We start from the raw sequence: 144179 nt of genomic DNA, 5'->3' as shown, positions 1-144179 counted from the left end.
TGACATTCTGCCTTGCAAAAACGAGAATCAGGTAGAAGTGATTTATTAGGTTCTTGTACACTATGAATTCAACATTTTAAAGAGTCCCCCACCTCCATAACTCTTAGTTTATGTGGATCTGGGAAAGAAGTATCACCAAGGGCAGTTAGTATTTATAGTACCATTTAATGTTCACCTTAGGCAAGCCCAGGGCATTTTGCTGCCTAAAGCAAAACAACAAACCAGAGCACTTTGTCCCAGTGCGGATGAGAGTCTCCAAGGTTGCCCACCTGCTTGGCATTATAAAATCCTCCACCTCTTATGAGTAAAACTGAAAAAATAAGAGCAAAAATAAATTGAATGAACAATTTGCTGTTAGCATAGATTACCCTATCTTATAACAGGCTTAGTCCATACTCATCCTTTGTCCTTTCTTTGCTTTCCTTTGCCTTCCACTTCTTTGAACTATTTCTTATTTTGGACATCGTGTAAACCCAGAATTGCTTAGGTTTGTCAGAATGGGCCTTTGCAGCACTCCAGGACTGGCTTGAACTAAGAGATCAAAATTATTAATGTTCTAGGAAATGCGATATTTCCATCTGGCCTACTATTCAATCAAGTGTAGGACAAACATATAGAGACCATAATTTCTATTTTGTATTGCCATTCATGCACAAAAACTTAAACACTCAACACTGTTCACATGCAGATAGGAGCTTGTTGCTGGGGCAAAGAGTATTTGAGAGAGGGGAAATTGTTAAATAATTCAAATAGCAATTTGTGGGGAAATGCAGTATTCCATTAATATTGCAAGTGGAAAACTCCAAACATTTTGAGAAGTACATTTGTGTGTGGAAACGTGTCAAATTCATTCTTAATAGCCAGCATTTCAGTCTATTTTTGTCACCAGAAAACATTTCACCAAATAGCAAATGCTGCTTACTGTTTCTAAGTGTCACTAAATCCTTGCTTCCCCCATCATCACCCATTCTCAGTCATTACTCCTCTGCTTGGCTCGTACTTATTGAGCTTTCCTGATCAAATATGAAATGCTCAAATGTGAACACTTGGCTTCTCCCAGGTTCAGGAGCCATATGGATTGAATGGTGTCAGCATGCACATTTTAACAGTGTCTATTCTGTTACAGTCTTTGTGGATAGAACTTTTCACCCTCTTATGCTTTTGCTGTTACCTAAAGATGCTGGTGGGTAGATTCTTTATTAAATCAGTGCAGATGACTTTTGACAGTTTGTATCTAACCGGCCTTTCAGGTTAGGTAATAGGGTAAATTGAGCATGTGAGTTCTAAGAACAGGATCTTTGTGTGTGTGTGTGTGTGTGTGTGTGTGTGTGTCCATAATTAGGCTTGTGCTTTCATAGTGAATCGCTATCAGTTTTTGTTGGTTTCTTCTGTAAGTCCTCCATTTCCTTTTTGCAGTGCCTCCCAAAAATGGGGGCAGTGCCGAATAAGGTTTTAATTTAGCATCCGAAAGCACCCATTATGGGGGCGGGGGGGGCTTCCCACCAGAGGCGGTTCAACCACCAGGCCAACTAGGCAGTTGCCTGTGGCACCATCTTGTTGGGGGCACCATTGAAGACCTGGCTATGTACGCAGGCATTTGAAGAATAAGCATGTGTTGGCATCAATTGCCACTTGTAAGCCGCCCTGAGTCCCCTCGGGTGAGAAGGGCGGGGTATAAATAATTGAAATAAATAAATAATAAATAAATTGAGGCAACTCCTGTCTCCTGCGGCCTGCCTCTGCAAGGTATTGAACTGCTTTTTCTGATGATTTGTTGTAAAACATGATGTTTTAGTGCTTAATTTATAAAATCTTAATATAATTTGATGTTTAATAGGCTTTTCCTTAATCCCTCCTTATTATCAAACATTTTCGCTTAGCCAACGCTTTTATTTTTCAGTGATTGGTTTGGGAGGGGCGCCAAAATTCTGTTCGCCTACACTTGAAAAATACCTAAGGCCGGCTCTGCTTCCCACAGACTTCCTTCCTTATCCTTCATTAAGACCTAGATTTAAAAGAGCATCAGAGTTACAACTCTTTCAGGATCCTTTCCCTTTGTAGAGGAGCAGGCCGAGTTTAATGCTGCTTAGAGCTGTTCTACTCTAGAAAAGAGGCAAGACATGGCTTGGCTTCGAGGTTCCTGTGATGCTGGGTCTGCCTCTCCAAGAGAGAGGCTGAGGGAGGAAGGGAGGGAGAAGCTCCTTGGCCCTTGGCTGCGTGTGTTTAGTCTTGGTCCTCCCTCCTTCTACCAACATGAGCCAAATGCCTGGCTGTTGGTGCTGCTAAGGTTTTCCATGTTGGTGGTGAAGGAGGAGGAGGAGGACTTGGGGGGGGGGTTAAATGTACCCCTCTTTCTAGGATTGTTTGTTTGATCTTATCCAGGCTCCTGTGGCTTAGAAAGAGAGGCTGAGGGAGGGAGGGAGGGAGGGAGGGAGGGAGGGAGGGGGAGGAGCTCCTTGGCCCTTGGCTGCACATTTCAAGGAGGTCTAGGAAAGGAAGAGCCTATGACCTGGAGCTCAGTCGAGCTAGGAGTGCCAGGTCGTCATGAAAATAGAGGGGGGGGGGGGAGCCAGTTATCAGCTCCTGCTTGCTTTCATGTTGACTTGATTTTCCATACCAGTAGAGGGCTTCCCATTCTGTGCTCCTGAAAGGAACAAAAGGAATGAAAGAACAAATGAAACAGGAGCAACAAATTCCACACACAACTCTAATCCCTATAGTATGAGACCTCAGGGAAGCTAGACTGATCCCCTTGTCTCACACTGCAAAATGGAAACGAGACAGTATTCTATGCATGTAAACTCATAGACCATCCACACTGCTGAATCATGGCAATTCAACACCACTTCAATTGCTATGACTCCATCCTATAGAATCCTGGGATTTGTAGTTTGTTGTGTCACCAGTGAGCTTTGACAGAGAAGGGTAATTATCTCACGTAACAATAAATTCCAGAATTCCATAAAGTTGAAAAATTGCAGTTAATGTAGTGTCAAACTGCAATAATTCAGCAATGTAAACACAGTCTGGAACACTGAAAAAAATCAGAATTGCCACTTGTAGGAAGAGGCTGTACACACAGAGGATGTGGGATGACCTCTTCTCACAAATTCTTTTTAACTCGATCCCAAATCCTAAAGTGGGATGTCGCTATAGGATCCTCCACCTTCCAAGATGCAGAATAAGAAAGACATGATTTGGTGTTATGGAGCCAGCAGACACTGAAATGTTAGGATTTTGCAGGTGGCAAGAGCAAGGTAGAAAAAGAGATTTCATTGAAATGTATATTCTGTGATGATGAGAACTGGAATTAATTCTTCTTTGAAGAGGAGCACCCTGGTAGTACTGACAGTTAATGCTGTCATGTACTGATTCTACATGTCATAAAATGAAACCTGAGAAAACTATGTAGGCTCAAGTATTCAAAATGACCTCAACAGATTAGAGAGCTGGGCCAAAACTAACATAATGAATTTCAACAAGGAGATGTGGGTCCCCCTGGGGGAGAAGAGCGGTATATAAAATAAATAAATAAACAAATAAATATAAGTTTAGAATACTTTAAAGACCTCATCACACTAGAACACTTTAAATAGAGTTCCTGCCTCCTACAGAGAACAGACTTGTTTGCTGCTGCCCTGGAGACTATGACTTGGAGCAATGGTTTCAAATTGCAGGAAAGGAGATTCCACCTTGACATTAGGAAGAACTTTCTGACTGTGCGAGCTGTTCAGCAGTGGAACTCTCTGCCTCAGAGTGTGGTGGAAACTCCTTCCTTGGAGGCTTTTAACAGAGGCTGGATGGCCATCTGTTGGGGTGTTTTAATTGTCCTTTTCCTGCATGGCAGGAGGTTGGTCTAGATGACCCATTTGGTCTCTTCCAATTCCATTACTCTATGATTCTAAGATAGGAAAAACTGTCACCATCTAACCAAGAAATTGTCCTGACTTATATTTAACCAGAGGGTTGAGCAGACAGGTTCACAGAGTATTTAGGCAAAGAATAATTATTCCTCACCAAACCATAGACCAAAGTGTGATAATGATGCTATGTGGATACATCTTTACATGGCACTCTGATACTATGCAACATTGATTTTTAAGTTTTTTCCTCCCAAACAGTTACTCACATTCAACACAAAACTTACCCCAGTTCTCAATACAAGAAGACATTTCCCCTCAGGATTATTTTAATCTCAGTATTAGTTTTACAAATCCAATACCAAAGAAATACTTTGTAATCAAAGATAACTATTCCCTTTATCCCTTTATCCATTTCTCTGTCTTTGATGGGTACATAGTAATCCATAAGGTGTTACAGAAGATTTAGATAAATGCAGGGGGGAGAAAGACACAAACAATTTTAGTTATATTCTGTAGCTTTAGACTCCTGATGTCAATTCTGTGCTCCTGCTGACAGCATTAATTTTAAGAACGCCAATATAATTTTGCAACTGTTGCCCAGCAGACATCATAGCATGTCTCTATGAGCAAAGTTAACCTCAGCTTAATATCTCATTAAATATACATTTATATAAATAGATGCTTTCTGTTGAAACAGCTGGGAGTCTTTCCAGTTCCACATTTTTTCCCCACAAGCAAGGATTTCTATAAGGGATGGACAACTGGCAGATGCAAGGTCAAATCCAGCACTATGACTTCCCTTTGCCCACCTGAACAGTTGATAACACAAAGGCAGAGAGCAACAGCAATAAACCACTTGTTGCTTTATCCATCCAATGCTAAAAGCATATGCCAGTCCAGAGGGCTGAGACAGTGGGGAAAACTAAGATCCAGAGCAACATGTTTTCATGGTATGAGACAGATCTCTGATAATACTTCTAAATAAATGTTTATGGAGCTGGCTGAGGAAGACTGTTGGCATTTTGGTGTGAACACTTAGGAAGGAAAGAGATTGATCAAACTTTTTAACATATCCTTCAACATTTCACAAATGAAGAACCGGACATATGTGAAAACAAGACAGCGTGGCCAGAACATTATTAATTAAAAAGAACACACAAACTATGAGAGGCTGCAGCAGTTTCTTTTTGTATAACAACAACAACACATTTTAATTGTTACTCACCTCTCCTTAAGATTCAAAGCAAGGTAAAACAGAGTTAAAATATATAGATAAAACAGTACTATTAAAACACATGTATTAAGACAGACATAACATTAAAACACATTAAAATCATTTGTATCAATAAAATGTAAATTTAATTTCATGGGTGAAAATTGACTGGATAAAATTGACTGGCAGAATAAAAAGATCTTTGGGGTTTTCTTATCTAGTTTTGACAGCTCATTTAACTTCCGAATTTCTGTGCATCTCTGGGAAGGACGAGATTAGGCCCCCTTCTGTTCTCACATCAATGAAGTACAAACTACTTTTGCGCTTTCAATGCCATTTGTAGCAACTGAAGTTAGATCGGCAACCATGGTCCTCCAGTTGTTATTGATCCCCAACTCTTAGGATTTCTTACTGAGCTATGCTAGTTAAACACAGTGTAGGTTGTCTGACACCATCTAATGTGCAATACGTTTGTGACCCTTCTATACAATGAGATACCACTAACAATAGTACTGCTCTTTCTCCCCTTGGCCTTCTACCAATCATCCCTGATAGAAATCTGCCATTAAAATTGGCTGCTGGGCATGAATTTAAAGCACAACAGGAAAGAGACATTGTATGAGTTTTAGGAACAAACAAATTTGATGTTCATTAAGATTTTTAAGGGCATTTGGGTAGTAATAAAAACAGAAGCAGAGACTTGAAAGGCCCCACAAGGAGTCTTTAGTAAAATTCACTGTCATGGAGGAATACACAATTAAAGCATTCCTAAAAATACAATTTAAAAATCTCAGACGAATGAGAGTCCAACTCCTGCTGATTCAAATTAAACTTCATACACGTTATGTATCTGAAATACTTGAAATCAAAAATGTTTTTGATTTTGGATTTTTTTCAGATTTTGAAATATATGTTATATTTCCATATATGTTAGAGGTGTGCAATTTGGCCAAAAGGCTTGCCATTTTGGGGTCCGTTGTCAGCTGACCCCTCATTCTGTTTACTAGGAAGTTACTCGAAGGGGTTTTGCCGTTTTCATTCAGCAAAGATTTGGCCCATTGGCTACAATGGGAAACTTTAAAGGCTCAATCCTCAGCCATTTTAAGGCCTATCTGCATGAAACCTACCTCAATTTTAGACCCATTTACAACTGCAGGCCTGCCAAGTTTCAAAACAATTCACCAATCTACTAATTTTAAAGAATTATTTTAAGTTTTAACTATAGCATTTTTAAAAATAAGACAAACCACAAGAGAGGGTTCTGGGAAATGTATTCACCGGTTGTGTCCATTCTCAAACAATCAGAGCATGGACACCACCAGGCTTTTTATTGGCTGAGAAACAGAGAGAGAGAAACTTGAACTCCCATTATGCTCCGAGAGAATCTCAGAGACTATTCAATGCCTTCCCTAGGCAAGTGCTGCTGGGAAAGTGAGTTCCCAGAAGGGCCCTCTCTGGAGAAGGAGCCTAGGAAACTCCAAAAAGAAATGGATGCTGCTGCTGGGGAGGGGAGAGAGAAAAGATGTGGCAGATCCCTGCCTCAGGTATATTGCAGGCTTAACTCTGTCCTGTCCAGTAATTAATCAAATCTGGCTCTCTTAATCAATTTTGCTAGGCTTTTCAACTCCCTCCTTCCCATTATATAAAACGGCCCACCAAAAACTGCAAATCATTTTCGTTCAAACCTATTTGGGCCCAAGCCTAATATATGTACATGATGAAATACTGAATATTGAATACTGGACATAAATCCCAAAACAAATTTCCTTTTTTTTCCCTGTTCTTATACGCATAGCCTGTAATTATATACAATATTTTAAATAATTTTGGGCATGAAACGACATTTGTAAACATTGCACCATCAGAAAGTAAAAGTGTCATTACTCAATATTTTAGCTATCTATATGGATAATTTCATATTTTGGAGTATTTCAGACATATGGATAAAGAATGCTCAACTTGTAATAAACTTTATTTATATCATGTGCGTGTCCCCCCTCCCCCCGCAGAACCGAGATTCAAAGTTGTTTACAAATAAATTAGTGCAATATAATTAGAACATACTTAAGATCAATGTTGAGAATGAACTGGATAATATTAAAAACATAAAGCATCTAATACGGATGAAAAACAGTTTAAAACAGTACAATTGAAGCAAACACTATGCTCTTTAAAAACCCTTTCCCTAAAAACCTTCAGTTCTAGACAATAGAAGACAATAGAAGTCTTCACCCACAGGAAGGCAGGAAGGAGATGGTCATTCTTCTCTTCCTAGAAAGGACATTTCAGAGTTGAAAGACAGTTACTGAGAAAATCATGGCTCATGTCTGTCCTGTATCTGTGAAGGAGGTAAAATAGACAGAAGCTGTTTAGGGGTTTATGGTCAGCACTTTGCAGTGTGTACTTACTAAATGCCTGCTTTTTGAAACAATTGATTTGGCACATTGTGGCTTCTAAAGTGAGAAATTATAATTTTGTTTAATTGCACAAGAAAAATGAGCATAATTCCTGGACTTCTAATGAGTTTACATACATGAACATATGATGTTGGAAGATTCTTTCATATGTTTTGTGTCATTTCTCTTTCATGGATCACTCATTGAAAAGATAAAAGAACCAGAGACACTGAAATCATCCTCCTGGAGTCTGTAAAAACAAAAGTGACGAAGAATAAGCTTCCAAGATAGAGAAGTTTACATAGAGAAGTTTATCCTTTGACAATCCCATTTTTTGTGTAATTTGCCCTGGTGTACTGGAGTAATCAAACCTCATGCTTGTTGATCCCCATGCAGAAATAATTTAGCACAAGCTATGCAGGCATGCTTTGTGTTTGCTGTGCATGGAGCAAAGAAGGTAATCAAATGACCAAGCAATTAGGGAGGGAAAACAATCAGAATCCTTCATAGCTAAAACCAAAGCAGATCTAAAATAACAGTCAAAATCCCAATGGATTTATAACTGTTTTACAGTAACTATGTGATGTTTTACTGATACTTGAATGGCTGATTATATAATCTAAAAAATAGGGGGGAAGGAGAGGTTATGATCCAGCTTGCTGACCAAAAATATATATATAGAAGGAGCAGTAGTTAACATTTCGCTATAAACCAACACAAGGTGGTGTTATCAAAACCCCAGGATCCCAAAAGGACTCCAATTCCTGCAGCCCAAGGAAATGCCAAGAAAAGTCCCAGCAGTTGAGTTAAAGGGTGACCTTTTTCCCAGAAACCCAGTTCAGTTAACATATGCAGAGGACCTCTAACCAGAATCTAAAAGTTGCAGAAGCATATACAAACACACCAGGGGGAACACATCATCCTTTCAAGCAGTTGATGTAATTTCAATAAATGACTAATCTTTAGGGTAAATCAAAAAGATCACTGAAGTTGCCCAAATCCCTGCTCTTAGAAACCATTCAAGTATGCCATCCATTATTTTGCCAGCCTGGACTCATTATCCTACCCTGCGCTGGCAAGAATGTATTCATTAGCACCCATCAACCTGGACCCTACCCACATTCCTTTCCCCCAGGTACCCACCAGAGACAGATCCAAGAAACAGCTACAAAGCTCAAACTGAGCAGTGACATTTTCTTAAAGTTTCTGCCAGACCCAGAGACCAATGAGCAGGGGCAGTTTAACCGCAAGGCAAATTAAGCAGTTGCCGAAGGCACCATCCTCTATGGGGCGCAGTTGAGGCTGAAGGATGGTGCCTTCAGCAACCATTGAGGCACCTCTGCTCAGGCGTGGCCTTCCTGCCTCCATGGCCTGGCTTGGCCTGGCCTCCAACCAGGCCACCCTGTTGCCCCTTTAAGGACAGGGAAGCGATCCTGGCCTGGGCCTGAGGACTGTCTCCTCCCCACCAAAGACACCTTCCCAGATTTGAAAGCACCGGATTCTCCTGACATCCACTTTGGATGAGTGAATAAAGCCTCTGTTCTTTACCTTCACACAATTCATGTCTCAATCTTTGGAGTCTAGGCACACCAGGACCTCAACTCTGCAAAATGGTGGAAGCTGGAAATCACTTAACAGTGGTTTCCACCTATAATACAAAATACAGCTCAAATGTACAATATCACATCCTGTTGCCATTTTGACAAAAAAGGAAATATTGTGGAGTGTTACAAGAAGATGTGACCCACAAAGACTTGGAGGGAATTGATTCATTAATGCACCTGCAATTTCCCACTTTTTATTTTTCATGGAGAACATGTTTCTATGTATTTGAATTGCTATCAGAGCATAGCCTCTGTTTCAAGTGCTCTGTATTTGAAGGGCTGCTCAGCCTAGGTCCAATTCCTAGATAACTACAATAAGCAGAGAAGATCCTGGTGAAGAGTTGTGGCTTCTATGTTAGTGATTCTATTCTGCATTTTAGCCTGAGCATTAAGGAACTACCCATGTGCTGAATCATATTCCTAAAGTAAACTTAGCACCTTAGAGAGTTCCTTTAAGTTTCTGTTTAAAGCCTAGAGCAGACCCATTTGCATGGAAGCCATCCGTCACCACTGGAGATCAAAATGTGGTGCCCATCAAAGATTGACAGCCAGATAGCAAACTGAGTAGACATACATAGGCCACCTGGTCATTATCCAAATTTGCATCTTGGAATGTAAATTAAGAAATGTAGTTTTAATGGAACTCTGTGCCTTTTTTTATCTTCATTCTGGGTGATGTATCTTTGGCAATGTATAAGTGGTCATGCTAGATATAAAGCGCTTCAATGGATGAGACAATAAACCTCTGCGAGGCAATAAAAACAACAGAAGATCCATTTACTAACATGCCTAAAGATCATAAACAACGAGGCTACTTCTTGACACCTGAAAGAAAACTTAATTTGCCACCAAGTGTACCTTTCTGGGAAGAGTGCTTCAGTTACAGTATGCCATTACTAAGACCACTTTATTTCTTCCAAGGCAAGAGAGCTTGGAGGAAAGTGTTCAAAGATAAAAGTAATAGTCAATCAGACTCATCTGGGAGAATGTGTAGTCAGCTTTTGCTTCAGACTCTTTAGAGCTTGACTCTAGAAAGAGAGAGTATATTTGCTTGCAAGCAATTTTTACACAGTTCTTGCTGCTCTTTATAACAAAAAGGCATGTCTTCATTTGAGTAGAACTCAGTGCCACCTGATTTCACCTGATTGACAATATGCTGATGTATTTGAATGTATTACTGATGGGTGTGATTTATGTTTGGGAATGCAACATGAAGGTGGCAGTAGTTTATCTTATTCCCAGTATGATTGAAAGGAACACATAAGCAGAACTAGAGACTTTTATAGGGAGGAAAATCCCCAATGGCATTCATGTTTTTGTTTTTGTAAGCATTTTTGCCACAATGACGTGGATGGAGTTCTTCAAAATTTGCTGGAGAGGAAAAAAAATCCCTCCATCACCCATATGTTGCACTTACACAAGACTTCCCTAAAACTATCATTAATTACAGCCAGCCCTTCCCATTTACAGGCTTAACTTTTGTGGATTTGATTACTTAAGGATTTGTTTAATATTGTTCTCTCTAAAAACATCTAGATCCTCCAGAGCAACTTTATGGTCAACTTCCTGGAATCACACTGGAAGACTTGGGGATTCCTAAAGAGGTGTTCTCTCAGATAAAAAGAATCCATTTTCATGGGGGTCCTACATGCATAACTCTGGTAAAGTGGGGGGGGATTGTAAATGAAAATAGAGTGTACATGCACATTGAGTGTTATGTGAAGTTCAATTCTTATTTCTTATTTATTTATTTACAGTATTTATATTCCTCCTTTCTCATCCTGAATGGGACTCAGGGCAGATCACAGAACACACATATGCGACAAACATTCAGTGCCATTTTATACACTGACAATACAGATAATTGTACATAGATAGAGGTATATAGGCTTTCCCCATCTTCAGCATTTTGGAGGATTGTGCTCGATTTGTCGCTCCATCTCCCTTCAGATTTCAATGATTCCTTGCCCAATCTCAGATGGGTTTAGGGGAGCTGTGAGTAGGAAAAGCCAAGAGATTCAAAGTAGGCTAGTAAACCTTTCCACGAGCAGAGAATTGTCAGGCGGCAATTTCTTAAGCACCCAGAGTTTGAAATTAGGCGATATTGTTGTTTAAAAATGGTGTTCTCCATAACATGATTCCTGCAGGCATTAAAATTCTCCAGAAACACTCCTTCAGTGGCATTTGTATTTTGCCAAGCCTTTCCGAGAGCTCTTGGTTACTTTTATAACTCGGTTCCATTATACTCACCTTTACAGTAGCCCTATGCCTGCATTTATGAGTGCATGCATGCCTTTCCACTCTGTCGTCATTCTCTATGTGTAGAGAGTAATGATCTGAAAATGAGAACCTCCTCTGCCGACTCTTTTTCTAGAGATTGAAGACAAAAAAAAAACCTGATTGTACTCAATTTGTAATGGAGTCTCTCTTCTTCAGCCTGTCACATATCCTGAGACATGGAAAATATGATAGATAGACAGAGCTCTTTCCGTCTCATGCATTCATGGTGAACATTAGAATGTGAAGAAATGCATGGGAATTAACTATCAGATCTGAATGGTTATTTCAAATCAACCAAAAAAAATCTCAGGAACTTTAATAAAAATATATTGCCATCGTTAGATCATATATCCTATTATATAGGGCGATCTCATATATAACTCAGGAGTAGGGCTTTGGACCGAAATTATTGATTTTGGTATGACTCATGGATAAGTTGTGAGTCATTCCATGGAGAGGGTGAACCACCAATGCTGCTTCATTTTTCCACCCAGGTATTCAAAAAGTTGGAGAGATTAGAGGGGTTTTGTGCTTCTTTTAGGTCAGTAGTTCTCAACCTGGGGTCCCCAGATGTTTTTGGCCTTCAACTCCCAGAAATCCTAACAGCTGGTAAACTGGCTGGGATTTCTGAGAGTTGTAGGTCAAAAACATCTAGGGATCCCAAGTTGAGAACCACTGTTTTAGGTCCTCCCAGAACAGATTAAGCTCTTACCTTTCACCACTATACTCAGAGAAGGGGATGGTTTCTTTTTTATATATAAGAGTTAAGGTGTAGTACGCATATTGACCCATGAATGACTCAGGTTTTTGGCTTGATTTTTTAATTAAAATTTCTAGACTTATCCATGAGTTTATAGGGCATTTAAATGATCACAATCACTGTTTGAATATGTAACACTAATAAGCATGACCTATCTTTTCCTCAGCCATGCCCTATTCCTAGTCTGGAAAAAGCTTGTGCTGGCATGGAAAGTCCCCTACATTACAAAGAAAACACTCCCCTGATCACCAACCAAAGTTAAGTAATTCATATATATTTACAGTTATTGCATAATAATTGAACTAAGAAGCCCTTGTATCAGCCAACAAAAAGGGGCAGGCATCATTCTCACAAAGTAACTTGCATCCTGTGACAATGTTTGCTTATTCTGTCTTAAATTCATCAATTTGCATCCGACTCATCATTCCTGAAAGAGACAAAAATAAGAACTTTATCCCTGTAAATCAAGAACTAATTTGATCTCATTGAAATTCTCCATGGTTATTTAACAACGCAGTGGGAAAATAATAGAAATACCAACAAGACTTTTCCTTCCTCCAGTTTGTCTGATCTAAATTAAGCAATGAAGTTAGGGGAATCTTGTTTATGTATAGGGTTTTCTGTTTGTATTCCAAGAATTACATGCTTTTCTTCTTTGGTTTTCGGAGGCGTCAGAGAGGACGAACACTGAACGTTAATAGTCAAGTGTAATCTTTTATGAGTTTCTTTTCATATTTACAGAAATTCTGGATATAATTTTGAAAAACTTGGGTTTTTAAAGACATACTAAATAACTGTTGAATCTACACTTAACAAACAGTGTGGTGGTTTTTTCCATATATACATTTCAATATTGCGGTTTTCTTAGTTTATTTTGTATTATGCAGGTTGATCTGTCTCTTAGTTAAGTCATCCTAATGTACTTTGACTTTTTCTTGTGTCAGAAGCAACTTGAAAAACTGCAAGTTGCTTCTGAAGTGATAGAACTGACTCTCTGCAAGGACGTTGCCCAGGGGACACCCAGATGTTTGATGATTTACCATCCTTGTGGGAGGCTTCTTTCATGTCCTGGAGCTGACAGAGGGAGCTCATCCGCACTCTTCCTGGATTTGAACTGGCAACCTTTGGGTCAACAACCCAACCTACAAGTCAGCAGTCCTGCCCTAGCTCCTGCCAACCTAGCAGTTCGAAAACATGCAAATGTGAGTAGATCAATAGGTACCGCTCTGGCGCCATGCAGTCATGCCGGCCACATGACCTTGGAGGTGTCTAAGGACAACGCCGGCTCTTCGGCTAAGAAATGGAGATGAGCACCAACCCCCAGAGTCGGTCACGACTGGACTTAACGTCAGGGGAAACCTTTACCTTTACCTTTACTGTTTCTTGTACCATAAGACTCATCTGTATTTGCTGCAACAGACTAACATGACTCTTTTTCATTATCTGATGTTTTATTTTTTGCAAACTACAATGAAAGGAGTTTTCCTAAATGATAATCTCTAGAAATGGCAAACAGAATTATATAATACCCAGGGGCATGACCTCACAGCCTGTGTGAGATTGGGAAGCAGTCTAGTTGGTTAATAAAAAGGCAGACACTAGAGTCAAGGTCCACAATATGAATGCAGAAACAGCGAGAAAACTTTTGAAATAAGCTAAGAACAAGGAACTGAGCAGCATTAATATTTTGCCAACAGCTCCCAGGCTTCAAATGTAAATGTTCTTTTACTAGTTCTAAAGTCTCTCTCTGCACAATAAACACATCAGAGGAAGCCCTTAGTGTCATCCTATACATTAAAAATGTAGGAACTGGAATCCTGTGTGTGTATTTCACTGTCATTACAGACTTTTATACTCGCAGTTGTACTTTTTCTTTTTTTATTAAAAGATTTTTTTAATTACATTTCTATTCATTTCATTACAAAAAAAACCCATCTCTACAATTCATATAGTTATTTTTTCTCCTTTCCCCCATTGTGCTCCCCATCTCCGGGGTCCTTTTTTTATGATCCCACCAGAACCTCATTTCTTCAGGTGGGGATTGATTCCCATCTTCTTTCCTTAATGTTTCTTCAATAATTTTTTCCATATACAGTAGAGTCTCACTTATCCAAGCTAAACGGGCCGGCAGAAGCTTGGATAAGCGAATATCTTGGATAATAAGGAGGGATTAAGGAAAATCCTATTAAACATCCAATTAGGTTATGATTTTACAAATTAAGCACCAAAACTTCATGTTATACAACAAATTTGACATAAAAAGTAGTTCAATACGCAGTAATGTTATGTTGTAATTACTGTATTTACAAATTTAGCACCAAAATATCATGATATATTGAAAACATTGACTACAAAAATGGCTTGGATTATCCAGAGGCTTGGATAAGCGAGGCTTGGATAGGTGAGACTCTACTGTACTTTCAAAATCATTATTCTTCCTTAGGCCTTTTTTATCCTTTAGATTACATGTTAATTTATCATTTATTGCTAATTTCTTAATTTCCTTATACCATTCTTCTATCCTAATTTCCACCTCTTCTTTCCAATTTTTTTGCTATTAATAATATTGCAGTTGTAGTTTTTCTAGGAATTTTCAATGGTAGTAGGAGAAGGAAGACAATGATGTCATTTCATCATTATTAGGAATGGAAGGCTACGAGCTACAAGCAGCCTATTTTTCCAATGGGAGGTGAGGCCATCTTGCAGGATGGGAAAGCCTTGGAATCTAGGTGTTCTGAGACAATTGGCATGGAGAATCTCATGTGCCATTGAGGAATAGGTCACTTGGACCCAGCAGGCTTCCCTTCTTGACAACAGGGACAACTTTGTCTTCCTTTGCTGTCATTGCAAACATGTCCTTTTTCCTTCTGCTGCACTGTTACCATAGGCTACGGCTACATTGGTATAACTCTACCCAACAAGATCTTGGTCGTAATCTTCTCTTCTAGCTAAAAAGGAAATGATTTTATTTGAAGACCAGCTATACCACAATTGCCGATTACTAGTGTAAAGCTTTAATTTTATTAAAGACTCAATGTCTAACTCAGTGGTTCTCAACCTGTGGGTCCCCAGATGTTTTGGCCTACAACTCCCAGAAATCCCAGCTAGTTTACCAGCTGTTAAGATTTCTGGGAGCTGAAGGCCAAAACATCTGGGGACCCACGGTTGAGAACCACTAGTCTAACTGATTCAAAATGGTTCCCAGTTCTGGGATATGGGCCATGGCAGTCTTCTACTTGTTTATTAGTTATTGTAATGTGCAAGAATTTTATTTAGATTTTTAATTGAAATTAGAAGTACAACACTTTGTATCTGTTAAGTCTTGGAGACAGTGAAGGGGAAGAAATGTAAATACATGCATTTCAATTCTTCACTGCTTTACACATCTCCTCAGATAATACATTTGTTGGATTTGGCTTTAGTGGGCTATTTGAGTCTGTTTAAGCAATTGTCCACATTTGTACTTGTAAAGGCCTTTTTGCCCATCAATCCACCTACCCACCAATTCAAGAAGGGCCCACAGTTTAGGTCTGCTATTGTAATTTATTGGTACACAGATATGCCTATGGGGGATGACCAGCTCTTTGAATAAAAATCACAGTATGTTTCTTTCACATGTTTTATATCAGCTATCATAATCAGGCAACACACACAGAAAGCTGTTTGCAGTTGGATTGAAAAGAAGTTTCTGGAAAATGTATATAAATTGGCCAATGTTGGAATTGTAAACAAAAGTTTCCTTACGATTTTTCGAATTTGTTTTAAATATCACATAGCCTGTGTGTTCAGTAGCTTTTTAAAATGCTATCTTCAAATGTGGAGATGGCTATTTCATTGCAAATATAGAAATATGAGTTATCTACAAATCCACTTGGATTGATGTGTATGGAAGAGAAGACGGTAGGCAGGCACCATATTGTCAGTTTCTGTAGGCAGTAAAATATCTGAGTAGGGGTGATCAAATGCATGTGATTTGGTCAAATTTGTAACTACAACTACAAGGACAGCTAAACTTTAAACTAGTTTAGCTGTCCAGAGCTGTCACAAAGAACTTGAAGGGTTTTAGTTGGTTTAGCCATTGCATATAAATTTATATCAATCTTCAGTTCACTGGGTTTCTAGAGAAGACTGAATGGCCCAGTTAGGTATTTAATGTAGCTATGACCTATTTATTTTTTACATGTAGTTTTTAAAAAGACATAAAACCACTTAAAATAGAGTGGTCAAAGCATGCAGCAATTTAGTGCTGTGTTCTTGCTAAAATTTCAAGATCGGAAGTAACTCTATGATTGCCTTCTAAAAATATAACTAAATGCTCTACTTTTTTCTCCTCTTGTTCAATGGAGGTCTGTAATATATTCACCTCCTCACAGATATTGATCAATTAATCCTTGCAAATCACTCGCTAAAGATAAAAGCATTACACCAAAGTGAAACATTTATTAACTAAGACAGGGCTAATACTACACATAGAAAATATCAGTTCTCATTCTCAGTATCCAAGTTAATCCTGAGATTTACAATGACACAGTTGTGTGCAGTCTAGTAAAAAATTAACATGATTGGTTTTTTTAAAAAAAGAGGGAATAAAAGATGTTCCTTTCCACTGGTCCACTGCAAAATGAGAAGAAAAGAGAGCGTGAAGTTGTTGTGATTTATCTCACTTAATGAAATCACCTGCAGTCACACTAACTGTGGAGTGCATAGCTTCTAAATGTAACAAAGGGAATGAGTAATGGAAGCTCTCAGCTCCAGTGAAGGAAGAAATCAGCAACATAGCAGAACGAGGAAAAGTTAAGACACTGAATGAAATTCATCTAAAGGACTACCTAAGATACACCACAGTTAGGTTTCAGAAGAACAACTTAGTGTTGTGAGTGGATGTATCAGAAAAGTTAGGAGGTTTTTACACCTATTCCTATACTCAAGTTTCACCCCTTCGTAAGATTCCAAAATCCTCTAGTTGGCTCACCACATTTGTGGATTTAATTATTTGTGAACTTGATTAAAATGATCTCATTAGGAATCTCTAGATCCTCCACTGCCAGTCTATAGTTACCGCACAGCTGAAGTTGACCATAGATTCATGCTGGAGGATCTAGAAAGACTGAATAGCAGGAAAAAGAGAAGGTGAGGGGAATGTCATGAAAGGAAGACCCAGCTTTCAAACTAGTAGTAAGTCAAAACAGCAAGCAGTCCAAGTTCAAACTGAATAATCCAACTAAAGAGACTCAAATGGAAGGAATTTTAAATGCTTTAATGTTAAATGATTTAATGTTTTATGGTATGTTTGATGATCATATAGTTTTTAATTAGCTAATTTATGGTTATATGTATTGCTTTTAGACTTGTAATGTTTTCTTTTACATGGTTGTGAGGCATTTAATCTTTGCCATTTACTATGTTGTTGAACTGCTTTGAGTCCCCCAGTGGTGAGAAAAATAAATAACACAAAGCGATCCGATAGTCCATTTTGAGATCCAAAAGCCAGTTTCCACTGAAAACAGAGTCCAAGATCAATTCAAAATGTAAATGCCAAAGTATAAGAGATAGTCTGAAGTTCACGAATTTCAAGATCACCAACAGTCCGAGGCCACAGTTCCAAACACCAACGTTGCTGCCAGAAATATGATGAAATTCCTGAGAATTCTAAGTTCTCAAGCATTGCCTTTTGATAGCTCATTTTTCAGCTAATCAGGTGCACCTGTGAACTTCAGATTTTTCCCTTCACAAGTCTAAAAGAGCCAGAACACTTTGCCCTTCCTCTGCCTACCCAGATGTATTTGCTTGTTCTTGCTCTGCAGATTGAGAAGTGGTAGCTTCTGCCAAAGACTCTTCTTCCAAGCTCAGCTGAGGAAGCTGCTGAGCACTGCTGGACTACAACTCAGATGCTAACCCTTCCAACAACTCCTCTTACTCATCCTCACTATCAGAGCTGGCTACAACACAGAAGAGGAAGGGAAAATAGAAAAGGAAAGCAAAGGAAATGAAATGAAAGGAAAGGAAGACAGAAAGACAGGCAAAAAAATAATCCCCTTTAAGATTAGGCTAGAGGTAGCTCACACCTCCCAATTCTCAAATGATCAGGCAAAATTGGACCACCAAAATGTCTATATAATTGACCCCACTGAAGAATTATCAATCCGAAGAGTACTAAATTATCATTCCTTGTCCTATGAATGTGAGACCTCAAAGAAACCCATTTATTAACAGTCATGCTTAGATCTTGCAAACTCAGGTGTATAGCTACCTTGACTGAGTCAATCCAATGGTAACATGGACTGTTTTCTGTCGCCTTCGACCTAACTAAAAATTACCAACTTTTCTAATGTGTCAGGTCCTCATGTGATATATACAAAGTTTCATGACCTCAGTTTAGTCATTTTGGCTTCCAGTAGAGTCCCGGTTTGATCACTGTTTTGAATTACAAACAAAAAACAATATAATTTTATCTCCAGTGGTATCCCTTCAGACACTGAATTTTGTCTATTCAAAATATATTATATATTTATTTATTTATGTATGCAATGTACTGTACCTTAAATCCATAAAAATATCATTATTTTCAAATAATGCAAAACTGATCATATATGAGGAAAGCTGACAATATTGCAAGCATTAGTCAACAAGTACTCTATATCATGAAATTTTCCTATTCATCTATGCACTGAAAAGTTGTAGAGGCATTTCTTTTATTTTTAAGAGCTGTCCCAGATGGAGGGGGAAGAAATGTCAGTTTATTTAGAAAACAGCCTCTGCTGGAATGAAAACATTATATTTGAGTCCCCCAAGAAGTAATTTCATGTTGTTCCAAACAAAGTCAATACATATGAAAGTGCATTCAATTTCCTGTTTTCTTCTAATCTTGCAAATTTGTGACATCGCCATGGATTTATTTTTCAGACAGTTTGAATTCCTTCTCCAACTTTCAGGGAATATGAAAAGAACTAGATATCTTCCCGAAGGCTATGATGCACATTTTTCAGTGGCTGCTTGACAACGGGAGTAATTGATTTTGTTGCCAGAGCATATGGTTGAAGGTAGGCACTGTTTTTTTTTAATACAATAGAGTCTCACTTATCCAACGTTCTGGATTATCCAACACATTTTTGTAGTCAATGTTTTCAATATATCGTGATATTTTGGTGCTAAATTCGTAAATACAGTAATTACTACATAGCATTACTGCGTATTGAACTACTTTTTCTGTCAAATTTGTTGTATAACATGATGGTTTGGTGCTTAATTTGTAAAATCATAACCTAATTTGATGTTTAATAGGCTTTTCCTTAATCTCTCCTTATTATCCAACATATTCGCTTATTCAACATTCTGCCGGCCCGTTTATGTTGGATAAGTGAGACTCTACTGTAGTTATTTCCAAATCTTTGGGTGTGAAGTAGGAACAATCCTTCATATCCTTTAGGCACAGAAGTAGATAACAAACTCTCAAAACATCCCAACTCCCACTGCTCTGACACAAATGGATAGAAGAAGAAACAGGTATAATTGTGTCGGAGTGGTCCTTGAGATTCCCCAGACTTGTTGTCCTGGGGGACTTCAATGTCCACGCTGATACGGACTCTTGCTCAGCAGCGGCTATGGACCTAGTGTCTACCATGGAGACACTAGGACTCTTGCTCTGCAGTACTGGGCCCATGCATCAAGCAGGACATACGCTAGACTTGATCTTCAGCGCAGGAATTCAAGTGACCCAAGCCTCTATTTTAGAGGTTCCATGGTCGGATCACTGTGCCCTGAGAGTCAGGCTGGAGCATGCCTACCCACCTGGCAAGGGCGCCGAGCCGATTTGGGCTCGCCCAAGAAGACTTATGGAACCTAGTAGGTTCCAGAATGCTCTGAAGGATCTGGAGCCTGTCAGCGACTCAATCGATGTGCAGGTGGACATGTGGAACATCAGGCTGTCCAATGCACTCGACGAGATCGCCCCTAGACGCCCTCTCCAACCCCGCCGAAATCGGTCTCCTTGGTTCACAGAGGAACTTCGATCGATGAAGCGGGAAAAGAGACGGCTAGAGGGCGTGTGGCGAGAACTTCATGACAGAGCTTCGAGATCAGCTTACAGGGCATTTATGGAGTCCTATGAGCATGCTACCATCGAAGCAAAGAGAGTATACTATGCCTCTTTGATAGAGTCCGCCAGCTCACGCCCGGCAAAATTGTTCAAAATAATTAGATCTCTAACGTCGGTTCCTACCAACCCAAAAAGTGATGATCAGACCCCTTCAGCCGAGGCTTTTCAAAGCTATTTTGCTGACAAGATCTCACTACTACGCCGGGACCTCCCCGCCACAACTGATACAATGAGAGAACTTGAGACTCCGTGGCCACTTGCTGGGCCCACCCTCGACCAGTTCATCCCACTGGACGCAGAGGGTCTCGATAGGCTCATAGCTGCAGCTAGACCGACCACTTGCTCCCTTGACCCGTGTCCCTCTTGGTTAGTAAAATCCTGCTTGGAGGGATTACGTGACCCGCTGCTGAAGATAATAAACAGCTCCCTTGAGCAAGGAGTCTTTCCAGAGGGATTAAAAGAGGCAGTGGTCTCTCCTCTGCTGAAAAAACCAGATTTAGATCGTTTGGTTCCCTCCAGCTACCACCCAGTTTCGAATCTTTCATTTCTGGGCAAGGTGATTGAGAGGGCAGTAGCGGTGCAGCTGCAGCAGTTCCTAGACGACACAGCCGGACTGGATCCTTTCCAGTCTGGCTTCCGTGCGGGGCATGGGACAGAGACTGTATTGGTTTCCATCACAGATCATCTCCGATGCCAGCTTGACCGGGGCGGGTCGGTGTTGCTTGTGTTATTGGATCTCACAGCAGCATTTGACACAGTCGATCACAATCTTCTGACCCACCGCCTTGCCGTTGCTGGAGTTAGGGGGACAGCTTTAAATTGGCTGGCCTCCTTTCTTCACAACCGTGGACAGCGAGTGGAGAGGGGGGGCCTGGTCTCTGAGAGGTCCCCTCTACATTGTGGGGTTCCTCAGGGGGCCATTCTCTCCCCTCTGTTGTTTAACATCTATATGCAACCACTTGCTCAGCTGGTCCGAGATTTCGGGCTCGAGTGTTATCAATATGCTGACGACACTCAGCTTGTGTTAAAGATGGAAGGCCAACCGGAGTCTGTACCCGACAGTTTTCACCAGTGCCTCGAGGCCATTATTGGATGGTTGCGTTCCAGTAGTTTGAGGGTGAATCCAGCAAAGACGGAGTTCCTATGGCTGGGCCGACCGGGCAGTGGGGATATCCAGTTGCCAACCCTGGATGGTGAAGTGCTACGCCCGTCTTCACTAGTAAAGAGTCTGGGAGTCCTCTTGGACCCTTCACTGACGATGCAGGCCCAGGTCTCCGCCGTTACCAAAACTGCCTTTTTTCATCTTCGGCAGGCTAGACGGCTAGCCCCCTATCTATCTAGGGACAACCTGGCTACAGTGATCCAGGCTACAGTCATCTCGAGACTGGATTACTGTAATGCCCTTTACATTGGCCTTCCTGTGTCGGTGATCCGGAAGCTCAAATTGGTGCAAAATGCAGCTGCCCGGCTCCTTGCGGGAGTCCCCATAAGATGCCACATAACACCAATCTTACGGCAGCTGCACTGGTTACCAATTGAGCACCGGATCACTTTCAAAGTGATGGTGCTTACCTTCAAGGCCTTACATGGTCCAGGGCCGATGTACCTGAGGGACCGCCTCACCCCTTACAAACCCCAGAGATCCCTCCGTTCTGAGGACCAAGACCTGCTGGAAGTCCCCAGTTTTAAGACCTTGCGTCTAACTGCAACTAGACGCAGAGCCTTTTCAGTAGTGGCGCCATCTCTGTGGAACACCTTGCCACCTGAAGTTCGTGCCTTGCGGGACTTGTTGGCCTTCCGCAGGGCATGTAAGACACACCTGTTTCGGCAGGCTTTTGAGTTCTGTTGCTGATGTTTTAAAAGGTGCTTTTAGGATGTTTTAAAGATTTTTTTTTTTAAATGATGTTTTTAAAATGTTTTTTAAATTGTTGATTTTAGCCGGTTCTTGTAAGCCGCTCCGAGCCCTAGGGGAGTGGCGGCATATAAGTTTGAAAAATAAATAAATAAATAAATAAATAATTCCACCATGCCTGGAACCAGAAGTAGATGAAAGGCCTTCTATCCATCTTAACTGCCATTGCCCTGGCAAGTTACAGAGGCAGGCACAGCTCAGTTGTGCCTGGGCCCAGAAGTAGATGCTCCCTCCATTCCAACTGCTAATGCCCTGGTTTCAGGGGGAGAAAAGAAGAAGCAGTATCTGCTGGACTTAATCCTTCCTACACTGCCATCGAGTTTGTGTGTGTGTGTGTGTGTGTGTGTCAGAATGTAAGCCCAGAGGCAGGGAACTGATTTGTAGTTCTTCTTTTACTTGAAAAGTACAATGCACAATTATGATGCTATATAAATAAACCAATTAATCATCATCCCTATTACTTGTCATGATCACAACCTGAACCTGAGCTCAATCAACTCCAAGGAAAAGAGAATGTGAATTCAGGATGGGCGGGTAAAATCATTCAGCCCAGGAACCTATCAGAGGGATTCTTGGAGTTGTAGTCCAAATAAATAACTTTTCAGACCTCTGAATAAAACATGAACCATGACAGATCAGACCAAAGATCTGTCCTGTTAATCATTCTATGGTAGGAGGCTTTTCCTATAATAGCTGGTCAGATACCAGTGGAAATGCCAAAGACTGTGTGCAAACTGATTTTAAGTGTCATGTTCATGCTTCCCTTTAATTTGTACTTTATATCATGTCAAAAGCATTGTACAACAAATACATTCCAAATAATGGAAATAATAATAATAAAAAAAGAAATCACAAGCAACTAAATAGTTTTGGACCAAAAGCGGGCAGCAGCAACCACATTGTCTGTAGCTTTAAACAACTCCTCCTCCGTACATGAGGCAGGGCATTGTGGGCAAGCATACATATGCTGAGTTGTTTGTTCAGCTCCACAGTCACACAAGGTGGAGGATTCCTCCAGGTAGTGCCACCTTGCCAAGTTGTCTTTTGATCTGCCCACTCCACTAAAGTGTACTGACAATTATAGCATCTCTGATACTAAAGCTGATTTTTTTTCATGTCAGAAACGACTCAAGAAACTGCAAGTCGCTTTTGGTGAGAGAATTGGCTGTCTGCAAGGACGTTGCCCAGGGGACACCCAGATGTTTTACCATCCTTCTCTCATGTCCCCGCATGGGAAGCTGGAGCTGACAGATGGGACCTCACCCCACTCCCCATATTCGAACCGCTGACTTTTCAGTCAGCAGTCGTGCTGGCACAAGGGTTTAACCCATTGTGCCGCCAGGGGCTCCTTACTAAAGCTAATATATGACCATTACAATAGTACTTTTGGTAGCCTTATCCACAATAGGTAACGGTAAAGGTTTCCCCTGATGTTAAGTCCAGTCGTGACTGACTCTGGGGGTTGGTGCTCATCTCCATTTCTAAGCCGAAGAGCTGGCGTTGTCCGTAGACACCTCCAAGGTCATATGGCCGGCATGACTGCATGGAGCGCCGTTACCTTCCTGTCGGAGCGGTACCTATTGATCTACTCACATGTTTTCAAACTGCTAGGTTGGCAGGAGCTGGGGCTAACAGTGGGTGCTCATTCCACTCCTGGGATTTGAACCTGGGACCTTTTGGTCCGCAAGTTCAGCAGCTCAGTGCTTTAACACACTGTGCCACCAGGGGCCCCCTATTATCCACAATAATTTTGCCTAATTCTGTTTCAGAGTTATCTACACTGGTGGCCATTAGTATGTCATGTGATCAGCAGTTCTAATCGCTAATCTATTCAATGTTCCCGGCTTTGGAATGCCCTCCCCAGGGATATTAGGCTTACCCCTATTTTCACAAGGAACTGAAAGCATGGCTCTTCAGGCAGGCCTTTGGAAATGATTAAGTCATCTGCTAATCTAAGAACAAAACTATTTAATATTGACACTAGCATTTTAATGGTTGAATTGGGCCGTGACTGAGATGTTGTACTATTCATTTTAATTGGTAATTAATTAGTACAGTGTTCCCTCACTTATCGCAGAGGTTAGGTTCCAGGACTACCCGCAATAAGTGAAAATCCGCAAAGTAGGGATGCTATATTTATTTTAATATTTATACATGATTTTAGTAGTTATACACTATTTTAAGTCTTTATCAACCAATCGTGGGTTGATAAATCGCCTCCTTCTCCTTCCGTTGCTGCTTGGGCTCTTTTTCTTTCCCTTTGGCTTCTCCTTCCTCCCTTCCTTAAGCTGTAAATTATAATTTTTAATGATTTATAATAGTCTTTTAGAGTTTATTGAAAAACCGCGAAACAGCGAATCCTCGAAAAGTGAACCGCGAAGTAGTGAGGGAACACTGTACCGTGTTTTATTTATTTTTACTTGGGTAATGTGTTGTTTTATCTAGACTGATGTTGTCATTGTTTAATATGTTGATGTTGATGTAATTTTACTATTATGTGTTATGTAACTTGTTTGAGCTTCTGTAAGGTACTCCGAGTCCTTCTGGGAGATAGTGGAGGGGTATAAATAAAGCTATTGTTGTTATTATTTGTATTATTACGATTATTGACACAGCAACATAGTATGACACAGCAAACAAGATAGATATGCTGTATTTCGCATCACAAAATCACAAGTCGAACACTTCTCAAGCGTTTAGGACTCTGTGATGTATTTTTGGATATTACTACTACTACTATCATCATCATCATCATCATCATCATCATCTATAAGCTTACCTCCAAGAGATCCCAATACTGACACCAATATATATATATAACAACAATCCTGTACCAATACTGAACAAAACTCTGGTAACCCAGACCCTGTTTAAAATGGACTCTCTGGTTCTTGAAGAATTTCCCTTTCCTATTGATGCTGATGACAATGGACCAGCTGAGATATTATCAGAAATCAACCAAATACCAGTTTGGGGCATTCCCTTGTTAAGATGGAGCATGTACTGGATATCCTAAAAGCACCAAATACTACATATGTAGTATTTGAAGGGCATATCCTGACATTGATATTTGCAGCATTTTAATGTTTTAATGATTTATATAGGGTTTTAATGGCATGTTTTATATTGTATTTGATGATCTGGCTTTTGTGTATTTGTTTGTTTGTCTTGCATGCAAAAGACCTATGGTCTAAGCATAAAATAAATTTGGAATTTTTTACAGCTGTGTGGAAGGGGCCTCAGCCAAACTACAAGTCCCAGGATTCCATAGCCTTGAGCTATGGAAAAATAGGTATATTTGGCTGGAGTTTATACTTTAAAAATTGACCTGTTCCAACTTACTAAAAGCACCAGATCCTGGAAAATAAGCAGGTTAGTATTTTGATAAATACGAGGTGCTGAAATCTATATTTTAGAAGCAGAAACTGGCAAAATCTCCTCTGAACATTCCTTGCCTATGAAGACCTTATGACATCCATAAGGCTGCCATAGGTCTACATGCAACGTAAAGGCGCTTACACATAGGCGGGTCCTGGGATAGACTATACTTGTGAAATGGAGCCTGGTCTAGCAATGGAATGTATCAGAATAAGAAGCTGCTGGCAAGGATCTACCATTTGTTTCAGAGATGCTGACTCTTTTTCTATTTCCCTTTCTTTCTTATATCCACTACTAGCCCATCATTTTCCATGGCTCTTATCCAGAGCAATCCTTCACAGCTGCTTTAATTGGCCCACCTATCTACTTTATCCTTAAGTCTAATGGTGACCAACAACAAACAAAAATGGCACCGTGCAAATAAAAATAAAATAGCAAATGACAAGGCCAATAAATATAAAGATTAATTACCCATGGATTTTGCTTGTCTTAAGGAAGGATCCTGATAAATGTGTGTATATTTGTGTGCTGTATGTGTGGCCTAAAACCAATCACAAGTCCCAGCCTGAGCTGCTAAACCCAATGAGAAGTAGATCAACACTCAAGTAAATTCCAGTGGTTTTATGGAACTAATTCGGACATAGTTAAATTGACACCTATATACATACTGCCTCTATGCCCCCTTCTACAGTGCTATATAGAATCTAGATTATCTGCTTTGAACTGGATTATCTGGCATTGTAGACTCATCTAATCAAGGTCAAAGCAGATAATGTGGATCATCTGCTTTGGTAATCTGGATTATATGGCAGTTTAGAAAGGGCCTCTATCAGACAAGGATATTTGGTTGTTAGGGAATCAAAAGGCACTACCCTGCAATTTCCCCTTTAGTTTGTAATTTTCTCCTCCAGTCAGGCTTGTTCAGTTCTTCAATGCACCCTGCACCAAGTACTATAATGGCAATTATTACACATCTTAAGATGTGTAGTAATTACAAATGCTCAGAACTTTTCCTCTACAATACATACGGAGGCGGAATGGTAGCGTGTCACTGTTGCCATCCAGTCTCCATATTCGATCCTAAACTAGCTAACAGAAATGGCATATCTGCAGCAACCACGTAGGTTGGAGTGCTGCATGGAGCTGGTCTGGGGTAACATGGGGTAAAAAGGTAAAGGTTTCCCCTGATGTTAAGTCCAGTCGTGTCTGAATCTGGGGGTTGGTGCTCATCTCCATTTCTAAGCTGAAGAGCCAGCGTTGTCCATAGACACCTCCAAGGTCATCTGGCCGGCATGACTGCATGGAGTGCCGTTACCTTCCTGCCGGAACAGTACCTATTGATCTACTCACGTTGGCATGTTTTCGAACTGCTAGGTTGGCAGGAGCTGGAGCTAACAGCGGGCATTCAAGCCGCTCCCGGGATTTGAACCTGGCACCTTTCGGTCTGCAAGTTCAGCAGCTCAGCGCTTTAATGCACTTCGCCACCGGGGCTCCTAACATGGGGTAAGGCCACCTTAATGCAGCCTTGCCCCATGTTAACCAAAGTTGGGGGAATAATCCAAATTCAGGCCTGCAGTGACATCAGCCAGAGCAACTGGGCAATCATGTAATGGGGTGAATGGGGGAAGGATTCCTCCTCTTTCCCCTCCTTATTCACCCCATTATCCTGACTGACATCTCAGGCAACAGCCATCAGGTAGGACTCATGTCAGTGCCAGAGACCCTCTGTTACGTGAAGGATAGTAAGGGATAGTAGGATTGGATGTGTCTAGTGGTACCAAAGTATTTGACATTGTTGGGTGGACAGGACTTTCTCCTGTCTTCAGAGTGGCCAGGGGAGTGCCTATCTGACCCATTTTAGGACCAATCCAATGTACACCATGCTGGGTCACCCCCAGTATAATAGGCCTCCCCTGGATTTCTTAAATTTTACTGGTTTCAGAGATCTACCCGTAGATCTTTTAAACCATAATAAAATCTCCAGGTGCTCTGCATCACACAGTCAAGAGAAACCAGCTCTGCTAAGCATGACTACTTTTGAAGAAGGACTCCCCTCCATAAAAACCCATCCTTCCCCATTCTACTTTACTGACTTTGCCTTTTCTATCTCCCATCTGTTCACTGGAACACCTGGCCTCTCCTTATTCTCTGGAAACTGCTTAAGATGAATTCATATGTGCACGCTTTTCAAAGCCTGATGGCACCTGGAAAGCATCACATAAAGATCTTTTATTGCCGCCTGGCTTCATTCCTATTATAGTCCAACAGAGGCAATCCACATGTTCCTCCGCAAGCCATCACCTATCTCAGAATGAGACACTAAAGAGATATACATACATACATGAATTGCTCTTACATGAATTATGCGGCTGCATAAGTTGCACAACTCCATGCACACTATTTTCTTAAGTGGGTCTATAGCCTGCTCCAAATCTCATAGGAGAAGGATGTCTGAGGTATTAGACATGCATTTTGTTCCTATCTCTAAAACCTAGGTTTTTCAGAATTTATACAAACATTCTTTCCATCCTTCCTTCAAGTTCTCTGTACAATTTCCTTTTTCTTTCTCAATCCTAGCTCAAATGAGGTATTTACTTTTTATTTAAAATGAAGAAGGCAGTATATGGCCTTCCAAAAAAATCTTGTTAGATTATAATTTCACAGTTTCCAGACTGCATGGCATATGGTTTAGGATTCTGGGGATTTTATTCCAGTCACATCTGGAAACCAATGTTTGGGAACCAAGGAAGAAATGTGTGAGAAAACCTTGTGATGTTCCTGGCACACAGTCTACATCAGTGTTTCCCAACCTGTGGTCTGTGGATCACCAGTGGTCCGCAAGAGCTAAAATATGGTCCATGGCCCCACCGTTACTACACCTTTGCAACACCCCACAAACCACGCCCCCTTCCTTGTGGCCATGCGCCCGTGGCAAGGAGGCAAGAAAAAGCCATTAGGGGCAGTTTCTTGAGTCTCACGCTCTGCTTTTTGTAATTTTTCAACCTCAGCCCCCCCCCCCCCCCCGATTTTTTTTTACACAAACATTAACAAAATCTACAGATAATAACACAGCCCAACCAAAAAAAATTCTTGGTCTGTTCCTGGGGTTATTTGGTTATTTGGGGTGCTGATTCAGAAAATTGTTTTGGATTGACCACATCAGCTCTAGATTATTAAATATGGAGTAAGCAGATGGCAACTACTGGTTCACATGTTCTGTATCAGAAACTAGGGCTGATGTGGTCAATCCAAAACAATTTTCTGAACCAGCACCCCAAATAACCAAATCGAATCTAAAGTTGACCAAAACTGACTGATTTATAATCCTTTTGGTACTAACACTGGTCTCTGGTCAAAGTGGTCTCTGGTCAACTGGTTCCTGTTCAAAAAAAGATTGGGAACCTCTAGATACTCTGACAAAACTTCTGAAATTCTATACACAGGCTCCTTCCACACTGCCCCTGTATCCCAAGATCTGATCCCAGATTATTTGGCAGATAATCCATTTTAAAGCAGATAATCTGGGATCAGATCCAGGGATACAGGGGCAGTGTGGAAGGGGCCTGAGAGCTTTGAAAAGGGGAAAGGATCAAAAACAGGATTTATGTTTTGAATTATAAGTACTTTTCGGCGCCCTCGATTGCAGTCAGAAGTGGACTTTAAAGCACTTTCTCCCTGTCCCCCACTTGCCCTTACTTGATGCAAAGAAATTAAGCAGGTTAAAGTTTTCCTTTACATGGAGAGCAAGTGAAAAGAAAGCTCCATCTGCTGAATTTTTTATATCAGGTCACTGTTAAAAGGCAGGAATTGGATTAGAAACAAAACAAAAAACAAAAATAGCATCCCTTGATGGCACTCGCCTCATTTGTGGGAGAGATGGAGAGAGGATAAGCAAGGCCTGAAAGCTGATCCGGCAGAACAGCTTATGGCTCCCTTTGCCTCTTTCTTTCAATCCTCGCTCAGGGGCGTCTTCAACTGAAAATGTTGTTGCTGCTGTAGTTGCCGTCTTCGTTTATACAACATTGACAACAGTTGTTTTTGACTAAGGTGAACGTAAGAAAACAACATATTTTTACTGCATGTCCTTCCTCTAGAAAATGTTCCCAGTTTAAAGTTTTAAATCTGAACTATAAAACCAAGAAGTACAAAGGCTATTTCAATAAACTAAAAATAAAAATGGAAAATTACCCTAAATTACAGAGGTAACTAAATGTTGCAGGAACAGAGTTGTAGCCAATAGACACAAAAAAGGTACTAGTCACGAGCACTTTTGGAAAGGAAAATTGCTGGTCTCCCTCATCAGATAGTCTTAGAAGTGCTGGTATACTTGGGAGGATTTTAACACTAAAGCAAGTATGATACTGTGGCCACTGGGCAGGAATATCTCTCATGAGAAGGTACTCCAAATCAGGATGGCCTGCTCTCCTTATCCTAATCAATGAGAAGATTGATAGAAACCAATGATACTTCAAATATCTGGGTCTAAATCACTGTCTTCTTATGGCTCAAAGTGGGGTTATGCCTTGAACTTGATGCCTCTTAATGCCTCTTGTGAAGTGCGGGCACCTGCATTTATGGGATGTTGAAATTCAGTAAAAGACTTACACCTTCTAAGGCAGTGACAACTCCAGCCCATCCCCTGTTCGGATATCAGCCAGCACACCAATACCTTAAATCAAGCACCATAATTGTTTTAAGATCTACAGAGATAATCGCAGAAGTAAACAAAAGGCAATGTGGCTTCAAACTACAGGAAAGGAGATTCCACCTGAACATCAGGAAGAACTTCCTCACTGTGAGGGCTGTTCGGCAGTGGAACTCTCTCCCCCGGGCCGTGGTGGAGGCTCCTTCTTTGGAGGCTTTTAAGCAGAGGCTGGATGGCCATCTGTCGGGGGTGCTTTGAATGCGATTTCCTGCTTCTTAGCGGGGGGTTGGACTAGATGGCCCTTGAGGTCTCTTCCAACTCTACTATTCTATGATTCTATGATTCTATGATTCAATACTAAACATAGAGCAAATGGACCGAAAATAGGCAAGGAGACACCAATGTCAAGAAGATTAACAGTGGAACTAAGGGCCTCTGATTGTAAACTTTGAATTTATTTATTTATTTACAGCATTTATATTCCGCCCTTCTCACCCCGAAGGGTGAATCACATTACACATATAGGCAAACATTCAATACCTTTTAACATAGAACAAAGACAAGACAAACATAGGCTCCGAGCTGGCCTCGAACTCATGACCTCCTGGTCAGAGTTATTCATTGCAGTGATTCATTGCAGCTGCTCTCCAGCCTGCGCCACAGCATCAGTCTTTGTGTGCCCAACAACGCTACACCCAGTATTATTATCAGCTCAGCAGGCTAAGGCTACAGTTGTATGCAGAGATATTTAGCCATCATTACTGAAGCTAGTGGGACTTACTTCTAAGCCAGATATGAGTATGATTGTACTCTAAATCGTTCCCTTTTAATGGGATAAGCAGTGTGTGTGCTTGCGTGCATGAGTGTGGGTGTTTAGAATAATATGTATTTTGTGGAGCTCAAATGATACAACATAAAACGGGTTTGTGTTTTAATGTGTAGGAGGGTTATTGCAATCCAAATGCTGGCAACTGCCGGAGGCTTTGAGCGAAGGCAGACGTCTTGTCCGGAACTCAGCCCAGGTTTATGGCTTTCTTCCAAGGCCAGCTAGGTCTGGGAGGAAAAGCTGGGGACTGTGGCATGGAGAAATATCAGCTAACAAAGGATGCTAACTCTGTGTGTGTGTATATACACGGGTGCATATGTGTATGCTGCCATATTGTTGCAGACGTCTTCAGACAAAATCAGTCCTTGCCCAGGCTGATTTGGCAAGCAGGATTCTAGTTTTCCTGTGCACAGATGGTGAAGGACCGTGGGCAAGGGATATGATGCTGGTACAGAAGCACAACAGCTGTTTTCTCTTGTGAAGGCTCCGAATATTTAAAGAGGCAGCCAGCCGAAATCAGACAATCCAGGAAACAGAGGAAGGGAGAGCATTCTTCTTTTAAGTCAAGAGCAGCTGGCAACCATTTAGCACCAGGCTGTCTTTGTTCATTTGTTTGCACCCTGCATCTTAACCTCAATACTTAGAATGACTTACCAAATAATAATTAGCACTAAAAATCACAATAAAGTCATGCCTTGAGATTTGCCATTGTAACTGTGAAAAAAAAGTAAATAAAAGCCCACTATTTTTAAAGGCCTCTCTAAAAGGTAAAGGTTTCCCCTGATGTTAAGTCCAGTCATGTCTGACTCTGGGGGTTGGTGCTCATCTCCATTTCTAAGCCGAAGAGCCGGCGTTGTCCGTAGACACCTCCAAGGTCATGTGGCCGGCATGACTTCATGGAGCGCCGTTACCTTCCCGCCAGAGTGGTACCTATTGATCTACTCACGTTGGCATGTTTTTGAACTGCTAGGCTGGCAGAAGCTGGAGCAACAGCGGGCGCTCACTCCGTTCCCGGGATTTGAACCTGGGACCTTTCGGTCTGCAAGTTCAGCTGCTCAGTACTTTAACACACTTCGCCACCGGGGCTCCTAAGGCCTCTCTAGGAATCTCTTTGTCCTCCACTGTGAATCTATTGTCAACTTCAAATGTAAATTCACCATAGAGTTGCATTTTAAGCAAGTGCCTAGGTAAGCTTAAATTAAAGTACAACAAATATTTCCTGCAAAAATTCTACTTATCTGATCCTTACAAAATAATAGCATCACCTCTTAACTAGAGAGTTCACATATTCTGTAAAGCAGTGGTTCTCAACCTGGGGTCCCCAGGTTTTTTGGGCCTTCAACTCCCAGAAATCCTAACCGCTGGTAAACTGGCTGGGATTTCTGGGAGTTGTAGGCCAAAACACCTGGGGACTCACAGGTTGAGAATCACTGCTGTAAAGCTAAAATATAATGGTAACAAAACATATAAATAGTGTGCAGCTAAAGTAAGCGGGTATGTTTTAGTGACATGATAAGTAAAAAACTGAATATCTTGTAATACTACATATCTGCCCATTCCTGCAAAAACAAACAAACAAACAAACAACCTGGCCATCTAATTATTGTACAATTACACTTCTTCTTGATTAAAGATGTCAGGACTTTACAGGTCTTAAACAATACAAATCAATATGTACATGGGACATTTACTCTACTGCAATGGAAGTCCCTGGTTCCTTTCCTCCTTTTCTACCTGCTGTCACAATAAAGCTCAGATTCACTGAAGATACACTAGAGGCTAATACACACCAGCAAGCCCCTCCTTAGTTTAAAAGGTCACATCCATTGTGCAGTTAACCTTGGAGTGAGGGGTGGGAAAGCACAAAGACCAATTTGCCCCAATGGCCATACGGCTGACTGCCTCGAGCTTAAAAAGTGTGCTTTCAAGTGGTTTCAGTGGCCTGTGGGTGAACAGCTAATGGAGCTGTAAAACTAATAGCTTATCATGTGCACCAAAGCACTGGCTCCAGTCCACTGCATTTTATTCCCATGGATTAACTAAGCATGTGCTATGAGGAAAAAAATTGATTCTTTTATTATTGCTTTGTGTTATTGCTAAAATGGACTTCTACCTTTCAGTTAATCATTTTGCAGTTGACACAGTTGGAGTCAGTGTCGTGGAATAGGAAAACATGAGGGTTTAATTGCCCCTGTTTCTGCAGTGAAGACACTCTTGTGGTGCATTCACCCGTAGGTGAAAAGTGAAGGAAAGAGGGAGGGAGGGAGGGAGGGAGGGAGGGAGGGAGGGAGGGAGGGAGGAGGGCAGGGGAGTTGAAATGAAATTTGTAGGGAGAAGAACAATAAACATACCAGTCCTGAATCTTCTGAGTCCGCTCGCAGTCTGGCTTCAGGTCTGGGCACAGTACTGAGACGGCTTTGGTCGCCTTGGTGGATGACCTCCGCAGGGAACTGGACAGGGGGAGTGTGACCCTGCTGGTTCTCTTGGACATCTCAGCGGCTTTCGATACCATCGACCATGGTATCCTTCTGGGGAGGCTCTCTGGGATGGGGCTCGGTGGCACGGTTCTGCTGTGGCTCCAGTCCTTCCTGGAGGGTCGTTCCCAGATGGTGATGCTGGGGGACACCTGCTCGGACCCCTGGCCATTGACCTGTGGGGTCCCGCAAGGGTCTATTCTATCCCCCATGCTATTTAACATCTACATGAAACCGCTGGGAGAGGTCATCCGGAGTTTTGGAGGGTGTTGCCATCTCTACGCAGATGACACGCAAATCCACTACTCGTTCCCATCTGACTCCAAGGAAGCCCCTCGGATGCTGAACCAGTGCTTGTGGCGGACTGGATGAGGAGGAACAAGCTGAGGATCAATCCTAACAAGACAGAGGCCCTCCTGGTCAGTCGCGCGTCGGATCGGGGTATTGGGTGGCAACCTGTGCTGGACGGGGTCGCACTCCCCCTGAAATCACAGTTCCGCAGTTTGGGGGTCCTCCTGGACTCAGCGTTGACGCTTGAGGCGCAGGTGTCGGCGGTGGCCGGGAGGGCCTTCGTACAACTCAAACTTGTGCGCCAACTGCGACCATACCTCGTGAAGTCTGACTTGACCACGGTGGTCCATGCCTTAGTTACCTCTAGACTGGACTACTGTAATGCGCTCTATGTGGGGCTTCCCTTGAAGACGGCCCGGAAACTACAATTGGTCCAGCGCTCAGCTGCCAGGTTAATTACGGGGGCGAGTTACAGGGAGAGATCTACTCCCCTGTTCAAGGAGCTCCACTGGCTGCCTTTTATTTTCCGGTCCCAATTCAAGGTGTATGCCATCACATATAAAGCCCTAAACGGTTTGGGACCCACCTACCTTCGTGACCGTATCTCCTATCACAAGCCTACACGATCCCTTCGCTCATCAGGGGAAGCTTTCCTGTCCCCACTCCCAATATCCCAGACCCACCTTGTGGGAACAAGGGAGAGGGCCTTTTCTGCTGTGGCCCCCCGATTGTGGAATTCTCTGCCCGCGGAGATTAGGCAAGCCCCCACACTAGCAGCCTTCAAGAAAGACTTGAAAACATGGCTCTTTCGCTGCGCTTTTGGAGAGTAACCATTTTATATTTCTTTTCCGTTGCTCCCCCTAATATCTATCCTCCAGAATACCCCACTCCCTTATGACCCTGTTCGCTGTGGTTTTTATTTTTATGTCTTTCTCACCCCGAGTTTTAACTTAATGTTCATGTGGTCTGCCCTTGTTTTTATTGTCTCCTTGTTTTATTTTGTAATGGATATTATTTACTGTATTGTTTATTGTATTGTGTTGTGCTGTTCTTTTATATGCTGTTTACATTGTATTGTTTTGGGCGTGGCCCCATGTAAGCCGCCCCGAGTCCCCATTCGGGAGATGGTGGCGGGATATAAATAAAGTTTTATTATTATTATTATTATTATCTGTATCCCTTAGCTGAATTTCATATGGCTATCAAGCTAAATCCACATAAGTAAAGGTAAAGGTTTTCCCCTGACATCTAGTCTAGTCGTGTCACTTTCTAACTCTGGGGGTTGGTGCTCATCTCCATTTCTAAGCCGGTGTTGTCCGTAGACACCTCCAAGCTCATGTGGCCAGCATGACTTTACGTAGCACCGTTATCTTCCCACCGAAGCAGTAACTATTGATCTACTCACATATGCATGTTTTCTGACTGCTAGGTGGGCAGAAGCTGGGGCTAACTGCAGGAGCTCACCTCTCTCCCCGGATTTGAAGCACCAACCTTTAAATCAGGAAGTTAAGCAGCTGAGTGGTTTAACCCGCTGTGCCACCAGGGGTACATAGGATAACCATATTCTTCAAATCCAATTAAAGATGTAAGTGAATTTAATTATAAAGTAAAATTAAAATAATGGCGGGTTTAAAGGCTATTTTAAGTATATTTATTATATTTTCATCTCTTTTTAAACCACACTGCACTCTTTAATTTTTTTTAAACTTTTATATTGAGCTTTTTAAACAGGGTATAAATAAAGATAATAATAATAATAATAATAATAATAATAACAATAATAATAATAAGCATCAATAGTGAGAACACAGCCTCCACATGGTTAAAAAGTCTATTCCTCAGCAGAGGAAACCTTGCCTTAGGTCCTATCGTTGAATCATAGAATCATAGAGTTGGAAGAGACCTCATGGGCCATCCAGTCCAACCCCCTGTCAAGAAGCAGGAAATCACATTCAAAGTACCCCTGACAGATGGCCATCCAGCCTCTGCTTAAAATTTTCCAAAGAAGGAGCCTTCACCACACTCCGGGGCAGAGAGTTCCACTGAACAGCTCTCACAATTAGGAAGTTCTTCAGGTTATCTACAGGTGCAGACACAATAAAGGTCAAATTTAAGCTTGACTTAAAATGCAACTTAGGACTGTATTATATGAAACCACTATTATATGAAGTGGTATTCTCATGATCAGGAATAGCAGCACCATATTGGTTTGGTGGCTCTCACTATCACGCCTCTCTAAGCATTGTGCTGCTGCAATACTTCACCAGTCTAGGGACCCATGGCTGTATTTCTGGGTAGCAGTGCAACTTTGTCCTCCCACAGTTCTGCTGATCCAGTGTTTTATTCATTTAGCAAAGCAACCTCACAATTGCAGCAAAGTTTAGGCTAAAAACTCTTTAAATTACATTTATTAAGTTGGGGAAGGGGAGTTGGGGAGGCTGTTGAACTCATCACACCACACATTTCTAGCATCCTAGGGCGCTTCTGCCCCAGTTGAGTGATGGTGTTCCATGCCTCACTTCTGTCAGGGCTCAGTTGCTCATCTGGGGCAGCAGCATGGTAGGATGCAGCACTACCAACATGGGAAGCTCCCTGTGTTCCATTTAGAATAGCGGCGATGCTTCCCCACGTGTGATGGGGAATAGCCACTGTTGGCCAGCCAGAGCATAAAGCGCCAGGATTGCCCTGACAATTCACCACATAGGCTAGCAAATCAGCATGGAGGAGCTCATCAATGCGATGAGGTCCTTAGACAGCCAAACAATCCAGCCCCATGATGTCACTCTTCTGCTGACATGTCAGCATAGAAGCAGATCAGGATTATTACACAAGATAAAATGTGGGACCATGTCATGATCAGGTGCTATTAATGACTGTCAATAGAAGGGGATGGACTTGTCATGTGGAAGTAACAGAGCACAAAGGCTGTTTGACGGCACGAGTGGCGCCATTTATATGTGGATCTGTAAGTTGCAAGATTTGAATTGTTGTATCATGCCTGATTTTGCCCTTACCCTGTAAATGTAGTTGGATCGGTTATTTATATCTGTCAATCAATGTTGTTTGCACCTGTTATATTGCTCACTCAGCTCAACTGTTTGGCTCCACCTCTTCCTGGAGTAGGACAGTGTTTCCTCCTTTCATTCCACCAGCAAGCTCTCTACCAGATGGACGTGAGAAAGAGACTTGGCTCTAAAAGGCCTTGATTAAGTTACCTCTCAGCACCAATTCTGAGGTTCTTACCCTTGAGACCTATGCTTCATGTTCAGGGGCAACCTGAACGACGTTGAGGAGTCTGAAGCACCTTCAGATCAGTCCTTTGGCAACAGAGGAAGACTGTGTCTTCAGACATAGGTCATTGGACTGAGGCTGAGTTAGCTCCGGTATCCACAGCCATTGAGTAAGAGGGAACTGAAAAAGCTTCTCAGCTTCAGAACCCCTTGGACTTAAAACAACCAAAGACTGTAATGTATATTTTCTTTTACCCCTTTGAAACTCCCAGATAACCTTTTGTGAACAATAAAATCAGTTTTTGAGTTATCTACAGTGTTTTGGTCCTTGGGAGTTCCAGTTTCCCTAAAGGAGGGCAAGAAGCAATCCCCTGGGGAAAGATGTCACGTCCATGCCTCTTTCACTGAGTTATATCCCCAGGCGCGACGGCACAGGCTGCACAAGCATCATGCAATGAGAATTGTCACCAGCTTCAATGCCAATTTGCCACAGGGTGTACTCTTTCCTGCAGCAGTGATTTCTTGGCAAGATTTGTTCAGAAGAGATGTGACAGCGCTCTCCTCTGAGGCTGAAAGTGTGTGACCTATTCAAGGTCATGCAGTCATAGTCAAGTGTTCAAGCCACTACACCACATTGGGTAAAACTGACACAGCTTTGATCTAAAGTTGTGTTGTTGTTTTTTTAAAGAAGCATTCAAATCCCTAAGAAAGAAGAAAGTAACCACAGTACCATGGCATTAAATTCCCATACAAGTAAAGTGATGCTCAAAATCTTGGAGCAAAGACTTTTACATAAATAGAGCAAGAAATGCCAGACCTGAAAACTGAGCTCAGAAATGGAAGCTGTGTTGACAACCATATACACTAAATAATGGAGCATACCAAGAATTTTAGAAACAAATTAGCCTATGTACAGCTGTTGACTGAGTAGATCATGTAAAGCTAAGTCATGGATCTGAATCTGTAAGACCTGGTTCCAGGATGATGATAGGGTGACTTGGATATCTCTGGTTCATAGGGTCACCATAAGTTGAGGTTGACTTGACAGCAATTAACAAAACAGCAAAAAGTGCAATGACACCATCCTATGGAATCCTGTACTTTGCAGCTGCATGAGATAGGTCAGATTCTCAGCCAGATTGCTTTAAAATACAACCACGACAACCAAGTAATATCAAGGTGCTATAATGTTCCATTATCTGGGCAGAGGGGACCTAGACAGAGAAGGATAGTCCATTATACTTGGGGGCCGGGGGGGTTGAAGGAGTAAAACAATTTCTCCCTGTTTTCCTGTTATTCCCTCCACTCATGTTGCCATGTTGAAACAACATGTTTATGACATTTGGGGGGGGGGGGGGATAACCAGCGAAAATGGGGTGAATGGTCTTCAACCCCTGCCCCCGGTAAAATGAACTATCCTTCTCTGTCTAAGTCCCCTTTTGGAGTTCACCCGGATAATAGTACAGTACTTAATGGTGCAGTGTGAAATGGTTCATAGACAGCAATGTCAAATATATGACTAGTAATATTGTACAAACAAAGGAGGAAATGGGAGGAGGTATTCTGGCATGCTTAAGTCTAGCCAATTTATTTATATTAGGATATATCCTAGCATGTCTTTATTTATTTATGCAATAAATGAACTAGTTAATCTTAACACTTCTACAAGACTTCTTCTCCCCTGCCTCCTACTTCTTTTATTTCAGTACTGAAAAAGACTAATGTGCCTATCTCTTTGAAAAATGATTTAGGAGTAGTTACCCTCAGAGCTGCCTTCCACCCACACAACTACCTCCCTAGAGGAACCCATAAATGGTTCAGCTGTAATCCATTCATTTCCTGAAATATAGTCACCCAGTGTTGTCAGCTTCACTCAGAAAGTTACCAGAGGCCTGGGTTTGTGGAAAACATTATCCATCTTCATGCTGAAGCTCTTTTCAGATTTCTTTCAGTCAGATGTACTGGGTTTAAAGCTCTCAGTGGTGAGTCAGAAGAAACAAAACAATTTCTTTCTTCACCCCGCACAAAGCTAAATACAGAACTTGCTATTAAATTACATATGTGTGCTGAGTTACACACTGTATCACTTCGGAAAAGGAATTAGATGAAATCATAAAGATTAACCTTATTGCATTGACAAATTTCAGAGTCGTAGGACAATTCAGCCTCTTTTCAAGCATGGAGAGGCATTGAGCTCATCACATAGTTTATTTCTGGCTGTCATGCATAGCCTTCCATGGTTGAAAAGAGGCCAAAGTGTCCTGAAAGGAGGGAACTCTGGCAATCAACCTCATCACATTGAGAAATTTTCCCCTCATAGAACACTTCAGCCTCTTTTCTAGGATGGAGAGGCATGGAGCTCATCACCTGTTCCAGAGTTGAAAAGATGCTGAAATGTCCTGGAACTCTGAACATGGGACAGGAATTATGTTCAGAGTCCTACCTCTTATCACACTTTACTCACATCTTTACAACAGAAAACAAGTGTGATGGGAACCATCAAAGTTTCCTGTCCTGTTTCATTGCCCAACCATCAGCAGTCTCTTGAATCCTCTAAGGTTCGATGCAGACCAATAGGATCCCATGGAAAGCAATGGTTTTAACCTAGATCACTGCCTCTTGTATCCTCTGAGGTTTGATGCAGTTCCATAGGATCCCATGGAAAGTAATGGTTTTAACTTGGGTCTCTGTCTCTTGTGTCCTCTGGGGTTTGAGACAGATCCATGGGATCTCATGGAAAGCAATGGTTTTAACCTGGATCGCTGCCTCTTGTGCTCTCTGGGGTTTGAGACAGATCCATAGGATCCCATGGAAAGGAGGGTGTGCAATGATTTACAGTAGAGTCTCACTTATCCAAGCTAAACGGGCTGGCAGAAGCTTGGATAAGCGAATATCTTGGATAATGAGGGATTAAGGAAAAGCCTATTAAACATCAAATTAGGTTATGATTTTACAAATTAAGCACCAAAACATCATATTTTACAACAAATTTGACAGAAAAAGCAGTTCAATACACAGTAATGTTATGTTGTAATTACTGTATTTACAAATTTAGCACCAAAATATCATGATATATTGAAAACATTGACTACAAAAATGGCTTGGATAATCCAGAAACTTGGATAAGCGAGGCTTGGATAAGTGAGATTCTACTGTAGTATGCAAGCATTGACACAATGCATGCTCATCTTCTAAAGACCTACACAATTTCAAACATTCGCAGTGATGGTGCTAAACAATGAAAGAAGACAATGCTCATACAGTTATACAGACGTATCCTTCAATACAAAAATACATTGTACAGTTGGAATGGTGTTCCCATGTGGGACACTGGGTAAGATTGCGATTTCACAGTTTTATGAATCTAAATTCTGCCCTTACAACATGATATATAAAAAAGTAAGTAATATTTCTATGTTCTGCCCGACAAATCTGTAAAGGACATGCTTAACATTTGGCATGGAAAATAAGGGCAGCAGCTTTTTTTAAAGAGAGGAAGCTACATCATCTGGCTCCGGCACAGGAAACAAATGTCAGGGGGGAAAGTAAGACAGTTGTTACATATGCTGTAATTCCCTTTAATTCCAACATAAAACTGTGAGTGCTTTTGTAGCCCAAATGCCGTCACTCACACACAAAAGGGAGATTGCAACAGGCTTGGAGGAATCTCAAGATCTACAAATACACAAAACATATTTAGGGTGGGATCCTTCTTAGAGGAACCCCAAAAAACATCTCGGTAGGGACTGATAATGCTCAATGGGAGCAGAATTAGATTGGCTATTGAAGCAAGCAACAACTGAGGGGGAGTGGAATGAGATATCATGGGGAAAGCACATGCTAGGATGCCTAGTGAAAACAGCAAGCAGAATTACTCCAGTGTTTTGTTGCACAGCATGTCTGCTTTCCCATGCCTCTGTAGTTTTGCTACTCTTATTCGGAGCAGGCATTGACACCATGGCAGACCTGCATATTAATTTATACACCACTAACACAAACCCCAAAAATGTGATTTAAAAACTATGTTAAACATTAATCACTACTTTTCATAGCTTCTCCTAAGATCTACACTATCCTATAATCCACTTTCAGAATGTGGTTTAACTGCAATGAACTGGATTTTTGCTCTCTACACTATAATCCAGTTAATCTGCATTCTGAAATAGGATTTTTTTTTTCGTGTCAGGAGCAACTTGAGTTGCTTCTGGAGTGAGAGAATTGGCCGTCTGCAAGGACGTTGCCCAGGGGACGCCCGGATGTTTTTGATGTTTTTACCATCCTTGTGGGAGGCTTCTCTCATGTCCCCGCATGGAGCTGGAGCTGATAGAGGGAGCTCATCCGCACTCTCCCCAGGTGGGATTCGAACCTGGCAGCCTTGAGGTCAGCAACTCAACCTTCAAGTCACTTAGTCCACTACGCCATCTGGGGGCTCCTGAAATAGGATTATGGGCAGTGTTGATCTAGCCTAAATGACCACTTTCATGCCAGGCTGTTACAACATCAAATTAAAATCCTCCTGTGATGATATATTCATCAAACAAGAACAAAATAGTATATAATAATAATAATAATAATAATAATAATAATAATAATAATAATAATAATAATAATAATAATAATAATTTAATTTCTTACCCACCTTTCCTCATGGCTTGAGGTAGATTACAACATAGATAAAACACATACTCATTGTAAAGATTCTATAAAAGACACATATTGAAATGTATTTCTATAAAATATATATTAAAAGGTCACAGAACAAAGATTTCTTTAAAAAAATTTGACCAACGGGGTTTGGAAAAAGCCCATATTTACCAGAACAGCCAGCATTTTCAAAATCTGAAATATTTCCACATTTTTAAATTATTTTTACCCACAGGGGTTTCCAAAAAAGTCAGTTTTCAAAACCTGAAATATTTCCAAAAATTTTCAAAAAATTAGATTTTTTCAAACCTGTGAGGTTTGGAAAAAAATACATATTTTCTCCCTAAGAAAGTCTTCAAAACATGAAACATTTCTAAACATTTTATTTTTCTAACCAGCAGGGTTTGGAAAAAAAAAACTCATTTTCCCCCCCAAAAAGCCAACATTTTCAAAACCCGAAATATTTCTACAAAATTTATTTTTCTGATTCGTGGGGTTTGGAAAAAACTAATATTTTTCCAAAAAAGAATGTTTTGCCCTAGAATCACTTAACAAAATTTGAAAAAAAATCTTTGTTTTAAAAGTTAGTTCCTGTTTAATTGTGTGGTACTTACTTTGAAAGTAGTTGTTATACTCCAGAAACTTTGTTTTGTGGCTACCATTTGTAACCTTTCATGTCATTTTTAATCTTTAATAAACCTTTTCCATGTTTTTATGATAGAACCAATTAGGAAATGACATTTATAACCCAGGAACAAAAATTGTGTTACATAATGTAATGTGGCTTTACTCTTCAAAGCAACTGCAAGTCTAAACTATTGCTAACATTAAGTAAAAAAGCAAAAACTCAACAAAAGCTTCCAGACTAGTCCTGATCCATCATTTGACAGTGGGACATTACTGGTAAGGATTCCTCATCCTCTGGTTCAGAACCTGGGGCAGACAAAAGCCAGGCCACATTTTATCCAGGGCAACGAAAGTGCCAACCGTCAGGGCTTAAAAACCTGCTAAAAAGCAGACAGTGGGCTAAAAAACAGACATAGGATATGGCTTCCTCGACCTCCTCATCTCTACACGATATCTTGTACTATTTGAAGCAGACCTATAAAAACCAGCAATGTATTACTGAAGAATACTGCATGCCAACTATTTTTGGTAGCCCTGGGCAAGATATCCTGTAGAGATGAGGACGAGGAAGCCATATCCTAAACCTCTTTGCTTATTGTTCCAGATTAAATGGCAAAGTATGAAATTTGCATTTACGGTAGTCTGTTACAAACCTTGTAGGTCTCCACAACACATGCGTGGGGATTCCAGCAGAACTAGACCTAATGTGAAATCAGTTTTATGGCATTGTCACTTGGACCAGCCACCCTTCATGAATAATACAAAATATTTATTCTGGGATTTGGTCTACAGTCTATAGATCCTGCTTGTTTTCTCTTCTGTTTTCTTTCCTCTTTGTTTTGAACACCTTTTTGTCATTGGGGTATTTTTTTCCTCATGTAAGAGTTAGATCTGAGAATCAGAATGCAATTTTTATGCAAGGAAGCAAAAATGATGTGATGTGGCTATTTTATAGGTCCTGTTCAGGAAACTGGAACATTATTTTACCATGGACTGTGTATTTTAAATGGTACCAGTATTTTAAATGTTACCAGTAAATTTATTTATTTTGTATCAAAAGCATTGTATAAATTAGTATAAAACTGATAAAAATAGGACAAGTAGCTAAATATCTTTTGACCGAAAACGGGCAACAGTGATCACATTGTCTGTAGCCTTAAACAATTTTTCCTCTGTACATGAGGCATAACACTGTGGACAAGCATACAGTCTGCTCTGCTTCACAGTCACACAAGGTGGAGGATTCTTTTAGGTAGTGCCATTTTGCCAGGTTGTCTTTTGATCTGCCCACTCCACTTCTGAGTCTATTCGGAGACTTCCAGGTAGACCTTCGTGGGGGCCCACCAGTAAATTCAAGAAATGTACAGTAACCCTAAGCATCATTCTCAAGTAACATGAATTCTCTTTCGATTTAGAAAATCCCTCATAATTTACTCATTTTATGTTACTTACAGTATGACTTCCTTACCCACGGTTTCCCTTCCCCATGTTATTATCCGTCCCGCCTCCCCAAGAAAAGTTTGTGAACCAATTTAGGTCTTCCAGTGTGATTCTATGGCATGCTTCTGTCCCAAGTATAATGAAAATATAGGTTTCACTATGATCTATGGTTTCAGGTATCAAGGAAGGGTCTTGGAACACATTTCTCATGAATATGAGGTTGTACTGTTTTGAGTTTTTTTTAAAAAAATCGATTGTATGTTGGATTAAAAATCTCTTATTTTGAGAAATGATGTATGAATGTTAAGGGAAGAATTCAATGAGGTGGGGGGCAGGTCTATGTTAAAATGCTGAACCATGAGATACAGTCTAATATAAACAGATACCATCACAATGCTAAAGTTGTATATACATTATGCTCCCCTTATCCTAGGACTCGATATCCAAGGTTCCATTTACCTACACTCCAAAAGCACTCCATCCTGGAAGCTCAAGAGTAATCAAAACATTGTTTTTACTATTATCCTTGGTTTCAAGTATCCAAGGTGTGGCGATGGTGTCTAATAATATTTCCCAAATACGTTAGGGATCATACTGTATTGTTAACATCAAGACTTTCATTTCACTTTCAAAGCATGGGCCTATTTTAAATTAAGTTCACAAAATGATAGTTTAATTAATGTTGACACTGACAAGAGTCGTATTTGTGGCATCTAATCTATTTCTTGCACTAGAACCACTGAAGGTAAACCCATCATTAAGTTGAAGTGGTGAAAACACAAAAATGAACAAAATTTTAAAAATTAAACACAGGAAGAAACTCTTGAAATGTCCTCACACTACATTTTTGCAATAAACTAGTATAGATTTTTTATTAAAATTTTCTTTCAGATGCTTAGTTGCATTATTATATAAAATAATACACATATATAGTCAATAGGAATTAGCGTCTTAGTCTTTTTTATCACCAACATCTCCATTATCTTTGTCTTCTGAATCTTTGGCCGTCTCTTTTTTGTTACTGGAAGACAGATTTTGTGCTATACTCAATTCTGTAGGTTCTTTCACAGACTGTCCATTCAATTCATCTTCTGACTCTACAGGTAACAGATTATTTTCCTTGGCTCCACATTCCAAGTTCATTTCTTCTGGGATTTGGTCTGAAGCATCTATGGATCCTGCTTCTGTTTTCTCTTCTATGTTTTCTTCTTTCCTCTTTGCTTTGAACACCTCGACCCCCATCATTCTCAGGTAATGCATTCTCTCATTCTTGGGCACAAAGGCCCGGAGAGAAGTCTTGCCAAGCCATCCACACAGCACAATGGGACACTGAAGGGTATCTGGCTTGCTGCAAATATGGAAACAATTGGAAATCAGATTTAAAATACTCAGACATTTTTGAATACTATTGTGCATGAGCCCCCGGTGGCGCAGTGTGTTAAAGCTGCGAAAGGTCGCAGGTTCGAATCCAGGGAGCGGAGTGAACACCAGCTGAAAGCTCCAGCTTCTGTCAACTTAGCATTTCGAAAACATGCAAATGTGAGTAGATCAATAGTAATGGAAGGTAACAGCGCTCCATGCAGTCATGCCAGCGACATGACCTTGGACGTGTCTACGGACGCCAGCTCTTCAGCTTAGAAATGGAGATGAGCACCAACCCCCAGAGTCGGACACGACTTAACGTCAGGGGAAACCTTTACCTTTACCTTTAACCTATTGTGCATGAAATTCAGCTGCCATGTTTTATTAGTAGTTTCCAACAATACTGCTATTGGTCTTAAATGTGCTGTAACTGGGGCACTGGCACAGCTTAGTAGTAAAGTACATGTACTATGAATTATAATTATAATTATTATTATGTATATTTATTTATACCCCGCTTTAGCTCTCCCAAAGGAAACTCATAAAAAAGCATTAGCATAGAATTATTAAAACTTTCACAGTTAAAATCCACTAAAACATATTAAAAGTTAAAAACCACAGAAGGCAGTGAGATGAAAAAAAATACCAACTGGCCAATCCGACCTAGATGGTCCAAGTCCAACTCAGTTTAAAATTTGAATGGTTTTTAAAATAGTTTAATCTAAAGAGAATAAAATTGCATACATGTGAAACTTATCTGTTAAAAATGTATCATCAGTTGTCACATGAAGAATTGCAGGCAGTATCAGAAAAGGCCAATATTTTAGTTCAGAACTTTAGTTCTGTGAAATTTTATAACAAAATGTGCTTCTGGGGGATTAAAATATTTAATTTGCTTAAATGACTGTAAAAAATGAAGGATCTCAATTCAGCCAAATGTAAGCATTTTTAATGCCCAATTATTTCATGAAGAAAAGATTTGGGCTCATGTTTTTCACTGAAATAGACAAAACTTTCAAAGGCTTTGCTTTGATTATAGTGTGCCCTAATCTCTATATCCATAACATTTAAGATGACAAATCCTGTCCAATCAGATTTGTGCTTCAGAAATGTTATTTAGATAAAAGCTTATTACATGAATCTGCCCTACAGTTTCCCTAAACAGAATTCTTCACAGAAGTTTGCTTGTGTTTGTCTCTATGCCAGCACGCGTTCATGCCTGTGTGCCTACGTGGACAATTAACAGTATGGTCACTTACGTTGAATCTGGTTCATACTTCAAGACTATGCTCCCCATTGCTGCAAAAAGATAATACATTGCGAATTAGAATGGCAGATCTGCCAAATGCAAATCTTATTACAGAAATAATATTACACTATTCCACAGGTGGACAACCTGTAGCTTGAAGCCTGCATGAAACCCATGGTCATGTTTTTAGCTTCCAGAATCCTGCAGATACCACACAGTTCCCCCAGCTGTTTATAGAGTGCCAGCAAAGCAATAGTCACTGTTCTTGCACCTGTTCGTAGCAGCACGGAGATAAGGATATTCATTTGAGTCGCTACAAAGAGAATGGTTTTACTCTGAGGTTTTGCAATTCACTAAGGTGGTGGTTCTCAACCTGTGGGTCCCCAGGTGTTTTGGCCTACAACTCCCAGAAATCCCAGCCAGTTTACCAATGTTAGGATTTCTGGGAGTTGAAGGCCAAAACATCTGAGGACCCACAGGTTGAGAACCACTACACTAAGGCCTCCTCTGATGAGGCAACTTCCCTTCCACTTTCCAAAGTGAACTTACCTTGTAGGATACAGGTAGTAGAACAGTGAAAACTACGGTGAAACTTCAGGTTGCATGAGTAGTTTTCCTTATACACATGAGAACCACAATCTTTGAATTGCTACTTGGCACTTTCCAACATTTGCAAAAAAAAAAAAAAGACTCAAAGAGGCCTTTTCTGTGTAGGCGTGAACACATTGGTATATTTATAATTTTGGATGGCCATATGGGGCATCAATCAGCCAGATGTGAGTCCTGTGGGCAAATACCACAATTCAAGCTTTCAAAAGACTTTGCTCCAATCACTTACAAGAAAATCTACTCCATCACTGTAAAATTTGTCCTTACCAATAAATAAAAACCTATTTGGTAGAGAGCAGATTTATCATAATGCCCTTCCAAGTTCTTTGAATATACCAGAAAAAGTTAAGTGTCATGCTGTCCTAGAAAACGGTCCTTAATGTTCAGTATACTTTCCCCAAAGTAGTAGCAGCTTGGTCTTTAACATTGAGTCAAACATGCTAAGCAATATTTCCAATCTTTCAGAAATACAATGATTACAAGAAGTCAACACTTACCCATCCCTTTTAATTGGCTGCATGCCTCAGTACTGAATTTACTTAAGAATGGATTCTCTTCTGTCAGCAGCACTTTAACATCTTCTATACTGGCATTTATGATCCTTGCATTAATGAAAGGGTAAAGTGTATATATTCCCTGGGAATGAAATATAAAACTTAATTTGAACTGATTTCTTACCAGAAGGGATCCAGGCAATGGACTGGTCCAAAAAATAAAAACAAAACAAAACTTTAAACATTAGTATTTTCAGTATTTGACCATTATAGCTATAAACAAGACTGTCGATTGCAACTTCCTCCAACCCCAATCAGTCAATTGATTATACCAGACATGATATGCATTCCACTAGTGAAATGTGGCATTGTAAAGACGCAAGTATTATAGCAAAGGACTTGGATGGCCGTATTTTCAGATATGCATTTATTTTCCCCTAGCATACAGTTAACATCTAGTTAACAGTGGTGGCAACGGCCATGAAATGCTAAAGGTATATCCTGTAACAATCATAAGAAAAGCCTACCTCCATATGTAATAAGAAAAAATTCCAGTTTAGTAATGTAATACTCCAATCTCTCTTGGACGTTCATTTGTTGAAGAACAATGTATTTCAGGTTTGCTGCAGTGTCCTAGGAGCACCCCCTACTGGTTTCTAAATATTGACTTTAAAGAACAGATGTGTTCTTTTCCCTTTTGCTTGCGAACAAAGTTTTTGCTTCCCTTGAAAGTCAGCATATTTCTTTGTTTAGCCTTGAAACCAGAGCATGGCCTCTCCCCATCATAGGTTTTTAATTAGCAAAGCCATATTCACTATTAACTATTATTACTGCTGCAAATGGCTACTATTCTTGCCTTGTATATATCTAAGCTTTATTTTGACCTCTCTCAGATTGCATGCTTACATTTTATGGTCACATTGCTCCCCTCCTCCCATTTATATTTTCCCCCACCTGCATGGCATAATAAGCTTGTCTGATTTTACAGATATATAAATAAGTTTAGGTAATAATATAAATACAATAAATATTCTTTTTCCAAAGCATAACAAGCAGTGCAGAAATATAATAACAGAATTATTATTACCTCTTGTGCTAACCTGAAGGCACAGCCAAACTGTTCTCCATCACTATTCCGGCACCATACTTTTATTCCTGTGTTAATAACCTAAAATGGTTTAAAAAAAAAAAAAAAACAGAACTTTAAACATATCTGCACTTTCCAAAATCAGAAAAATGACTAAAGGCAGCTTAGTGGGCATTAGCACTAGCTTTACTGTAACAGTACATCCTACATATCCTGACACGTTTAATAAAATACCACAGGAACATTTTACAGTAATTTACTCTGAATATCTGCTCTTCAGGGGCATTGGGAAACACTGCCAAAGAGAGAGATACTTGCCACAAGGCATCTCAGATAAATCAAGGTTCTCCATTTTCTTCACAAAATACCATCCATAAATATCTGTGGGAAATACTTCTAGTATTTTAATGTGATGTGTCTGGGTTTCTAAGAATCTATATCTATATTCCTATTCCAATTTTCTTTTTGTCTTTGTAAGCCGCCCTGAGTCCTTTCAGGGAGAGAGAGCGAGTTATAAATAAAGTTGTTGCTATTAATATTATTATTACTTATTGTGTTCTATGTGGATCAAATGAAACATCAGAATATCTTCAACAGGCAAGAGGAATAACATACAACACAAGCTGTTTTGCTCAAAATCGAAATGCAAGTCAAACCTTAAGCTTTTCACTGTTATTCAGCAGAACATTCCTTATCTCCTTGGAAACCATATAGAGCTGCCTCTTCTTTCCCTCTTGAGTCCGAGTTAACAAGTTCATTTTGGGGAATGAAGGATCCAATGCATAGAAAGTCCTGAAAACAGACAATTATGTATATTTTATTATACTGCACTGTTTGTTTGAAAACTCTATTTTAAAAGTCCTGACTTTTTAAAGGCAGTATATAAATACTGATTTCAGTGTCACTTGGTTTCCTTTGAAGCTGAAGGTATATCATCACTTTAATATCCCTTTTATATACTGCCATTCACTTTCAGTGTCTTTGAGAAAGAACGTTATAATACATTTATTTCATAGGTTGCATTTTTTATCCTGCCTTTCCTTCCTCTATGAACATCAGAGTAGACATAAATGGGGGAAACTCTCTCTTTCTGTCTCCCCACTTAACCTGACCCTTTCTTGTGAAGGAAGGTAGACTGAAAGGCTGTGCCAGTAGGCCAGTAGGCCATTTCTTGATCTCCTGAGCCTGTTATCTTTGAAAGGTATGACTCCAAAGAAGCAATGGAGAAAGGGAGAAATGGAGAGCCGTCTCCTCAAATTCCTAATGCATATGGCTTAGAATCCTAGTTGGACGAGACCACATGGACATCCAGTCCAACCCCCCTTCTGCCATGCAGGAAAATCACAATCAAAGCACCCACAACAGATGGCCAACCAGCCTCTGTTTAAAATCCTCCAAAGGAGGAGCTTCCGCCACACTGAAGCAGGGAGTTCCACTGTTGAACAGCTCTCCTTATGGTCAGGAAGTTATTCCTAATGTTCAGGTGGAATCTTGTTTCCTGTAATTTGAACCCATTGCTCCGAGTCCTAGTCGTCCCATCTCCTCGCCCCTACTGCCTCCACTCTTGTTCCCTGCTGGCTTCCCTCCCTATCAGCCGTCACCAGTGCTCCAGATGCTCTTTTCTCTTAAAACCCCCCCAAAAAACCCCAAACCCTCTGGATACTAAGGTGATGGCAAGTAAAATGGGCTGCACCTAGAGAGTGATCACGCCAAGCCAGTAGCTGAAAGTGGCAGTGGCATGAAAAGCAACAAGGCCGCAGTGTTGGGTGCTGGGTTGGAGAGGCTTTCCAGGGGCTGACCAGAACAGCTGGCCAGCAAGACCAAGAAGTAAAGTCTGGGTGAAAACCTTTTTGGAGCTTCAATTCACCCCCCCCCCCCCCCAAAAAAAAATTGGTTGAACTACTAAACCAGTGGTTCTCAACCCGTTGGTCCTCAGATGTTTTGGCCTTCAACTCCCAGAAATCCTAACCGCTGGTAAACTGGCTGGGGTTTCTGGGAGTTGTAGGCCAAAACACCTGGGGACCCACAGGTTAAGAATCACTGTTCTAAACGGTTGTTACAGAAAACGTGGAGCAAGGAGAACTTGCTCTCTGCTGCTCCAAAGGAAAGATTAGAACCAATGGTCAGAGCTTGCAGGGAAGACGATTCAGCTCCATTCAGAAAAACAGTGTATTAGTGATAGTTGCCTAGCACTGCAATTCATTGACTTGGGGATTGGTGGGTTCTCTTTCACTGGAGATATTAAAGTAGAGATTGGACAAAATGAAGTATAATGAATCAAGTATTGTATTCTCTACTCGAATCTGAATTGAGCAAGGTTGAACTGCTAGCTAGATGATATCCAAGGCACTAACCACAATTTAGCATGGACCCATCCCTCACCTCCACAAATAAACCAAGAAGAATATATCCTATCTTACTCAATAGCTGGAAATAGGGCATCTTCTTCAGAAAGAAATACAAATGGATCTTCTTTAAAACCAAAAAGTTTCATTTTTTTAGAAGGTGGAGGCCTGAAAGAAAAAAGAGCTATTTATCCAGCATCCATGATGTTTGACTGGTCTGATTAATAGATCCAAAATTTACAGTCATCATGATTCTGTCTTTAATTATATAGAAGTATTTCTATAAAATTAAAAATGTGTCTACATGATTTAATTGTGCTAAACATTAATAGAACATGGGTTGTTGACAAAGGACTTCTTCAGCTAGCAGACTATTATGGATATGCTGGGGTCCTTCTGGTCTTAAAATGTAAAGATATTTAAAAATGTGTGCAGTAATAGTAATTAGCAACAAGAAAGGATGCAACGTAACTGTGCACTTTTCATAAAATATGAGGTGCAGTATCTTTTTTCTATCAATATATTTCGAGTATTAAACCTCAAGCCTGCTGCAGTGTATGTTGCCTTTTATTAGAAACCACAGTACATTCCAAAGACTATCTAACTGAGGATTTATAAAGATCAGCGCAACCTTAGAGCATTGAGTAGAATGTATCTTTTCTACTGGAAGAATCAACAAAAGCACTAATATCAATTAGTGGTATAACTCTACTACTTTAATAGCAGACTTAATTTATCGGCTTCTTACCCACAAACTCCATCCTTTTTTACTTCGGTACGCTCGGTTACCATGGGGTCTTCATCTTTTCCATCTGTGGTCACAGTTACCTTAACAGTTTCTGAAGAGCCCTGTTCTGTAGCCACAGGCATTGCATCTCCTGTCTTCTGTGACTGCTTGTGCTGGAACAATTCCAAAGAAAAGGATCAAGTTGTGCTTAACTGTCAGGACAGTTCTCAAACATATTTTTACAGAAAGCTTCTGGCAATCTTGGTGAATTGTTTATAAATTATTTTTGTTTAACAGCTCAAAATACACACATAACTATCTTTTTTCAAGGGTTCTGAAAAAATACCATAAATATGATACTTATATTACACTCTCATATAAAGTGTTTCTACCACACACCACTGTGAGTCAGACTTTTAAGCAAGTGCTTGTCAAAATTCAAGGAACTAAAATTTGTTCATGATAAAAATATGTGATGTTCTTACTAGGAGAATTGAAAAGAAATAATTTTAACTTATCCCTTTGTCTTCCGTTAGTATTTAAGCTGAAGTGAGAGAGCAGTTTAAGTTCAACCATCTGCCATAAAGAAAAATGCTTAAAGAAAGTACTCCTGGATAGCTTGCTACATCTATATATATAAAAGAGTGATGGCATCACGGCGACTCATAAAACAACAAAAGTACAGGCCCCTCAACCTCAAAATTTGACAACACAACCCATCACCCACGCCTCAGGGTTGATACAACAAAAAGAAAAGAAAAATAAAGTCCTAATTAGAGGGAGAGCAATAATTGTTTTATCCAATTGCTGCCAGTTTAGAGGGCTAATCTCTGCCCACTTGGTTGCCTAGCAACCAAGGGACAGCCAGGTTTCAGTTAGGGGACAGGCAAACTTAGGCCTCACTTAGGCTTCTTCCACAGATTATCAGATTTGCACTGGATTATATGGCAGTGTAGACTCAAGACCCTTCCACACAGCTATATAACCCATTTATAATCTTATATTATCTGCTTTGCACTGGATTATCTTGACTCCACACTGCCCTATAATCCACTTCAGTGTGCATTTTATACAGCTGTGAAGAAGGAGCCTCATATAATCCAGTTCTGAGCAGATAATATAAGATTAGAAATATACAGTAGAGTCTCACTTATTCAACGTAAACAGGCCGGCAGGATAAGTGAATATGTTGGATAATAAGAAGGGATTCAGGAAAAGCCAATTAAACATCAAATTAGGTAATCGTTATACAAATTAAGCACCAAAACATCATATTATACAACAAATTTGATAGAAAAAGTGGTTCCATGCGCAGTAATGCTATGTAGTATTTACAGTAGAGTCTCACTTATCCAACACTCGCTTATCCAACGTTCTGGATTATCCAACGCATTTTTGTAGTCAATGCTTTCAATATATCGTGATATTTTGGTGCTAAATTCATAAATACAGTAATTACTATATAGCATTACTGTGTACTGAACTACGTTTTCTGACAAATTTGTTGTCTAACATGATGTTTTGGTGCTTAATTTGTAAAATCATAACTTAATTTGATGTTTAATAGGATTATCCTTAATTCCTCATTATCCAACATATTCACTTATCCAATGTTCTGCCGGCCCGTTTATGTTGGATAAGTGAGACTCTACTGTACTGTATTTACAAATTTACCACTAGAATATCACAATGAATTTAAAACACTGACTACAAAAACATTGATTATGAAAAGGCAGACTGCGTTGGATAATCCAGAACATTGTATAAGCGAATGTTGGATAAGTGAGATTCTTCTTTAATATGAAATAATTACTGGAATAGAATAATGCAGAACAATATAATCTCTAAAACCAGGACAGTAAATAAACAGGGGAATTCCACACAGGAAACAATCAGGGCCAGCTAACACCTCCCAACAAAGTATTCCCATCATCAAAGTCTGGCAAATCCTGTTTTCTCAGGGCCACAGACAGTAGAAGCACATAAAATATCGCAAACAACACCACTCTGAAAACAAGGGAATTCCAGACAGGAAACAATCAGGGCCAGCTAACACCTCCCAACAAAAAATTCACTCAGGGAGGAAACAACCAGGCTTTAAAGCTGCAAGGCCATTACATCCTAATCATTTTTCCTAATTGCAGCATTCATACTTGCCTCCAACAAACAAAAAAAACCAATCAGAAATATTGTATATTCACAACCTTTAGGAAATAATATCCCCTGATGGTGCAACATGTTAAAGCGCTGAGCTGCTGAACTTCTGGACCGAAAGGCCACAGGTTTGAATTGGAGGAGCGGAGAGAGCCCCCACTGTTAGCCCCAGCTTCTGCCAACCCAGAAGTTCGAAAACATGCAAATGTGAGTGTATCAATAGGTACTGCTCCGGCGGGAAGGTAACGCCGCTCCATGTAGTCATCCCACATGACCTTGGAGGAGTCTACGGACAACGCCGGCTCTTCGGTTTAGAAATGGAGATGAGCACCAACCCCCAGAGTCAGACATGACTGGACTTAATGTCAGGGGAAAACCTTTACCCTTTACCTTAACTACCACCAATTCCTCAATACTTTATTTCCCATACCACCATACTTTGCCACAGCAACGCGTGGCCGGGCACAGCTAGTAACTTTATAGAAATTATCATGACCTAACAGATAGATAGAAATGTCCTGGAATATCCAGAAAAATTAGCAGAAATGCTATTACCTAACAATTGTAAGATAAATAAATTGACCTGACAGGAAGGAAATCATACAAAATTTTCTCATAAATATCCTGAACTGCATTTTAAAAAAATCTCACTTGATAGGTTTTAGATTAATTTAGTCTGTCAGATTAAATTTGTATTATGATAATAACTAAATGTCCTCATGTTATAAGCCAAACTCTAAAATGGAACCCAGCAAAATAAAAGTTTGTGTCATATTTAGCCCAGTATTTAGAAAGTTGGAAATTAACAAGGCTTTTTATGTCTGCTTTTTTGTCTTCAGAATACTAGAGAAACGTGACATGTTGCAGAATTTGATTTTCTTATACTGCTGGCTCTCCATATTAAGATTCGACACTAGTGGATTTGATTATTTGTGAGTTTACCAACACTGCAAAGCTGCCGTCTCCCTCTCAAAGCCAATGTGCCCATTCACACAATTGCTTGGGCTTCTGGAGGGGGCACCAATGATTGCCACAGCTCCTGCCAACCACCTCTGACGCTGGCTGCTTTGTGAGCTTTGGGAGGCGCTTGGCCAGGACGATGCTCTGCCTTCCCCAAGTCCAACAAAACTTTTTGAGCCTTCACATAGCAACATCCGGCTTGGGGAAGACAGAGCACCAGCAATTTCCCTCACTGACTGCCTCCAAAGTACCTTGAGGAATAGGGGGAGGAGGATGCACATCTGGAACTGACTGGTCTGCAACATTTGGGATGGCTAGGGCAATTGCTGCAACTCTCTGCCTTCCCCTCAGTCCAATGCAACTGTGTCTTTCTGAGGGTGTGTGGCAAATTGTGTATGTGTGAGAGACGATTTAGTCTCTTTGTAATCAGCAAGGAGAACTGCCTCCCAGCCCCTCCCCAAATCCATCAGCTTGTCTTTAGATGGAGCAAAGAGAAGAAAAAGGCACTTCCTTTTGCTCCTTCCAATGACAAAAGCCAATGCCTGGTGGGCAGAGAAAGAGAGACCACAGCCAGCAGAGGAGGGAGGGAAGAAGCTCCAATCAACGCATGCCACTCCTGGCCTCCCTTGCTGATCCCTTCTTCCCTCCCCTCTCCTGTGTCTGATACCTCCACTTGCATCTGAGTTGTAGGAGAAAGAGACCAGGGGTGGGTGAAGAAAGACACAGGGTGAGCAAGTGAACCCCATGGGGCCTGTGGTAGCAGTGGTACCCCATCTCCACTTCCTGGCCCCTCGTCATTCCCAAGAGTGTCCAGAAGATATTTGTGGATTTTCCAAATTTGCAGGGCACTCTGCCTCTAACTCCCATAAATGTGGATGCCTCATATAATTGCTTTGATACTAGCTCTTTTATCTGGAATTGCCTGCTCTTTAGTTAATTCCATTGTGGAGAATCCAGACAAGGATGCTGGCTCTCAGCATGAGAGGAGATTCACAAATGTTGCTACAGTCACAATGCAACTAGAAAACTAATGTTGTAAAAATGTACTTACAGAGATTAAACATTACCTTTGGTTGGCGCTTATTCCATGGCATGTGAGATTTTTTAATTAGCACAGCTACAAAGAAGCCGCCAGTATTCTGATGGTGGGGCAAAATTCGAAGGCTAGATTAAAAACAAAGTTTTTATATCAGTATGCACATTTTCTGAAGTAGCTAAGCTGAGTTTGCAGTACAATTTTTAAAATAAAGATTCTAACCAAATAGAAACTGAGCGGTTTGCTTTTCTCCTGCAAATTTCTTTGATCAAATTCAAAATAAAGTAATTCACAACAATGAAAAAGTTCTTTTGAGTCTTCTCTTTGGCTGAATACATTAAAGAATGTAAACACCAGAAATATTACATAGCATATGAATACAAAAATTAAATCCCTATATACCAGACAGACTTCCATGGTACGATCTTTATAACAAAAGAAAAATAACATTGTTTTATACTAGGAGAAATTACACATTAACGTTGGGTAAAAGTTAAAAGGATGAGGCACCGCAAGTATGCTCTTGGTGTTTCTCGCTGCCCTTGGCATTAAAAGGCTGTACAAAAACTGGAAGTTATTTTAGATTAGCTATAGTTTAAGAGAGTTAGTCAATCCACAAAACTGATGTTAATGTAAATTACTTAGTTTCAACGAGTTCCAAAAAACCTAGGACAGACAGAGACCTATATCAACAAACAAAAGTTAAAATAAAACATTTTGTCAGGTTCAAACAGTTAATTAAAATTAAAGTGCCAACTTCCAAACACATCCTATGGTTGTGCCAAAGGAAGTATAAGAAACATAGATAAGCACACAAGATCCACACTAATCGACAACAAGATCTGCCCACATAGAAATTATTATCTTGAATACTGTTAAAAATGAGTGGCTTTAATCGAAAATAGGAATGACTGACTGCACCACTTTATTTTTGTGTCATCTGTCTTCAATTACTTTTGCAGTTTGATATCTGATTTATGATTGATTCGCTCCAGCCTAGTTTGCTTTTTAAATATTTATTTTGACAATGAGATAAATCTACTCATGAACAGATGTTCACTAAACATCCAAGAATCCTCATGCCTTGAAATGGCAAACAGCTTCCTCCCAAGTCAGGATATGTCTATCCCTGTGTGGGGCGTATATGGTAATACTAGCCATTTTGCCAGATTCATGACTTTTTTCTGCTCTGTATTTCAAAAGAGGAAATAGGCTGAGCAGGAAGTCTAATCACCTCCAAGAATTTTACAGACCTAGAACAGGTGAAACACATTTCTCAAATTACCCATGAGAAGAGGGGTGGAGAGACATGGGGGTGAAAAAAAGGAGATGCAGACTTCCAGGGGCCCAAGGGGGAACGATGTACTTCCCCAGAACTGGAAATTGAGATGAAGAATGTAAACAAAAGTTCTAGAGGAGAAGCCCTATATTCATTAAGTTAAACAAAGATGTGTAAAGTGATGCAACTTTCAACCTCATCAAGAATACATACCAACGTTCCAAATTTAATGCTTTAAGTTTTTCTTCATCTTTTAAGGGGAACATGGTGGGCCTGATCTGGGTTTGTCTGTTAGAAGGCACTTCTTTCCAGTCTTCAAACCACTGACCATCTTTTGTCATTACCTAGGGACAAAAATTTACATATGTTATGAACTGCAATTGCTGGTTCACATAATAAAGCAACTGCCTTTTCCATTTCTTTTATTATTATTTTTAGAAAAAGAAACAGTCTGGATACAAGTAATGCTAATGCTTAATAGAACAGACTTGTTTGGGAAGTGACTGCCCTTACTGTAAATTTGGATAGAAATACTGCTTCTCAAATCAAGAAAAGATACATCTCAAATGTCAAGACTGCACCACCATGGAAGAATAGAAGTGCCAGCAAGAGTGAACTCAACATATACCTTTTCAAGTAGAAGGGCAACTGAAGTTTTTAGGAACACTCATTACACTACATAAACTGGGCTAGAATAATCAAATGTTGCTCCAAATTTGAAATTATGAAGCTTGCACAACTACTTGTGATCTACCAGTTTAGCCTACTGGCAATATGCTGAGGCTTAACATGGGCATCGCATTCCTCTCCGCCTCCAGTTTTGTATACTAAGTAGGCAACCCTCCCCGCCCCGGCCAAAAAAAACAGGAGTATTGCCGAGTCCCACCTAATGGGTTACCATTACACTACTTTCTGGGCTAGATGGTTCAAATGAACCAACTTTTATAGATAATTTTCATCTCCTCATAAACATGCTACAGTAGTAGAAGAAAGAGAACAGAAGGGACATAAGCAGGCTGTCTTTCAGGAAGGAGGGCAAGTCAACTACCAAAATGTTGAGCTTTCCAGAAGATTTTGAGGATAGTCTGTACAAGGACAAGGCCAATGCACATGAAGTCTATAGAGAAGAACTTGTGCTTCCTTTTTTTAGCTTCTTGGATGAAGTATGTTTCCATTAGAATACACCTTTCTGCACAATTACCTTCCATTTTGTAATCCCAGGCATTCTCTTTAGACCTGGCAGCTCAGAAGAGACATCGGCAAGTTCTAAAGCACCTATGGAGAGGAGAAGAAGAAACACAATTTTGAGCAACCTGGAAACAGTAACTTCAAAATGGTGAGAAAGGTAAGCCACAACGAAACATAGCAAGTATCAAATAGTGATCTTGAAACATTCACAATTTTTCCACCATCTGGGTTTTCTACCATCTTTACCCGTTATTCCAATTTCAGCTTTTTGAGATTTTCTGTATACTAAAGATATCAGTTAGGAACAGGTCTGAGAGCATGTTTAGGGCCTCAACAGGATTGTCAGTGATACCAGTCATTAAATTCTCTAAGGCTTTCTGGAATCCTGACTGATCCATTAATCTTCAAGGGTAGGGACAGATTCAGGAAAAATCTGTCCATGGCAATGCTGCGCTTTAACCATCTCTACCCACAGATCCAATGCTCAGAAATGAAAACAACATCAAGGGTGTGATTGTTGGAAATGTGAGGGAAATGATAGTACATTTTATCATATGTGATGGTCTTGTAAAAAGGCCCAGAAATATTGGGTGCAAATGCATCTGCTTCTAGAAGAAATAGTTGAAGTTAAATTTGAAATGAAACCTCAACTCTATTTGCTAGGGATGCTAGATGATCAATTTGAGAAAAAATGTGGGAAACCAATGTTATATCTGACTACGGCAGGGAGAATCATCTATGCTCAAAGGAAAGAATTACCTCGATGCAAGAACGCTAGTTTACAAAGGTATGTGAGAGCGGAAATGGACAAACTCACAATGTTGATTAAATAGAAATCTCTAATCAATTTCAAAAAAGACTGAGGCCTATTTATTACATTTCTTCAGCAAAGATGGGGGCAAACCACCATTACTGGTTGTTTTTTTTTTTAACTTAGAAGGGTGCCATTTTATGGGGAAGGGATGTATTAATAGCTTTTCTCCTTTTCATGGGCATGTAAAATTGAGAAAATGAAAACATCAGCCAGAAAATGTGAAGGCATAAGACTAGATATGGACTTGTGTGTAGTTAATGTAGTGGTAGTATGTTTCTTATATATCCTATATACTTGAAGATAAGCCAAGGTTTTCTAGCCCTTCTTTATCTTAAAAAGCCTCCCTCGGCTTATAATGAGGTCAAGGCCAAGCATGGAAGCTTGGAGACCATTGCTTGAAATATATGATATATTTCTCTCTCCTCTTTTTTCATGTCAGGAGCCATTCTTATCTCCCTTAACAGTGTTTTCTTTTCCAGTCAAAAGAGAGGAAAGATATATTTCATGTCCTCCTTGTCTATAGGGTTCTCTCTCAAACCCATCCAATTTCCTGGTTTTTTGTGTGGGTATCTAAATGTATTAACTTTAGATGGGCATTTTTGTTCCCTTGGAAGTGTTCACCAGCCTTTGCAAGCCCTACAGATCTATAAATGTTTCTATATATGCATGTTTCTCCTGAAGTCTTTGCAAACTATATATATCCATTAAACACATTCCCCCTGAAATATTTGTTAATCTCTACTACAGATATATAGGCATTGCCCCCTGAAACTCTATCTATCTCTATCTGTCTATATACATTAATATTATATATGAATTTCCCCCATATGTTTGCAGGTCTTTGCAAATCCTATATACATATAGGTATCTAGAAATTTCCATGTATCTGTACATCTGTACCTATATGTATGCATTATTTTTATATATGAATTTTCCCCTCATGTTTGCAAGCCCCTGCAAATTCTATATAATGTCTAGATAAATATATATGAATATAGATATATAGGGGTTGCAAATATTACAGGGTAGAAATGTACACATGCACACACATATATAGGGAGATATGTCTAGATAGATATAAACATAGATATGTAGGGCTTGCAAATATTGCAGGAGGGAAATGCACATATTGAGTGAGGATTTGCAAACACTTCAGGGGAAATGCATATGTGAAATTAGTATATAAAATTATAGATTTATATCTAGCTCTCCATTGTTTATATAAGCATTGAATGTTTGCCTGTTACTATGTTGGAAGCCGGTCTGAGTCCCTATGGGGGGATAGGGAGGAATACAAATGAAGTTTTATTATTATTATTATATTATAAAGTTATTGTTGATGCCATATTGTTTTTGTTGACCCTACTTTTCCACTTACAGAGCTAGTTTACTGTTTTTCTTTGCAATATGGTAAATATTCAAAAACAATTAACCTAGTGATGCCTCAATGTATTTTATTGGTATCTATTTTTATTTTTGAAATTTACCAGTAGCTGCTGCATTTCCCACCCTCGTCTTATACTCGAGTCAATAAGTTCTCATTTTTGTGGTAAAATTAGGAGCCTCGGCTTATATTTGGGTTGGCTTATATTCAATAACATACGTATCTCTACTATTCTTGTTTGTGTATTTGGTCTTATGGATTATATTCTTGCCTTTTTGTCTGTTTGTAGGTTTATATCAAATAAAAATAGTATGACTTCCTGAATATATGCATTCTGAAAACAACTGGGATAGGCCATAGACTGGTCTCAAATGGAATACCAAAGTCACCCAAAATCAAAACTCTGGGTGACTCCAACTCTGAGAACTGTTTTGTGAACTTGACCTTTGAGTATGCTGAGCATATAGTGGCCAGTGCACAAACAGAATTCCCAGTCAATCACTGGTCTTCAGACTCAGGTATACACATTCAGTATGACTTAGTTCCCTAATAGCTGACCTAGCCCCCTTCCACACAGCGGAATAAAATCCCACATTATCTGCTTTGAAGTGGAATATATGGCAGTGTGGACTCAGATAACCCAGTTCAAAGTAGATATTGTGGGATTTTCTGCCTTGATATTCTGGGTTATATGGCTGTGTGGAAGGGCCCCTAATCAGGTTAAGATGGTCTTTATAGATCACAACTACTTCCTGCCCACTTTCCTTCACCTGCTCACTAACACAGTAACCATGTGGGAACGCTGGGTCCAATATACGCTCATTATCATCTCCCAGCCAAATTTAAGTAAAACGTGCCAGGTTCTCATTCATATTTAAGACTGTATTCACACAGCAGGTTTTTAAAAATCTGGTTCTGACCAATAAAAGCAAGGGATAAGAAGAGGGAGAGGAGGATATATGGTCAGAATTGAGCCTAGAATGAAAGGGCCATCTTTCAGGGAATAGAGGCCATGTTGGCTTCTTGAGAGACCTTGGGAGCCTTCAACCCTACCTCCACAACCCACCAATAATTAATATTAATAATCATTAATAACAACAATAAACAACATGTGCTTGTTAACAAGCCAAACAACTGTGGTTATCAAACAGTCTAAAAGCATATTAGGCACATGTATTTATTACAATAATGATTTCATTTTTGAGGGGAAAACTTATTTTGTTCAGTTTTAGAACACAGTTTGCAGAAGCAATGGGATCTACTGAACACTGGAAAAGGCAATTAAATTTAAGGTGTTTCACATGACTTTTGAAGGGAGGGGAAACGATAATGGACTTATACAAGACATCTTTATTATTAGTTCTTATGTTCTTTGTATCATTTTATGTATTAATGAACACTGCCTTAAATAAATGTTTATGAAAGTCATTTGCCAAGGAGTGTGAATCACATCGACAATTACACACAGTGAGGGGGGATAACATGGGGGTAAAAAAAAAATATATATATAGGAGGTTAGGGGAAATCTATTAATCAAAACCCTACGTCAGGGAACAAAAGGAAAAAGAAAAAGAGGACAGAAACAGAAAGCAAAAAACAAAAAATCAGAACATAACTTAAATACTAACAGCTATCACATATAATTAAAATTGACTTCCATCAGATGTGTGTTGTTATGTATCGTATTCATTTGGTATCAACTATACCCTTGTATTTCTTCTTCTATTTGTTTGTTGTATTATTTTTCTCTCCTTTAGTGTTTATTCCGGGACAGTTGTGTAGTCTTTTATCTTTGGCTATTGTATCCTTGTATTATCACTTTACAGTTCTCTGTTCTTAAATAGTTTGTAACTAATTCCCAATCTGTTTGGTTTTTTTGGGTTTACCTTGAGTGTTCGATAGTAAGTATGTTAATTTGCACTCATAATTTCCAAAATTTTAATAAACCAGTTTTTTATATCCGGACTGTTTTTTTCCCTCCATCCCTTAGCATATGATATTCTTCCTGCTGTTATCAGATAATTAAATAAGATTTCTTTATTATTTTTTCCCCTCTACATTGTCATACATACCCAGGAGGAGCAACTTGGGGTCTAAACTAATCTTAATTTGAAGTATTCTCTGTATATTCCTATGTATTTCTTTCCAGAATTCTTTTGCTTTTGCACAAGTCCACCAACAGTGGAAGTACGTGCCTTCCCTTTCACCACACTTCCAGCATTTATTTGAAGTAGACTTATAGTATTTTGATAGTTTCTGTGGGGTCAGATACCATCTATAAAAAAGTTTCAGCCAGCTTTCTTTTTGGTCTACCGAGTACGTAAATTTTAGTCTACGATTCCAAGCTCTTTCCCATTCCTCAATTTTTATTGGCTTCCCTATATTTTTTGCCCATTTAATCATACAATCTTTAATGAATTCCTGTTCAGTTGCCCATTCTAATAATTTTTTGTAGATTTTTGTTATTTAGTGTCGGATTACATTATTTTATCCCAGAATGTTTCCTTGTCCTCGAAACCTATTCTTTTATCGGTGTTGAAATAGTCTCTTATTCGCATATACTGAAACCATCCTATGTTTTTAAAGTCTTGGTTTATGTTTTCCTGTGTTTTTAATTAGTCTTTTTCTTTTATCAAAATATTTTTGTATTTTGGCCCGTTTGTCCCTGCTGTTTCTCTTCTATGGGATGCCTCTAGCGGGGATACCCATAGTGGGTTTTTTGTATACATTCTATCTTTATACTTCTCCCAGGTTTTTATTAGTGAGGCACGGATGTAATGATCTCCAAAGTTTTTTTCCACCTTCCTTTTCCCGTACCATGTATAAGCATGCCATCCGGCCCTGAGATCTACTCCTTCTAATGTAAGCATCTTAATTTTCTGAAGTGTTGTCCAGTCTCGGACCCACATCAGACAACAGGCTTCGTGGTATAGTTGCAGGTCTGGAAAGGCCAATCCACCTCTTTTTTTGTCATCGATCATATGGGCTCTTTTAACTCTTGGTTTTTGTTTGACCAGATGAATTTATTTATCTCTTTGTTCCACATTTTAAATCTTTTTATGTTCCTAATCACAGGGATGTTTTGAAAGAGAACTATCTTTGGCAGTATCATCATTTTGATTACTGCCACTCTTCCTAATAGGGATTTTTTTGTTCGTTCCAATTTTTCAAATCCTTCTGGATATCTCTCCATTTTGTGTCATAATTGTTCTCTAGTAGTTGTAAATTCTTCGCTGTTAGGGTTATTCCTAAGTACTGAATCTTCTTATTAATTTGAATATTAGATGTCCCTGTCAGTAAGATTTCTCTTTCTTTTGTCATGTTTTTTGTAAGTAATTTAGTTTTATGCGGGTTAATTTTTAGTCCCAATAGCTTTCCGAATTTTTCGAATTTTTCTAACCAATTTCCTATTGTTTTGATTGGGTTTTCTATTATGCAGATCAAGTCGTCCGCGTAAGCCCTGATCTTGTAATTTTCTTTTTTAATTTTTGCTCCCCTCAATTGTGTGTCTTCTTGAATATTGTTAAGAAGTATCTCCAAAGCGAAAATGAATAATAATGGGGAGAGTGGACATCCCTGTCTAGTTCTCTTTGAAATTTTGAAAAATTTGGAGTCTAATGAATTTATCTTTATTTTGGCCTCTTGCTTGTCAGAAATTCTATTAATTGCGTTGCTAAATTTGAAACCCATATCCAATTCTTTGAATAATAATTTGAAAAAATCCCAATTGAGGCTATCTAAAGCTTTTTCTATATCAATTGCAAGTAGGGCGATTTCTTCTTTATTACTTTTTTCATAATAATATTCTATTCTATTTATTATTTCTCTTACGTTGTCTTTTAACTGTCTCCCTGGCAAAAAGCCTACTTGTTCTTCTTTAATCCATCCCTTTAGGAATTCTTTCATCCTGCTCGCTAATATTCCAGTGAAAAAATTATAATCCTGATTTAATAAGGATATAGGCCTATAGTTTTTTACGCTTAGAGGGTCCTTGCCTTCTTTATGGATCATTGTTATGATCGCTTTTCTCCAGGTATCAGGTATTTTGTTATTATCCAGGATCATATTCATTAATTTTTTAAGAAATGGAGTTAGTTCCTCTGTGAATGTTTTACAATATATTCCTGTTAGTCCGTCTGGACCTGGGGCCTTATTCCCATTCATTTTCCTAATTGTTGTTTTGATTTCTTGTTCTGAGATTTCCTTATTTAAAATTTCTCTTTGGTGGTCTGTCAATATCTCTAACTTTTGTTCGCTCAGAAATGTTACAATTTCTTCTTTTTTAATTTGATCTTTGGTATACAGCTTGCTATAAAATTTATTAAACTGATCAGCTATTTCTTTTTCTGTAGTGAATTGTTTCCCTTCTGAGTTTATTTCTGTAATGTAATGAGCCTGTCCTTTTTTCCTAACTTTCCAAGCTAGCCATCTACCTGGCTTATTTGCATGTTGAAATTGTTGTTGTTTTATGTATCTTAGTTGTTTCTCTAATTCTTCTGTTTCTAGAAAATCCTTTTGTTTGGCCAGAATGTCCAATTCATGTCTAATTTTCTTATCTCCTGGGTTTTCTTTTAGTTTCTTTTCTCCTACTTTAATCTCCTCTAACACCTTATTTAGGGCTTCCTTTCTTTGTTTTTTCTATTGGGCATTTTGCTGTATGAAGTGGCCCCTCATGAAAGCTTTGCTGGCATCCCAGGTGACTTGTGGGGAAATTTCTTCCGAATCATTTAATCTGAAATATTATTTTATTATTTTTTGGTTTTTCTTAATATCTTCTTCAGATTTCAGTAAATTACCATTTAATCTCCATGTGTATGGTCTTTGTGTTTTGTTTATTGTACATTCTAATAGGCAGTGGTCTGAGTTGTTTCTGGTCAAAATATTAATTTTTGATATCTTTGGTATCAATGAGGGTGAAGTCCAGGCCATATCAATTCTGGACCACGACCCATGCCTATTGGAAAAAAAGGTGTAGTCTTTCTCGCTTGTGTGATGGATTCGCCAAGCGTCTTTTAGATCTCAATTTTGGAGTAATTTTGAACACTGCCTTAAAAACAAGAGCAGTCTGTGCTTAGTAAGGAGAAATCTTGACAATCTAAAACTGGGTTTCCCCCAATAAGGTATTCAGAATGTGAACTCAGTCAAAAGTTCTTAACTCCCAATTAATCTGACTATGATTCCAGTGTAATTTGCTTTTTTTTTCACTGCACAAATAGGAACAATTTTACAAACCTTCACTCTTCTCCAGCAGAGAGGCAATGACAGCTTCATTTTCAATAGGATTCAATGAACATGTAGAGTATACCATTCTACCTCCTTCTGCCAACTGCTCAACTCCACGCGTTGCAATCCTTAACTGCAATCTGCAGAAACAACATTGTTCATAAAATGGACTTCAGTATCCATGGATTGTGGTGTCTAAGGGCATTGGAGGCCCCCTATACAACTACAATTTATGTAGAAGAAATCATGGAGGACATCCAAGTTAATGTCCATCAATTCCACTTAAAGTTGGGCATATGACAAATAAAAATGCCCTTATATCTATTGTCAAATAATAACAAAGGTCTAAGTATACTAAAAGCACCATATCCCATCTGATCTTGGAAGCTAAGCAGTATCAGCCCTGGTTAGTGCTTAGATGGGAAACCACCAATGAATATCAAGTGTTGTAGGCTACATGTCAGAAGAAGAAACTGGCAAAATTACCTGTGAGTATTCCTTGCCTAAGAAAATCACACATCCACATTTTAAAGCATTAAGAATAGGAAACAGAGATGTCAAATATATGTTTATTAGTGTAGGTAGCTTTTATTTTAGGGTGACTATCTTAGATATAATTGTGTTAGATTTAAAAGTTTTTTGTAGCTTGTCTTTTCTTTTTTGCTGAATAAAAAATAATTTCAAATAAGATCTTTTATGTCTAAGCAATAAATGCTGAAAGGAGAGGATGGAGGGATGTATCTTCACACTTTCAGGATTACTGTGGTACTTTCAAACATTTACTGTATCTTATGGTATTTGAAGATTGGCATTAACCATTGTTCGCTGTGCTAGTTGTATGTTTGTACCAACTTGCAAGATCGTTAGTAGTTGTTCATGTAGTGTACACAACCATTATTGTATTTGCGGACACTTTCTTGGTGCCTGCCAGTAATCCTGCTTTTGCCATGTTTTCCAAAACTTTCTGCACTTAGTCTCTACCTTTGTTCATAGGGCAGCAGTTCCCCAGCTCAAATTTTGCATTAATAAAGGCAGACGTTTACACCTGTTAATTTTAGCAGAAAGGCTGTGGATTACCTAAGGAGAATTCAAGAAACTTGTGAGGGAATTTGCCTTCCAAGAAAGAATGAAGAACAACCTTGGAATGGATGAAGAGGGCACAGAGGTGGCCCAGTGTAGAGGAGAAAGAAAGGATGGCTATGCACTTGTGAGTGATGGATTAATACTGTGCATGTTTGGACTCAAGCAACAAAATGATCCAGTGGAAAGATGTGTAATTCCTGTGTACACCCATAGCCAAGATTTTATTGCTAGTTAGAAACTGTTTTTTCTATTGATACTGATAACATCTATATGTGCCGTCAGCAAATTTTTAAAAAGTTTGATTCCATTCTTAATTTTCATATGAGGTTAATACTAAAATGTTCTCTTACCCATGTAATTGCAAACTGTTTTGAGTGGTCCACTTTTTCCATACATCAATGTTTTTTCTCATGGTCCCATCTCCACTGTAAGACAATGAAATCTTGAGTTATATTCCAAGTCAGTTAACACAATGCTTTCTTTAAAATATGCCCACACTTAGAATAATAGAATCATAGAATAGTAGAGTTGGAAGAGACCTCATGGGCCATCCAGTCCAACCCCCTGCAAGAAGCAGGAAAACTTCATATGTTTAGAGACAGAGATATGAAAACATCAGCATATATTTTCTTGACATAAAAGCTTCAAAACTGACCAGTTAATCACTGGGTTACATCGGCATTCGAATGTATGTTTTACTAGATTTAGTAAGACAAAACTCAACAGTCCTAGTGTCTATTTAGATAAAATTTCAGAATACGGATTATACAAATATTTTTCAATATTCAAACAAAGAACTGAACATTGTCTTTCCTTTGCCTTTCTCCTAAACCACTGACATCATTTTCAAATGTAGACTATTTGAAATGCTGAAGTATACAGTAGACAATGTTTTATGTGTGAAGAGCACATAAAGTTATATTTATCAGAATTCAAAACACCTAACATAAAGATAAATGTAAATTACAAATAGCCATGGTAAAGAAAAAACAATTTATTTTAGAAATGTGTGTGCTTTGCCCCAATTGTATTTATACCGATACACAATTTCCCACCAGAACTGGAAGGGGCTACACTTTTTTAAACATTATATTAAGTCCTCTTGATGTGATGCAAAAGATCTATTAGCATTAAAAGTATATACAGCATTGCTCAACAGATAACCTAAAGGCATATACAAATACACAGATTCAAACTCTGAAATACTATAATGCTTAGAATACTGAAGACAAATATAACATACCTGCAAGGTACATCACATAATATCCTATCATAGAAGAGAATCTCCTTTTTTCCATTTGTGGTGATTTGTAAATTAGGGATGCTGGAGGCATCGTGATTGGCAACCAAGATGGATGGGCTGTTTAACCTCTTTGCTTGATGGACTAGCAAATAGCAACGCTTGTTGTCAACATCATTTGCAATTACAAATCCCTCTAGAAAAAAAGTCCAACACATCAGATTAAGGGAGGAATCATTGCAAAAAGGAATTTTTCAATAATCAGTCCAAATGGGCACAAACACTAGTAAGAAATTGAATGAAGAACAGTCAGACTATTTTTTTAAATCGTCACAAATATTAGCATAAAATACGTACAACAGAGGATGTGCCAAACAACTGTAATAATATGAGATAAATTCTAATACAGCAAGGAAGTGATGCAAAACAGAATTACATTCAAAAATACTTTTTAAGTCATGAAAAAGAGAGCGAGTTCTAATTTTGATTTTAAATGATCTAACAAAATTTGATCAAGATACAATATACCCTATATGTCCATGCCAACAAACACTACGAAATGGAGCTTTGTGGGATGACAGGACAAACAAGTCAAGTTGCAAAGTACCAAAAAAAATTATGATAACCTAGGTAATGATAGGAAACATTAATGAAAGGAGGAAAAGGAGTATGAAGACTGATTGATTGCATAGAATAGAATCAAGAGACAATCACAATTGGAAATCCACTCTAAAATGTAAAGCTTTATAGGGAAGTCAACCTCCGTCACCTGATTTTATGAGAAACTATTTTATTTTATATATTTTTAAAAAACTAACTTTGTTCTGTTTTAATACATACACTTACCCGGAAAAGGAACATTCATGTCTGCATGCAGCATCTCAATCAACTGGGCAGTCTTAGATCCAGGTGCAGCACACATGTCTAGAATCTAAAAAGAAGACATAATCTTGAAAAGAAAATATCTAGATTTGCCTAACATCATTTTAAAACTGAATTACTTGTCATCTGTTTGTAAGTACAATTAATATAATAATATATGAAAAATATTAACTAAAGAAGCATTATTTATGACTCAAGCAGTACAGGTCAAGCAGTACAGTATCTACTATCCAAAATGCTTATGACCAGAAGTTTGGATTTTTCTCCATTTTTGAATATTTGTGAAATGGTGGGAATTCAAGCATAGTGCTTGGTGCAAACCCACACCTTTCATTTCAGATCCTAATATCTTTCCCCAGTTTTGTGTCATGTTCTTGTGCTACCTATATTGTGTAAGAGTAGAGAGGCATGAGAAAGACCAAGGATCCAAGAGACTGAAAATATAAGGGTTTTGACACCTGATTTTCAAAACGAAAAACACTACACACGGTAGGGAGATATCTGGGGAGCCTGCCAACAGCCTGCTTCCACCTTCCAAACAAACGAGCAGGAACACCACAATGGCTGCCTCCAAAGGAAAAATGAGCAGCCGGTGGCACAGTTTTGGATTATGGAGCATTTCGAATTTCCAGATAAGATGACTAACTTATTTATATACAGTAGTTCTGGTTAACCAACTTCCAGTTATCCAAGCATCCGTATTATCCAACGTGTCAGGCCCTTTGGAGACACCCCGTGCGCGTTGCTAGGCAGCAGCGCACATGGGGCGCTTCCCCAAGCCAAGTGCTCGCTGCAGGGACGAGCCCCGTCCCTCTGGCGAACACTCACCCCTTGGGAGGCGCCCAGTGTGCGTTGCTAGGCAGCAATGTGCACAGGGGTGCTTCCCTAAACTGGCTTGCCAGGAGGGATAATAGGACCTCCCTATTGTCCGTCAGTTCCGGTTATTTAACATTCAGCCCGCCCGTTTATGTCGAATAACCGGAGCTCTACTGTATGTATATTCAAGTACAGAATGCTAATTTAGTCACCAAGATTGAGAAATCCAAAATATATTCAGAAATACTTAAGCAAAAGACATCAAAAGTCATGTTTATTCTGAACAAATGAAATGGAAGAACAATTAAGGAAAGGAAGATGAAATATTTTAGCCAATCTCACAAACAACCAGTATGCCCTCAGGAAGCAACGGGTACCACAAGGTACTATTTCTGCTCTCTACCAAAAAAAAAAGAGGAAAGAGAGAGAGAGAGAGAGAGAGAGAGAGAGAGAGAGAGAGAGAGAATGAGAATGAGTATTTGTGGCTGGCAGATTCTGTACTCCTTTAATCTGTATTGCAGTGTAAAAGTATGGTGTGGAGAAAATAAAGTATGGACATTCTAATAGGGTTCATTTTCCTCATTGGGTTGTTGTATGTCTTTCGGGCTGTGTGGCCATGTTCCAGAAGCATTCTCTCCTGACGTTTCGCCCACATCTATGGCAGGCATCCTCAGAGGTTGTGAGGTATGGAGAAAACTAAGCAAAGAGGTTAATATATATCTGTGGAAAGTCTAGGGTGAGAGAGGTCAGTGTGAATGTGTAGTTAATCACTTAAATTAGCATTGAAAAGCTTATCTGCTGTCTTCTTCCTGCCTCTGGGGCATCCTTTGTTTAGAGTCGTTAACTGCCCTTGGTTGATTCATGTCTGGAAACCCTCTGTTTTCAGAGTATTGCTTTTTATTTACTGTTCTGATTTTTGAGTTTTGTAATACTGGTAGCCAGATTTTGTTCATTTTCATGGTTTCTTCCTTTCTGTTGAAGTTGTCCACATGCTTGTGGATTTCAATGGCTTCTCTGTGTAGTCTGACATGATAGTTGTTAGAATGGTCCAGCATTTTTGTGTTCTCAAATAGTATTCTGTGTCCAGGCTGGTTCATCAAATGCTCTGCTATGGCTGATTTCTCTGGTTGAATTAGTCTGCAGTGCCTTTCATGTTCTTTGACTCTTGTTTGGGCGCTGCGTTTGGTGGTCCCTATGTAGACTTGTCCACAGCTGCATGGTATCCGGTAGACTCCTGCAGAAGAGAGAGGATCCCTCTTGTCCTTCGCTGACCGTAGCATTTGTTGGATTTTCTTCGTGGGTTTGTAGATAGTTTGTAGGTTGTGCTTCTTCATCAGCTTCCCTATGCGGTCAGTAGTTCCCTTGATGTATGGTAAGTACACCTTTCCTCTGGGTGGATCTTTGTCTTGACTCTCATGGCTTGTTCTTGGCCTTGCAGCTCTTCTGATGTCTGTGGTGGAGTATCCATTGGCCTGTAGAGCCCAGTTTAGGTGGTTGAGTTCACCTTGGAGGAGGTGAGGTTCGCAGATTCTTTGTGCACGGTCTGTCAGGGCTTTGATTGTGCTCCTTTTTTGACTTGGGTGATGGTTGGAGTTTTTATGAAGGTATCTATCTGTGTGTGTAGGTTTTCTGTAAACTGTGTGGCCCAATTGTTGATTGGGTTTGCGGATGACCAGAACATCAGATACGTAGATGACACCTTCACGATTTGGAGCCATGGAGAGGAAGAACTCAGCAAGTTCCTGGACCATCTTAACAGCATCCACCCAAACATCCAATTCACCATGGAAAAAGAAAAGGAAGGAAAACTGCCATTTCTAGATGTTCTGGTCATCCGCAAACCCAATCAACAATTGGGCCACACAGTTTACAGAAAACCTACACACACAGATAGATACCTTCATAAAAACTCCAACCATCACCCAAGTCAAAAAAGGAGCACAATCAAAGCCCTGACAGACCGTGCACAAAGAATCTGCGAACCTCACCTCCTCCAAGGTGAACTCAACCACCTAAACTGGGCTCTACAGGCCAATGGATACTCCACCACAGACATCAGAAGAGCTGCAAGGCCAAGAACAAGCCATGAGAGTCAAGACAAAGATCCATGTTGGATAAGTGAGTGTTGGATAAGTGAGACTTTACTGTACTGATTGTATATAGCACAGTATCCAATTCTATAAGGGTGAGAGGGAACATGCAGGACACATTGAGAAAATATTCCAGAAACTGGATAATAAAGATTACATTGAAAAGTTTGGCATAAATCCGAGAAAAGGACCAATTACTAATTTCAATGTTGGGAAGTTACAAATCATGCCACCACTTGGGCAATGCAGAAATAAGATATATGAAAGTACATCAATATTTTACATTTTTTAATGCTCACTGATAAACTGCATAAAACTGAATATGCAGAATTATGCAATACAAAATAGCAGCATAAAAACTGTGGCGAGCTATTTTTCTCCCCACCAATGTTTCAATCTCTGTAAGAAAAGCATACCTTATGATGAGGCTGGACATTAAGAAGAAGAGGAGGGATCATACTGACAGCTTCTTGCCGACTAATGTTTCCCTGAAGAGGAAACAAAACACAGAATTAAATATATAAATTCTATTGTATTAGATCTGTTGAAGAAAATGTATACATTTCTAACAATTCTGCTCCTAATTCTCTTATGAATTTCATTTATCCACCGTAGAGAAAGTGGAGGTCCAGTTCAGGCAATCACTCCAGGCTTTGTAAATCATGCCTTAAGACACTAAGTAGAACTCCAGGGCTTAGAACTCAATTTTTCTCCAACCACTATACAACAACTTCAGCAATATGCCAACAAAAAAGAGAATGTATATTGCTGTGACTATTAATTAGATCTTTTATATTAAAAATACATTATTTATTTTATTTACAAATCTGATTCTCTAAGTCAGTGGTTCTCAACCTGTGGGTCCCCAGATGTTTTGGCCTTCAACTCCCAGAAATCCTAACAGCTGGTGAACTGGCTGGGATTTCTGGGAGTTGTAGGCCAAAACTCCTGGGGATCCACAGGTTGAGAACCACTGGCTTAGATAAAGGATAACAATGATACACAATATTTGTAAAAAGAAATCAGTATTAATACTTACGCATTCTGTTTCACTAACAAGAAAATGATGAAATTTTTCTAGCTCTGGAGATTTTCGTAGAACTTTTCTGCTTAGGCTTGTTTGCCACGCTAACTCTTCTGGATACCTAGTAAGATAATAATTTCTCTGAATTACCAGTAAGTGCTTCCATTATCTTTTCACAGATATAAGAGAGCATACAATTGCATTTTAAACTCTATAAACATAAGATTTAATTTTTGTATAGAACATGTCAAGGACAGAACGCCACAAGATTCAAAGTAACAGAGTTTATTAGATTACAGAACTCAAAAATGCCCGTAAAACACAAGGGCCAGGCAGTTTTTGCCTTTAGGAGCAAAAAGGGGCAAAAGTAAATGTTCAAAAGATAAACCGGATTAAACCGGAGTTTAATCCAGGTAAAAACAAACTGCTTTCTTCAGCCTGGGTATAAACGAAACGAAAGCCAAGGAACAAAAGATACAAAGAATGCAACTAATTGGCAGCAGATTCCTCTCTGCTGCCAACACTGTGCTTAGAGTAACTTGCGTCGCTCCCCCACACACACAGCAGACAGGATCTCCAACACGAGTAAATCAGCCAAGGATTGTAGCAGTTGAGTAGACCAGTTCCGTTCCGTAGATCAAAGCCAGAAGCAGACGTTTGTAGTTTTTCCAAGTCCAAGAAGGGGGGAAAGACAAGCCGTGGTCAGTTCAGTCCGAGTTCTCAAAGCAGGAGATGGCGTCCGTCAAGAAGACGACGGAGGGTCAAGCTAATAAGAGTAAGCACAGGTTTGCACAAACAAATGCCCACACAATCCCTCCCGCCGTCTGACCCTGGATTCCAATCAACTTACGTCACAGCACAGGAAAGCACACAAGTCTTCAGGGAAGCGTCCCACACACACACGGATCCCAAGCGTTTGCCCAGATTACCTTGCCCAACGCAATTTGCAATTGCTCCCAAGCCCCATTTTATGCCAGTTACAAATCTTCATCACTGTCAGCTGTCCTCCTTAACCCGGGCGTTTCCTCATCACTTTCCTCGTCAGAGCTGGAACACCTCTGACTACGCCCAACAGCATCTCCAGCTGTGGATCCCGTCCCATCCCTCCAGCTAAACCATGGGTCTAATCCTGAAGGTCCCCATTCATCTTCTGTCCCATCATGGCCAGTGGCACCCACTTCCTCCCTTACCCGAGTCCAATCCATCTCATCCTCCTCTGAGCTAACCAGCCCCTCCTCCATTCTCTCCGTAAACCCTTCGAAAGACTCCTCGTCAGATGGTGCTGCAAATATGTCTCGCAGTCTTTTTCTCTCTCGCTCCTCGAGAGTATCTGACTCTCGAGGAGTCTTACGCCCACGTCTGTCAGTAACAGAGCCATGAGGCTCAATCATAACACTATCCCCTCTCACAAAGGCCTCCTCCCCCGATGGCGGAGAAGTGGCAGTGATACCCTCCGCTATAGCACCACGACGACTAGAGGTATCAAGTTTCAACAGCGAACGATGAAAGACTGGATGGACCTTTAAACTAGACGGTAAACGCAAACGAAACGCAACAGAAGAAATCTTTTTAACGATAGGAAAGGGACCCAAATACCGAGGCGCAAACTTTCCCCCAGCCTGTTTAATATGTTTGGAAGATAACCACACCAAATCCCCTTCTTCCAACTCCTCCCCTGCCTGCCTGTGGCGGTCAGCCTGAGTCTTCTGCGTTGCCTTAGCTTCCAACAGTAAGCGACGGGCAACATCATGCAATGCAGCCATTTCCGAAGAGCGGTACACAGGGTCCGAAGAGACCACATTGGTCGACGGCGCCACACCTCCCCGTGGGTGAAAACCATAAGTTAGCTCAAATGGCGTATGCTGACTAGACGTGTGCACCGCATTGTTGTAAGCAAATTCCGCCACCGGTAACCACTTTACCCAAGCCGTGGGTTGATCTAAACAAAAACAACGCAGATACTGCTCTAAGAGCCCATTAACCCGTTCCGACTGTCCATCCGTTTGCGGATGGAAAGCTGAAGACACGTTTAACTTAGTCCCCAAACACTCATGGAAGTGTTTCCAAAAGCGTGACACAAATTGCGGAGCCCTATCTGAAATAATCACCTCGGGTGCTCCGTGCAAACGATATATGTGCTTTGTAAATAGTAAGGCCAACGTAGGGGCCGCCGGAATGGTTGAACAAGGAATAAAATGAGCCAGTTTACTAAATAAATCCACCACCACCCAAATACAAGTATAACCCCCAGACTTAGGCAAATCTGAAATAAAATCCATGGAAATGATTTGCCATGGCCTCTCCGGAACAGGTAAAGACGATAACAACCCTCTAGGGCGCCCAACAGGCGTCTTACTCTGCTGACAAACGGCGCAGCTGTCACAAAAGCGCAGAATGTCTTGCCGCATCTTTGGCCACCAGTAGCTCCTGGTGATAAGCTGTACGGTCTTGAACCTGCCAAAGTGCCCAGCCATGGGTTCGTCATGGTGGGCTCTAATCACCTCCAACCTGAGGGTCCCCACTGGTACGTAAACCTGCCCCCTACGCACCAATACCCCGTCTTGATCCTGGAGATGCGGCAGTATGGTACGGTTACCTGCAGAGAGCAGCATCAGTTGCTCCTGAGTCCACACATCATCCTTCTGAGCCTCAAGGATCTGGTCATGTAACCCAAGCTCATTATCTACAACACACAGAGAGGCAGTAGGCAAGATGGTCTGACATACTACCTGCTCATTGGTCTTAAATTCCGGCTTGCGGGATAAAGCATCGGCCCGCAAGTTTGCCTTCCCCTCCACGAACTGCACCTTGAAGTTAAACCTGGAGAAAAACAAAGCCCAGCGGATTTGACGCTGGTTTAACTTCTTTGCTGTTTGCAAGTGCTCTAAGTTCTTGTGATCAGATCTGACCACGATCTGGTGCCGTGCCCCTTCAAGCCAGTGCCGCCACACCTCAAACGCCACCTTAATCGCCAACAACTCCTTCTCCCATATGGTATAGTTCTGCTCGAAGGGTGTTAGTTGCCGCGAGTAAAATCCACAGGGACGCAAGGTCCCTGAGGAATCCTTCTGAGACAATACAGCCCCCAACGCGTAGCTAGAAGCGTCCGCTTCTACCACGAACGGTCTGTCAACATCAGGATGGGTTAGTATGTTGTCCGATTGAAAACTAGACTTTAGTTGTAGAAACGCCTCGTGAGCTTCCCGCCCCCACACAAATGGCTGTTTCTTGCGCAGAAGCTGCGTCAAAGGTACCGTGAGCTTTGCAAAATTCGGAATAAACTCCCGGTAGTAATTAGCGAAACCCAAGAACCTTTGTACATCCTTCTTAGTCTTCAGCTCCTGCCATGAGTTGACGGCGTCAACCTTATGTGGGTCCATTTTAAGTTCCCTACCTGACACTACATGACCTAGGAACTCCACTTCAGGCACATGAAAGACGCACTTGGAAGCCTTGGCGAAAAGCCCATTAGCCCGCAGTCGGTGCAGAACCTGCTTGACATGTTGACGATGTTCTTTCTCGTCCTTAGAAAAAATCAAGATATCATCCAAATAAATCACTAAAAATTGGTCAATTAGGTCCCTGAACACATCGTTCATGAACCTCTGGAATACCGCAGGAGCATTACAAAGCCCAAAAGGCATGACTCGGAACTCGTGGCATCCGAAACACGTGTTAAATGCCGTCTTCCATTCATCCCCTTCCCGTATACGGATTAAGTTATAGGCCCCCCGCAGGTCAAGCTTGGTAAAGACCTTAGCCCCTTGCACCCTTGATAACAGTTCCGAGATTAAAGGCAGCGGGTACCTATCCCGAATGGTGTATTTGTTTAGGATCCGATAATCGCAGACCAACCTAAGTTCCCCAGTCTTTTTAGCTACAAAGAATACCGGTGCCGCAGTTGGAGAACTAGATGGGCGAATAAACCCCTTGGCTAAATTTTCATCTAGAAACTCCCGCAAAGCTTGCCTTTCCGGTACAGTCAAGGCATACAGCCTCCCTGCTGGCAGTTTCGCACCTTCTGCCAACTTGATGGCGCAATCATATGGCCTGTGCGGTGGTAATTTGTCCGCTTCTCTTTTACAAAATACATCAGAGAACTCCCCATACTCAGCAGGCACTCCCTCCATATCAGAATGAGTAACATTTAGAGTGCAACAGTCCTGCCTCTTTAAGATCACTTTACGTGTTGCCCAATCTACTTGTGGGTTTACTACAGCTAGCCAATCCATCCCCAGGATCACATCATATCTAGGCAAGCTCGTAATATCCCACACAAACGTTCCCGTTACTCCCTGCACCTCCCACGTTACTGCTGAGGTTTCATGGTTAACCACCCCAGTCTCCAGCAGTCTCCCATCTGCTCCTTCCACCCACACGTCGCATGCCTTGCGCACTCTAGGAATGCCATGCTTCTTAGCAAACTCAATATCTACATAGGAGACCGTAGCCCCTGAGTCCAGCAGTGCCAAAGTAGAAACAAGTTCCCTTCCCCCAACAGATAATGTAATGGGTACGAAAACATGCTTCCTCCCCTCAGTTGACTGCTTGAGGAGCCCTAGTGCGTTGGACTCACGTCGCACTAGGGCTGGCCTTTTCCCGAAAGCTGGGAAGGTTTCACATTACAATTTTTGGCAAAATGCCCAGCATTCCCACAGTACAAACACAAGCCCAGCTGCCTCCTACGGCTCTTTTCCTCTGTAGGCAGCTTTTTAAAGACCCCAAGCTCCATGGGCTCTTCCCCCATCACCACAGGTGCCCTGGTTACATGCATGGGTGGCGCACACATTGCTTTTGAGTGTTTACGAGCCTCGAACCTTGCGTCTAAACGCAGCACCTTAGCTACTAAGGCGTCCCAGCTTTCAGCCGGCTCCAAGCGTGCTAATTCATCCTGGAGCATATCACTTAACCCGGCAGTAAATAAAAGCATGAATGCATTTTCCCCCCAATCCAGCTGGTGGCGATACAGGTTAAACTTATTTAAGTAATCCAAAACAGTCCCCTTTCCCTGTTTCAACCGATACAGAGCCCACCCAGCGTTCTCCGTGCGGAGAGGATCCCCAAAAGTATCAGTTAACAACTTTTTGAAATTATTCAAATTGTCCTTGACTGGGTCATTTCCCAAAATTAAATTAGTGGCCCATTGTCCTGCGGGACCGGTCAACAAACTCAAAATAAAGGCCACCTTGCTAGTGTCTGTAGGAAAAGCATGAGCACTGAGCTGAGAAAAATAAAGCTCCACTTGTGCCAAAAAGGTTGGCAACTTGCACCTGGTTCCGTCAAAGCGTTCAGGAGTCAAAACATGTCCTTTCACAGCCTGAGCTGTTTGGCTAACGGTAAAAGCCGTTTGCAATTGGTCTACTTTGGCCCTTAACTCATCCATCGTCTTCCTGACGGGTTTATTGCTGCAATAAACTTTTTATGGGCGTTGGGCAATCTGTCAAGGACAGAACGCCACAAGATTCAAAGTAACAGAGTTTATTAGATTACAGAACTCAAAAATGCCCGTAAAACACAAGGGCCAGGCAGTTTTTGCCTTTAGGAGCAAAAAGGGGCAAAAGTAAATGTTCAAAAGATAAACCGGATTAAACCGGAGTTTAATCCGGGTAAAAACAAACTGCTTTCTTCAGCCTGGGTATAAACGAAACGAAAGCCAAGGAACAAAAGATACAAAGAATGCAACTAATTGGCAGCAGATTCCTCTCTGCTGCCAACACTGTGCTTAGAGTAACTTGCGTCGCTCCCCCACACACACAGCAGACAGGATCTCCAACACGAGTAAATCAGCCAAGGATTGTAGCAGTTGAGTAGACCAGTTCCGTTCCGTAGATCAAAGCCAGAAGCAGACGTTTGTAGTTTTTCCAAGTCCAAGAAGGGGGGAAAGACAAGCCGTGGTCAGTTCAGTCCGAGTTCTCAAAGCAGGAGATGGCGTCCGTCAAGAAGACGACGGAGGGTCAAGCTAATAAGAGTAAGCACAGGTTTGCACAAACAAATGCCCACACAATCCCTCCCGCCGTCTGACCCTGGATTCCAATCAACTTACGTCACAGCACAGGAAAGCACACAAGTCTTCAGGGAAGCGTCCCACACACACACGGATCCCAAGCGTTTGCCCAGATTACCTTGCCCAACGCAATTTGCAATTGCTCCCAAGCCCCATTTTATGCCAGTTACAAATCTTCATCACTGTCAGCTGTCCTCCTTAACCCGGGCGTTTCCTCATCACTTTCCTCGTCAGAGCTGGAACACCTCTGACTACGCCCAACAGCATCTCCAGCTGTGGATCCCGTCCCATCCCTCCAGCTAAACCATGGGTCTAATCCTGAAGGTCCCCATTCATCTTCTGTCCCATCATGGCCAGTGGCACCCACTTCCTCCCTTACCCGAGTCCAATCCATCTCATCCTCCTCTGAGCTAACCAGCCCCTCCTCCATTCTCTCCGTAAACCCTTCGAAAGACTCCTCGTCAGATGGTGCTGCAAATATGTCTCGCAGTCTTTTTCTCTCTCGCTCCTCGAGAGTATCTGACTCTCGAGGAGTCTTACGCCCACGTCTGTCAGTAACAGAGCCATGAGGCTCAATCATAACAGAACATGTTAAGTATGAATAATGAAATTAATGAATGCAAGATTTATGTCACTTTCAGATGTAACAGAAAGCTATTAGTTTCTTTTGCAGTTGTTTGATTTAACCATTTATACCACCAGGAGAATTTAAGGGCCCTTCCACACAGCTATAACCCAGAATATCAAGGCAGAAAATCCCACAATATCAGTTTGAACTGGGTTACCTGAGTCCACACTGTCATATATTCCAGTTCAAAGCATATAATGTGGGATTTTATTCAGCTGTGTGGAAGGGGCCTAAGTGGTTGGTGATGGCTGGCCATGTTACACAGGTTGGCTGCAAATGAGTAAGCCAACAAATCTGTCCTATCATTATATCTGACACTGCCACTAAGTACAAGACAAACTATCAAAACCACAACTAGTAAGATACAGGTTTAAAAACAGTATTTTAAATGTCTGATAATTACAGTTATAACAAAATTGGGATCAAGTGAAGTATATTGATGGCCAATATATAATAATCTTACCAAATCAGTGGTTGTGGCATTTCAATTTTCTGACCATCTACCATTTGGTTCTCTAATTCCTTGAAATATTTGTTCTTCAGACAGTGGAGAATTTCCTTGGCATGGCTACAGAAGAAGAACAAAACAATGTGGAAATCTACTGATCGTGGTACAAGAGCATAACCTTATTGTTTCAGTAGCTTCTTGCTCAATATCAAAAATCCTACTGCCAGCTACAAGCTTTAGTTCAATATTTCCCTTTTCACAACAACTAAAGTATAAATCTCATACTCACCAACCATTAAGAAGACTATCTGAAACTAAACATTACATGGTTTCCCCACATTCCCACAAAAAACAATTTGCACAGTGAGGCAACAAGCTTTGCATTGGCATACAGACTGGCCACTGTATCAAGCAGCTACCTCAAGTTGTTTCTATGCCATCTGTATTGTGAAGCAGGACTAATAACTGCATTTTGATGTAATATCAAAATTTACACCACAGTTTCTGGCAACCACCTTTCTTATAGCTACTCTATAATACCCTATAACAGAAGTTTCCAAACATTTCATGTTGGTGACATGCTTTATGGACATGCATCATTTTGCAACACAGTAATTCAATTTTACTAGCAAACTGGAGATTAAACCTATCCCTTATAAGACAGATACATAAACTGAAAAAACCAAATGTATGGGGACACAATGTATTGCAGGAAAATGTTTAATTTGTATTTTTTTAAATATATGATTTATTACTTATGTCACATAGGCTCAGAGGTTTCTTGTTACATTTGCATGACACACCGCCACACTGCAACCACTAACATTTTGCGAAATACAGTTTGGATAACTCTGTCCTATAAGGATTAGGTATAGTTTATTTGAGAACTGTATTGACTCTTACAAGTCTGCCCATATTTTGAGATCTTCTGTCTCACCACCCTTACAGAAACTTTTAATGGGCAGAAAGGAGAGTTGGTAAGACTCTGAAACTCCCCATCCAAAGAGGCAAGATTGGTACCCATATTATCTTTGTGCTGGGCGTTTATTATTGTTGATTAATTGCTTATGCTTTTAACTTTTTTTCTTATTTTTTGCCAGATTACTTGCTTTTTAACTTTTATATGCAATAGGCTTTTAAGTGTGTTTTAAATGATGTATTGAGAAATCAGCTAAGGAAAAGATGGAACAAAAATTTAAAAAATAGTAATAATTTCCATATTAATAACACATCAGCAAACACACCAGTAATGCTCACTTTTGGAAAGTTTCAGCATTTGCCTTTCCACCCATCCACACAATTTTATTGGATATTTTACTAAATGAAAGCAAATTCCAAACAGTTTTAGTTTTCGTACTTTACCTCTTGTACCCTGTAATCCGGAGAGTGGCAGGAAGTGGTTCCCGCAGAGTAGCCATGAAATCCTCCCACTCCCCCTGAGGCACAATGCCCAGAGTACCATAGTAATGCTCAAACAATGCATTTTCCTTCACAATCTCTGGATAACCACCTTCAGGCCAACCCTATGGGGAAAAAAACACAGAAAAGAGTAAATCAATAACACTTGTCAGTAAGATATTTAAACTATATCTGGGCCTATAACATAGAAAACTTCATTTAAAAAACAACAAGTTGCTATGCCAAGGTAAGTAATGAAAACTATAGTTAAACATTTTAAAAGCAATGTTTTGTTATTTCAAAGCAATTAAAATAGATATTTTAATTGTCCAAAACATCAAAATTCTCTTTTTTGTGTGTCAGGAGCAACTTAAGAAACTGCAAGTCACTTCTGGTGTGAGAGAACTAGCCGTCTGCAAGGATGTTGCCCAGGGGACGCCCGGATGTTTTGATGTTTTTACCATCCTTATGGGAGGCTTCTCTCATTTCCCCGTCTGGAGCTGATACAGGGAGCTCATCCGCGCTCTCCCCGGGTTGGATTCGAACCTGACAGCCTTCAAGTCAGCAACCCAACCTTCAAGTCACAAGGCTTTAATCCACTGCGCCACCAGGAGCTCCGGCTATCAAAATTCTCTAAGCCGCTGGCATAGGATACAAAACACATCTAAGTACACAGCACAGTAACTGAAACATGACTGCAAGTAATTAAACTGAACTGAATTAAAACCAACTAAGGCCCCTTCCACACAACTGGATAAAATCCACATTGAACTGGATTATATGGTAGTGTGGATTCAGATAACCCAGTTCAAAGCAGATATTGTGGATTTTTTTTCGTGTCAGGAGCAACTTGAGTCACTTCTGGAGAGAACTGGCCGTCTGCAAGGACGTTGCCCAGGGGATGCCCGGGTGTTTTGATGTTTTTACCATCCTTGTGGGAGGCTTGTCTTATGCCCCCACATGGAGCTGATAGAGGGAGCTCATCCACATTCTCCCCGGGTGGGATTCAAACCTGGCAGCTTTCAGGTCAGCAACCCAACCTTCAAGTCACTTAGTCCACTACGCCGTCTGGGGGCTCCAATTTGTGGATTATCTGCCTTGATATTCTGGGTTATATGACTGTATGGAAGGGTCCTAAATCAGGAACACAGTGACATTATTCTTCATCAAGTTACAACAGCATGAGAACTTAGACCCCTTCCACACAGCTGTATAAAATATCACATTATCTGCTTTGAACTGGATTATATGGCAGTATGGACTCAGAACCTTTCCACACAGTCATGTAACCCAGAATATCAAGGCAGAAAAATCCCAGAATATAGGTTTTGAACTGGATTATCCAAATCCACACTGCTATATATTCCAGTTCAATAAGGAAAATGTGGGATTTTATTTGGCTGTGTGGAAGGGGCCTGTTCAAAGCAGATATTGTGGATTATCTGCCTTGATATTCTGGGTTATATGGCTGTGTGGAAGGTCCCTCAGACATGATATAATTACTTTAAAAATGTTAATTACAAGTGATTTGCAGTTTTCAGGAAGTTGTCATGCCAAAGCCCAGAAGCAGATTAAAGCCCCCTTTTCCCTCCATCCTAGGCCCCTTCTACAGAAAATCCCACATTATCTGCTTTGAACTGAGATATATGGCACTGTGGACTCAGATAACCCAGTTCAAAGCAGATATTGTTGGTTATTCTGCTTTGATATTCTGGGTTATATGGCTGTGTGGAAGGGCCCCCAATGTCACTATTGTGGCCTCTGAGGAAGAGATGAAGCCAGTATCTATCTGACTTCCACCCTCTTTCCATCTGCCACCTCTTTTCCGTCATGTGCTAATTAGACTGTAAGCCTAAAAGTAGGGATTGTTCTATGTTTCTTTTTATTTCTGAATGTCATGTACAGTGATGGTGCTAAACAAATACAGTAAATGATGATAATGTTTCTGCTGAATTTCATCCCTTTCCACACTCTCACCCCCCTTTAACTTTTGTGTCATGTTTTAATTAAAATCGTTAGCCTGAGGGCAACAATTCAGTTGTTTTACTCATCAAGTACCACGTACAGTAATAGTACAATATGAATAAATAAATGAGATGGTAAAAATGCGTTTCTGCTGAATTTGATCCTTTTCCACACTGCTACCCCCTTTTCTTTTATGATATGTCAAAAGTGCAACTACACTGTATAATGCAGTTGGACAGCTCTTGCTATGGAATTACAAGGTCTTTAGCATTCTCTGCCCAAGACTGTTGGTGGCTCACCAAAGTTAAAACTCCCATGATTCCATATCACTGAGCCATGGCAGTTAAAGTGGTGTCAAAACTGCATGAACTCTGCAGTGTAGGTGCATTCTTAGGCCCCTTCCATACAGGTGCATAAAATCCCATATTCTCTGTTTTGAACTGGATTATATGGCAGTCTGGACTGACAATTAATGACTCCAAATCTAAAGTCATGGCGTTTACTAGAAAAAAGGTGAGGCATAAATGGCAGATTGATAATCAGCCCATTAAAACAAGTTGTGTTTTTAAAAATATCTGGGTATCTTTCAGAAAGGGGCACATGGGATACTCACATTAAAAACACCACTGTAAATACCCAGAGGAATATTAAAGCAATCACTTGGGGCTCTTCGACACAGCCCTATATCCCAGAATATCAAGGCAGAAAATCTCACAATATCTGCTTTAAACTAGGTTATCTGAGTCCACACTCAGTTAATGGGGACTTTCTGCCAAGTGGGAGTAAATGTTCCTCATATATAAAGCAACATGCCCTGCGAGTGGCAATTCTTGGAGCTCACGCTGGGCCTCGCGGTGCCAGACTAGGCCTCGACTCACCCCAGGGCCCCTTTCTCGCTTCTGCTGCTGCTGCTGCCTCTGGCGCTGCCTTCGGCCCATGGCGCCTGCAACGCCGGCAGCGCCCCTTCGCCACAAGGCCACGAAACGAGGGCGAACTCTCCACAAACAGACCGGAAGCCTTCTTCTCAGTGCGCGCGTCAACGTGCTCATTCGATATCGCCTGTGCGCGTGTCACCGGCGCAGGCGCACTGCGAACTCGAGGGGAGGCAGACTTGCGAAAAATAGATGCCACTAGCGACGCCGAGTTTCCGGGATCACTTGCGAGATGGGTGTGTTTCGGAACAAAGAGCTGCCTGTAAAGATCACTATCCGCGCATGTGCAGACGGGTACTCAGGCTTGCTACCCCAGAAATGCTGGGTAATGATTTCTTGTGAGTTTTTAAAAATGTGTTGTCAAAGGCTTTCATGACAGAATCACTGGATTACTGTGAGTTTTCTGGGCTGTATGGCTATTTTTCAGAAGCATTCTGTCCTGACGTTTCGCCCGCATCTATGGCAGGCATCCTCGGAGGTTGTGAGGTTTGTGGGAAATCTAAACAAGTGGGGTTTATGTATCTGTGGAAGAAAGAACTCTTACCTGTCGGAGGCAAGTGTGAATGTTACAACTGGTCACCTTGATTAGCTTTGAATGGCCTTGCAGATTCAAAGCCTCGCTGCTTCCTGTCTGAGGGGAAACTTTGTTGGGAGGTGTTAGCTGGCCTTATGAGTGTATACAAATCAGCGGAGCCCAAGCTTTCTCCATACATAATATTAATGACCAATGGTTGCATGTTTGTGAATATTTTATGGGGAGATTTTTTTTCAGAGAACACAGGTCAATCTCAGCCACACCTTTCTTCTGCAACACCCACGGGAAAATACATATTTATGGCATCGATTGTACAGTTGTGCAAGGCCCTTCCACACAGCTGAATAAAACCCAACATTATCTGCTTTGAACTGGATTATATGGCAGTGTGGACTCAGATAACCCAGTTCAAAACAGATATTGTGGGATTTTCTGCCTTGATATTCTGGGTTATATGGCTGGGTGGAAGGGCCTTAAGTAAGTGCCTCAGATACAGTTGCTTTCTTTTTCTTGCTGAAATTAGTGCTGGATCTACACAGCTCTATATTCCAGGATTTGATTCCAGATTATCTGAGGCCCCTTCCACGCAGCTGTATAAAATCTTCATTTAACTGGATTATATGGCAGTGTGGACTCGGGTATTCCAGTTCAAAGCAGATATTGTGGATTATCTGCCTTGATATTCTGGGTTATATGGCTTTGTGGAAGGACCCTAAATCTCCTCTGCCAGATAATCTGAGATACAAAAATAAAGTAGTAGTAGTAGTAGTTGTTGTTATCAGAACCTGGGATATAAATCACTGTAGATCCAGCCCTAGACCCTGTTTGTCACCCAGGCCCCTTCTATGCTGTCATATAATCCCAGATTGAAGCTAATTTTGAACTGATTGAATGATTGGTGTATGCTGGGCCATAATTTTACAAAATCTTCAGCCTTATTTGCCATAAAAGGTCTCTGCCTCACCATACAACAAATCTCAGAATTCAATCATAATGATGCATGGCAGTCAAAGTGGTGTCAGACTACATTAATTCAACACTATAGATACACTTGAGGTGCAGAGAACAAATTTTGAGTGGGGAGCCAGCCATTGCACAGCGCACATATAGTCCTCCTTAGCCTTTTTCTGGCTAAGGTATTCTTGCAAATGAGAATAAAATGTTCTACAGCTTTCTTCTTAAACCCTCTATCCAAATGGGCAAGGGAATGGCTTTATCCTTCCACCTAAAAATTAGTGTACAATCTTGCACAGATTTTTAACTCAGTCTAAAAACACAACAATTTATCAATTTCATTCAGACAATAGAATCTAAAGGCATATTAGAATCATAAAATCATAGAATCATATAGTTGGAAGAGACCTCACGGGCCATCCAGTCCAACCCTCTGCCAAGAAGCAGCAAAATGACATTCAAAGCACCACTGACAGATGCCCATCCAGCCTCTGCTTAAAAGCCTCCAAGGAAAGAGACTCAACCACACTCCGGGGCAGAGAGTTCCACTGCTGAAGAGCTCTCACAGTGAGGAAGTTCTTCCTAATGTTCAGGTGGAATCTCCTTTCCTGCAGTTTGAAGCCATTGTTCTGCATCCTAGTCTCCAGGGCAGCAGAAAACAAGCTTGCTCCCTATGACTTCCCCTCACATATTTAAACATCGCTATCATGTCTCCTCTCAGCCTCCTCTTCTGCAGGCTAAACATGCCCAGCTCTTTAAGCCACTCCTCATAGGGCTTGTTCTCCAGACCCTTGATCATTTTAGTCGCCCTCCTCTGGACACTTTCCAGCTTGTCAACATCTCCCTTCAATTGTGGTGCCCAGAATTGGACACAGTATTCGAGGTGTGGTCTGACCAAGGCAGAATAGAAGAGTAGCATGACTTCCTGGATCTAGACACTATACTCCTATTTATGCAGGGCAAAATCCCACTGGCTTTTTTGCCACCGCATCACATTGTAGGCTTATGTTTAATTTGTTGTCCACGAGGACTCCAAGATCTTTTTCACACGAACTGCGGTCGAGCCAGGCATCCCCCATTCTGTATCTTTGCATTCCATTTTTTCTGCCGAAGTGAAGTATTCTCCCTGTTGAACTTCATTTTGTTAGTTTTAGCCCATCTTTCTAATCTGTTAAGATCATTTTGGATTCTGCTCTTGTCTTCTGGAGTATTCGCTATCCCTCCCAGTTTGGTATCAGTTAGGTCCTTTGAAATGTTGTTAAAGGAGATATTAAAGGAAAATACCATTTGCTTCCATTTTGTTGAATTGAGCTTCAGTTGATTTATCCTGCTGCATTCCATCTCAGTGCACAAGGGAAAATATCACCTCACCTGGAGCAGGCTGACAATGGAATATAAACTACACTTTTCTGGATAGTTCTAGATGAACTCCCCAACTATTGTATATAGACATCAGCAACGTTCCCTAAAAAGTTGTGGAAGAATTGTGCACACAGTGAGTTGTCTGCTATCCAAGTTCTCATCCAACTATGCAAAAAGTGTAACAACAAAACTCATTCACTAACAGATTTTCATTCAGGAGTTTGTTATCACCATTCTAATCACACACACACACAAACCTTGTTGCACTGTTCACTCAAATAGGAGACAATTCTATTGTAAGTAAGGGAGTAAGAATTGTTTTATCAGCACAAATGAGTAAATACACCGTGATGAGAAACCTTTACTCAGCAAATTATATTTGTCTGCAAATCCTTCCCTACTACAACTATCCCACCCAAAGCTTTCTTCCCATACACAGAGGCCTAAAGCAATTGTGTTGTCTCTTTCTGCTCAGAACCTGTGGGGCAGATGTTTGTTCGGGAGAGAGTACTTTGGCAAGAATTAGAGATCACAATTAAGAAGCAAAGGCTTGGAGAACAAACAAAAGGCTTTATCAAAAAACTTGATTTTAACATAGGAATGTTACTCAAGGTGCTGTTCTAATTTAGCTTCATTCTAGGGAAGGGCTGAGAGGCCTAGCAGGAAGAGAAAGGCTGGGAAAAACATCACTAAGTAATAGTTTATATCACAGTGAGGACAGGATACATAGATAAGGAGAAAGGACACTTAGGGTCACTCACACTACAGCACGTGCCAAATGCAAGTCCTGTAGGCTGAATGCCCTTCAAAATTTCTCCAACTTCAGAGTCGCAAGTACTGATGTGCTCCAATTCCTATTATCCCGTCTGCAGTTGTTATTCAATAACATGAAGGCAGCTGTAGTCCTATATTCGCTAGAGCACTGCTTCTTAAACTGCGGGCCATGACTCCAAATAAGGACACTTTAGTTCAATGTTGGGGTCCCAAAATTTGACAACAGTAAATGTTTTCTGAATGTCAGCTAGTGCTGTTTGGGACATTTACATGAATCTGTTGCACAGTGTTTATGGTGGATTCTGCAGATGTTTCAGCAATCCTTCAAAAAGAAGATCAGTCTGTTTCGCAAGTCTTGCGAATGCTGATTACTTATCAGTAAATATTTGATTTTTATACCTATGTTATATATCAATATATCTCGGGGCCATGTCAAATTGTCTCAGGCCCAAAAGAACCCTGAGTGGAAAAGTTCAAGAAGTCCTGCTCTAGAAGAGCAGGTATTTCCCCTCCTTGGAGAAAACATAGGTCCCTTCCTGGTTTTGCTATCTATTTTGGGCCACATTCAGCATTGTGCACGTGAAGTGCAATGTGAAGCCAGGTTTGCAGGCCTGAGCACCAAGCATCAAGATGAGAACAAAGTTCCACTGATGAAACAAAGTTTAGTGAAAGTGTGGGCGGAACTGGGTTAACAGCTGAAAAGCATGTTTAAAAGGTGCGCTTAAAACCCGATTCCACCCCCCAAAGTGTGCACCTTCGCATAACTATAACTGCAGTCATGCAAAACACGTGATTTCCTTCCCATCCCCCTGTGTGGACTGCTCCAGCGCATGTGTGTGTTTTGAAAGCCAGAAACAGCTGATCAGGCTGTCAAACAATGAAGCCAGGGACACACAGGTAGCTAAAGGGAAAGCACATCATTTTGCGACACATTAATTCAGTTTGACTAGCAATCCAGAAGTTAAACCAACCCTTTAAAAGGGACACAGACATACGTATGCATAAATTGTAATAATGAAATGTATGGGAACACAACAGATCTCATGACAACTTTTCATGTATATTTTTAACATTTATGATCTTTCGCTTGTTTCACATAAAGGTTTCAATGTAAATTAAAGTCTCTGCAACTATTTATTTAGATCTTTATAATATTAAACAGAGCTTGTACTAACAGTTTGGTGAAGAGAGGGACTAAGACATCTGCTTGCATTGGGATCTCCACATGTGCACATATGGGGTCCAGCGCATCTCAAAGTGAAATGGTTGAGAAGTCCAAGGATAACACTGAGTATTCTGAAGTGGAAAAATACAGTTTTATTCAGCTGGGACCTCAGGTGGATCACTCCAACTCAAATTCCCGAAGATCCCATACAGTCTTTGAACAAAGCATTTATATTGTTGGCATACACTGAAAGCATTCCAAGACACTACACATCTTATTGGTACAGAAAAATCAGCTGATATGACACATACAAAACAGTAACTTTTCCCTTAAGCAGGCAAAAAGGGACAAACTATTCATTTCCTGATCACATGGCATCCCCTACTATCTCAAACAGCATCATGCAGGTGAAAATGTGTGTATGATCTTACTGACCCCACTTCAGAAGAGATTTTCTATTAAAAAAACTTCTGTGGGTTGTCTCCCAAACCCCTTCATCTTGATCTGCTTCAAAGGAAGGTGTGAGGGCAGCGGGGGAGCATTTCCTGGGGATGACAGGTCTGTGTGTGGGCTTGCTGTCAGGTTCAGGGACTTTTTGCCCCACTTTTAAACTCTGCATTTTGGTGCTGTCTGGAAGTGCCCTGGCACACAGAACCCCCATGACCAACAGAACATAATAGAAAGGTTTGTGGGGGAACTGACCCACCCGGGTGGGAGTTATAGTTTACCATGCACCCTGAGAGTATTCTGAACCCCACCAATGATGGATCTGGACCAAACTTGTCACACAGACACAACATGGCAGGCTGTGAATCCTGGAGGAGTTTGGGGGACTGACCCACCCACATGGAAGTTGTAGTTCACCCTGCATCCAGAAAACATTCTGAAGCCCACCAATGATGGATTTTTGAGTTTCTTAATACTGGTAGCCAGATTTTGTTCATTTTCATGGTTTCCTTCTTTCTGTTGAAGTTGTCCGCGTTAATGTTTCAGTTAATCACCCTAATTAAAAAAAACTCAAAAATCAGAACAGTAGATGGGAAGAAACACTCTGAGGGCTGAGGAGCCCCAAGGACGGCTAATGATTCTAAACAAAGGATGCCCCCCCCAGGCAAGAGACAAACCTTTCCAATGCTAATTAGGGTGATTAACTGAAACATTAACGCTGGCTTCCAACTGACAAAGGACTCTTGTCACACTCTGGACTCTCCACAGATATATATTTTTACCTTCCTTGCCTAGTTTCTCCATGCCTCACAACCTATGAGGATGCCTGCCATAGATGTGGGTGAAACGTCAGGAGAGAATACTTCTGGAACATGGCCACACAGACCGAAAGACATACAACAACCCCAAAGCAAATGAGTTTGGCTGCCCTGTCGGTAGTTGTCGGGGGAGCCAATCAGAGACGCGCCCGCGCCAGGACGGTTGGCCCCTGATTTGGGTGGTTGCCTCGTGGTTCTTTTGTTCGTAACAAAGAGAAGGCTGTTGGTTTCCTTGCCAGCGGGCAGCGCCTCAGGAAGGAAGGAAGGCCGGCAGGCCGGTCTCCCTCCTTCCTTGCCTCCGGGCTGAGGGCTTCCAGTCCGCCTTGTGACGCCAGGCACCACACAGTCCCCGTGGGGGGAAGGCGGGCCCCTCTCCCGCCCTTCCCGGCGACGGTGGCACCGCCTCCCCGCCCTCGGAGGGAAAGAAAAGCGCGAGCGGCCCGGCAGCGGCGGCAGAGGCCGGTTCCTGGGTCGCCATGGGCTCTCTGGCGGCGGCGGCGCTGAGCGCGGAGTTCTGGCGGGGCCTGTCGGGGCCCGAGGAGGCGCGGCTGCTGGCGAGCCTGAGCTGGGGGCTGGTGGGCGGCCTGGTGCTGATGCTGCCGCTGAGCAACGTGGTGGGGATGCCCTACGGCCGCTACACCTCGCCCTACTTCGGCCTCCCGATCCCTGCCGCCGCCGCCTGGCTCCTGCAGGAGTCGCCCTCCTGCCTCGTCCCGGCCCTGCTCGTCCTCTGCAGCGACGGCGCGCAGCTCGGAGCCTGGCCCAACCGCATCCTCCTGGGGCTCTTCCTCTTCCACTACACCTACAGGTTCGCCGGGCAAAGGAGGTGGAGGAGGAGGGAAGGATGGAAGGGGGCCGGCTAAGCCCCGTAGCCAAGGGGCCGGTTTAGGGGTTCAAACCACCTCCAAAATCTTTCAGGTCAAAAAACAAACAAACCCTGGTTTGCTCGTGGATTTTAACTGCTAAACCAAATGTCCATGCCAAGTCCGTAAGAAGCAAAAATTAGAGTGCCTCCAGAACTGCAAGCACTACCTCAACCAAATTTTGACTATTCACACGATGGGTTGCTGTGAGTTTTCCGGAAGTTCCGGAAGTATTCTCTCCTGACGATTCGCCCCCATCCATGGCAGGCATCCTCAGGGGTTATGAGGTTTGTTGGAAATCAGGCGAATGGGGTTTATATATCTGTGGAATAATTTCCAGGGTGGGAGAAAGAACTCTTGCCTCCCTGAGGTAAGTGCAAATGTTACAACTGACAACCTTGATTAGCATTGCAGGTTCAAGGCCTGGCTGATTCTTGCCTGGGAGAATCCTTTGTTGGGAGGTGATTAGCTGGCCCTGATTTTGTCTTGTCTGGAATTCCCCTGATTTTGAGTGTTGTTCTTTACTATTCTGATTTTAGAGTTTTTAAATACTGGTGGCCAGATTTTGTTCATTTTCATGGTTTCCTCTTTTCTGTTGAAATTATCCACATGCTTGTGGATTTCAATGGCTTCTTTTAGTAGTCTGACATAGTGGATGTTAGAGTGATCCAGCATTTCTGCATTCTTAAATAATATGCTGTGTTCATGTTGGTTCATCAAGTGCTCTGCTATGGCTGACTCCTCTGGTTGAAATAGTTTGCAGTTCCTTTCATGTTCCTTTATTTGTGTTTGGACAATGCTGGGTGTGATGTAGACTTGTTCAGAGCTGCATGGTTTACGGTAGACTCCTGCAGAGGTGAGAGGATCCCTCTTGTCCTTCCAACAAAGGATTCCCCCAGGCAGGAATCAGCCAAGCCTTGAAGCTGCAAAGCTATTAAATGCTAATCAAGGTGATTAATTGCAGCATTCACACTTGCCTCCAACAGACAAGAGTTCTTTCTCCCACCCTGAACCTTCCACAGATATATAAACCTCCCTTGTTTAGTTTACTTCACAACCTCTGAGGATGCCTGCCATATATGTGGGTGAAATGCTAGTGGTACATGGCCATACAGCCTGGAAGACTCACAGCAATCCAGTGATTCCGGCCATGAAAGCCTTCGACAACACACTCCCAAAATGTTTCAGGTCACAAAAATAATAAAAACCTGGTTTACTCATAGGTTTTAACTGCTAAACCAAATCCCCTTCCAAGTCTATGAGAAGCAAAAGCTAAAGTTCCTCCAGAACTGCAAGCACAATCTCAAACCAGATTCACACAGTCATTACCTACATTTCTACCAATTTATGTTGCAATAGCAGCAATAGCTGGCATAGCGGAAGTAAGCAAGTTTCCCTACTCACAGCCAGCAGGCAAAGCCTAAGGCAGCGGGGTGTGTTTGTGAGACCTGAATTGCAGGTGGAAACAAGAAATGCTGGTGTCTGCTACTGGTTCATCTAATACAGTGTGGTCCAACCTTTAGTTATCCAAGGGCTAATCAAACTCTAGTATAGAAATGTGGGGGCCAGAGACATTCCAGAAAGAAAATGTTTCTTAAAAACTTAAAGCAGTAAGAAGGGTAAACAATTTTTTCCCAAATGTTAAATTAAAATATTTTTCCAGTAAGAAGGGCAAGGGCCAACAAAACGAATTGGTGGGCTTCATGCAGGCCGCTGGTTGGACCAAAGTGCTCTAATACAAGCCCTGCCAAATAAACAGTGGAACAGGAGCAAATACAAGAAACTGTGTCACTGTTACAACTTGCACTTTATATGAACTGTTTCTGATGACCAAGTGAAAGCACAATTAGTGCAAAAATCCACCGACTCCATTGCCAGGGTATGTATTGCCTGTGGATAAGAAGAGAAACAACTTGTTCTTGGCTGAAAACTTCTTGCTAATTCACAGTAGAAAACGTTTTGATGTAACTCGTTATCATGATAAAGGAAATAAGAAAGCAGAAGAAAACAGAAAGAAACTTATCTTATGCCAGTTGTGGAAACTAGTATCCTTTGTGGCTGACAAGAACTGGCTTAAAGAGGAAGCAATGATTCAGGATGTATTACCTGTGCAGAACCTTTGCATCATGGTGGTAATTTCAGGGCCTTATTGAGATCTCATGCCAGATCAGGAGACACTGATCTCAAAAGCCATCTTGGAAGAAAAGTTTCAACCCCTCCCAATTTTTTTTTCTGGATACAGGCCTGAAGGAAGCTCCCTTTCAAAGATGCCCTCCTTCCACCTGCACATGAAGGAGTTTGATTACTCCCTGTGCCATTAAAGAACTGTCTTCTATTTAATGTATGCTGACTTTTAAGAGGATGACCCCACTTGAACTGCCATGGGATCATGGGAGTTGTAGTTTTACAAGATCTTTAGCCTTCTCAGGCTCACCAAACCACATCTCCCAAAACTCCATATTATAATAATAATAATTTTGTAAAGTTTCTTCCTCGTGGCTTGAGGCGGGATACAGAATGCTTAAAACACACAAACATTGTAAAAGTACTACAGATCCACCTATTAAAATGTCGTTCTATAATAGCTATGTATTGAAGCATATTTCTATAAAATATGTATTAAAATATACCTAACAGCAAACACAAGACACGCATTTCAAATTCATGGTTAAAGACCATCTGGGTAGGCCTGCCGGAAGGGATAGGTCTTTACGTGGTTTTTTAATTCCAACAGCTGATGCAGCTGTCGGAACTCTACTGGCAGGTTGTTCCACAGTCTTGGGGTGGCCGATGAAAAGGTCCTTTGCGCCCCCTTCCACACAGCTGTATAAAATCACACATTATCTGCTTTGAACTGGTTTATATGGCAGTGTGGACTCAGATAACAGAGTACAAAGCAAATATTGTGGATTATCTGCCTTGATATTCTGGGTTATATGGCTGTCTGGAAGGACCCTGGTTGACGGTTGCCAGTCGGGTTCTGGCTGGTTGGAGTAGCTGTCTCGCAGACCACCTCAGTGTGCAGGGCGGATTGTACTCTGAGTTTAACTGCATTCATTCTACAGAGTAGGTGTTCCCTAAGTAAAAGGTTTTCCATTGATATGAGCAAGTTAGGTCCCTTCTACACTGCCATATAATCCATATTATTCAATTAGATAATCCATATTATCTGTTTTGAACTGTATTATATGATTCTACACTGCCATATAATCCCATTCAAAGCAGATTATCTGGATGCTATATGGCAGTGCAGAAGGGGCCTTGGAGAGAAAGGGTCAACACGTTGAATAGGCCTGCCTTTCAATCCTCTGTCAATTTATGGCGGATCCTGGAATGTTAATAGGTTTTTCTTAGGATATGGGTTTACCTGTTCCACCCTGATGCTCCTTTCCACTTACAGGTTGATGTCCCTTATCTGGGATTCTGAAATCTAAAATATTCTAAAATTGTCTGTTGGCTGAGATAGGGCCCTTCCACACAGCCATATAACCCAGAATATCAAGACAAATAATCCACAATATCTGATTTGAACTGGAATATCTGAGTCCACACTGCCATATAATCCAGTTCAATGTGGATTTTATCCAGCTGTGTGGAAGGGGCCTTAGTGACACTTTTTTTTGTGATTGTTTGGTGTACACAGACTTTGTATTGTCCTCACAATTATTGTGGGAAATATTACCTAGGTTTATCGGGTCTATATAAAGCATGAATCAATTTCATGTTAAAGGTTTGCATCCAAGATATCTCATTATGTGTATGCAAATATTCCAAAACCCATAATATGGCATGTTTTCCATGCATTTCTGTTAAGTAATGCTCAACCTGCTAACCTGACTTGACTACGCAAAAGATATTATGACAACATAGACTAACCGACAAAATGAAAGTGATTAAGCTTTCACAGGTAATGTCTACTTCCTCAGGTTCCTTCCTCAGCACTGTGCTGACCTCCAATACGTGCATGTTCACATTCATGTGATAATTGTTTCAAATTGAGTTGGGTTTCCATGGTCTACTAAAGTTTACCATTACAAAAAATATCCCATCTGCTAATAACGTCCCCCTGTCCCATCCTGTCCCCATCCCCCGTTCCATGGCTAGTCAAAACATTAATTTGTAAGATTTAAAACAGGTATGAGAATTGCTAATCTCTCTAAACATTGTTGTACTTCAACTGTCATTAACCTACACTGTTGGCTATTTCACTTGGGGCTGCAGGGAATTTCAGTCCAACAAAATCTGGATGAGCACATGGTTTCCACCCTGTCTTAGAATACAATATCTGTCTTAGGGGGCCAATAGGAAGATAGTGTGTTTATGGGAAGAGGGAGAATGTATCATCCTCTCCCACAAGTAAATACTGCATTACACCAAAATGGAAAGGATAAATCAATTGCTGAAACCTCAATACCTTTAAACCCTGAATCCCATTGAAATTGCTCTTGAGTAGTTAAGATCATAGTGATTTGAGTTAAGAGCTTGGTCACAGAACAAATTAAACTCTTAAATCAAGGTATCATTGTATTTGGGAATGTTTTGACGGCAGCATGGGAAGGGATCTGCTCTCCAAGTATGTTTCAACATGGATTAACAACCTCAGGGAGGTCCAAAATCTAACTTGGGCTGCAGCTTTCCCCAAAACAAAACGGTGTCATGAAAGCCCATTTTTGGTTTTATAGATTTGCTTGAAGAGGGGACAAGATAAGGGTCTATGTGTCAGTGCTATGCCTTATTCTAACAAAAAAAAAATCAGTACTTCTGGAGGCATCCAGAAACAACCATTCTTTCTGTCCCACAGTTGTCAACTGGGAAAGGGAGTGAGGCTGGATCTGGGACCTGCAAAAATGGGTGAGGCTGATACCTACAGGCTATGTGACCCATAACATGAAGTACTTGCACTCAGGAAATTACATTGACGGTTCTTCCCATAGGTACAAAAAACAACTATATTTTGAACTAACTGAAGTTTCCAAGGTATCACATATGTTTCAGTAGTATCTCAATTATCAGAAGCTGTTTAATCTTAGAAAGAATTCACTTGGGCCTCAATTTATAACACTAGACATGAGACTGGAACACGATCCCTTTGAATACTTTATCTCTGATGCCCATTCATACATTTATTTTCCTCTGCTAAGTTGTTGCTACTGCAGCAAATTTGGGCCCCTTCTATACAGCCATATAAAATCCAGATTATCTGCTTTGAACTCGATTATATGGCAGTGTAGACTCATATAATTCAGTTCATAGCAAATGTGGATTGTCTGATTGATAATCTGAATTCCATGGCAGTGTAGAAGGGGCCTTGGAGAGGCGTTGGAGCTGCATGAATTCAACTGCAGTGATAATAATAATTTTATTTCTTACCTGCTACTCCTCGAGGCGGGTTACAACATAGTTAAAACACATTATCATCATATAAAATGCACATATTAAAATGTATTTATACAAAATACACATATTAAAACACACAAACAATGATTAAAATATAGAGAACACAAGACATGAGTTTAAAATTCATTATTAAAACTGACTTGGTAGGCCTGCCGGAAGAGATGGGTCTTTAATTATGTTTAAATTCTGATAACTGATTTAGCTGTCGAAGCTCTTCCAGCAGGTTGTTTCACAGTTGTGGGCCAGCTGATGAATAGGTCCTTTGCATGACAGTAGTCAGTCGGGTTGTGGCAGGCTGGAGTAGATGTCCCTCAGAGGACCTAAGTGTTAAGAGGGTTGTATGGGAGAAGGCGATCTTGTAGGTAACCTGGACCCAAACCACATAGGGCTTTAAAAGTCAAAACCAGCACTTTGTACTTTGTCCGAAAACTAATTGGCAGCCAGTGGAGTAACTTGACTATTGGTGTAATATGCTCACTCCTGTATGTTCCTGTAACCAACTTGGCTGCCATGTTTTGAATCAACTGGAGTTTTTGAATTGTAAAGCACATTGCAGAAGTCCAACCTTGAGGTTAACCAGTGCGTGCACAACCATCTTTAGGTCCTCCAAATCTAGGAAGGGATACTGCTGGCTATCAACTGAAGCTGGTAGTAAGCACCAGATGTCATCTATCTGGGCTGACATCTGGGAATGTAGTCAACACTACATTGATTGTCTGGTTGCACCAGCCAGTAAGCTGAAGCATTGCATATAAAACAGCTGCTCTCTCTGATTGTTTCTTTATAGTTGCTATCCTCTAGGCAAGAGGGGAAACAAACTTCTATGATTTATGTGGGGAGGAAGAATCATGACCTAGAGAGGACTGAAAGTTTAGCCATCTTTGTTCTGGGATGTCCTTGTCATGACATTCTGCCTTTCCATTGAGCCTCTTATTCCACACCTTAGCAACCTCCCTACTGTGTTCACTATTTGAGTGCAGCCCATTAAATAACATAGCACACTGTGGACATCTAAATTCTTATGTGTCCCCCCCCCCCCCATGTGCATTTCTTCATGTGCTTTCAGGTTTTCCCCTTTGCAAGGACATATTTATGATTGCTTAGCTGCTTTTGATGGCCAGGGTGGTATAGTGGTTTGAGCATTAGGCTAGTACTCTGAAAATTCTACTCAGCCATAAATTCCCATTGGATGATCTTGAGCTAGTCACATTCTCTCAGCCTGCAAAGGCATCTCCCCCACCCTGTCCGTCTGTTTGAGTAGGCTGATTTGTAAATGTTCATGCGAGTGAAATGGTGTAAAGTTGGTAACATAGGGGTACATTTTAACACCATTGCTTCCCTGACCAAAAATCAACCTATCACAATATCCTCACATTTCTGTACTTCAGAGGCATGCCTCATGCCGTAATTCGTGTACTCACGCAAATGTTATCCAGTTTTCTATGGCTAGAATAACAAATATCGATTTGTACAGGATAGAGCTTTATAATTCCTCCTCACTTGTAAATCACCAAAAGGGAAGGTAGTTGTAGCTACATAATCTAATACCATCAAGATTCTTAAAGTGAGATTCAAAGCTTTATCCTGTCTCCTGAGCAAGTATCCTAAAAGATAGGAATGTCAGCTCAAAGCTTGTTCTAAAACACATCCACATTACAATGTAAACAGTTGAAAGAAAATACAATTAAAGCATGCCTTTTAATAAAAAGTAATATTTAAATAGTGCATTAATAAGTAAGCCCCCAGTGGTTAAACCCTTGTACCGGCAGGACTGATAACTTGAAGGTTGGGTTGCTGACGTGAAGTTTGCTGGTTCGAATCCAACCCGGGGAGAGCGCAGATGAGCTCCCTCTACCAGCTCCAGCTCCATGCGGGGACATGAGAGAAGCCTCCCACAAGGATGGTAAAAACATCTGGGGGGTCTCCTGGACAACATTCTTGCAGACAGCCAATTCTCTCACACCAGAATAGAAGATCCCAAAAGTCAACTTTTTCAGGTATCTCAGATCAATGATAAATTCGGATGACAACCTTTTTGATGAAGTCACCACATAGATCAGGGGTCCCCAAACTTTTTAAACAGGGGGCCAATTCATGATCCTTCGGACTGTTGGAGGGCCGGACTATAGTTGGCCACTGAGCAATAATAAATAATAATAACAACAACAACAACAACAAACAACAACAACAATAATAAAAAAGAAGGTTGGAAGAGACCCTTTGGGCCATTGAGTCCAATCCCCTTCTGCCTTTGTGCACCGAAAGCACAAGCAAAGCACCCCTGACAGATGGCCACCCAGCCTCAAAGTTAATAATAATAGTAACAACAACAACAATAAAAATAATAATAAAGAGGGTTGGAAGAGACCCCTTGGGCCATTTAGTCCAACCCCCTTCTGCCTCTGCGCACCAAAAACACAAGCAAAGCATCCCTGACAGATGGCCACCCAGCCTCAATGTTAATAATAATAATAATAATAATAATAATAATAATATAAGATCTCAGCCGACATTTGGAAACAATAGACATTGACAAAATTACGATCTGCCAACTGCAAAAGCCACCCTATTGGGATCTGCACGCATCATCCGAAAATACATCACACAGTCCTAGACACTTGGGAAGTGTTCGACTTGTGATTTTGTGATACGAAATCCAGCATATCTATCTTGTTTGCTGTGTCATAATAAAATAATAATAATAAAGGGTTGTAAGAGAAGAAGAGACCCCTTGGAACATTTAGCCCAACCCCCTTTTGCTCTTGTGCCATGGGGACCGGATAAATGGCTTCGATGGGCCACATTCAGCCCCCGGGCCTTAGTTTGGGGACCCCTGACATAGATGAACGCAGCTTTGATAAAATGGCTCTTGGTAGCAGGTGGTACCAGTCTCCTTGTTGGTCGTCGAAAACCGAATTGCACCAACCGATCACACCATGCTTGCACTTGACATTCAAGTTCTTCCTTGTCCTCAGAAGCAATCATTAAATTGTCAGTATACAGCAAAGTCCAGTATCCACTAATCTACCATTTTCAGTGGTAGATTAGTGGATCGTTTTTCCCTAGAATACATGTTTTCTCTGTTTTGGATTTTAAGAGCGGATGTTTTCAGGGTCCAATGAGGTCATGTCAAATGTTCCTTTTTACTACTGTTTAATTAGTGATTTGAAATCATGCCCTCATACTGCATAGATAAGATTCAGCCAAACCAATGAACTGCTACCCTCATAAAGGCTATGTTTGCAGTGGAGTAACCTTTCATGCAAAGCAGAAAACCTTTCACCCTGCCCTATCACTGGAAAGTTGTCGGTTGAAAGTTGTCTGTTGTTGGAATTACACCAGCTAAGTCCATAAAAAATCATTTGAATCTCAAAAATTATATCATATTCCATCCTGGCATTTCAAATAGTGAGTAAAAGAAATATTTATTTTCCTTGTTGGATCTGCATACACCCAGGAATCATCTGATATTTCACCTTGACCATTGAAACAAAATGAGTTATTGTGCAGAAACTATGGAAAGCAATGATACGCTCAAGTCCATAGCCAAGGGAGTGGTTTAGAGGATCAAATCACACCAACATTTTTCAGGTTTAAAAAAACCTGGTTTACCCGTGAATTTTAACTGGTTAACCAAACCTCCATGCTACATCAATGAGACGCTTCCACAGTCCATGCCCCCGATTTAGCCCGCCGCTTCCATCGGACCTACCCCGCCAAGCCGCGGCCCCGCACCTCGGGGAGAGAGCCCATTTTTGAGGAGGGCCTTGAGGAGGGGGATAGTGTGATGACTCATGGGCCATGTAGTCCCGTTCCTAGCGCTGTTGTGACAGATGAAGAGGAAAACTTAGGTTTCCCACCGTTTCAGCCAGAATTAGAGCTTTCTCAGCCAGAAATGGAGCCCTTGCACCTGCAGGAGATTTGCCTTCCAGAAGTTTGTCAAACAAGCCCTGAGCCGAAATCTCCCCCATTTTCTCGCCATGATTATTGTAAACAACAGAGAGGCGCTCAGGAGGCGTCTCGCAGGAGCGCTAGGATCGCTGCCAAGCATTCAGCTGATTAAGCCTGCTTCCCATGGGAAACTTTAGGGAGTCATGCATCTGGACACAGAGAATGGCTTTCGGTTCTGGTTCCCCAGAGAATTGTTCTTTGGCGGGAAAACGAGACCCTACTTAGGTGTTTTGCCCCGTAGGAATCTTGCGGAGTCAATTCGTCAGCTTCGGGAGTAGGTTGTGTGTGGACTACGCTGCTCCCGCATTCAAGTTCTTGTTCCCGTTTCCAGCCTAGCCTTGCTTCCCAGGACCTTGTCTTGCTTCCTGGACCTTGCCACGAATTTACCACGGATCCTGTTTTTGTTCCTCGTTTCTTGTTGCCTTGAATCAAGCCTAGTGTTCCAAGAATCAAGTTTACTTCCTAGCCTTGCTTAAGTTTCATGGACTAAAGGACCTTATCATCTCCCCTCACTTTGCATGGCAAAGTGAGTGTTTCGGTTACTGGATTACAACTTTGGACCTTAATATTTCATATTGGACATTGTTTTCCTGGACTATAATTGACCTTTCCTGAAAGGTCTTCTTCTGAACTTTATTCTACACTTATTTTTATTAACTTTACATATTTCCTTAATAAAGATATTAGATAGATTCTGGCCTCTGTGTATGGTTATTGGTGCTCTGCTGCCTGGGTCGTGACAGTTTGACTCCGCCACCCTAAGCACCAATTAACCTAGGCCAGGATGTCTACCGGAGCCGGACAGGGTGACCAACCACTCAGCTACACCATCGCCAAGGATGAAGTGGACAGAATCCGTGATATGCTCCATACGCAGGAGGGGGAAATACGGGGCTTGAAGGAACGCGGAACCCGTCTCCCTGCCCTGGCGTTGCCAACCAAGTTTTCTGGAGTAGCTTCCAAGGTTCATGTATTCCGTCGCCAATGCCAGGCATACCTAGAAGCCCGTAATGCCGAGTTTCCCCAAGAAGACATCAAGGTGGTGTGGATTTACAGTCTCCTAGACGGGCCAGCGGCCAACTGGGCGACGGCGCTGTTCGATCAAGTCTCCCCACACCTAAGTTCCGCGCAAAACTTCTTGGATCCCCTTAAGGCGACTTGGGGGATCGAGGACAATTTAGAGGCGGCCGGCCACAAACTCCGGCGCCTTTCCCAAGGGGACAGGCCCTTGTCCCAGTACATAGCCGAGTTCCGAGTGCTGGCTCACAACACCGGTTGGAATGACATAGCCCTCAGAGGACAGTTTCGGGAGGGTCTCAACATCGAGATGTTGGAAGAAATCTCCAAGGTGGACCCTCCAAACTCTCTTGAAGGACTCATTGATCAATGTTTACGAGCTGAAGTCATGCTTGCCAACAGGAAACAGTGGATCCGAGGCCAGAGTGGAAGAGCTGGAGCAAAACCTCCCGCTCCCGCCGGCATCCAGCCGCGTCCAGTGTGGAGACCCCCGCCACCAGCCCCATACCCCAGAGGAAGCGAGGAGGTGCCGATGCAGTTGGGCAATGTGCGTCCCAGACTAGATCTTGCCGAAAAGGCCAGCGTTTAAACCTCTGTTGGTACTGCGGAAACGGGGGCCACTTTGCCAGAGAGTGTCCAGCCAAAGGAAAGCCCGCCGCTCGTCTGGCGGCGGCGTCCTCCGCGGAGACGAAGGCGTCCGAGGCGGCTGGCGCAAAGCCGGCGGGGGAAGCCAGCGACCGGGCGTAGAGAGGCTCGCCAACCCGGTCAAAAACCCCACTCAAGAGCCGCCAACCGGGGTCCTATTTCTCCTAGTGGTCACCTTGTGGTCAGCGAAAAAAGGAGCCGTCATGATCCATGCCATGATAGACTCAGGAGCGACAAACAATTTCATTGATAGAGAGTATGCCGACTCTCTGGGATTACAATATCACGATTTCAAGAACGCCCGGGTGGTGCAAGCCATAGATGGCCGTCCCCTCAAGACAGGTCCAGTAAGCCAATGGTCTGAACCCACCAGAATGTGGATAAGGGAACACATGGAAGAGATTTCCTTCTTTGTTACCGAGGTTCCTCACTTCCCTGTGATTTTGGGAATCCCATGGCTGACACTCCACGACCCTAGCATCTCTTGGACCAACAGAGAACTGCAGTTTGCTTCTAAATATTGCCAAAACCATTGTCTTGTAGCCAAGGTCTGTCACGCCACAGACGCTGAATCCATCATCACCTTGCCCAAGAAATACTCAGACTTTTGGGATGTTTTCAATGAAAAAGAAGCCGAGAGACTACCCCCGCATAGGCCTTATGACTGTGCCATTGACTTGGTGGAGGGGGCCCCGATCCCGCGAGGACACCTCTACTCCTTGACTGAACCAGAGCAAGAAGCTCTCAGGGAGTTCATAGAGTCAAACCTCCGCAAGGGGTTCATCAGACCCTCTCAATCCCCAGCCGCTTCCCCAGTGATGTTTGTGAAAAAGAAGTCAGGGGACCTACGCTTGGTGGTGGACTATAGAGCATTGAACAATATCACTAAGCGGAACCGTTATCCCCTGCCTTTGATCTCGGATCTATTAGATCGGCTACGAGGGGCCAAGGTTTACACCAAGCTGGATCTTCGGGGGGCTTATAATCTAGTTCGCATCAGGGAGGGGGACGAGTGGAAAACCGCCTTCCAGACTAAATTCGGATTATTCGAGTCCCTGGTCATGAATTATGGTTTATGTGGAGCTCCCGCAACGTTCCAGCATTTTGTCAATGATATCTTTCAGGATTATCTAGATCGGTTCTTGATCATCTACCTGGACGATTTTTTGGTGTTTTCTAGATCACAATCAGAACATGAGAACCACGTCAGAATGGTGTTACAACGATTGCGGGATCATGGACTTTATGCCAAGCTGGAAAAATGTGCTTTTGATCTACAAGACGTAGATTTTCTGGGATACCGTGTCTCACCACTAGGGCTCTCCATGGACCCGGCAAAGGTTTCAGCAGTATTGGAATGGCGGGCGCCAACCAACAAGAAAGAGGTGCAACGTTTCTTGGGGTTCGCGAACTATTACCGCAAGTTCATTCCAGACTTTGCCCGCTGGTCTGATCCAATCACCAGCTGCATCCGTGGGAAACAGCCCTTCCGATGGACGGAACAAGCAGAGAAAGGGTTCCAGCAACTAAAGAAATTATTCACGTCCCAGCCAATCCTTCAGCGCCCAGATCCTAAAACCCCTTTTGTTGTGCAGGCTGACGCCTCCGATGTGGCAATTGGGGCTGTACTCTTGCAACCAGTGGGAGATCATCTTCACCCTTGTGCCTTTTACTCCCGTCAACTAACAGCCCCAGAGAGAAATTACACTATTTGGGAAAAAGAACTTTTGGCCATAAAGGCAGCCTTTGAAACTTGGAGACATTGGTTAGAAGGGGCCAAATTTCCCATTGAGGTCCATACTGATCACCGGAATCTAGAACATCTAAGAACTGCCCGCAAGTTAAATCAGAGGCAACAGCGCTGGGCTTTATTCTTTGAGCGTTTTGACTTCCAGATTCATTATGTAACCCCAGCTCAGACCAAGCAAGCAGATGCTCTATCACGGAAACCAGAATATACTGCAGGGCGCAGAGAGACCTTTGAATCCCAATTGCTGCAGCCCGAGAACTTTGCCATGCTCACAGTGGGGAACACCAAATCCACTCCAATTGAATCAACTCCCTCTTCTCCAGGGCCCCTTTGTGCTCAGGAAATCAGGGCCAGTCAACAGGCGGACGCCTGGGCTCAAGATCAACTTCGCCAAGGACTACAATTTCCCTTCTCGCTTAAGGATGGGTTACTTTGCTATAGAAATCACGTCTACATCCCTCCAGGACCGGGCAGGGAAAAGGCACTTCGTCTGTGTCATGACTGCAAGCCAGCAGGGCATTTCGGACTATTTAAAACCATGCATTTGATCCTAAGAGATTTCTGGTGGCCCAAGATCCGCAAGGATGTGGAAAAATATGTCAACACCTGCCCGGTATGCCAGCGTTCCAAGACAAGAAGGGAGAAGCCCTCGGGGCTACTGCATCCCCTTCCTACCGCATCCCGTCCATGGGAAATAATTTCTGCGGATTTTATCACTGACCTACCACCTTCCCTTGGATTCACCACGATCCTAGTGGTGGTGGACCTTTTCACCAAGTTAGCCCATTTCATTCCCTGCGATGGCCTCCCCACGGCCAAAGAGACTGCAGATTTATTCCTTCAGCATGTTTTCAGATTACATGGTTTGCCCAAGAGTTTGGTCACAGACCGTGGGTCTCAATTCACCTCTCGTTTCTGGAAAGCACTACAAAAACTATTGGGCATAGACTCTCGTTTATCTTCGGCTCACCATCCCCAAACGGATGGGCAAACCGAGCGCACCAATGCCACTTTGGAACAATACCTTCGCTGTTATGTAAACTATCAGCAGGACAATTGGGCTTCCCTGTTGCCGCTGTCGGAGTTTGCCTACAACAATGGTGTCCAGGCTTCAACTAAAGAAACCCCGTTCTTTGCAAACTACGGTTTCCATCCACGTTTCTTTCCTTCTGTTATTGAAACATCAGAAGTTCCCGCAGCAGAGGACTGGCTGCAAGAACTCACAGTGGTGCAACAACTTTTGCTCCAGCAACTAGATCAAGCCAAGGAGGACTATAAACGCCACGCTGACAATCATCGCCAGCCGGGCCCCGAAATCAAGGTAGAAGACCGGGTTTTTCTATCCACTCGCTTCTTGCCCTCCCACCGTCCCTGCCGGAAGCTAGATGCCCGTTTCATTGGTCCCTATCCAGTGGTGGCGCAACTTAACCCCGTGACTTTCAAACTCCACCTTCCGCGCTCTATGCGCATTCATCCAGTGTTTCATCGCTCCCTACTCCTTCCGGCGGATGGTGTGCGCCCTGATGCAGACCGGCTGGCCCCCACTCCTGTTTTGGTGGACGGGGAGGAGGAATTCGAGGTTCAGGACATTTTGGATTCTCGCTTTCATCGCCGCCGCCTTCAGTATCTCATTGACTGGGTGGGTTTCGGCCCCGAAGAACGCTCTTGGGAAGACGCTTCCACAGTCCATGCCCCCGATTTAGCCCGCCGCTTCCATCGGACCTACCCCGCCAAGCCGCGGCCCCGCACCTCGGGGAGAGAGCCCATTTTTGAGGAGGGCCTTGAGGAGGGGGATAGTGTGATGACTCATGGGCCATGTAGTCCCGTTCCTAGCGCTGTTGTGACAGATGAAGAGGAAAACTTAGGTTTCCCACCGTTTCAGCCAGAATTAGAGCTTTCTCAGCCAGAAATGGAGCCCTTGCACCTGCAGGAGATTTGCCTTCCAGAAGTTTGTCAAACAAGCCCTGAGCCGAAATCTCCCCCATTTTCTCGCCATGATTATTGTAAACAACAGAGAGGCGCTCAGGAGGCGTCTCGCAGGAGCGCTAGGATCGCTGCCAAGCATTCAGCTGATTAAGCCTGCTTCCCATGGGAAACTTTAGGGAGTCATGCATCTGGACACAGAGAATGGCTTTCGGTTCTGGTTCCCCAGAGAATTGTTCTTTGGCGGGAAAACGAGACCCTACTTAGGTGTTTTGCCCCGTAGGAATCTTGCGGAGTCAATTCGTCAGCTTCGGGAGTAGGTTGTGTGTGGACTACGCTGCTCCCGCATTCAAGTTCTTGTTCCCGTTTCCAGCCTAGCCTTGCTTCCCAGGACCTTGTCTTGCTTCCTGGACCTTGCCACGAATTTACCACGGATCCTGTTTTTGTTCCTCGTTTCTTGTTGCCTTGAATCAAGCCTAGTGTTCCAAGAATCAAGTTTACTTCCTAGCCTTGCTTAAGTTTCATGGACTAAAGGACCTTGTCATCTCCCCTCACTTTGCATGGCAAAGTGAGTGTTTCGGTTACTGGATTACAACTTTGGACCTTAATATTTCATATTGGACATTGTTTTCCTGGACTATAATTGACCTTTCCTGAAAGGTCTTCTTCTGAACTTTATTCTACACTTATTTTTATTAACTTTACATATTTCCTTAATAAAGATATTAGATAGATTCTGGCCTCTGTGTATGGTCATTGGTGCTCTGCTGCCTGGGTCGTGACACAACCAAATGTTGATAATTTATTCACACCATCATTACCTACCTTTCTGCCAATTTACATTGCAACAGCAGCAATAGCTGACATAGTGGAAGCAATCAAGTTGGTCCACCCACAATGGGCAGGCAAACCCTAAGGTGCAGGAGGAATTTGACCTGGATTGCAGGTGGAAACTGATGTGTCTACCACTGGTTCATCTAATCCAGTGGTTTTCAACCTGGGTCCCCAGGTGTTTTTGGCCTACAACTCCCAGAAATCCTAACAGCTGATAAACTGGCTAGGATTTCTGGGAGTTGTAGGCCAAAAACATCTGGGGACCCCAGGTTGAGAACCACTGACCTAATCCAAGCCCTGCTAAAGAAATCATGAAGCAATAGCAAAGACAAGAAGCTTTGGTTTCTAAACCATTTGTGCGATGGAAAGATGCAATACAAGTCTTCAATAAACAGACTACAATCAGAACAACATATGCTTGGCTGAGAACTTGCTAATTCATAGTGGAAAACATCTTGATGTAACCAGTCATCATGATAAAGGAAAGAATAAGAAAACAAAAAGAAACTTCTGTCAGTTGTGGAAACTACAGTATTGTCCTTTATAGCTGACAAAAACTGGCTTTAAGAGGGAACAATGATTTAGAACTTATTACTTGTGAAGAACCTTTGTACATGGTAATAATAATAATACAAATTTTATTTGTATTCCGCCCTATCGCCACAAGGAGACTCAAGGCGGATTCCAACATACAACAAACATTCAATGCCTCCATAAAACAAACAGATTCTGACCTAAAATCCCAGAAAACCCCACATAAGAAAATAACATCATGACCTAACATCAGTAAACTACACGTAGACAAACATAATTATATAATGACATAAAAATCTGAACAAGCATCCATAATTAATTAATTTACAACTGCCAACTAGCATTCACAAATTTCAGGGCCTTGCTGAGATCTCGTGCCTGATCACGAGACACTGACCTGAAAGTCATCTCAAAACTTCAGCTGTGAATGCCCATTATACTAGTCCTCAGATTCAGAATGAATGGACATTTGTGATGACAAGATAGTCCAAAAATTGTTGAAAGATGCAATGCATCACATTGTTTCTGTGTTCTGGCAGATGAAACTTTGGATGTACTTCAGAACAGTAATTGCTCTCTTCCGGTGGTAATGGTGACGGGGATGCCTCGCTGAGAGAGAGCTCTCTCAGGGAGGACCTGTGTTGTAGCGGCGAGGTTGAGCTTTAGCTCCCCACTTCGGCCGGATTGAAGGCGAAGGTGATCGCAAATCCCCTAGGCACTTTGAAGACCCCAAGAGGTTCCCTCCCTTAAGGGAGGAGTCCAAGAGGGTACAAAGCGGCCAAAAGGGGAGCGGGCTGCTCCACAGGATCGAGCTTGGTTGAGCTCGTCCAACCGCCTCCACCCCATTTTTATTAAGAACTGGAAAGAAGAATTCTCCTTTTTTGGGGGGGGGGGGGGGGGGGGAGAAAAGGGGATTGCAATCCCCTAAGGAAGAAATTACATCTTCAAGGTAAAAAGGGGGGAGGGAACCACCCCCGGGACTGTGAAGGAAGGACTTTATTAAACAATCATTTGGAACAGAGAAGAAGATAGTAAAGAAGAGAAATCCAGATTAAGAAATTAGAAGTTCATATATTGGGATTTAGGATTTGATGGACATTAAAGACCAATCTATTGTAAATTATTAAAGTATAAAGAGTGAATATAATTAATTAAACTAGATTGGAGCCCTTGCAATTTGCTAAAAAATAAGAGACCATCCCCCTGCACTACTATTTAAAATCCGAGGTCGCAAAAGAATCTTTAAAATAACTTACTTGATAAGCAAAAGACTACCTTGGCGCCATTGCTGTTTAGTCTATGCTGGGCCTTCTTTATAAACAATTGAAGTAAAAGACAAGAAAGGAACTGACGAAATGGAAGGCAGCAGTAGACAAACATAGGAAGAAGAGAGCAGTGCATGGTGGGAATGATAGTTTAAAGAGTGTTAGAGAACGGAGAAGAAGGCAAGGGCGGAAGTGACGTAAAAAGTGGAAACAATAAGGGCAGAAGGGGGAAACAAGGAAGCAGGAAGAGAATGAATATCAAGAAACCATAGAGAAATAACGACACAGAAGCTACCTACAGGACAAAGATAAGAAATGGACGAAATTGAAGTGTGAAGCTGCTGGATTTTAGGAGGGTTAAGGTCGAGAATGAGAAGCAGACGAGCAACAGACAAGGAAGAGAAGTAGACGATCATCAGACAAGGAGGAGAAGCAGACGGGCAGCGGACAAGGACGAGAAGCAGACGTGCAAAAGGACCAGGACGAGCAGCAGACAAATAAAAAGATAATCAAGATAATCAATTTTTATTAAAATTTATTTGAAGTCTCTTCGGAGACAGAAACAGGAAGGAGTTTGATATACTTAAGGGAACTAGACAAGAATGTCCCTTGTCACCATTGATATTTATAATGTCATTAGAGCCATTAATAAAAGCAATAGGAGAAGACCAAACGATTAAGGGATCTAAAGTTGGTAAATATGAATATAAGATAAGAGCCTTCGCAGATGATGTACTTGGGATAATGGAAGACCCAAGTAAAAATATAATAAGATGGATGAAGAAAATAAAAGAATTTGGAGCAGTTGCAGGATTTAAAGTTAATATGTCAAAAACGAAATTACTAACGAAGAATGTAGAGAAGAAAAAACAGGATATGATTAAAGAACAAACAGGCCTGGAAATAGTTAAGAAATTTAAGTACTTAGGAGTATGAATAATGACTAAAAATGGACAATTGTTAAAGAATAATTATGAAGAAATCTGGAAAAAAATACAGAAGGACTTACAAAAATGGACTTATTTGAAGTTATCACTCTTAGGCCGCATATCATTAGTTAAGATGAACATACTACCGAAACTGATGTTTCTTTTTCAAAACCTCCCGATAATTAGAAGTCAATCACCTTTTATAAAATGGAGAAAAGAGATTCTAAAATTTATATGGGCCGGAGGAAGACCAATAATAAAATATGATAATTTGATTGATAAGAAAAATAGAGGGGGTTTGGGCCTCCCAGACTTTAACACATACCACGATGCATGTGCTATGACATGGATAAAAGACTGGATATTACTGAACAAAGAAGACTTTTTAAATATAGAAGGGAATGATTTAAGAGTAGGATGGCATGCCTGTTTATGGTATAAAAGAGAAAAAAAGGGGGGGGATGGCAATCATTTTGTGAGAGCATCCTTACTAAGAGTATGGCAAAAATACAAAAAGCACCTTTATTCTAAAGCACCTTTATGGATCTCTCCTATGGAAGCTCACCAGAGAAGACTTTTAGGATGGAGAAAATGGCCAACCTATAGAGATTTGTTAAATAAAAGTACAAATAATATTAAAACGTATGAGGAATTAAAACAAAAATTCCCTAATATTACTTGGTTACACTATATGCAAATTAAAGATTATTACAATCAAGATAAAAAATTAGGTTTTAGTTGGGAAGAAGTGATTTGGGATAGGATTTTAAAATTAGAAAAGAAAGTAATATCAAATATTTATAATATATTACTTACCTGGCTGACTGAAAAGGAACAGGTTAAAAATTGCATGATAAAATGGGCCCAAAACTTAAGAAGGCCAGTCCAAATGAAAGAATGGGAACAAATGTGGAACAAAAAATTAAAATATACATATGCAACGGATTTGAAAGAGAACGGGATAAAAATGTTCCACAGATGGTATACTACACCGAAACAATTAGCCAAAATGTACAAAACAGTTTCTGATAAGTGTTGGAAATGTAAAGAACAAGTTGGCTCCTTCTACCATATGTGGTGGACCTGTAAAGAAGCAACAAGGTTTTGGACGAAGATTCATGAAGAATCACAAAAGGTTTTAAAAAGAATCTTTATAAGAAAACCAGAGTATTATCTATTAGGATTTACAGATTTAGACTTACAATTGACTGAACAAGAAGATAAACTTTTCACTTATATTATGACCAACTCTAGAATTGTTTTCGCTAGAGAATGGAAACAGGAATCAGTCCCACCAATTGAGGAGTGGGTGGAGAAGATAAGAGAAATAAAGAATATGGACGAACTGACTTTTTTGTTGAAGAAAAATACAAGCAAGATAATGAAAAGAACGAATTGGGACGACCTTCAGGACTATTTGGATAATTTGAGAAAATGAAGATTACGAGAGACAATTTTACTATTTTTTTTTCTTTTCTTTAGTAAGAAAAAATATTTTTGAATAATAAGAAAATATTATCCAAGAAGATGGAATGGAAGTCACAATTTTTTCTGTTGTTTTGTTTTTTGTGTGTGGGTATATTTTTGTAGATTGTAGACTTTTATCTTTCTCTCTCTTTCCTACTTTTCTATACCTTGGTTGTTCTCACTCTTTCGATGTAGTATAAAAAATTTAATAAAATTCTCTGAAAAAAGAAAAAAAAGAACAGTAATTGCTCTCTTGATGTTGAAGCCGCAGGAATAAAAGAAGACTATAGGCTTTGTGAACATAAATGATATGACAGATGCAGGCATTATTTTGAAAACACTGGAAAAAACTGGGCTGAACTTGCAATCCATATGTGGAACAGGGTTATGATGAAGCTACTAATACGAGTGGTCATATTCGTGGTGCACAAGCAATTATATTGTGGAGGTATCCAGTGGCTGTCTACATCCATTGCAGTGCTCACTCACTAAATCTAACCTTAGCAAAGATTTGCAGCATTCAAGGCGTCAGAAACTGCCAAGGAACAATATCATCTGGTGCAATTTCTTCAGAGCATTATTCATAAGACTGGAGTTGTTCAGGAAAAATATATAAGACTGTTTCCCTGGATTAAGAGCAAACAGCCTGTTGCCGTTTTGTGAAACTTGTTGGGTTGAATGGTACAGTGTGGTGGTGAGAACACTTGAAGAACTAAGAGAGGCCTCTATACAACAGTGAGACTTCTTTCCAAGCTGGACACTTTCTTTTAGCTGTTCTGAATGCTGAATTCATAGTAACCATGCACATCCTGAGAAAGCTTCTGTCACCATCCCTTCAGCTTAGCAAAACATTACAAAGGGTAGATATGGACATTTTCTGTTGTCTGTAACATGTTGACAGTCTCTTTAAAAAGCTGAGATACACATAGAATGTGTGAAAGATTTTCAGGAGATCTTTGTCACAGAAAGATCAGTGATGAATTCTATGGGTGGAGAAGTTAGGATTCCTCACATCTATTCAAGGCAAATTTGTACAAGCAACATCCAGGCAACTTCACCAACACTAATGGAATATTATAGACTAAATGTGTACATCCTGTTTCCTGGACTATTTCTGCAGTCAGCTTCAAGAAACGTTTACAAAGCACAGGAAAGTAGTTCAGGAACTGCAAGTGTTCCTATTAATTGTGGCCATTTTAAATCTAACATGAACAAGTGCACAGAACTTTACAATGAATGCCTTTAAGATACGAACACTCTACAGTGATCAAGCAAAGAGCCCCCGCAGACAAAGAGACTCCTCACAAAAGTGATAATAGTCAAATCACCAGAGACTGTATATGACAAGATGTTGGCAAAAACTGTTTAGCAAACCAGAACAATTCAACCTCTCCCCAGCTAAAGGTGGCAACAACAGATTCAGAGTTACAGATCAGAAGACTCGGTGTCTCCCTTAAGTTGTCCTCCTACAGATATCTGCAGCAAGGTAAAGATTTTTCCCTTCTTTACCGAATGGTTCTATCTCTACCTACAAGAAACGTGGAGGCAAAGAGTTTTTATTCTTTTATATTTTATTCTTTTTCTGGATGTTGTTTTTAATCACTGGCAAGATATATTGACTGTTTCTCTTTTAACTTGCAATGGGAAAAAGGAAGAGAGAACGACCTCCCCCAGGCAAACAGAATGGCAAAGCAAGTAAGCTGCTAAAGAAAGGAGAGGTTTCTCCAAAGGATGATTCTATATCTGACTTTGTTTGCAGCAAGAAATATGAGTTACTTCAAGATAACTCGAATGATAGCTGCTATGAGATGTTAACTAATGACAAGAGGAAAATAGACGCTGAAAGTAGCAGAGTGATTAACTCCACAGAGCATAAGGGTTCTATATCTGATTATGAACTGTTTGTTAAACAAGTATTCTTAACTCTGGATACTTTAAATCTGATATGTTCCAAGTTAGAGTCTATCCAAAAGAAATTAGAATGTATTAATTTTAATTCTGCTGAGTTTCTGAATCCCACAATTGGAATAATGCCAAAAGAGCAGCAAGAAGAAACAGATAAGTCACAGCCTGTAATTAGGCAAGACCAAATATCTGGACAACACTCAATTGCCTTTAAGATACTGATATGCTGATGGAAGCATTTGACCTGTGATGCAGAAAATGGAAAAAGAAAACACCTACAGAAAAACCATCAAATGCACTGGAAACATACCTTGCCTGTGATAAGTAGATTTTTTTTCCAAATGGGAGGAAACCTCTTCATATTTCTGCAACATTGCTACTGTTAACAGCTGCAAATGAAAAGTTGTTTTTAACTCTTGAATGTTTGAAAACATACATAAGACGCACAACGAGGCAAGAAAGACTGACTGGACTTGCTCTCCTGAAAGTCTACCCAAGTTTATCCATGCATCCTGATTTCTGTCAAAATATATTGACACAGTTTTCAAGTGTTTCCAACAGGTGTTGTGGTATTCTTTTGTAACCACTACATTACCAATTAAGAGTCATGTTCAGTTTTTTAGACTTGAAACTTTGTAGCTAAAATAGAAAATTGATTTAATTAAGTCTATATAGAAATATAGAATGAGTCATAGAATTTAAATGATTTTGTGTTATAGACTTACTCATGATTTGCTAGAAAAGGTTTCAACCCCTCCCAATTTTTTTCTGGCTACGGGACTGGATACACTTCTCACCTGTGCCATAGATTTCCAGATCCTCTACTTCTTCTGCAGAAGTTGGCAACTTAAGGGGATTGAGGGAGAATGTTTCACCCAGGATTTCCCCGTGGGCTACATAAATAGGCAAAAATGCCACAGAAAACTGGAATTGGTTAGAAGACTAGAGTGGTTTACTATAGGAAGGTTCCGGAGAAGATAATAGGAAATGTGTTCGCAGGAAACTCCGAGGAAAAACGATCTTTCTCACTTATGTGACCTTTTGGGAAAATCGTTCAGTACAGTTTTGCATCAGTTGGAGATACTGAACAAGAAAATTGACCATCTTTTTAAAGGAATTTCCCTGATTGTGAAAAATCCTTCTCCTATTGACATTATAACAACTGTACCAGCCAGTTTCATTGATATTGATGAGGAATTAAGTGCTCTGAAAGGCCAGGGAAGGAAGAGGCTAGAGGAGCAGAAGGTAGTCAATAGGTCAGATCATGAAGTGGCTAGGGAGGGGGATGGGTTTGTATCGAGGGGAGAGGGACGGGGGAGGGAAGGTTGGAAAGAGAACAATAGAGTCGTACAGAGGACAAATAATACGTCATTCGCTGAACTGTTTGGACAATCTCTGGACACTTCCTGCAATTCCCAACATCTGTTACGAACTAATAGCGTGGCAGTAGAAGTTTCAGACTCATTATTGAACAGAGGCAGATGGACATCTAAGCGAGCGGTCCAGTTATCTCTATCGCAAATTCTGTCTGTAAGCTGGTCGGAAGTGAAGATCAAGACTATTGACTGGCTTCGTAGAGATTACCAATCCTGGAACCGCTCCTTGTGTCTTCTTATTGGACTGGAAGACAGAATGTTAATAGAGGAATTGTTTTTGCGTGGGCCCAAATTACAACAGTGGGGCATCACTCTTAGAAGGGTATTAGTAGACCCATTGATTCGCCCCTTGGTCATCGGGCTGAACTTCGATATACAAGACTCCTCAATGTCAAGTCATGCCGGTCCTACCCCTCAATCCTGCCCTCAGTCCTCTTTTTTATTTAGTCCCATTCCCACGTTAGAAGATGCCAGGTCAGATGACTCCCTTTCTCTCCCACCAGTGGAGATAGGCTCCTTCCTTAAACGAACAAGCCCATTGGGAGGCTTTCCTTCTCAGGACAGCTGACTATCCCCCTTACATGACAACTTCAATCAGCCAACCCACCAGGGGGAAGCGGGTTCTCACGGGTGGAGCTCTATAGAGGTGGTGTGGTGGAGGAGGAAGAACGGTCACCTGCGTCCCAGGGAGAAGCGCAACAGAGTTCTTGCGACCCTGGAGAGGAATAGGTGTGGTAGTCTTCAGTACAGACCCCCCAGCCTTAAGGTCTTGCTTTTGAACGCCAGATCTGTAAACGGTAAAACAGCTGTCATCCAGGATTTGATCCTGGATGAGGGAGCGGATCTGGCTTGCATCACCGAGACGTGGTTGGACGAGCTGGGTGGTGTGAATCTCACCCAGCTATGCCCACCGGGTTTCGGGATGCATCAGCAGGCTAGGGTTGGGGGGCGGGGAGGAGGAGTCGCGGTGATCTCTCAGCAGTCCATCGCCCTGATCAGATGCGCTGTTCCGCAGTCTTCGAGGTTTGAGTGTGTCTTCCTGAAGGTGGGAGCCCGAGACAGCTTGGGGATTCTGCTGGTGTACCGTCCACCCCGCGACCCAGCAGTCTCTCTGTCCGAGCTAGCAGAAGTGGTCTCCAATTCGGCCCTGGTCTCCCAACAACTCATAGTTTTGGGGGACTTTAACATTCATGCCGAGACCACTTTGACAGGTGCAGCTCAGGATTTCATGGTTGCCATGATGACCATTGGGCTGACTCAAGTTATATCTGGGCCCACACATCAGGCGGGACACACGTTGGACCTGGTTTTTATTGTGGACGGTGGGACAGTCAGAGTGGAAGAGCAAAATATTCTTCCATTGTCATGGTCTGACCATCATCTGATCTGTTTAAGTTTCGCCGTGGCTTCTAACCTCCACAGAGGTGGTGGACCCATTAAGATGGTCCACCCCAGGAGGCTGATGGATCCGGATGGACTCCTGAGGTCTCTTGGGGATCTTCCTGTTCTGGAGACTGGCGATCCTGTTGATGTCCTGGCTGATCGTTATAACAGCGAGTTGGCAAGGGCACTTGACACGATCGCTCCCGAACGTCCCCTTTCGCTGCGTAGAGTCATGTCGACTACTTGGTTCACTGAGGAGCTGGCTGTGATGAAGCGTGCGAGGAGGGGACTAGAGTGCATCTGGAGGAAATCTCAGGATGTGTCTGACCAAGCACGGGCTAAAGCCGCTATTAAGGCTTACTCCGTGGCTCTGCAAGCAGCCAGGAAAGCTTTCACGACTGCCCGCATAGCGTCTGCAGCCAACAGGCCATCGGAGTTGTTCCGCGTTGTTGGGGAGCTCCTGCGGCCTCCTGAGACCCAGGGGCTTCCTGATGACTTGGCAACTCGGTGCAGCGATTTCGCGCACCATTTTGCAGGCAAAGTTGCTCAGATACGTCGTGAGTTGGACTCCAGCTTAACTGTAGTTCCAGTGGAGGTAACCGAGGTACCTGTCTGTTCGATCTTATGGGATTCTTTCCGGCTTGTCCTTCCTGATGACGTGGAGGGGATTCTTGGGTCTGCGAGGGCGACCACTTGCGCTCTGGATCCTTGTCCTTCTTGGCTGGTGAAGCTGGCCAAAGATGGGTTGTTGGATTGGTTTGTGGCTATTATAAATGCCTCCCTGGTTCAGGGGTCAGTTCCATCCTGCTTTAAGCAGGCGGTAGTAAAACCGTTATTAAAAAAGACCTCCTTAGACCCATCTGTATGTAACAGCTACAGACCAATTTCCAACCTCCCATTTTTGGGCAAGGTTCTGGAGCGGGTGGTTGCCACGCAGCTCCAGGAGTTCCTCGATGACACTGATTTTCTGGACCGCTCGCAGTCTGGCTTCAGGCCCGGATACAGCACCGAGACGGCTTTGGTCGCCTTGGTGGATGACCTCCGCAGGGAGCTGGACAGGGGGAGTGTGACTCTGCTGGTTCTCTTGGACATCTCAGCGGCTTTCGATACCATCGACCATGGTATCCTTCTGGGGAGGCTCGCCGGGATGGGACTCGGTGGCACGGTTTTGCTGTGGCTTCGGTCCTTCCTGGAGGGCCGTTCCCAGATGGTGAAGCTGGGGGATACCTGCTCGGACCCCTGGCCTTTGACCTGTGGGGTCCCGCAAGGGTCTATCTTATCCCCCATGCTATTTAACATCTACATGAAACCGATGGGAGAGGTCATCCGGAGTTTTGGAGGGCGTTGCCATCTCTACGCGGATGACACGCAAATCCACTACTCGTTTCCATCTGAATCCAAGGAAGCCCCTCGGATGCTGAACCAGTGCCTGGCCGCTGTGGCGGACTGGATGAGGAGGAACAAGCTGAGGATCAATCCTGACAAGACAGAGGCTCTCCTGGTCAGTCGCTCGTCTGATCGGGGTATCGGGTGGCAACCTGTGCTGGACGGGGTTGCACTCCCCCTGAAATCACAGGTCTGCAGTTTGGGGGTCCTCCTGGATTCAGCGTTGACGCTTGAGGCTCAGGTGTCGGTGGTGGCTGGGAGGGCTTTCGCACAACTCAAACTTGTGCGCCAACTGCGACCATACCTCGTGAAGTCTGACTTGACCACGGTGGTCCATGCCCTAGTTACCTCTAGACTGGACTACTGTAATGCGCTCTACGTGGGGCTTCCCTTGAAGACGGCTCGGAAATTACAACTGGTCCGACGCTCGGCTGCCAGATTAATAACGGGGGCGAGTTACAGGGAGAGATCTACTCCCCTGTTTAAGGAGCTCCACTGGCTGCCGTTCACTTTCCGATCCCAATTCAAGGTGCAGACCATCATTTATAAAGCCCTAAACGGTTTGGGACCCACCTACCTTCGTGACCGTATCTCCTACCATAAACCTGCCCGATCTCTTCGATCATCAGGGGAGGCCCTCCTGTCGCCACTGCCTGTATCCCAGACCCGCCTTTTGGGAACAAGGGAGAGGGCCTTTTCTGCTGTGGCCCCCCATTTGTGGAACTCACTGCCCATCGAAATCAGGCAAGCCCCCACTCTTTTAGCCTTCAGGAAAGATTTAAAAACCTGGCTTTTCCGATGTGCTTTCGGAGAGTAACTATTACACACTTCTTTTGTTACTCCTCCCAACATCTATCCTCTAGATTGTTTTTCTATCTTATGTCCCTGTTCCCCGTGGTTGTATTCTTATCCTTTTCTCACCCCAAGTTTTAACTAAGTGTCTCATGCGGCCTGCCCTGTTATATTGTTTGTTTTTCTTTCCTTTTTTTTTTTGATTTTGTGTTGCACTGTACATGATTATTTATTGTATTGTTTAATTGTATTATGATATGTTGTTTTTATATTTTGCTGTATTGTACTGTTCTGGGCATGGCCCCATGTAAGCCGCCCCGAGTCCCCGTTGGGGAGATGGTGGCGGGGTATAAATAAAGTTTTATTATTATTTTTTATTATTAAGTCTGTATCTTCTTTTTAAAATTGTATTTTAAGTGTTTAGCTATACAGGAAACATCTAACTGATTTAGAAGGCAGGTTGTAACTGTAGAAACCTCTACAAGAGTCAATTTATATTTTTGATAGAAAAAGAGTGCTCCATGGAGTTTGGACCACAACCATTATTTGGTAGGGCGAAGCTGGCCCAGGGCTACTCTGTTACATCTTCTCAGCTCCCTGGAATACAAGGGTAATGCTGACCTACTTTACAAGAATATTGTGAAACCTACTAAAACAATGTGCCCGAAGTGCTTTGGACATTTAAAATGTATTGTATAGATACTCTTATCACCATCATAGCAAGTTAGAATTCAGTAGAATACTAGCTTGTTATATGGTCTTCCAGTTCTTCATCATTCCAGCTGATATCTGCAACGCTTGTCAGCAGCAAACCTACAGTTATGTTAAGTCACAACAAGGCAATCTTTACAGATCTTATTGTGAGATCTGAACATACAGTCATTATTACAGTACCAAACAATTTAATCTGAAAATCCCCACATCCTTTCTCAAAGTGTGTTGCTACCAGAACCCGCCTTTGGATCAAATTCTGCTAAGATTTCCTATTTCTTTCAAAATGTCTGTGCTGGTTGTAGCAACTATACAGTAAATAAGATTGTGCTGGATAAATAACCTAATTTTATTAAGTTCATTGCAATATGTAGTTTTTTTTTGAAACTATAAACTGATGTTATTTAACACAGTCCATTATCCGCAATCTTACTTTCCAATACTCCTCCCTTTAATCACACATGCCTTTTATGTCAACCTCTATACTCACTCCAATGTCAGTGGATAGGACATACCCTTAGTTTGTCTATCATATCCATGGATTCTACATCCATAGATGTAACCATCCATGGTTTGAAAATACCACCACTGCCCCCCCCCCACAAATCTAAAAGTCAAAGCTTGATTTTGAAATTTTATATAAGGGACAGCAATTTATATGCCATTTTATATAATGGGACTTGAACATCAACAGATTTTGGTATCCACAGGAGACCCTGGAACCACAGCCCGGTCTATAAACTTAGAGAATTTTTTAAAAAATCATGAAAATTTATGGTTTAAACATGCCTTAGAATTGTGTGTTACAACTTATTACATTTTTATCATTTAAAGTATTACTAATTTAAACTATAACCAAATGAAATCCTTACATTTCATATTTATTCTAGGTCATTCATCTTCCCTTTCTTAATTCGTGGAGGAAAACCAACACCTTTCGTTACTTGTTTTTTAGCTTTTATATTCTGTTCGTATAATGGGTATTTGCAAGGACGGAGTTTGAGTAACTATGCAGATTACCCTTCAAACTGGCTGACTGATCCACGTTTCATATTAGGTGAGTTATTTTAGCACCAAATATGTAGCAGGTATATGGATAACTCTAATATTTGACTATTGTTTCTGGGCAACATTTGTTACACCGAATAACAGTTTCATTGAGCCACAACAAAAGTTGACAGACTTCATTTTCTCTTCTGTTCAGGTTAAAATGCCCCTTTCTGCACTCCTACAGCTGAGTGCATCATATTTTCAAATCAAAATGTATTCCTATATAAAGAGAAATATTCCTATTTTCAGAACATTTATTGATATAAGTTTTTTCAGAGCCATTCTATTTTTGAATTAGTGCCTAAAATGTATTTTGCTATTTGAATCCGTCACCTTTGTGTCAAGCTCCATAATGAAAATGGGTGCCATCTGGCGCTTAGGATTTTCTGTTTATTTAACACAGTCATTCCTTAACACATAATAGTAGCTACAGCAGGGGTCCCCAAACTAAGGCCCGGGGGCCACACGTGGCCCATCGAAGCCATTTATCCGGCCCCTGCAGCGGCAGCTCCCTCCTCCTCGACCGAGGAAGGCGCTTGCAGCACGAGGGAGGAGGGAAAGGAGTGTGCCTTTCCTACCTCCTCCCTCGCCTGGTGCGCGCCTTCCAAAGCTATGCTTGTTTATAATGGTATTTTAATTATTACTATTTAAATAATAATTAATTATTCAGGGGTGCTTTGCTAGTGCTTTTGGTGCACAAAGTCAGAAGGGGGTTGGACTAAATGGCCAAAGGGGTCTCTTCCAACCCTCTTTATTATTATTATTATTATTATTATTATTATTATTGACACAAAGACGAACCCTGGTGGCACATTGTGTTAAAGCGCTGAGCTGCTGAACTTGCAGACCGAAAGGTTGCAGGTTCGAATCAAGGGAGTGGAGTGAGCGCCCGCTGTTAGCTCCAGCTTCTGCCAGCCTAGCAGTTCGAAAACATGCAAATGTGAGTAGATCAATCGGTACTGCTGCGGTGGGATGGTAACGGCACTTCATGCAGTCATGCTGGCCACATGACCTGGAGGTGTCTACGGACAACGCCGGCTCTTCGGCCTAGAAATGGAGATGAACACCAACCCCCAGAGTCGGACACGACTAGACTTAACGTCAGGGGAAACCTTTACCTTTTACCTGACACAAACACACAGTATAACACATCAAATGAGATATATATGCTGGATTTCATATCACAAAATCACAAATTAAACACTTCCCAAGTGTTTAGGACTGTATGATTTATTATTATTATTATTATCATTATTATTATTATTATTATTATTATTATTATTAACATTGAGGCTGGGTGGCCATCTGTCAGGGGTGCTTTGCTTGTGCTTTTGGTGCACAAAGGTAGAAGGGGGTTGGACTAAGTGGCCCAAAGGGTCTCTTCCAACCCTCTTTATTATTTTGATTATGATTATGATTATTATTACGATTGAGGCTCTTATGTGTTCCCGTTTTGTTTTTTTAATTCAAAATGATTACTATATTACATTGCATAATAGTCATCCTTTTTTCCCATTTTAAAAAAAGGGGTGCTATTATTATGCGAAGGAAAGAGACACTTTTCCCCTTCAGAACCAGTAATATTTTAATAAAACAATGTTGAAAACACATTGAGAACATATCCAAGTGTGGCCAGGAAACAAGTTTACAGATTTCTTGAAAGGGGATTATCAGCGGATGGATGAGAGACCAAGTGAGAAAGTGCATGGGTGACTGAGTGAGTGACCAACTCCCACCCACTCACTTGCTCATGCACTCACTCAGACGTCCATCCATCTACTGATCACCCCCTTCAAGAAACAGTGCTTCAGGTGGCGTTTCTGGAAGGAGTTGGTCAACAGATGAATGGGCGAATGAGTGAGTGCATGCGTGAGCAAGTGTGTGGGTGGGTGAGTGAATGGGCAAGTGATTGGAGGTTTATGTTAGTACATCAAGGGTGCAACTATTACGTGAAGAAAACATAAATATTGAAACCGGGATTCCAAAAAAGGGAGCGTAACTATTATGCAATGGTGACTGTTATGCAATGTAACATGGTTTTTTTGTAGGAGATTGTGAGTGCAGCCCTCCAAAATCTCTCAGAAGGCTTTTGTGAGAACAATAAACCTGTGTTGTTTGCTCCTGTCTAATTTTTGAATCTCAACTTTTGTTCTCTTCACCTATGTATAGCTGCTCACCTTCAAAAGTATGCAATTTTAGGATGATTGCAACAATTGTACTTGGCACAATGTGCAGAAAGTCAGTTGTAACAGCAGTAAGCTATCTACCAACAGAAATCTTTAGGAAACATTATTGCCTGAAGTTTTATGAGAAGATATGCAGTTAAGTGAGTAAGATAAAACTAACTGCAAGAGCCAAAGTACAAACTAGTTATATATAATCTTTTAGATAAATTGGTAGGAAGTTGATGAAGTTATCAAGCAAATAAAATGGCAAACCTTTCTAGAAAAGAATCAGACCACTTTCTGCAAAGGTTTTGTTATAACTCGCCCTGAAAAAACAAATTCAGAGGATTCTGATCTGGAGGATTCTCCTGCTTTAGACGGCAGTCCCTCCTCATTAGCTGAACACTCAAAGGCCAGTGTAGTTGGTGCTGGCATTTTGGATCCCCACCCCTCATGCATAGGATGCTAGGAAAGGCCTCTTTCATTTTCAGAGTGGCAACTGACTTTTTCTCATAAAGGTGGTAAACTAGCATGAAGCAGGACTGTCACCTTTGCTGGTAGTTTTTATCACACAGTGCTGTGTACAACCCATTTCCTGTCTTCCGCCTCCCCACAACAAACCCATCCCCTTTGATAAACAGGGAAACCCATCAATAGCTCATGACGGTCTTATCTCTTCGTGAGGTGAGCCTGATCCATGGGGGGGGGGGGGAGGTTGTCCCACTCTCTCGTTCCCCCCTTACAATAATTTGTTGATTTAAATGTGTATGTGTTGTTGTTTTTTTACTAGCCTTAACTAGAATTGTAAAGTTGTTTGTAAACACACACACACATATATATAAATTAAAAATTAATGAAACAGTTGAATCGCAGGAAGCTGGAGTTACGCTCCAAAAAGAAAGTACTGCTGCAGCATGTCAAAACTGCAGATCATTGCAGTTATGCCACTAAGGAGTGGTGCAATAATGATCTTCTCTCTTGACAGTTTCTCTGACTAAAGTTTAATTTTTCATGATCAAAATCACTCTAGTTAAGTGATCCGGGGAAAATGCTTTGAATGACCCTTGAAAAGTTAATAGTAAAACTTGTACTATGGGCAAGAGTCATAGTCCATTCCTTAGATTTTCCTTGGTCTGTTTTTGACCTTCACATGTTTACCTAGCCAACAGTGAAGGGACAGGTTTTCTTCTCTGCAATGAGAAGCAAGAGGTTTTTTTATTATTATTCTGCGTTTATTAGGATGGACAAAAGAGGATTTGGTGTATATTTGCAAAAGGGTGAAATAAAGAGATAACTCAGGTTGATTTCAAAAAAAAATTCTAATTTACTCTTTACTTTCTTTAAAACATGTACTAAAATCAGAAACATAGTGGCTATTTTTCTTGAGTAGTTTTTGTCAAATGATGAAAGCAACCATAAAAGACAAGAAACATTGTTATTTTACAGTTACTTGGCTGGCTAGCGACACCGTCTGCAACTGAGGCCTAATTGTTGATTTTTCAGCATAACCAGATTAGTCTAAGGTCCTTTCATATTTTTCTATAGAAAAAAAAGACAGAATGTGAAAAATACAAGGAATATATTTTGAAGCAATTGTTGTTTTTGAGATAAACAGGAGATTTTCTGAAAATGTTTAAATAAACACTCCAGTGCCATATGTTCATGACTTGAATTTGAGAAATAAATCTACTTCCTTGGAAGCATAGTCATGGCAAAGGTGAGTTTTCTGTGACAAAAATTCTTAGAATAACAGAAAACAGTAACTCCATTAGGTTCAGCAAAAATGATGTTTAAACCTTAGAAAGAAATTGTCAACTTTAATTAAATATTGACAGTGTAATCCATATAATGCTTCCCTGTGAGATATGATGTGTGCGTGTTCAATGGTTATTCCAGCAACAGTGTTGCATTAGAAAAAAAATGGCATTTGTAGATGCATATGTTCTTTTCAATTACATTTCTGTGATGTGGAATTTAACTTAAGGTCAGCATTAAATCCTTTGTGGTGTACTGTTGTGAAAAGATTTTAACTCCAAAATTGGAAGGTTAAGTAGGCTCAGATTGCATTGTAGTAAGTGATATGTGGTCTGCTCTTCTCCACTCGCATGTCATGGTTTCCACTTTGTAGTCCCATTTCTTAGGGTTAGCTCTGCATCTTTGGTGCCAGAGCACAATCTGTTCAGCACCTTCCAAATTGCCCAGTTTTCTGTGTTCCCAGGGGGAAGTTTCTCATCTGGTATCAGCCACTTATTGAGATTCTGGGTTTTAACCTGCCACTTTTGGACTCTCACTTGCCAAGGTGTTTCTGCGAGTATTTCTGTAGATCTTAGGAAGCTATTTCTTGATTTAAGGCATTAGCTTGCTGGCTGATATCTGAACAGAGAATGGGCCAGAGATGTCAATGCCTTGGCGCTTTCATTACAAGCTGCTACTTCCTGATTGATGTCAGGTGGTGCAATACTGACTAAGGAGTAGTGTTGTGCATTTGTGTGGAATTGCAGTGCATTCTGGTATGTTCCATTCGTATGGCCCTATTTTCGTTTTGGGTGCTACTTCCAAAAATGGGCACCTATACAAATGGCGTTTTGGAGAAGGTCCGAAACAAAACAAATATTTTTGTACCTGCCAGGGCTTCTCTCTTCTCCTCCACTTATTTGTGTAAAGCAAAGGAAAAATAAAACCCTTACTGTAATTCCATCAGCGTGTGTGCCGAACACCTCCACTTCAGGGTCTGGTGCGCTTGCGCGTTTTGGGCCTGTTCTCCAGACACATTCTTCTTGGAAAAAGACTGCATCTGGCAAGCAGGCCCCTGAAACAGAGTGCTGAAATAGTGCATCTTACTTGGCGCTCCGCTTCAAACCAAACACCAAGCGCATTTTCAGGGTCTGAAGTGGAGCGCTGAGTAAGATGCTCTATTTTGGTGCTCCGCTTCAGGGCATGCTGGCAGGTCTGCTTGCCAGATACAGTCTTTTTCCAAGGAGAATGGTGAGCAGGTCCAAAACGTGTGCTTGCACCAGACCCTGAAGATGTGCTGTGTCCACACACACCGATGGAGTTACAGTAAGGTTTTTTTCCCTTTGCTTTACACAGTTAAGGGGGGAGAAAAGAGAAGCACCCTTGCAGGCATGAAAATCAAACAATAAACAGTGACTGTTGCCACTTTTCATTCATTTCACTGGTGTTTCTAAACCGGAAGGGGTGTATCGTTTCATGTATTCTGAATAAACAAAATGGTACGGAAACACCAATGAAACGGATGAAACAGTAACTGAGTCCATGTCTACTAAGCAGTATGATTTCTCCATCGTCTAAACTGTGGTGCTATGAATTTTCTATATCTGTGTAAATGTATTATTGTGAGGCTATGATGGAGAATGGTTTCTTGGAGGTTTATTGCATTTTGTACAAGATTAAAAGGAAATGTATTTTGCAGTAAATATTTTATGAAGTTTAAGTTCTCAGTGTCATTATCTTCAATAGCAATGTACTTTTATTCTGCCTAAACTGTGGTACAGTAGAGTCTCACCTATCCAACATAAACGGGCCGGCAGAATGTTGGATAAGCGAATATGTTGGATAATAAGGAGGGATTAAGGAAAATAATAATAATAATAATAATAATAACTTTATTTTTATACCCCACCTCTATCTCCCCGGAGGGGACTCAGGGCGGCTTACATGGGGCCAAGCCCGAATAAAAACAGTAGCAGTATAAAACACAACAATAGACAACAACTTGCACAATAAAAAAATAAAATAAAAAAAATAAAATAAAACATTAGCCAATAAAAAACAAGAACTAATAAAAACATGGATTAAAACTGAGAGATTGTAAAAGTAGACTGGGTAAGGTGCACCATATAAATATTGTAAACACAAGGTGACTGATAAAGTGCTGCAAATTCTGGAAGTGCAAATTGGGATGGGAATAGACCCTGTGTCTATATCGAGTTGACAAAGGTAAAAGGTGCAAACCGGTACAAGAATGGTCACAGATACAGATTGCTTCTGGATTAGCAATCTTTATCTAAAGGCTTGAGTAAAGAGCCAGGTTTTCAAGCTCTTTCTGAATGCTACCAGGGTGGGGGCTTGCCTGATTTCCCTGGGGAGCGAGTTCCAGAGCTGGGGGGCCACCACGGAGAAGGCCCTCTCTCTCGTCCCCACCAACCGTGCTTGTGACGGAGGTGGGAGCGAGAGGAGGGCCTCCCCCAACGAACGAAGAGATCGTGCAGGTTCGTAGGGGGAGAGGCGATCACTAAGGTAGGAGGGTCCCAAACCGTTCAGGGCTTTGTAGGTGATCACTTGCACCTTGAATTGGGTCCGGAAGGTGAACGGCAGCCAGTGGAGCTCCTTAAGCAGGAGGGTTGACCGCTCCCTATAATTTGCTCCAGTTAGAAGCAAGGCTGCCGAACGTTGAACTAGTTGGAGTTTCCGGGCCGTCTTCAAGGGCAGCCCCACGTAGAGTGCATTGCAATAGTCCAGTCTAGAGGTAACTAAGGCATGGACCACCGTGGCCAGATCAGACTTCACGAGGTAAGGTCGCAGTTGGCGCACAAGTTTTAATTGTGCAAAGGCCCTCCCGGCCACCGCCGACACCTGAGCATCAAGCGTCAGTGCTGAGTCCAGGAGGACCCCCAAACTGCGGACCTGCGCCTTCAGGGGGAGTGCGACCCCGTCAAGCACAGGTAGCCACCCAATACCCCGATCGGACATACGACTGACCTGGAGGACCTCTGTCTTGTCGGGATTAAGCTTCAGCTTATTCGCCCTCATCCAGCCCATCACAGCTGCCAAGCACTGGTTCAGTATCTGGGGGGCTTCCTTGGAGTTCGGTGGAAAGGAGTAGTAGAGTTGAGTGTCATCTGCGTAGAGATGGCACCGAACTCCAAAACTCCGGATGACCTCTCCCAGCGGTTTCATGTAGATGTTAAAAAGCATGGGGGACAGAATGGAACCTTGCGGGACCCCACAGGTCAAAGGCCAGGGGTCCGAGCAGGTGTCCCCCAGCTTCACCAACTGGGAACGGCCCTCCAGGAAGGACTGAAGCCACGACAGAGCCATGCCCCCAAGGCCCATCCCGGAGAGCCGTCCCAGAAGGATACCATGGTCGATGGTATCGAAAGCCGCTGAGATGTCCAAGAGAACCAGCAGGGTCACACTCCCCCTGTCCAGCTCCCTGCGGAGGTCATCCACCAAGGCGACCAAAGCCGTCTCAGTACTGTGCCCAGGTCTAAAGCCAGACTGCGATGGGTCCAGAAAATCGGTGTCATCCAGGAAACCCTGGAGCTGCGAGGCAACCACCCGCTCCAGGACCTTGCCCAAGAAAGGGAGGTTCGAGATTGGTCTGTAGTTGTTTAGAATGGCCGAATCAAGGGAGGCCTTCTTCAATATAGGCCTCACTATGGCCTGTTTGAGGACATATGGAAATTTGCCTTGATCCAAAGAGGCATTAATTATAATCACAAACCACTCTACCAACCCTCCTCTGGCCAATTTAATTAGCCACGAGGGGCAAGGGTCTATTAAACAAAGCCTATTAAACATCAAATTAGGTTATGATTTTACAAATTAAGCACCAAAACATCATGTTATACAACAAATTTGACAGAAAAAGTAGTTCAATACGCAGTAATGCCATGTAGTAATTACTGTATTTACGAATTTAGCACCAAAATATCACAGTATTGAAAAGATTGACTACAAAAATGCGTTGGATAATCCAGAACATTGGATAAGCAAGTGTTGGATAAGTGAGACTCTACTATATATGGGGAAAATTGGTATAATATTTTTCCTAATAAAAGTTGAGAATATCTTATCCAGAATTTTGAAGCCAAAATCCAAAATTATCCATATGGTTGGCTTAGATAGTAGCACTTTTATTGTCTGAGGGTTCAAACCTATCATGGGGCCTATCCGGAATTCTACACTGGATTTTGACCCTGGAATAATTGGTCAGTGTTGATGTGCCCTTAGTTATGGTATGAGCTGATTTATTTGTTTTATACCTTTTATAACTTTCTTCACTGTATCCATAGCATCCATTTTTCTTGTGAAACAAAAATATGTCTATTATTTAATTCCTGGTGTTCATGCAAACTTATATTTGTGTAGACGATTATATACATTTCGCTTGGTCCTTTCTGTCCACCATTATATGTGAAGGGAAAGGGAAGACTGACTAGTTTTATGTGCTTCCCTGAAGTTCCAACAAATTTCCCAATTTAGAAACCTGTCTTTTCTACCTAGCAAGGAAAGCTAACAAATACCTCACTAAGGTTTCAAGGATCTTTTGCAAGTTTCAATAAACAAATGGACAGGAACAATCCAGTAGGCATTGAACTGATGTTACTGATATAATCAGTGACGTCGATTTGTAAATAGTCCAGTTTTAAGCTTGATGTTTCAGACACTCTTTGCAGATTAATTGTACATTTGTTTTAGGCACAAATATCTCAAAATGCATTAAATCATACTAGAGTGAAACAATAATGGTTCCTGTCCCATTGAAAATATAAAATTCAGTGTTTCCATCTGTGTTTAAGCACTGATACGATCACACTGGTAATTTGGCAGGTATTGGGGTAGTGTTAGGCTGAGAAATGAAGTAAACAGCCTTCTACAGCATAAATTTTGTAATTTGTTCTTTTTAAAAAATCTATTTTTCAAACTAGGTCTTATAGCATGGATGAGTGGTCTGACAATTAATATACACTCTGATCACATTTTGAGGAATCTCAGAAAACCAGGAGAGACAGGCTATAAAATACCAAGAGGTAAGTAATGCACTGTAGAAAGCTACTGTTCAAATACTTCACTGAAGTATTGGTACTTTATTTTGAAACATCCTAATTTTAAAGACCCCCAATATATTTATGAATTCTAGATGATGCAGGAGTTGATTGAAGCTGTAATCTTGTATTCACTAACGTAAGAATAGGTCCCATTGAAGCCAGTGCCTTATTTCCAAATGGAATTGCAATTTGAACTTTTTTGTGATTTCTACATGTTCTGGTCCCCATATATCCATTTTCAAATCACCCTGGACTCTAAAATAGACAGATCATCTTCCTCTCTCCATCCTACTTTCAAACCCTCTGGACTCTAGTTTTCTTGTCACTAAAATTATTAAAGTTGTAGTCTTGTAACAGGGTAGAAAGTAGCAAGTATGATTGCCAGATTTTGTCATGGAAAAAAGATCACTGCTGCTGCTTTCCCAGTGCAACCCAAGGCAGTCTTTCTTTTCTGTGCTCATGTACATGGTTGGCCCTGTCTTTAGGCAGAACAAAGAAGCAAGCTGCGAGGAGCACTGCAGGCCATGATGGCAACTTACTTTCTCCCTATTGCAGCTGCTTGCCCAACTACTTCCTTCTCTGCCTCCTCTCTCCCCCTTCCATAGACATGTGCCAGGCACTCAGATTAATTGCTGTGTTTGTATTCACAGTGAGCAGGACTAAAGAATTCTATTACATATTTAAGAGTTGACCAGATGTGTCAAAAGAAGGACATTTGTATGTGGCAAATGCTCTTTCTTCCATCTCAGGCAATAACACAAAAGCATTAGAAGGAAATGACTACAATGCTTTAACCATTCTGAAGCTATCTACTAAGTGTGGCATTGTCATTAGTCAACCCCAATTAAAAGTACATTGAAAGTATTTTGTTTCTAGAATATAACTTCCTTTTGCAAGGGTTCCAACTCCCAGCTGATGTAGTCAGACATGGCATGATTTAAAATTAAAGTAATCTTTACATTGTTATTGTATTCACAGTCTTTTTAATAGCTATCTGTAATGTAACTCCAGAAATTTCAGGTTTCTTAAGTCATCATTCAAACAAGTTTTGTTCTTTAGGAGGAATGTTTGAATATGTAACTGCAGCAAATTACTTTGGAGAAGTTCTCGAATGGTTTGGATTTGCTCTTGCCTGCTGCACCATAGAAAGTGCTGCTTTTGCCATCAGCACATTAATGATACTAGGATTACGATCATACAAGCACCATGAGTAAGTTTTTAGAAATTATATTTTCTTGGTAATTTTCATTTGAGTTGATATAATAAGACAATTATTTTAAATTCATAATGTGTCAAACTGTCTCAGTGGAAAGGAAGAGGGGCAAGGCATATCCTCAAACAGCACAACATTTTCCTAGACTCAGAGTTGCAACTAAACTTAGTTAAACTGAGCACATAAAGATAGTGTACTTTCTAATCAAAAAGTCCCAGCATTTTGACCACAAAGCCGTAGCTCCAGGATACCACTCATTACTGCCTGTTCCTAAGATTTTTTAAAAAAATCTTTGAAGGAATTACAAAAACTACCTAGATAATATCTAAGATTGTAATGGTAGGGAAAAGGCAGGTGAATATTGACCTGGTGTAAATATACTGCTCAGTTTTTACAATCAAGGTTATTTTACTCAGAATAATGCTCATTTAAGGAATTCAACAGATGTTGTGCGTGTATGTTTAATACAGATGCCATGTGCTAGAAAAGTTTTAGATTCATCCAGACCAAATTCCAAAGGGAACTCTTATCAATCCCAGATGAATATATGGACTGGAGTAATATTTCCAATGAAATTTGTATATTAAATATTTCCAATGAAATAGAATATTTCCTAAATATTGGACACCTACTTCAGCCTGTGGAAATTGTGTGTGATGGGTTATATTATGTTTATTTAAGTTCAATTATGTATTATTCTTATTTAGTTTTATAAATTTATTTTGAGATTGTTTTATCCACTGTTTTGATTCGATTTATCATTATTTTTGACATTAAATGTTTGAAATTTTGTTATTTTTGTTGGAAACTGCCCTGAGTTCCCTTGGGGAGATAGGGCGAGGTACAAATAAAGTATCATCATCACCACCACCATCACCATCATCATATGTACTTATACTGTATTAAATTGGTGAGGCACTCAAAAGACTACCGTTTAAAGTTTTTATTAAATATATATAATGACTATTCCAAGTGGCTGGAAAATTCCAAGCAAATAAAAAGTGGTCAGAAGTCTGAAATTTTATGCTGGGCATTTTATGTGAAGACAGATGATTGCCCCAACAGGAAAAACAGTACATCATCAAATCCGATTGGGAGCAGATTACACAATTTTTAAGTACAAAGGTTTGGCTGTGCAAGCAATAAGTTGCTTGGAGTAGTAGAAGGCAATGTTTGTTGAGAGGAAGCTCTCAGATCATCTCATAAATACCATTTAGTTTTTAAATTATTAATCTCTCATCTACGACTATATACAGTCCAGCACAATGAATGTCTAAAGTGGATGGAACAGGTGTTGTTATGAGTACATGCAAAGATTACATAAACCAGAGTTGCAATCCTCAATTGATTCCTATTCCAGACTAAGAGCTCAGATTTAAAGTTTGTAGGAAAACATAAATCTTTTTCTTAAAAGTAGTTTGCTATGGCTAGATACTGGATAACATTTTACATTTTGAGGCATTAATCCATTTGTTACTTTAAATCCTGTGAACAAATATGAATAGAATAAGTTAAAACCTATGTAAGTTCCACTGATTCAATGTGTATGGTTTAATTGAAACAGATAGATTTGGCCCATATAATTTTGTGGAACTGAGAATGCCATCAGCAAGTTAGCTGTTAGCCAACATCAGATTGAGGCATCTTTGCATCATCATAATTGGTGTGTGCGTGTGTGTGTGTGTGTGTGTACGCACACATGCATCTAAGCTAACTTAAAAATGCCCCCCCCCCCCCCAAAAAAAAGCAAACCTTGTTTTTGTCATTTTATATAAGGGGTACTATTTTACTATGCTATTGTTTATAATGAAATGACAGCATCAACACATTTTGTAACGACTGCAACCAAAACTCAGAGGATATGAAGGGCCCACTTACATGATAGTATAGATATGTAATAAATAAAGAAATCACTGCATTGACAATCAACTGTTTTCAAATTTCCTGTTTAAATATCTGTCCTATGCCAAACCAGGCCTTTTATCCTCTTAGTGAAGCAATTCTTAAGATGTGGAATATTGATTTTCTTAAGATAGTCAAACAGAAGAAATGCTCCACTATAATAAGTCTCTTGACTCATGAAATGGTGTGCTTGGGTACTCTTAACTTGCATTTCTGAACTATAAAGACACCTCTTAATTTAGTACAAATGTAAACAATTTGATCCATATGATATCGCTCACTATTACTACTTCTTTTTCAGGTGGTACCAAAAAAAGTTTGAAGACTATCCACGCAACAGGAAAATACTTATTCCCTATGTGTTCTGAATTCCATCTCATACTCTCTGCTGCTTCTGAAATATTACTGCTGCTATAGAAGAAGAAGTTGGCTAAATAATCTCTGGTGCTATTGTGAAAAAAGAAATGAAAATGAAAGGTTGGCTAAAGATTTCTGGTGCAGATAAGGAAGGATGTTTTTTTTAGAGTGTGCCTCTGATGAGAAAATATATTCCTTGTAAAATCATAGAATTGGAAGAGACCAGTTTCAGTGCTTTCAACTATGATACAGTTCCAAGTGGAATAGGAGCACAGTCTCTTCAAATGTGTGGCTGACAAAACATGGAAATAAATTCCTGCATGTCAGGGTGATGGACTGGATGGCCCTTGTAGTCTTTTCCAACTCTAGCTTCTATCATTCTAAATTAGGTGGACAGGAATTATCTCCAGGAAAGGACATGGCTAATGTAGAGCATTTCTTTGCTGCTTGTTATACATTTCTAGGACCATTGTGTGTCCTGCAACTCTGTTTCATCCCCTTAAGAAACTTCTCACTAGAGCAGAACTGTTGAAATGAATAGAATCTGTCACAGCTAAAGTAAAACCGTGTTTAATTTAGCTGAGGATATTGAAAAAGAGGGTTCAAATGTTTTACTATATGGAATATCTTCAGTGTTTTGGTCTAGGAATATACTCTAGGAGTCTACCAAACATGTCCAATATGATCATCATAGACAATCCCTTGTAGCTGAGTATGATCGCCTTCCAAGTGTAGATCTTAGAGACCTATTCTTAATTTGCATGTTCTTTTGCAGTGAGAACATCGATTTCCAGGTCGAAGGCGGTCCTGACAGGGATTGGCATGACACGCCTTCCTTTTGACACATTTCTCCCTTTCGCCCTTCATTTGTGCCTCTTCGATTCCACAGCACTGTTAGTAACAGCTGACCTCATATTAGAACGCTCGAGGGCCAGGGTATCCCAGTTCTCAGTGTCTATTCCACAGTTTTTAAGGTTAGCTTTATAAGCTTAACATATCCAATATGATGCCACACCTTTCAGGATGGAATATCTGACTTGTCTCACATTTTAACACCTTGATTCCTCTTATCTTTGAAAACAAATCAAACAATTAACTGATTTATGATGGGACAAAGAAGGTTGCCTTATGCAAAACTTTTATTTTTCCAAGTGAAAGACTATAATATAAACAATGGCTAAAATGTTGATTGTTATACATAAAACAGAAAGATTAGAAAAAGTCTTTGGTAGTAAAATTAGTATCCAATGATTGCTTTTCACATTTTTTTCTCTGCTCTTTTTTCTGAAAATGAATGACTTTTTTGTCCATTTGATAAAATGAAGAACACTTATCAGAATAATTTACACCATGCTTTATCATCTCTTAAGATGCTACCTTTCCATGTGTTTGGCAATTTGTAGATTATTTTTACAAATACAGTAGAATCTCCCTTATCCAGGCTGTGGCACAGGCTGTTGAGCAACCAGCTGCAACACATCACTCTGACCAAGAGGTCATGAGTTCAAGGACCTGAGTCAATACGGTTCAGAAGAAATATTTCACTTACCATTTATAGTTTGATAAATTGTATTTAATAGGTTTAAATGAGAAATTGCCAAGTACAGTGATGTCTTGCTGACATTTCTTCAAATACTACTCATGGAATATTACTCACAGGGAACAAATACTGGTGCTTTTTAGTCTAATATGGTCATTTGTACTTAATGTATTTTGTCTTATTATTGATGAAATAAAACTATTTTCCTACTCATAATTATTGTATTGCATTATTATTAGTAAAACTGCAGCAATGGTGTTTAAATTGTTCATATAACATGATAAAAATAAACAATGTAACACAGCCCCAATTTTTCAGGATATTTTCTTAGTGAAACAGTGATTAAACATTCTTTAGTCAATCTGCTATAGCCCCAAAAGAATGAGAAAAGTGTTCTTGGTTACAAATCAGCCATTGGTTGGTAAACTTGTTTGCCTTGGATGCTCAGGCCCAGTTCTCTCCACACCATCTACCCAACATAAAAATGAATTAATATTTATATTCCTTTGTCATTCTGGCCACTTCTTCCAGATAAATAATCTGTGAATTCTTTTCTAATCATCCCCATCTGACCAGGAGCCTTTCTATGAGTCAAAATAGAAGGTGGTTCCCGACAGTGCGAAAATCCATATTTTAGATCTAAGTCAAATAAATCCTAGAACCTTACACACAGACATGTAAGTCCGGTGACATGGTCCCCTGCTGTCCTCACAGTCCTCTGTAGCCAACCAAGATGAAGGGTGGACAGAGGACATCCAGTAGGAGGCTTTTTTAAAAAAAATCCCTCCCTTATGCGCTGGACCGTATATGCACACATATGAATATCTTAATATAAATACAAGCATATTTGCATATGTGCATATGAGGTCCAGCGCATAACAGGGATTTTTAAAAAAACTTCTGTCAGATCTCTATTTCCTCAATTCTTAATTCAACCTCTGTTTAAGATTATAAAAGGTAAAATAAAGAGTTTCAGAGTGTTCTAATTGTGCTCCGTTTGTGATTCTATGCAGGAAGAAGTCTATACAGGGAGGGGGGAAGAAACCACATGTTTTGCATGACTACAGGGATATATAGTCATGCAAAGGTGCGTATTTTTTTTAGCAGAATTGAATTTTAAGTGCACCTTTTTAACACGTGCTTTTTAGCTCTTAACCCATTTCCTCCCGCACTTCGGCTAAATGTTGTTTTGCCACCCTTACTCCTTTTAACCCAGTTACTTCTAAGTTTTACAGCATGTGTAGAAAGGCCCTGAGGAAGGTCAATTTAGTAGAGAAGAAGAGCAAAGTTTTAGCTGTGCAGATTCAGAGGGAATGTTGTTGCCCCAACCCTTCCTAACTTGCCATTAGAACAATAGTTGATGGCATGTATATATCGCACTCAGTGGCTACCTCTTTTTTATCTCTGTGTGTGCGCACCTTAAGGTCATCTGTCAGTTTATGGTAATCTCATACATTTCATAGGGTTTTCTTAGGTAGTAAATGTATATAAGTGGTTTTGTCACTTCTTTCCTCTGAAATATTGTCTGTAGCACCAGGCATTCATGGACAACCTCCGATCCAGAGCTGCCCTGCTTAGCTTTGAAGATCAGATGGCACCTTTAGGGTTTGCATTTTATTAAAATGTTTCATGAGATTTCTATTTTTATCTCCTATCTGGTATTTGAGTCATGTGGGCTCACATTACAGTAGTGCTTCAGATTTCCTGTGCTACAGTGCTGCAAATACTTTAATGCTTGCTTTCATATACAAGTCCTTACAATTGGACTAGATAGCTAACCAGAGCCCCTCTAATTTTAAGCACACGTTCAGTTGCAGAATTAGAGGGGCTCTGGTTAGCCATCTAGTCCACTTCCAGTTTCCATGTCAAATTCAGAGCTGCCGCATCTCCAGGAGATGGCAATCAGCTTTTTCTTGAAGAACTACAGCAAGCTCTGGACAAAGTATCGGAGCTCCTCTCAAGCCATCTTTATCTATATATATAAAAGAGTGATGGCATCACGGCAATTCACAAAACAACAAAAGTACAGGCCCCCCAACCTCAAAATTTGACAACACAACCCATCATCCACGCCTCAAGGTTGATACAACAAAAAGAAAAGAAAAATAAAGTCCTAATTAGGGAGAGAGCAATAATTGTTTTTATCCAATTGCTGCCAGTTTAGAGGGCTAATCTCTGCCCACTTGGTTGTCTAGCAACCAAGGGACAGCCAGGTTTCAGTTAGGGGACAGGCAGATTTAGGCCTCACTTAGGCTTCTTCCACAGATTATCTAATTTGCACTGGATTATATGGCAGTGTAGACTCAAGGCCCTTCAACACAGCTATATAACCCATTTATAATCTTATATTATCTGCTTTGCACTGGATTATCTTGACTCCACACTGCCCTATAATCCACTTCAGTGTGCATTTTATACAGCTGTGAAGAAGGAGCCTCATATAATCCAGTTCTGAGCAGATAATATAAGATTAGAAATATACAGTAGAGTCTCACTTATCCAACGTAAACAGGCCGGCAGGATAAGTGAATATGTTGGATAATAAGAAGGGATTCAGGAAAAGCCAATTAAACATCAAATTAGGTAATCGTTATACAAATTAAGCACCAAAACATCATATTATACAACAAATTTGACAGAAAAAGTAGTTCCATGCGCAGTAATGCTATATAGTATTTACAGTAGAGTCTCACTTATCCAACACTCGCTTATCCAACGTTCTGGATTATCCAATGCATTTTTGTAGTCAATGGTTCAATATATCGTGATATTTTGGTGCTAAATTCATAAATACAGTAATTACTATATAGCATTACTGTGTACTGAACGACTTTTTCTGACAAATTTGTTGTCTAACATGATGTTTTGGTGCTTAATTTGTAAAATCATAACTTAATTTGATGTTTAATAGGGTTATCCTTAATTTCTCATTATCCAACATATTCGCTTATCCAACGTTCTGCCGGCCCGTTTATGTTGGATAAGTGAGACTCTACTGTACTGTATTTACAAATTTACCACTAAAATATCACAATGAATTTAAAACACTGACTACAAAAACATTGATTATGAAAAGGCAGACTGCGTTGGATAATCCAGAACATTGTATAAGCGAATGTTGGATAAGTGAGATTCTTCTTTAATATGAAATAATTACTGGGATAGAATAATGCAGAACAATATAATCTCTAAAACCAGGACAGTAAATAAACAGGGGAATTCCACACAGGAAACAATCAGGGCCAGCTAACACCTCCCAACAAAGTATTCCCATCATCAAAGTCTGGCAAATCCTGTTTTCTCAGGGCCACAGACAGTAGAAGCACATAAAATATCGCAAACAACACCACTCTGAAAACAAGGGAATTCCACACAGGAAACAATCAGGGCCGGCTAACACCTCCCAACAAAGTATTCCCATCATCAAAGTCTGGCAAATCCTGTTTTCTCAGGGCCACAGACAGTAGAAGCACATAAAATATCGCAAACAACACTCTGAAAACAAGGGAATTCCAGACAGGAAACAATCAGGGCCAGCTAACACCTCCCAACAAAGTATTCCCATCATCAAAGTCTGGCAAATCCTGTTTTCTCAGGGCCACAGACAGTAGAAGCACATAAAATATCGCAAACAACACCACTCTGAAAACAAGGGAATTCCAGACAGGAAACAATCAGGGCCAGCTAACACCTCCCAACAAAAAATTCACTCAGGGAGGAAACAGCCAGGCTTTAAAGCTGCAAGGCCATTACATCCTAATCATTTTTCCTAATTGCAGCATTCATACTTGCCTCCAACAAACAAAAAAAACCAATCAGAAATATTGTATATTCACAACCTTTAGGAAATAATATCCCCTGATGGCACAGCGTGTTAAAGCGCTGAGCTGCTAAACTTCTGGACCGAAAGGCCACAGGTTTGAATTGGGGGAGCGGAGAGAGCCCCCACTGTTAGCCCCAGCTTCTGCCAACCCAGAAGTTCGAAAACATGCAAATGTGAGTGCATCAATAGGTACTGCTCCGGCGGGAAGGTAACGGCGCTCCATGTAGTCATCCCACATGACCTTGGAGGAGTCTATGGACAACGCCGGCTCTTCGGCTTAGAAATGGAGATGAGCACCAACCTCCAGAGTCAGACACGACTGGACTTAATGTCTGGGGAAAACCTTTACCCTTGACCTTAACTACCACCAATTCCTCAATACTTTATTTCCCATACCACCAGACTTCGCCACAGCAACGCGTGGCCGGGCACAGCTAGTGTTTTCTAGAAGTGTTAGCTTCTAGAAACCTGCTAACCAAATGGATATGGGAATGGCTTTATCCTTCCATATGGTGGTGTGGGTTCACCTAAAAATTAATGTTTAATCCACCATTGATTTTTAACTCGGGACAAAACAACACATGTATTTATCAATTTCATTCAAACCTACTTAGACAATAGAAAGGCATATTCAGTCATTTTCAATGTTGTTAAAGTAGACTAATGTTGTTAAAGTAGTCTAAGGAAGAGAAAAATATGTCCATCCCACTTACACTCAATTTGCTTCCATTTTGTTGAATTGAGCTTCAGGTTAATTTATCCCTTTGCATTCCATCTTATTACAAAATGGAAAGTATTACCTCACTTGAAGCAGGCTGACAATGGAATATAAACTACCCTTTTCTGGATAACTAGAGGAATTTCCCCAATGATTTCATATAGACATCAGAAAATTCCCTATAAAGTTTTAAATGAATTGTGTATGCAGTGAGTTGTCTGCTATCCAAGTTGTCATCCAACTATGCAAAAAGTATAACAAAAAAAGTGATGGCTGTTGCATACCTTTTGTCGCTGACTAACAGATTTTCATTTGGGAGTTCATGGTCAACAGCCTAGACACACACGCCCCTTGTTGCACTGTTCACTCAGATAAAAGACAATGCTATTGTGAGTAAGGGTATAAGAATCGTTTCATCAGCGCAACTAAGTAAATACAGCAGGATGGGGAACCTTTATTCAGCAATTATATTCAATTGTCCAATAAGATATAGGCAGACTATCCTCAAACCCTCCTCTACTACAACTATCTCACCCTCATCCCAAAGGTCACTTTCCATACATAGAGACATATAAGACAATTGAGTTGTCTCTTTCTGCTCAGAACCTGTGGGGTAGATTTTTTCAGAGAGGACTTTGGCAAGTGCATAAAGTGATTAGATGCCCATTCTGGAGGAATAGCAGAACATCTAGGATGATATTGTCCCCGCATGAAAGCCTTCACTTGGGTGGGAGGCAGAATGGTGTTTGTGGAGGACACTGGCAGGGTTTGGGCTATGTGTTCAGGCACATAGCCGTTGGTGGGCCATTGGTGTCTTCTGGACAGTGGGAACTATAGCTGTTTGTGGAGGCAGGCGGCTGTCTGTGTAAGTGGACACCTCCTCCATATACAAACATACACATTTTCCACTTTTATTGTGTATATAGATTAGGGAGTTGTTATGACAATAAGAATTAAATCTCAGCAGCCTACGTAGCACAACTTGCGAATATGACAATAAAATTGTGTCATCGGCATACAACAAGATATTAAAGTGTGTTTTAAGCACCTTAGGCATATGTACCTCTGGGTCCTTCAACTGTTCAGATAGATCATTTACATATAAGCTAAATAACAGTGGTGCTAATGTACACCTTTGTCTGACCCCTTTAAATGTTTCTACACTGTTTATCATAGTTCCTTGCATCCCAAATTGCACTTTCAGGTAAGTGTTTGTGTAAAGTGCTTTGATCAGTGCCAGCAGTCTGGGTTCCATATTGAGATCAGTTAATTTCCTCCATAATGTCTCTATTTACAGTATTGAATTTGAACTGGTCCTCTGCTTAAAAAGTTTGAGGACTCCTGCTTTACAGTACAGTAGAGTCTCACTTATCCAACACTCACTTATCCAACGTTCTGGATTATCCAACGCATTTTTGTAGTCAATGTTTTCAATACATCCTGATATTTTGGTGCTAAATTCGTAAATACAGTATTTACTACATAGCATTACTGCGTATTGAACTACTTTTTCTGTCAGATTTGTTGTCTAACATGATGTTTTGGTGCTTAATTTGTAAAATCATAACCTAATTGGATGTTTAATAGGCTTTACCTTAATCCCTCTTTATTATCCAACATATTCGCTTATCCAACGTTCTGCCGGCCCGTTTATGTTGGATAAGTGAGACTCTACTGTATTTACATTTATATCCTGCCTTTCTCTCAGGTGGAATGCAAGGTGGCATACCTTGTGTTCTCAGCCATGACCTTTGGCAATATACAAATATTTTATTTATCACTGTTTCCTCACCAGAACCAGCTCAAGTTATATCACTGCCAGAGGCAGAACTACAACCTCTTCCCCCATCTGAATAATACCATAGGCAAAGTGAGTTATTTTGAAAACTAAAACAGAAAATCTCTCTCATTGGCAATTAAGACACACAAATTAAAACATTAACTAAAAAATGCTATGCCTTTCAGTCTATCTCCAAATTTTGCTACCTCTAGCAGCAATCTCACTGCGGGTGCATCTAGACTGCAGATGTAATGCAATTTGACACCACTTGAACTGCCACTTGCTATGCAATCATGGGAGTTGTAGTTTTGCAATGTTTTTAGCCTTCTCTGCTAAAGAAAACTGGTGCCTCACAAAACTTCACCTCCAAGAACTCCACAATATTGAGTTGTGACAGTCAAAGTGGTGTCAAACTACACTCATTCTATAATGTAGATACACACAGGGTTTAACAGTTGGGCCAGTTCTGTTGTTTACAAGGGTGAAGTGTATTCTGACAGTTCCAATTGGCTAAGCAGAGTAGAATTTCCTGCTGGGTATTTTGTGCCTTGAGATCTAATACAGGGTTACATACCCTGTTTCCCCGAAAATAAGACAGTGTCTTATATTAATTTTTGCTCCCAAAGATGCGCTAGGTCTTATTTTCAGGGGATGTCTTATTTTTCCACAAAGATGAATTCACATTTATGGTTGAATTTTTAAAAATGAAAATTTATTATCTACTGTACAGTAGTTGTCATCACAAAACAGCATAACCAAACTGTGAATCCTTTCAAGAATTTCTATATTATATTTTATTGCTATACTGTTTTAAAATTACTGTTTTAAATTTCTCTTTGTATGTAAATTTATGTTGTTGTTGGGCTTATCCCTGTGTAAGCTGCCCTGAGTCCCTTCTGGGAGATGGAGGTGGGATACAAGAATAAAGTTATTATTATTATATTATTATTATTTCTTGTTACTACCTTTATTTCCATGTACAACAATCTATGGTATGTACATTTACCGATCCTGCACGCTTCTAAACAAAAACTTTACTAGGTCTTACTTTCGAGGGAGGCCTTATATTTAGCAATTCAGCAAAACCTCTATTAGGTCTTATTTTCTGGGGATGTCTTATTTTCAGGGAAACAGGGTAGAAGTGTGTGAGAAGACAAGTGTTCACAGTTTATTTGCCATATACAGTACTCTGTTTGTGCAGAATGCCTTCCTGCATAGTTCCTTAAAGGAATATATCTCAATTAGCATGCCTCATAACAGTTCTCAACCTGTGGGTCCCCAGGTGTTTTGGCCTTCAACTCCCAGAAATCAACTCCCAGAAATCCAGACAAGACAGAGGCACTCCTCGTCAGTCGCAAGGCTGAACAGGGTGTGGAGTTATAACCTGTGTTGGATGGGGTTACACTCCTCTTGAAGACACAGCTTCGCAGTCTGGGAGTGATCCTGGACTCATCACTGAGCTTGGATGACCAGGTTTCAGTGGTGACCAGGGGAGCTTTTGCACAACTAAAGCTTATGCGCCAGCTGCACCCATACCTTGGGAAGTCTGACTTGGCCACGGTAGTCCACACTCTGGTTATATCCCAGATAGATTACGGAACTGTTTCTACATGGGGTTGCCTCTGAAGACTGCTTGGAAGCTTCAACTAGTCCAACATATGGCTGCCAGATTGCTAACTGGAGCAGGGTACAGGGAGAATACAACTCCTCTGTTACACCAGCTCCATTGGCTGCCAGTCTGCTTCCAGGCACAGTTCAAAGTGCTGGCTTTGTACTATAAAGCCCGAAACGGTTCTGGCCCATCTTATCTGTCTGAACGTATCTCCCCCTACAAGCCCGTCCGGAATCTAAAATCATCTGGGGAGGCTCTGCTCTCAATCCTGCTTCCTTTGCAGGCACGATTGACGGGAACAAGAGACAGGGTCTTCTCAGTGGTGGCCCCCAGGCTGTGGAATTCCCCAGTGAAATCACATCTGCGCCTTCCTTCATGGTCTTTAGGAAAAAACTAAAAACCTGGTTGTGGGACCAAGCCTTTACTCAACAGCAAGAAGAGACATTGAACCATACGTGCTTTGGAGAACTGACATAGGATTGACCTTGGATTGACACTTTCAGATTGTGTGATTTTAGCTGTTGTTATTTGTGATGTTTTAATCTGTTTTTATTTGGAATTTTTTAAATGCTATGGGTTGACCATTTTTAACACTATGTTCATTGTTCATATATTATGTTGTAAACCGCTTTGGGTCTCCTAGGGGAGGAAGGCAGTATATAAATGATGTAAATAAATAAATAAATCCTAACAGTTGGTAAACTGGCTGGGATTTCTGGGGGTTGTAGGCCAAAACACCTGGGACCCACAGTTTGAGAACCACTGCCTTATAACCTGAGGAACGGGCACCTGATCGGGGATTTATACTGCAGCAGGTGTGCTGTAATTGTGGCAGAATCCCGCACTGATATTCCACAGCAATCACTGAGATGGTATGAGAAAAGGGGTGTAGCGGTTGGCAGAGGGCTCTCAATATCACTCTTTCATCAATACATTTTACTGGCCAAATTCTGAGGAAGCTGTTGATATTTAAGACTCAATTGAAAACCCATCTCTCCCGGCAGGCCTATCCAGTCAACTTTCCACCATGAGTTTTGATTTCCATTCTATTACTACTATATGTCAAGTCTGTTTCTGTGTTTGGTGCATGTTTTAAAAAAATATTTTGTTTTTTATCTAATTTATAGTATCTATTTCATGTTGATATGTTTTTGACTTCGTTGTGCCACACCTTGAGCCATCAGGAGAAGCGGTTAATAAATAAAATTTATTATTTGTTACTATTATTATTATAACATTGTGGGTCTCCCAGTGTTGTTGTTCTGTACAGCTGTTGGGAATGCATTTTAATGTGGGAAATAATATACTAATGCCCTATTTCCCTGCAATTATTTGGCAACTACTGTAGTTTGAATATGGATGACTTGTTCCACTTCATTGAAGGAACAATGAAATAGTGGATATGGCCTGGTTGTCCCTCCATTGAAGATTCCCAAAGGAAATCCCAGGGAAAGCTATGACTATTTATGGTGCTTGGGCAGGTTAAACAAGAGTGCTCAAGAGAAATAGTTGTGTTTTCAATACTAGACAAACTCTTTTCAGACATTTTCTATTGTTAATTGATATATAAAGGATTTGTTGCAATAACAATACAATTTTGTTAAAGTCACTATTCAGATGACTTCACAGCATGGGAATTTTCCAAAGGTCTCTTAACTGTTTTCCTGCAATATCACACCTCAAAGTCTCACCACCAGAGAGTTAAAAAATTTTAAAAATTAAGGTTATAGTGTAATAGCATTCTGATGTCATCCAGTAATAGTGTTATTGCAGCTTAATGAATACGGATGAAGCAGTTTTGAACAGGCAACATGAAACAACTGACTAGTGTAATAAGCACCTTTTTCTCACAGGTGAGATTTAGACTGTGATGGGTATGCCATAATAATGTAATGCTACATTAAAAAATGTGAGGCAAACCAATCATGTAACACAAAGCAGGACAAACAGGTTGGTGATAACAGCATTAGGGCAGATAGAAATGTGTTAATCCTGTTTTACAGTTTAAATGTACCACAGGTGTGATATACATTGCCAACAAACAGTTATAATTACAAGTATAGCTGCAATGGGTTTCAAGCCTAATGACATGGACCCATGTGCTCCTTTATTTTGATAATTATAGGACAATACTCCAATATAATAGGAAAAAACAAAAACAAAATACTACTTCTAGAAAACTCACAATCAGAGGATTCATGTGTGAGAAGAGAAAAAAAGAACACTGTCAGTAAGCCTTAGATTTCTTCTATTTAGCTGTTCTCAGCCCCCCCCCCCCCCCCCAATCTAGATGCATTAGTCTGGGTATCCAAACAACGTACCAAGGCTAATGCGGTTTAATCCAGGGTAAGCCTTTTACTCTGGTTTACCATCGGGTTAAAAAAATTAAATCTTTGTGGGTTCTCTGACTATAGAGACTGTTATCTGTTATTTTCAGATGCGAGGTGTGCTTCATGAACCCAACCCTGCCCCCCGCAACCGCCCCCCCATACAAAAATAATATCAAAGTCACAAATTTATCTGGTAACAGCTGCAGACAAAAGATTGGCCAACATGGATCTGGATAAAGGTCTTTGATCCATGATCTTGTTGATCAATGAGTTCACAGATCTAGCTCAATTCCAGATCCCCTAATGACAGCATGAGATACACCAGCTGGGTCAAACCTAGTCCCAGGGTTTTAGTGACCAGGGAGTATGAAAAATGTCTGTCTACTGCTGGGCAGGACTGGCTCCAATCCACACACCTTAAGTTCTCATTGTCGTTGTCGTCCACCCCCCCCCCCCCCCCACACTGCTCACCCAATCCTGGATCACTGCACAAAATGCAACAAATAAGAGAGGACACACCATCCTACTGGCAAAGAGAGGGTTGGCAGGATGAAGCTCTGAGCAACTGTCCCATGCTCATTCCATTGTTGCTTCTTATATTTAGTGGCCCAAA

At 41.0% G+C, this 144179-nt stretch overlaps 2 protein-coding genes across 2 annotated transcripts; one reads left to right on the top strand and one right to left on the bottom strand.

Annotated features, from left to right (window-relative positions):
- Positions 1-44522: 44522 nt before the first annotated feature.
- nsun2 (NOP2/Sun RNA methyltransferase 2) lies at positions 44523-84248 on the bottom strand. The gene is made up of 19 exons (XM_003220034.4): positions 84046-84248; positions 81167-81327; positions 79820-79924; positions 72740-72845; positions 72117-72188; positions 68759-68843; positions 67916-68108; positions 67023-67097; positions 65599-65729; positions 58182-58255; positions 57194-57324; positions 55733-55829; positions 51573-51724; positions 50900-50992; positions 49136-49271; positions 48480-48560; positions 47396-47534; positions 46300-46339; positions 44523-45026 (listed from the first exon to the last, which is right to left on the bottom strand). Exons 1-19 carry the CDS (start codon positions 84214-84216, stop codon positions 44630-44632), a joined length of 2439 nt encoding a protein of 812 aa, XP_003220082.2. The 5' UTR covers positions 84217-84248; the 3' UTR covers positions 44523-44629.
- A 6115-nt stretch (positions 84249-90363) lies between these two features.
- On the top strand, positions 90364-133519 carry srd5a1 (steroid 5 alpha-reductase 1). Its single transcript, XM_003220033.4, has 5 exons — positions 90364-90962; positions 119173-119339; positions 128172-128273; positions 129351-129501; positions 131708-133519. The coding sequence occupies exons 1-5, from the start codon at positions 90631-90633 to the stop codon at positions 131772-131774; spliced, it is 819 nt and encodes a 272-aa protein (XP_003220081.2). The 5' UTR covers positions 90364-90630; the 3' UTR covers positions 131775-133519.
- Positions 133520-144179: the final 10660 nt, after the last annotated feature.

This window comes from Anolis carolinensis, chromosome 4, assembly GCF_035594765.1.
Source record: "Anolis carolinensis isolate JA03-04 chromosome 4, rAnoCar3.1.pri, whole genome shotgun sequence".
Lineage (NCBI taxonomy): Eukaryota > Metazoa > Chordata > Lepidosauria > Squamata > Dactyloidae > Anolis > Anolis carolinensis.
The sequence above is the reverse complement of the archived record's forward strand: the minus strand, read 5'-3'. Positions and strand labels throughout refer to the sequence as shown.

Excerpts from the sequence above, each read along its gene's own strand:
- nsun2 (XM_003220034.4), bottom strand. The coding sequence starts at position 84,216 with ATGAGCACGTTGACGCGCGCACTGAGAAGAAGGCTTCCGGTCTGTTTG. Across the intron at positions 72,189-72,739 it reads TTGTTAGTGAAACAGAATGC|GGAAACATTAGTCGGCAAGA; the intron begins GTAAGTATTAAT and ends TTTCCTCTTCAG. Across the intron at positions 49,272-50,899 it reads GCCCTATTTCCAGCTATTGA|GACTTTCTATGCATTGGATC; the intron begins GTAAGATAGGAT and ends GTCTGTTTTCAG.
- srd5a1 (XM_003220033.4), top strand. The coding sequence starts at position 90,631 with ATGGGCTCTCTGGCGGCGGCGGCGCTGAGCGCGGAGTTCTGGCGGGGC. Across the intron at positions 119,340-128,171 it reads TGATCCACGTTTCATATTAG|GTCTTATAGCATGGATGAGT; the intron begins GTGAGTTATTTT and ends TTTTCAAACTAG. Across the intron at positions 128,274-129,350 it reads AGGCTATAAAATACCAAGAG|GAGGAATGTTTGAATATGTA; the intron begins GTAAGTAATGCA and ends TTTGTTCTTTAG.